The 144,179-nt window shown below is 43.5% G+C and overlaps 1 protein-coding gene across 2 annotated transcripts; it reads left to right on the top strand.

The window, feature by feature from the left end:
- The first annotated feature begins 32,278 nt into the window (after window positions 1–32,278).
- On the top strand, window positions 32,279–122,801 carry LOC122932122 (non-compact myelin associated protein). Of its 2 annotated transcripts, none has more exons than XM_044286363.1 (4): window positions 32,279–32,557; window positions 114,858–114,947; window positions 118,585–118,669; window positions 121,712–122,801. In XM_044286363.1, the coding sequence occupies exons 2-4, from the start codon at window positions 114,863–114,865 to the stop codon at window positions 121,851–121,853; spliced, it is 312 nt and encodes a 103-aa protein (XP_044142298.1). In that variant the 5' UTR covers window positions 32,279–32,557; window positions 114,858–114,862; the 3' UTR covers window positions 121,854–122,801. The 2 variants fall into 2 exon arrangements, with proteins under 2 accessions (XP_044142298.1, XP_044142297.1); XM_044286362.1 differs by lacking the exon at window positions 32,279–32,557 and adding an exon at window positions 104,342–104,830.
- Window positions 122,802–144,179: the final 21,378 nt, after the last annotated feature.

Raw genomic sequence — 144,179 nt, 5'->3', positions numbered from 1 at the left:
TTAAGAACTGGTAATTTGCCTCTGTACTGTGTCCGCACACCCTGTCTACCAGAGCGAATCCCCACTATTGGTGGAGGATGTAGGCAAGAGCAGTGAGGCTGGTGTCAACGCTGATATCTTTGGGTTCTGCATTTTTACAGGAACGGTTGTATGTCATACATTAAACCAGCTGTATTACAACCAGTGCCCCAAAATGGAGGCTGTTGTGAAGGCCCTCATGGAGGCTAATCTGCAGCAGCGAGAGACAAACCTGCAACAACGTGAGGCTAATAAGCAGCAGCAGGAGACCAACCAGTTGCTGCTACAACATGTGATTAGAGTTGAGCGGACACCTGGATGTTCGGGTTTGACGGGTTCGGCCGAACTTCACAAAAAAGTTCGAGTTCGGGACCCGAACTTGACCCGAACTTGACCCCGAACACGAACCTCATTGAAGTCAATGGGGACCCGAACTTTTGAGCACTAAAATAGCTCTAAAAATGTAATGGAAAGAGCTAGAGGGCTGCAAATGCCAGCAAAATGTGGTTACGAGCATGGCAAGTGCTCTGCAAACAAATGTGGATAGGGAAATAACTTTAAATAACATAAAATACGTAAAATGAATAAATAATCTTGATCTAGGAGGACGAGGTCCATATGGAGTAGGAGGTTGAGGAGGCGGTGAATGTGACGGTGTAGGTGGAAGCGGTGGTGGAGGATGAGGAGGTAGCCAACAGTGCTTTTTGGTTTACATTTTTATTTTTATTTTTTTATTAGGGTACATTGGGAAATATAACCTGTGATAACCCCCTCCAGTCGTGCTAAACACACGTTCATACAATACACTGGTTGCAGGGCAAGCCAGCACCTCCAAGACGTAAAGGGCAAGCTCAGGCCGCCTGCACATTTACTGCACCACCATATCGCACGTCCCTGTGATGTTCACGATCCAATTTGATACCTGCTCTATCAACTTTCGATGTTCTTTTATGCGCCTACCATGGTGATCACAGGTGTCGCGGAATCAGGGTTCCAGGCCGGAGAGGGAGCCTGAGAAAAGGATACCACATGCAAGGAAGGTCAATGGATGAAATTAAATGTAATCGAGAGGAAATGTGGGATATAGTATTGAAGCATAAGCTTCCAAGTTAAGGAGGGGCTGCGCGGCAAATACCCACTCGGGGAGTTAGTGACGATAAATAACAATACAGGACTCTTAAGATGCCCTGTTATTGGAATGATTAATAAAAAATTATAGGGAATGTCACTGTGGTATTTTTGATTTGTAAACATTAGATAGGAGAGGCCCTGTTGCCGCTTTGTTGACTCTAGCTAACTTCTGCCTGATCGCACATCCCTGTGACATCCACCATCCTTTTAGATATCTTCTCTATCAACTTTCGATGTTCTTTTCTTAGCCTACCATGTTGATCACTGTTATCAGTGAATCAGGGTTCCACACCGGAGAGGGAGCGTGAGAAAGAGAGACCACATCCAAGGGAGGATTGATTGTTTCAAATAAAAACTATGGGACAAAGTATTAAAGTGTAAATGTGGGATAACTTTTTAAAGTTTAAGCATTGAATGAAAGGATGTGGCGTGCATCAATTAATAAATCATTTCTTAAATGTTATTCCCTGTCAACTATGCAGAGCAGGGATTTCTATCTGGCAAAATTTGAAAAATGTCACCTGACAATGTAACAGATGATTTTTTTCAAATTTATGTTCCTGTCACCTATGCAGAGGTGCCCCAGTGACATCCACCATCCATTTGGATATCTTCTCTATCATCTTTCGATTTTCTTTTCTGAGCCTACCATGTTGATCACGGTTATCGGCGAATCAGGGTTCCATACCGGAGAGGGAGCATGAGAAAGAGAGACCACATCCAAGGGAGGATTAATTGTTTCAAATTAAAAATGATAGAGCGGAAATATGGGGCAAAGAATTAAAGCGTAAATGTGGGACAACTTTTTAAAGTTTAAGCATTGAATCAAAGGATGTGGCGCGCATCAATTAATTAATAATTTCTTACATTTTATTCCCTGCCAACTATTCATAGCAGGGATTTCTATCCGGCAAAATTTGAAAAATGTCACCTAACAATGTAAGAGGTTATTTTTTTAAAATTTATGTTCCTGTCACCTATGCAGAGGTGCCCCAGTGACATCCACCATCCATTTGGATATCTTCTCTATCAACTTTCGATGTTCTTTTCTGAGCCTACAATGTTGATCACGGTTATCAGGGTTCCACGCCGAAGAGGGAGTGTGAGAAAGAGAGACCACATCCAAGGGAGATAAATGTATTCATTTTTTTTTTGGATCGAGCAGAAATATGGGAAAAGTTATTGAGGCGCAAACGTGGGACAAATTACTGAAGCGCAAATGTGGGAAAAGTTATTGAGACGCAAATGTGGGACAAATTACTGAAGCACAAATGTGGGAAAAATTAGTAAAGCAGATATGTGGGACAAATTATTGAAGCGCAAATGTGGGACAACTTTTTAAAGTTTAAGCATTGAATGAAATGAGGTGGCGCGCATCAATTAACCCCTTAAGGACTTAGGACGTACCGGTACGCCATGTTTGCCGAGTCCTTAAGGACCCATGGCGTACCGCTACGTCCTAAGTTTAAAACTACATTGCGGCGCAACGGTGGTTAATCGGTGCAGGATGTCCGCTGAAATAATTCAGCGGGCATCCTGTCACAACGCCGGGGGGGGGGGGTCATGTAACCCCCGCATCGGTGATCGTTGCAAACCGCAGGTCAATTGAGACCTGCGGTTTGCGGTTTTACCTTATTCGGCGGGTGGCGGGCGTTGCCATCGGGTCCCCATGCGGCTGTAGAGGGGACCCGATGGCATGGAAGGCAGCGCGATGCCTTCCTTAGGCAACTGCACTGCCTTCCGGTGACGAGCCTGCGAGATCCAGCCCCCTGGATCTCACAGGCCAGAAGCTGTATGACTAATACACACTGTATTGGAATGCATTGTAAAAGGGCTTAGACCCCCAAAAGTTTATGTCCCAAAGTGGGACAAAAAATTAAGTGAAAAAAAAGTTGAAAAAATAAAGTTTTCCCCCCAAAAAACGTAAAGTTTCAAGTAAAAATAAACAAAAATGTAATTTTCCCCAAATAAAGTTAAAAAAATAGGAAAAAAAAAGTTGACATATTAGGTATCGCCGCTTCCATATCGACCGGATCTATAAACATATCACATGACCTAACTCAGATGAACACCATAAAAAATAAAAACTGTGCTAAATAAAAAAAGTACAACAGCTAGCGATCAAAAAGGCGTTTGACCACCAAAATAGTACCAATCTAACCATCACCTCATCCCGCAAGAAATGAGCCCCTACCTGAGACAATCACCAAAAAAATAAAAATAAAATATGGCTCCGAATATGGAGACACTAAAACATCATTTATTTTGTTTTAAAAAGCTGTTATTGTGTAAAACTTATATAAAGGAAATAAAGTATACATATTAGGTATCGCCGCGTCCGTATCAACCGGATCTATAAAAATATAACATGACCTAACCCTTTAGATGAACACCGTAAAAAAAAACTAAAAAAACTGTGCTAAATAAACCATTTTTTGTCACCTTACATAACAAAAAGTTTAATAGCAAGCGATCAAAAAGTCACACGCACCCCAAAATAGTGCCAATAAAACCGTTATCTCATCCCACAAAAATCATACCCTACCCAAGGTAATCGCCCAAAAACTGACAAAAATTATGGCTCTCAGACTATGGAAACACTAAAACATAATTTTTTTTGCTTCAATAATTCAATCATTGTGTAAAACTTACATAAATAAATAAAAAGCATACATATTAGGTATCACAGCGTCCGTAATAACTTGCTCTTTAAAAATATTACATGAACTAACCCCTCAGGTGAATACCGTAAAAAAATAAAAACGATGTAAAAAAAGCCATTTTTTGTCACCTTACATCACAAAAAGTGTAATAGCAAGAGATCAAAAAGTCACACGCACCCCAAAATATTGCCAATAAAACCGTCATCTCATCCCGCAAAAATCATACCCTACCCAAAGTAATCGCCCAAAAACTGAAAAAATTATGGCTCTCAGACTATGGAAATACTAAAACATGATTTTTTTTTGTTTAAAAAAAGAAATAATTTTACCAAAAATCCTAAAGTTTGGTACGAACCTGAACTTTACAGTTTGGGTTCGCTCAACCCTACATGTGATAGCTTTGCCAACAGCAGGAGCAACCACGAACATCCACGATGCCCGGAAAGCAGTCTGTGCTGCGATTCCTAAGATGGCCCCCGCAGACGACATCGAAACCTACCTGGCGATGTACGAGAAAGTGGCCATCAGGGAGAAGCTACCTCGAGACCAGTGGGCATCCGATTCCCAGCGTGTGTATTTCGACTTGCCAGACGATCAAGCGGCCGACTACCAAAAAGTAAAGGTAGAGATTTTGGCAAGACTGGGGGTGAATGTGTTGGTTTGGGCCAAGCGGGTACATTAGTGGGGGTTTAAGCCGGCAGAGCCTGCGAGACTCCAGTATTATGACTTATTCCACCTCCTGCAAAAGTGGCTACAGCCTGATGTTCTGAGCCCCACGGCTATGCTGGATAGACTATTGGGTGATATGTTCTAGAGAGCTCTGCCACCTGTCAGCGCAATTCATTCACTTCTCATCTTGTTTGTGTGGTGCCAAATCAATTAGAAGTATAAGTATGTGTACACTATACTGCTTTCATAATGAGACCAGACACACAGTTGGTTTCATGAAAGCATCTTCTCACCCCCCCCCCCCCCCCCGAGCCATGGTAGAAGAAGCGCACTTTATTCACATTACATTGACTTAAATAGCAGACATGACATCACAAAGGGGTGTTCCTTAAGAAGAGACTATTGGCTCCTTAACCTGATAGGAGTGGTTTCAGCATCTTCAACTAAGTTCATAGGTGTATTTGAAAACTGTAATGTAATCCCCATTTTCCCCCTCCCTTATTGACCTTCTCATACATATGGTTTGCGGCCATCTAGTGGACAAAAATGTGTACTACAGAATGTTCACACCACATTATATAGAGATATAAAGCCCATCTCTCACAAATCCCTCCTTTTACAGGAAATAGACAAAAGGTGAACAGGCAAAGTGAGGTACTCTCTTAACGCTCTAAACAGCGAAGAGCTGGTCTTTCCTTATTGCTTTACCAGGTCCCCTCAACTGCCTTTCGGGTTTGCCTTCACCTTGTCCTATTTACTCCGCAACTATCAACAAGGTTTCTATTTACTTTAGGATGGAATAAATTTTGTCTTTGACAGGGGCACATATACATAGTGTGGGCATGGATGTATTAAACATTCTTAAAACCAATTTTCCTAAAATGGAGAACTATATAATAGCCTGTTAAAACGAAAATGCTAAAAACATTGTAGTCGCTGAACCAGTTCCGAAAACATTATTCTGGCCATGATGTGATTCATTTCAGAAGTTTTCCTGTCAGTTCATTTGATAAAGTCCATCAGTTTCCTCAGATCCTTGGTGATCCTTCCTTCAGGGGCAGTGTTGTCCGGAATGTAGATGCAGCAGGAACTTCCAATGATTTTGTAGACCTCTCCTTTTTCTGCTGTCAAGGACCAGTCGGTTCTGTAGAGTCATCACTGAAAAAGAGCTTTTTTTTTCTTTCTACTAATCGTGGGAATTAATGACTCAAACCCTGCAGCTATCTGACTTTTAGCTTTAAATTCATCAGAAACTCTACTACAGACTCCTATGGCATCCATATATACATGTGAGTCAAAGGATGTATGGAGTGACCTCCTTTGTCTTGACCGGACATTGTGTTGCTAACTGATTTGATCTCACTCAGGAGGTGAGAATAGAGCAAATGGCATCAGTACCCGAAGGGCTTTCCTGTATGAAATCCTGTCTCTAAGGCCAGTTTGTCTTTTTTTTTTAATTGGCCAAATATTTAATGCCAACTATAGGTAAGGATGTAGGAGCCACGGATGCAACTGAACTTTGAGGTTTTTCCCTTACCAACATTCTAAATTTGCCTAAGGGATTTTTGACACTTACACATGCTCCTAAAACATATATCCCCGAATCCTGGGATATATCCAGGATAGGATTTCCAATGGACAGTAACAGAGGATTACACTCATTATGTTTACAACTGTTTGGTGGTGTTCCCTTCAGGACAGTCATTCTTTGTGACAAACCTTCACCTTTCCTGACTCTAGAGGTAGTTTCCACTGGTTTATATTCCCAACACTTCAGACTAGTTCTCCATTCTGTTAATCTCCAATATCCACAGTTGGTATTGTCATTTTTAAACACAATTACCATAGACTGGGTCAGTTCCAGTTACACATATGTACTTATCAGACCAAAACCAAGTGTTCTATCTGTCATCTGTCTTACAGTCCACTATACTGCAAAAGTCAACTTAGTTGTTCCTGACTCATCTTGATAATATAACACCGTTGGAAATTGATTTGACTGTGATTTCCTTCTGTGCAATATAGAATAAACAATAAGGCATGCAAAAACATTATGGCTCTTATAGTCCTGGCACTTGATTGCAATACGATCAGGCTCTGCTTCCAATTCGACAGCAGTGGATGCGGTTATCAGGACTTGATTTAGCTCTTCAAACCGTAACTCTAGGACTTTCCGCATATCTCTTGTTTCACCACTACCCAATCTTCTGATTGTAAAGAATGAATGAATGTTCTATACAGTCTGGATTCTAGGAAACAACTAAAACTTGGAAATACACATTAGACAATCAATTTGTGCAACAGACAACATAATTTGGAGATTTGCATCTGGAGCTGTTGGGGAAATAGAGACCCAATCTAGGGGCATTCCCAAAGAGTACTTCATAAGGACTTAGGCCTATCTTCCGCTTAGATGTATATCAGATGGAGAAAAACCCTAGGGGTAGGCACTCTCACCTCAGTCAGTATCTTTTAGCTGTAGCCTTTGCTACAGGCCAAATCCCCAAATATCCTGGAAAGAGATCAATACAGACAAGGATATATTCACACTGTTCCACCTTTGTTCTAAATGTAGTCAATCTGCAGTCTCTGAAATGGGTAAGATGACCTTGGCATATGCCTTCCTGGAACTCGCATAGTTCTCCCATCATTATTACAGCATTCACCTTCAACTAATCTAGTGGTAGCATTGTTAAACCCAGGAGCCATCCACCACAGAACCCAATCACACCTTCTTTCTCTTGATTTGCCCATGTTCTAAATTCATCCTCTTTAGGTAGAGTAAAAATCTTTCATACACAGCATTCATTATTGATGGGCTTACCCATGGATTAAACAAAATCTTTGCTTCACCAGATTAGACCATAATAATGAGTGATACCGAAGGCATACCTGGATTAATATTGATGTTAGCAGTCTTACCCTCAGCCATCTTACAAACCTCAGCGAGTGTCTTCAGCTCTGTCTCCTGCACTAACATTGCTGGAGGGACTGGTTCTTTCTTGACAACATCAGATTAAGTAGGAACAGCATCTCCTGTCCGAGATGATCCATCTTCCAAGAACCTGAAATTATCTACCAGAAACTCAAAAATGTGGTTATTAATTGGAGACAGTCATGTCAATTTTAATTTAAATTTTTATTTTTATTTACTACTCCCAGAAAGCACTTTTTATTTTTAGTTACAGAGGGGTAAGTGTAACATCCTGAAGTATGTCACCAAAACTACTGTCACCCCGCTACATGATGTACGTGTATATGTGTTATCATCCTGTGTAATCTTACGTTGTTTTTTCCATTTTATGGATTTCCTATGACTGTTTTATGTAAATTGCTGTAATTCTTCATGTACACCAGTAGGTGGCGGCAATGTGTATGCAGTTTATAGACAGTTTAGTATTTCTAGCCTGAAATAGTCCATTCCAGGTTAGCTCCCCCCTTTCTGAGGAGTGGAATGTTCCCACTTCCTACCTCATAGGGAGGAAGGAAAGTTCTAGTGAGTGTGAACCAGCCCCCTGTTGGGGAATGCTGTGTTGGTAGGAGCTCCCAGTTACAGGGATTCCAACCCTGGATCCAACCCCGGCTGAGGTTCAAGATCCATCTTCCCAGACTGAATCATCTATCTCGGCTGGATGACCAGAGAAGCAGCAACCACAGAACAATAGATCTCAAGGAAGACACCACCATACCCTGCGAGCAGTCCTGTGAGTACAGATCCCAAGACCAGGAGAAGATAAGTACCTCCTCAGCTAGTCAGGTCCATTACAAGCAGACCACAGACAGAGCAGAAGATATTTACCTGCCAGATCTACTAGGCGTATGTACCAGAAGCAGAATAGATATAAATTCCTGCCACATATTGCCAAAACCTGCTGGGACCCAAGACTATTGCTGTTACCTTGTGTGGATCAAAGCTGCCATTCAGTAAACTCAAGTTGGACTTTATTATCAGACTGGATCTCAATTATTTAATCAGAACTCCTATTAACAACACTTAATTTGTGGCATGTGAGCCAGGATATAGTAGTCCAGCCGTACCAAGGTAGGAGACACCGTTGACATTACACAGAGACATTATCCCCCTCTGGCATTCCTCACCTGGTATATGAGCTATAACATCTTAAAGGGCCCTGCTACAGTACCTGTGCAAACTGCAACTGGCGTCACAAACTATTACATTTACAAAGAAGAGAGAAGTTGGTGGTTCCAATGTGATCCCTATGTTTGGGGGGTGCGTGGATAAGGGCGCTGGAACAGAGTGGAGCGGAGTGATAGATGTCCGTACATGCGGATAGAGGCAGAACTTATTTGGATCGCTGTGCATGATTGAAGTGTATGGACTGTGCGGATAAGCCTATGCCACATTACTAAAGAAGGGATGTGATATTGAAATCGAAATGATATGAGCAATATAAATGTTTGCTAATATTTGTGGATATGTGCTTCAAAACATCCCTTATTTCATGTAATACCCCAAGGACACACAAACTAGCGGGTTTGTTTTTTACTGTCATAGCTGCACCATCAGAATCACTTGTGGTGTTTTTGCGTGGTTGCTTGCCTGTGATTGGTGGGCAGTAATTTTCACATTTGGTGGAACGGACACGTCTCCCTCTGTCCTTTTTGAGGGTTTGGATCCGTCTGGGGCTTCGTGGACTGTACCATATGTGAGAGAAAGTGCCCAGAGGGACGAACCTTGAGTGGTAATTGGAAACCGTCTGGTAAACTAACACCTTCTAACACCTGCGGCTGTCTGTGGAACCCCTACTCATTAACCCTATGTAACCAACCAGGATGATTATCCCCTGCTGTAAAACGGACAGCAGCATTGCATAGTATCCCTGGGGGCTTTGTCTGTTTATGAGGATTGCATGACTGTTGGATGTGAATCTATATGTTGGATAGATTGCGATATACAGAAATCTAAAGCTTTGCCCAGTGCGCGGGGAGAAGAAATCTTTTGGAATTGTTTACCCGCCTTTTGCATCCTAGACTGACATTCTTGATCTGGGTGAGACAGAAAAAAGTGTGGACCTATAAGTTTGACTCCAACTTGGCTGTAGAGTTAATGTATATATACATTGTGGATTATTAGTGATATATAGAATGTTGTTTAATCTGTAACTGTAATTAATTTCATACTTTTTTTTTCTGTTTGTTCTGTTTCCTCCCTCCTCTGTCCTATACACCCAGGGCCACCCCCAGACAATATAATGCCCCCAAAGGTACAAAATAAGAAATATCTGGGTGCAAGTGGAAGCAGTCCAATTTCTAAAATGGACAAATTCCTGAAATCACCCCAATATAAGACCAGGACAAATCAGAAGGGTAATAAGGAAAATAAAGTTGACCTGATAGACCCACAAAATATAGAGGAAGTTAGTGATAGAGAAGAGGGGAAGAGTAATAAGAACATCCCAATGGAGAGAGAATAGAAATGGTGGACAAGAAGCTGACAGATATCCTGAATGCAGTACAGCAATCTAGTCTAGCATTGGGCAATCTGTCTGCAAAAATTTCCACAGTTCAAGTAGACCTATCTTTGATTAAAGATGAAATGAATAAAGTATGTGAGAAAGTCAAGGATCTTCAGGTGATTACAAGAGACTTAAAACAGGAGGTGGACCGGATTAAGAATAGGATGGAGGGGATGGAAATAGAAAGGAAGTCACTACAAGATAGAGTTACTGAAATGGAGGATAGGTCCCGCAGAGCCAATATACGTATAGTTGGGTTCCCTGGAGGGGTGGAAAAAAAAGACCCAAGTGGGTTTATTCAACAATGGCTGTTGGAAATGTACAGCGCGGATCAATTCTTTATGTGGTTTGCGGTGGAGAGAGCCCACCGGATACCAAATAAACAGCTACCGGTTGGGAGCCCGCCAAGAGCAATTTTAGTTAAAATGATAAATGCCCAAAATAGGGATAGTATTATGCAGAACAAAAGAAATCTTCCGCCCCTAGAATACAATGGAAGGAAAATAGAAATCTACATGGACTACTCAAGGGCAACCCAAGCCAAACGTCGAGCATTTAGAGAGGTTAAGAAGATAATGGCGGCAGCTAAGATCAAATACTCTCTGTTTTATCCCACTAAACTAAGAGTGATCTATCAGGAGCAAGCACATTTCTTCACCCAACCGGAGGAGGCTTGTTACTGGTTGGATGGTAGGGGGATAGGATCCTGAGTATATATAAGTATGACGTAAGTGGGATTATATGTAAAAGTGGCCGGGGGTGGAGGTGGGAGGGATGTGTAACAGGTTAGTGAACTGTTCGGTTTGTCTGACCAAGATGGGGAAGGGTGGGGTGTGTGGGAAGGGTGGGGTGGTGGGAAGGGGAGGGTGGGCGGATGGGGTTCTGGTGGGTACTGTGGGGCGCTCTCTCTCTCCCCCTCCCCCTTCCTCGGTGGGTGGCGGCAGATGCACTAGTGAGTATACATGAATAGAATATTTACGTGGAATATACGGGGGATGGTTGAGAGAGCGAAATGGGTGGTCATATTTAATGTAGTGGCGAAACATCTTTGTTATATGTCTTCTTGAAACACATCTTACATATGAGAACATCAGTATTGCAAAAAGGAGATGGGCTAAATATGACTACCATGCTTGCTGCTTGGCCTACTCCCGGGGTCTTAGTGTTTATGTCCATGGGAACGTGGATTATATACCAATTGCCCACAGAATTGATAGAGAGGGCAGATTCGTCTTCTTGCATTGTCGCTTAAACGGTACTATTTGTATAGTGGCATTTGTCTATGTTCCTCCACCTTTTTCTATGGGTGTTATGTCAGACTGGTGGACTTTATTGTCTCTAGAGAAAGGTGCCCGGTTTTGGTAACTGGGGATTTTAATGATGTAATGAACCTAAAGGAGGACAGACTCTCCAAGGTTCATGTATATAAAGCAAACAAAGATAAACTTACATCGCTAAGAAGGGTCTGACGGTAATTGGCATTGACAGACATATGGCGTTATCTGTACGGAGAGAAAAGAGTCTTCTCTTGCTTTATTCGTGCTAATACAGTTATGTCTAGAATAGATCTAGCCTTCGCGAACCCTGACCTCTTAGATATGGTAACAAAAATGAAGTATGAAACACACACGATATCTGACCACTCTCCAACAGTAGTAACGATTAAAATTGGGCATGATAAGAAGAAAACAAGAAGCTTTAGACTAATCCCCATTGGATCAGTTTGGTTAAGGATCAGGAAAAGATAACAAATGAGATCCGGGAATATGGCACCCATGCAGTTTGTATGGGATTCTTTTAAAGCGTTTTTTTTTTGCGCAGAGTTTATATGGCCAGAATCAATTGGAAAAAAAAGAATATGCGGCAAAATAACTAACTTTAAAAAGAAGGGTTCAGTCCTTACAAGTAGAGTTAGACAATAATATGAACTCCGCTATGCAATCTCAGTTTTAAGAAGCTAGACTGGAATATAAAAAATATCTATTAGAAAAAGCACAACATAGTTTTTTTTTTTTACAGGAGCCAAATATTTCTCCCAGGCAGGGAAACCTGGAAGTCTTTTAGCATCCCCCAAAAAATAGCAATAGAATAAAAAATATTAGATTGGAAAATGGGACGGTTACTACGCGTTCAGAGGAGGTTGAGCGGGAGTTCATTAGGTATTATAAAACCTTATATACAAATAATAATAAGCAGCAGGATGGAGACATGGATACGTTTTTAGAGAATATTAATCTCCCTAAGGGCTCTTTCATACTTGCGTTCTTTTCTTCCGGTATAGAGTTCCGTCATCGGGGCTCTATGCCGGAAGAATCCTGATCAGTTTTATCCTAATGCATTCTGAATGGAGAGAAATCCGTTCAGGATGCATCAGGATGTCTTTAGTTCCGGACCGGAACGTTTTTTGGCCAGAGAAAATACCGCAGCATGCTGCGCTTTTTGCTCCGGCCAAAAATCCTGAAGACTTGCCGCAAGGCCGGATCCGGAATTAATGCCCATTGAAAGGCATTAATCCGGATCCGGCCTTAAGCTAAACGTCGTTTCGGCACATTGCCGGATCCGACGTTTAGCTTTTTCTGAATGGTTACCATGGCTGCCGGGACGCTAAAGTCCTGGCAGCCATGGTAAAGTGTAGTGGGGAGCGGGGGAGCAGTATACTTACCGTCCGTGCGGCTCCCGGAGTGCTCCAGAGTGACGTCAGGGCGCCCCACGCGCATGGATGACGTGATCACATGGCACGTCATCCATGCACATGGGGCGCCCTGACGTCATTCTGGAGCGCCCTGGGAGCCGCACGGACTGTGAGTATACTGCTCCCCCGCTCCCCACTACTACTATGGCAACCAGGACTTTAATAGCGTCCTGGCTGCCATAGTAACACTGAACGCATTTTGAAGACGGATCCGTCTTCAAATGCTTTCAGTTCACTTGCGTTTTTCCGGATCCGGCGTGTAATTCCGGCAAGTGGAGTACATGCCGGATCCGGACAACGCAAGTGTGAAAGAGCCCTAAATTAACAGAGGAAGAATCTATAATATTAAACCGACCTATAGATTTAAAGGAACTATCTGAGGCGGTCAAGACCATTCGGGGAAATCTTTCTCCAGGGACGGACGGCCTTCCGTTTGAAATCTATCGTCAATATGGAGATATAATCTTGCCAATGCTATTACAGGTCTTAAATAAAACCTATCAGACTGGGGAACTCCCTCCATCTTTATTGGAGGCTGTGATCACACTTATTATTAAAAAGGGTAAGGATAAAAAAGAGATAGGGGCATACCTCCCGATCTGTCTGTTAAATACAGATTATAAAATCTGTGCAAAAGTATTCGCCAATAGATTGAAGGGAGTCATTGATAGATTGATACATCCAGACCAGACTGGGTTTATACCTAAGAGAGTACTACAATCTAGCATACGTAGAGCTTTTTTGAATATGCAGGTTGAGGAAGGGGGGGGGGGGGGGGGGAATCTCCCGCTCCATCCTGTCACTAGACGCTGAGAAGGTGTTTGACTGGATGGAGTGGAAATACCTCTGGAAAGTAATGCATAGGATGAATCTGGGCCAACATTTTATTAAATGGGTCCATATTTTATATAATCATCCCAAAAATAGAATAAACATTAATGGAGTAAATGGAGTATGGTCCAAGCAAATAAAGTTGTATAGAGGAACATATATAGAACCGCTGGCAGCTAGAATTAGATCAGACGAAGGGATCAAGGGCTTCGGTATGAAGGGGACCTCCGACAAGATAAGTATGTACGCAGACGATATACTGATCTTTTTGGAGAACCCAGCATCTCAGCTGTCTTATCTCATGGAATTAATAAATAAGTTTAGTGATATTTTCGGGATATAAAATCAACTGGGCCAAATCAGTACTGTTACCGCTTGATCGGGGAACCCTACCGAACTTAGTAGGAATTAGGGTATTAAAACCCACGGAATCTTTTGAATATCTGGGGATTAAGCTGAGTGCAAGTATCCTAGACTTTACGAAATTAAATATCTCTCCTTTGCTGACTAGATGCAAAAGTAAAATAAGTGTATGGCAGAAACTATCGATAGGACAGGCGGATAGAATTGCATTAATAAAAATGGTGTTGCTTCCCCAGATTTTGTATATTTTGGCAGCCTGTCCAGTTTGGATAGAGGATTGTTTCTTCACCCATCTGGAACGGCTGCGGAACGATTTAATCTGGGGAAGAAAAAGGGTAAAATTAAAACAGAAATATCTTTGGTTAGCGGAAGAGGATGGAGGGTTATCGGTCCCTTTTTTTCAGGAATATTATTTAGCTTCTTAAGTCCAGTGGTTAAAATCTGGGGGAAACAATATAGAAGAATACCTAGAAAGGGGCTTTAACGGCCCAAAATATAATATATTTAGCATTCTGGAGACGGGATTTATCAAAAATAAAGGGAAAAAGTTCCCAATATGTCGAATGGTTGATTTGGCTTGGGGAAAAAAAAAAAAAAAAAGGAATTTTGAACACTCCACATTTTTGACCTTTGTGGTGTAACAGTAATATGAGAGAATTCCAATCAATTGCAGAATATAAATACTGGGAAAATTACGGCATCATTTATGTATCACAGTTAGTGAAGAATGGGGAAATAAGAGCACTAAAAGAGTTATGTCGTGGAATAAATTTAGATTTAATGAATTGGTTTAGGTATCATCAATTAAAACACGCGTTTGAAGCTACACAAAATAGGGAATATTTTATTATAGCAAAACACAAATTTATAGATTTTTGTCACCAACGGGTCACTATTGCTCAAGTATATAGGTTAATAAGGAAGGGGTTGGGTAAAATAACAAAGTTTAATAGTGAAGAAAAATGGGCAAAGGATATAGGACTAAACACATTAGATTGGGGGAACATATATAAAAATGTAAAAAGGGCAACGATTTCTAGTAACTTCAGGATAATTTACTTTAATATTATCCATAGAATATATATGACTCCAGTATTACTAAGTATGATTTATAAAGAACGAAATTCAAACTGCTGGAAATGTGGAGAAGAGGCTGCTGATTATATGCATATGATATGGAGTTGTCCAAAGGTGCAATCCTATTGGAGAGAGGTTTTTAGTCTCCTAAGTGCAGAGTCTTTGATATCCCTCTCATTAAAACCAGAAGTGTCTGTCTTGGGTAGTATCCCAGTATTAATCAGGGAAAAAGAGAAAAAAAGGGTCTGGATAAGAGGTCTTATGGTGGCAAGAGTTATTATCGCAAGAGAGTGGGGCTCCAAAACAGCACCCAATATTTTAGAGTGGAAAAATCTACTTGTAAAGATCGAGAAGTTTGAGGAATATGCAATGAGTAGCTCAAGCAAGGCATAATCAAACCCCTCCTAAAGAAGCCCAATCACGACCCCAAAGACCCAAATTACTGCAGACCGATTACAAGCCTCAACACCATCTCCAAGATTATCGAGAAAGCAGTAGTACAACAGCTACAACCCCATTTGGACACCCACAAACTCTTGGACCCACTTCAATCTGGATTCCGCCCTGGCCACGGGACAGAAACGGCGCTCCTCAAAATCTGGGATGATGCCCTCGAAGCAGCAGATGAAGGAGAATCATGCCTCCTGGTGCTGCTGGACCTCAGCGCAGCTTTCGACACAGTAAATCATCAAACCCTGCTCACTCGTCTCACAGAAGTAGCCGGAGTTGCAGACTCGGATCTACCCTGGTTCGCATCCTTCTTGGAGAACCGATCCCAGAAAGTGAAACTAGGAGCCTTCACCTCAGAAGCAGGTAAAATCACATGCGGAGTCCCTCAAGGATCACCCCTGTCGCCTGTGCTCTTCAACATCTACCTCCAACCACTCCTCAAAATTATCAGCAACCAGGATCTGCTCTATCATTCCTACGCTGATGACACCCAACTTTACTTACGCATTACCAACAAAAAAGATCAATACCACGCCCTGGAAATCTGCCTCTCATTGATCGACGAGTGGATGACTGAGAGCTCTCTCAAACTCAATGGTTCCAAAACAGAACTCCTCTTCCTTCATGCAAACCGAAACAAAAACTCTAGCATGACATGCACGCCACCCACCATCCTCGGACAAACCATTACTCCCAGCACCAAAGTAAAAAACCTCGGCGTCATCTTTGACTCAGACATGACAATGGATGCACAAATAGGATCAGTAGTCAGTGGATCCCATCATCTTCTTCGCCTGCTGCGCAGACTCATTCCCTTCATCCCTGAAGGAGACGCAGCAGCAGTAGTTGGAATAACCATCAATTCCTGACTGGACTACGCAAACTCCCTCTATCTAGGACTTCCCAAATATCAAATTTCACGTTTACAAGTTGTCCAGAACACAGCCGCCAGACTGATAACTGGAAAAAAAAACTGGGAATCTATTACTTCGTCCTTGAACACCCTCTATTGGCGACCCGTGAAGGATCGGATCAAATTCAAGACCCTCTGCCTCACCCATAAATATATACATGGGAAAGCACCCCAATACCTCTGCGAAAAAATAAAGCACTACACCCCAGGTCGCCCCCTGCGGTCAGCTAACCAGATCCTCCTCCATATCCCCAAGACCTGCTACAAATCAAAAGGCGAACGAAGTCGTTCGCAGTCCAAGGACCCCGGCTATGGAACACTCTCTACCTGCAGAGATCCGCTCAGAAGAAAACCATCTAGCCTTCAGGAAGAAGCTCAAGACCCACCTCTTCTGAAAGCACAGGCGGTCAAGGGCTGCAAAAGCTCCTTGAGGCAATTTAGTTCGCAATTGTAGCGCTATATAAGTTATTCATTCATTCATAATATAATATTTGTGACTGCCTTAGCAGATTGTGTATTGATGAATTAGAATTTGTATTGATTAACTCAGATTTTTGTATTGTCAAACTTCATCTTAATTTTGTATTACGAAAGGAATTAATATTAATAAAACATTTACTAAATTGGTGAGAGGAGTAGGAATTGCATTACTATCTACTTCTACACATGTGATATTACCCTTAGCCATGAGAGATCATGGAACATGTTTTCTGTGAGACAATGGAATCAGACCCTAAGGATTGTTTAGATAATAGGGATACAGCATTTGATTGTGGATTATTAATTTCCTATGAGCGTTGCCCTTGAAAGGCTGAACATTTGTAGCTCCTTCCATGGGCGAGGAAGTGGGCAAGTACATACAAAGTCTTCCTTCCCCCCTCTAGTGTGGAGGACTGATAGGCAGCCACACCTGCCTTAGGCCTTTGTTCAATACACCTTTAACAACATGGAGGGACAAAATGAACTTCACTTAGGCCTAGCTTATACTAGACATTTCTAGATGATTCTTAAGACCATTCACAAAGGCAGCATTTAAGATTTTCTCATACATATCTAAGGTAAGCTCAAAAATCCAAATTCACCCAACTTTCCTGGAGTCTAGTGAAAACTTTCTCCACACTTCCGTCCTGTGATGCATATTCAGACAATGTGACAAGCTAATCACCTAAATGCTTCCTCCCAAGCTCAATGATCTTCACTATGCATTAAATCCCCAGCTCTACATTTGACAAAATTTTCCATATCTCATCAATAATATGAGAAAACTCTCTATATTTTAACTAATGTTCTATAAAGAAGCATAAGTAAGTTCTCTGAATTGGGAATTCTATTCATCATGGCAAAAATGATTTTACTACTGGGTGTGGTAGATGTCATACATCATACAATGATGCAGATATCCCTACACTTTTCTCTTACTGCAACCCAAATACAGTCAGGTCCATAAATATTGGGACATCAACACAATTCTGACCTGCCAGGCAACTAGCCCCAGCACCTTTTCCGCAGTCCCTTGGTACTTCACCCGATCATCGAGGTACTGTTTGAGCGAATCGCGATGGACCTCATAAGCCCAGTACCAAAATTCGCTAGAGGGTACCAACACATCCTGGTCAGCCTAGATTGTGCTACTCGGTACCCGGAGGCGGTGTCACTGTGACATACGTCAGCTAAACTGATAGCTAAGGAGCTAATGGAAGTGTTCTCCCAATTGGGGCTACCTAAAGATGTTCTGACTGACCAGGGGACCCCTTTTATGTCTAAGGACATGAGGGAGCTCTGTAAGCTGCTGTATATCAAACAGTTTTGGACGTCCGTTTACCATCCGCAAACGGACGGTCTGGTTGAAAGGGTTAATAAAACATCAAAAACCATGTTAACAAGTGTGGTGTCTAAAGATGGGAAGGAATGAGACCTTCTTCTGCCCTATCTCATGTTCGCTGTGCGAGAGGTGCCGCAGGCCTCTACTAGGTTCTCGCTTTTTGAATTGCTATAAGGCAGACATCCTTGCGGTTTGTTGGATGTAAAAAAGGCGTGGGAACAGCAACTCACTCCACATAAAAGTGTCCTTGAGTATGTTACCAAGATTCAACAGCAGATAGAGACCATTTTGCCTCTTGTCAGGGAGCATATGGAGGCCGCTCAACGAGCCCAGAGTCGGATCTATAATCAGCAGGCTCAGGTCCGGATCTTAAACCCGGGTGATTCGGTTTTGGTGCCGACCGTGGACAGTAAGTTCCTGGCCAGGTAACAGGGACCCTACGAGGTACTTGAAAAAATTGGAGAGGTAAATTACAAGGCACACCAGCTAGGGAGGCGAAAGCCAGAGCAGGTGTACCATGTGAATCTACTCAAACCGTGGAAAGATAGGGAAACCTGTACTGAAGACAGCACGCGGCCAGCTTTTCTAGGGGAAGCGGTTTCGGCCCCTCTGTCTGAAGCAAGGGAAGCGGCTGCCACAGTAAGAATTGCTGACAGTCTTTCTTCTAAGCAGGCTCAGGAGGCCAGGGAGTTTATTATCCAGAACACAGATGTGTTTTCGGATCTCCCTGGACGCAATTCCACAATCCAGCATCACATTGTCACTGAGAAAGTCCGGCTAAAACCATACCGGGTACCCGAGGCTCGGCGACAAGCCATCTCAGGGGAAGTGCAGATGATGCTGAGGCTAGACGTTGAGAAGTCTAAAAGTGAGTGGGTTATTCCTATAGTGCTAACACCCAAGCTGGATGGGACACTCCGGTTCTGTAGCGATTTTTGTAAACTGAATGAAATTTCCAAATTCGATGCGTATCCCATGCCCTGGGCAGATGAGTTTATGGAGAGGTTAGGAGAAGCCCAGTAATTTTCTGTTTTGGACCTCACGAAAGGATACTGGCAAGTGCCCTTAACAGAGGCTGCCAAAGAGAAAACTGGCTTTATCACACCTGAAGGGCTGTATCAGTATAAGGTGCTACCCTTTGGTCTGCATGGTGCCCCTGCCACTTTTCAACGGCTCATGGACATTGTGCTGTGTCCACATCGTTGGTATGCTTCGTCTTACCTGGACGATATTGTCATCCACAGTACCAACTGGGAAAGTCATCTACCCAAAGTGCAGGCTGTAGTGGACTCCCTTAGAAAGGCTGAACTGACCGTTAACCCAAAGAAATGCACAATAGGGTTAGAGGAGACTAAGTATCTGGGGTACATCATTGGATGTGGAGTTATCAAACCCCAAGTGAATAAAATAGAGGCGATTCGGCATTGGCCCAACCTTTCACCACGAGGCAAGTAAAGTAGTTCCTGGGAATGGTGGGCTATTATGAGGTTCATTCACCATTTTGCCATTTGAGTGGCTCTGTTGACAGGGCTTTTGAAGGGATGGAAGTCTATGATGGTCTGCTGGAATGAACAGGTTAAAGAGGCTTTTTCCGCATTGAAGTCGGTCGTGTGCGGGTCACTGGTTTTGGTGACACCCGAATTCAAGAGGGAGTTTGTGGTAAAGACCGATGCCTCAGAAGTAGGCCTTGGAGCTGTACTCTCAGGAAATAAATAGAGAGGAACATCCCATTGTTTCCCTGAGCCGCAAACTCACCCCAGCCGAGACCAGGTACAGTATAGTGGAGAGAGAGTGCCTGGCCTTTAAGTGGGCACTCGAGTCTCTCCACTATTATCTGTTGGGGATAAAGTTCTGTCTGGTGACCGACCACTCCCCTCTCAAATGGATGAGCCAGTCTAAAGAGAGGAATGCTCAGGTCAACAGATCAGGGGCGGACATATCGCCTGTTACAGGGGCCCAGAGAGGGAGGGGGGCCCTTCCCACTGCCAGCTGAGGTGTTTTTTATTTTATTATTTTTTCCCTCCCTTCCTCTGCCAGAGTAACTTGGTCACCTTGGGGTGGATGTCAGGGGTTGGGGTGTTTGGGGGGGGGGGGGGGGCGGAGAGCTGATCAGGACTTACTGTGGATCTGCTGCCCATTCTGCCTATACTCCATAGCTGAAGTACCTGCGATGACATCATAGTCATGTGACCTTTTTAACACTGGAAGTGGTGGTAGCACCTGTAATGAGGTCCCCATCATGTGACAAGTGCAGAAAGAGGCAGCGCTCAGCAGTGGAGATAGAATGAATGTAACTGCCAGAAAAATGCTGGGAGATGAGGTTCACCCATTATACCTCCTCCCTGCTTAGTGGGAGGGAAATATGTTCTTTAACTGGGACTGTATGTTAGAAGGGCTGAAGGGAGGAGATGGCTGTTACTTACATGGGACTGTATGTTACAGAAGATTGGAGGGAGATGACTGGTGTTATTTACATGGGACTGGATATTATAGAGGACTGGAGGGTAATGGGTGATGTTATTTACATTGGACTATTTGTTGGAGGGGCTGAAGGAGGGGATTTAAAGGGGTTGTCCGGGTTCAGAGCTGTACCCGGACATACCTCCACTTTCACTCAGGCAGCCCCCCTGACTTGAGCATCGGAGCAGTTCATGCTCCGATGCTCTCCTTTGCTCTGTGCTAAATTGCGCAGGGCAAAGGCATTTTGTGGCGTTCCGGTGAGAGGAGAGGATTAGGGATGTTGTAGGAGGTGACCTGCTTCCTTATTACTCCTTTTGGCCAGGCGGATTCCCTTTTACCCTTTGACACCGCACAGTGGGGGGTTTCCCCCACTCCCTGCCATCACAGTAGTCCCATGTAAATAACACCAGTCCTCTCCTACCAGTCTTCTATATGATACAGTCCCATGTAAATAACCTCTCTTCCGTACAGTCTTCTATAACATACAGTCCCATGTAAATAACTTAAAGGGGGTGTCCGGGTTCAGAGCTGAACCCAGACATACCCATAATTTCACCCAGGTAGCCCCCCTGATGTTAGCATCGGAGTATGACACGCTGGATCGCGCAGGGCAAGGGATCTTTTATTTACAATAACACAGTGTGTTCGGTGACGTCACCGGCACTGATATTCGGGCTTTAGGAAGAGAGGTTATTTACATGGGACTGTATAATATAGAAGACTGGTGGGAGAGGACTGGTGTTATTTACATGAGAATACGGTCACGGAAACCCCCCACTGTGCGGTGTCAAAGGGTAAAAGGGAATCAGTGTCATGGAACCATGAACCAGACGTACAACAAGAGATAAGTGGAAAATAAGAAGGCTTTATTGAAAATCAAGCCGTAAGCAAAAGTCCAAACGGATGGCTAAACCGAAGCAGGGTCTTGCGTAGACAGAGGTCAGGAACCAGAAGGGTGGTCAGACGAAGCCTGGATCAGGAACGAGCAGGGTAGTCAGACGAAGCCAGGATCAGGAACCAACGGGGTAGTCAGACGAAGCCAGGATCAGGAACCAACGGGGTAGTCAGACGAGGCCAGGATCAGGAACCAGAAGCAGCAGCAGTCTTAGAAGCATGTGAACACAGGAGGACCAAGCAAGGAACTGAAGCCACAGACCTCCTATATATATGAGCTAGGCATCCAGCATCTCCCAGTGGGAAGGAGAAGCCGCAGGGTGGGAGGCTACAAGAAACCCAGAAACCAAGATGGCCGCCAGCACATGTCAAACGAGGGAGAACAGTAAGAAGGTAAGACCATGACAGTACCTCCCTCTCAAGGGCCCCTCCTCCGCGGAGTAAGGAACGGTTTCTGAGGGAAGCGTGCGTGGAAGGCTCGGAGCAAAGCAGGAGCATGGACATCTGCGGAGGGAACCCAGGAACGCTCCTCTGGACCATAACCACGCCAATGGACCAAAAACTGCAACCGACCGCGGACCAGGCGTGAGTCCAGGATATTGCTCACCTCATATTCCTCACGATTGCCCACTTGGACCGGACGGGGCCGAGGAACCGAGGAAGTGAAACGATTACACACCAATGGCTTCAACAGGGAGACATGAAACACGTTGGAGATCCGAATGCCAGGAGGAAGCGCAAGGGCATAGGCTACCGGGTTTACCCTGCGAAGCACTCGGAAGGGACCAACAAAGCGAGGCGCCAGCTTGGGAGTGGGCACTCGAAGGTTGAGGTTGCGGGTGGACAACCATACACGGTCTCCGACCTGGTAGGAAGGAGCGGGCGCTCGTCTGCGATCAGCCTGGAGTCTCTGGCGCTGCGCAGAGACCTCAAGGGACCTCTGGATCTGTACCCAAGAAGCACGTAGGACGGAAAGGTGATCCTCCACAGCCGGAATATCCTGGGGAGAGAATACCTCCGGTAACACGGCAGGTTGGAACCCATAATTGGCCATGAAGGGAGACGTCCCAGAGGAAGAGTTCACTGCCGTGTTCCTGGCAAACTCAGCCCAAGGCGGGAGGTCAACCCAATTGTCTTGGTGATCGGAGACATAGCAACGAAGGAATTGCTCCAAGGCCTGATTGGATCGTTCTGCGGCCCCATTGGACTGAGGGTGGTAGGCCGAGGAGAAAGAGAGATGAATCCCCAACTGGGAGCAAAAGGCGCGCCAGAACCTGGACACAAACTGACTCCCCCGATCCGACACAATCTCCTTGGGCAAACCGTGCAACTGGAAGACCTCCCTGGCGAAAATCGTGGCCAACTCTTGTGCAGAGGGTAACTTCTTGAGAGGAACACAGTGGCACATTTTGGAAAACCGATCCACAATCATGAGAATGACCGTATGGCCTCGGGATGCAGGGAGGTCCACAATGAAATCCATCCCCAGGTGTGACCATGGGCGCTCCCCGGTGGCTATGGGTTGCAAAAGGCCCAACGGAAGGTGCCGAGGGGACTTACTCTGGGCACAAACGGAGCATGCCGCTACATATGCGGCGATGTCGGAACGTAGAGAAGGCCACCAGAACAGACGTGAAACAGCCCAGGACAGCTGATTCTTTCCAGGATGCCCCGCGGCCTTGGAGTTATGGTAGGTTCGCAACAACCGAGTGCGCAACTCCTCAGGCACAAAACACCTGCCGTTGGGTCTCCCAGAGGGAGCACCAGATTGAGCCGCCAAAATCTGCTCACCCAGGGGAGAGGTCAGGCTGGTGCGAATGGCGGCCAGGATCTGATTCGGAGGTATGACCGAAGTCGGAATCGACTCCTCCCCGGACAGCTCGGAGTACTGCCGTGATAAGGCATCCGCTCTGATGTTCTTGGAACCGGATAGGTAGGAGACCACGTAATTAAAACGTGACAAGAACAGAGCCCATCTGGCCTGACGTGGTGTCAATCTCTTGGCCTCAGAAAGGTAGGTCAGATTCTTGTGGTCCGTCAGGATGAGAACCGGAACCACCGAACCCTCGAGCAAGTGCCTCCATTCTTTAAGGGCCTGCACGATGGCCAATAACTCCCTGTCACCAATCTGATAGTTGCACTCCGCGGAAGACAGTTTCCGGGAGTAAAACCCACAAGGAAGCAGAGGACCCTCTGGTGTTCTACGCTGAGACAGGAGGGCGCCTACTCCCGTCTCAGACGCGTCCACCTCGAGGACAAAGGGCAACCCAGGGTTGGGATGCGACAGAATCGGAGCCGACACAAAGGCGGACTTTAGAGCCTCAAACGCTCGGATGGCCTCGAGCGGCCAGACCTGGAAATTACTGCCCTTCCTGGTCAGATCCGTGAGCGGCTTGGCTAGCATAGAAAAGTCCCTGATGAACTTCCGATAATAATTGGCGAAGCCCAAAAAGCGCTGCAGGGCACGGAGACCACTGGGCTGGGGCCACTGTAAGACAGCCGAAACCTTCTCAGGATCCATGGAGAACCCCTCAGCGGAAATGATGTAACCTAAGAAGGTTACCTGGGATCGGTGAAATTCGCATTTCTCAAGCTTACCGAACAGCCTGTTCTCTCGTAACCGTTGCAACACTCGTCTGACATCCATAATGTGGGCCTCCATGGATTCAGAATATACCAAGATGTCATCCAAATAGACCACCACACACTGCTGCAACAGGTCACGGAAAACATCGTTGATGAATTCCTGGAAGACTGCGGGCGCATTGCACAACCCAAAGGGCATAACCAAGGATTCATAATGACCGGTCCTGGTGTTAAACGCGGTCTTCCACTCATCGCCCGCCTTGATCCTTACCAGGTTATATGCCGCCCTCAGGTCGAGTTTGGTAAAGACCGTGGCCCCTTTGAGGCGATCGAACAGCTCGGAAATCAAGGGTATCGGGTAAGCGTTCTTGATCGTGATGCGATTGAGACCCCTGTAATCGATGCAAGGCCTCAACTCACCGCCCTTCTTTTTCACAAAGAAAAATCCAGCCCCTGCCGGGGACGAGGATTTGCGAATGTGTCCGCGTGAAAGCGCCTCCCTCACGTACTCCTCCATGGCCTCATTCTCCGCTACCGACAGTGGATAGACTTTGCCACGAGGAGGAACGGCACCAGATTGTAACTCTATGGCACAATCGTATGGGCGGTGCGGAGGTAGGGCAACCGCACGCACCTTATCGAATACATCCCGGTACTCCTCGTATTCAGGAGGCAACAGAGAGTCCGAGGAAGTACACAGCAACTTGACAGGACCATGGATGCAACTAGCCCCACACTGCGGTGACCACGAGAGGATCTCGGCCGATCTCCAATCGAAAGTCGGATTATGCTTCTGGAGCCAGGGGTACCCCAAGACCACCGAGTAGTGTGGAGACGAAATAACCTGGAGACAGACCGACTCTCTGTGAACGGCACCAATGGCCATCCCCACTGGAAGGGTCTCCTGAGTCACGTGTGGCGGCAGAAGGGGTCTGCCGTCTATCGCCTCAAGAGCCAGTGGGGAACCTCGAGGCTGCAGAGGAATGGAATTGGCGGCAGCGAACACACTATCAATGAACAAACCACCAGCACCAGAGTCCACCAACGCCTGGGTCGTCACCGAGCCCCCGACCCAGGAGAGGACAACAGTAATCAGTGGTTTGTCAACACGGGAAACCGGGGACGAGGAGACTCCACCCAAGATCTGCCCCCGACAGGATCTCAGGTGCGAGCGTTTCCCGGACGGTTCGGGCATGCCAACCGAAAATGCCCACCGAGACCACAGTACATGCAACGGCCCTCGCGTCTCCAGAGTACCCTCTCCCCCTCGGACAGGCGAGCAAACCCCAGCTGCATGGGTTCACCCCCAGACAAGTCATCCCCAGGAGGCGTGGGAGGAGAGGGAGGCACGGGTGGGACAGCAAACGTAGGCGCCAATCTGTTAGAAGACCTCCGCAGGCTCTCCTTAAAGGAAGGTCTCTCCCTGAGTCTGGTGTCAATCAAAATCAGGAAAGAAATAAGAGACTCGAGCTCCACTGGTAGGTCCTTAGCTGCAACCTCATCCTTCAAGGCATCCGAGAGACCATGAGAGAAAGCAGCGACCAGAGCCTCATTATTCCAGCCCACCTCTGCTGCCAGGGTACGAAACTCAATTGCTTATTCAGCTACGGATCGTGAACCCTGTCTGATGGACATAAGGAGCTTCGCAGCAGAGGCAGCACGAGCCGGCACATCGAATACCTTCCGAAGAGAAGCAACAAAACCGGAAAACTCGGCAACCACCGGATTGTTGTTCTCCCATAAAGGGCTGGCCCAGGCCAAGGCCTTGTCCGAGAGCAGCGAGATCAAGAAGCCCACCTTTGATCTCTCAGTAGGAAAGGCATGTGGCAGCAACTCGAAATAAATGCCCACCTGGTTAAGGAAACCTCGGCACTGAGTTGGCTCTCCCCCAAAGCGCTGTGGAAGGGGGGCAGAACCGGTCATACCCCGAGACACCGCAGGCGCAGCAACAGGTGTCGGGGTAGACTCTGGCGCAACAACCGGAGCGGCAGTAGGAGCGGGCCCAGGAGCGACAACCGACCCATCGGCAACGGAAGCGAAATGAGCCGTGCGTTCAAGCAGGGTTTGCAACGCCACAGCGAACCGACCCAACAGGTGATCCTGCTGATCAAGTCTGGCAACCAGCGTAGGTAGCGAGGATGGCCCTGTACCGTCAGAATTCATGGCTTGGTCCTAATGTCATGGAACCATGAACCAGACGTACAACAAGAGATAAGTGGAAAATAAGAAGGCTTTATTGAAAATCAAGCCGTAAGCAAAAGTCCAAATGGATGGCTAAACCGAAGCAGGGTCTTGCGTAGACAGAGGTCAGGAACCAGAAGGGTGGTCAGACGGAGGCTGGATCAGGAACGAGCAGGGTAGTCAGACGAAGCCAGGATCAGGAACCAACGGGGTAGTCAGACGAAGCCAGGATCAGGAACCAACGGGGTAGTCAGACGAGGCCAGGATCAGGAACCAGAAGCAGCAGCAGTCTTAGAAGCATGTGAACACAGGAGGACCAAGCAAGGAACTGAAGCCACAGACCTCCTATATATTTGAGCTAGGCATCCAGCTCCTCCCAGTGGGAAGGAGAAGCCGCAGGGTGGGAGGCTACAAGAAACCCAGAAACCAAGATGGCCGCCAGCACATGTCAAACGAGGGAGAACAGTAAGAAGGTAAGACCATGACAATCAGCCTGGCCAAAAGGAGTAATAAGGGAGCAGGTCACCTCCTACAACATCCCTAATCCTTTCCCTGACTCCTCACCATATGAGCGGACCCTGATGGTGGGGCGGCTCATACTCTGGATACCTAATATACTGAGTTTCCCTGGAAATCCCTCACTTAGGAGCAGGGGAGAGACGACCTGTTCATCCCAGTCTTGAAGGAACATGAGTCTCTCTCTGAGGCCAGGCTGCAAGGAGAGGGGAACACATACAGCTATTGAGATGGCAGGTAAGAGAAACCCATAACACACTTACCTGCCACAGACACACTGACTGGAACCTGTGCACAAGTGCTGGTGTCCACACCAACATTAGAGGACACAGCACACACCACAAACCACGGAGGGACCCAGGACACCCATAGCTGCAATAAACATAAGACAGGGGAATGTCTAGCCAAACATGCTAGACACCAAACACCACCAAACATGAAACACCAAACTAAACATACCAACACCCTAAACATAACCCACTCCATACAAATAAGGACAGGAAGGGAAGGAGACACCGGGATGGCCACAAGGTTGGCCCTCACTGGACAGATGGTAAAGTCAGGAGCAGTAAACCACCAGCACACACCAAGCCTGGAGGAACACGGAGCTACAGGCTTCCAGCAGAGACTAAATAGCCCAAGCAGCCACACCCACAAACACATAAACATAAACTCAGTGTTCACAAAACACTAGGAAGGGAGTTAACCCTTCCAACACCAGACAGAGGAAGGAAGCTATTTAAAGGAGAAGTGCACACACAAGCATGCCAAACCACACGGTACCACCGGCAACAGCTTGCGTGGCAACCATGTCACGGCAATCACCTAGAAGGCCGAGACACTGCCACCGCATGCTCTCACAGCAACACGTTGCCGCGGGCAACCACAAGTGTGGCAACAGTGTCACAGCGTACACCATAGGCCGTGACAACTACATGGTATAGAAGACTGGTGGGAGAGGAGTGATGTTATTTACATGGGACTACATCATATAGAAGACTAGAGGGATGTTATTTACATGGGACTGTATTGTATAGAAGACAGGCATTATAATGTATGGGGGCGCTACAGAGAAGATTATAACTGCAGGGGGTACGGCAGGAGGTATTATAATTACAGGGGGCGTGACCTAGTATGAAAAAAATATACAAACCGGATTCCCAAAAAGTTGGGACACTAAACAAATCGTGAATAAAAACTGAATGCAATGATGTGGAGGTGCAAACTTCTAATATTTTATTCAGAATAGAACATCCATCACGGAACAAAAGTTTAAACTGAGAAAATGTACCATTTTAAGGGAAAAATATGTTGAATCAGAATTTCATGGTGTCAACAAATCCCCAAAAAGTTGGGACAAGGCCATTTTCACCACTGTGTGGCATCTCCCCTTCTTCTTACAACACTCAACAGACGTCTGGGGACTGAGGAGACCCGTTTCTCAAGTTTAGAAATAGGAATGCTCTCCCATTCTTGTCTAATACAGGCCTCTAACTGTTCAATCGTCTTGGGCCTTCTTTGTTGCACCTTCCTCTGTATGATGCACCAAATGTTCTCTATAGGTGAAAGATCTGGACTGCAGACTGGCCATTTCAGTATCCGGATCCTTCTCCTACGCAGCCATGATGTTGTGATTGATGCAGAATGTGGTCTGGCATTATTATCTTGTTGAAAAATGCAGGGTCTTCCCTGAAAGAGATGACGTCTGGATGGGAGCATATGTTGTTCTAGACCCTGAATATATTTTTCTGCATTGATGGTGCCTTTCCAGACATGCAAGCTGCCCATGCCACACGCACTCATGCAACCCCATACCATTAGAGATGCAGGCTTCTGAACTGAGCGTTGATAACAACTTGGGTTGTCCTTGTCCTCTTTGGTCCGGATGACATGGCATCCCAGATTTCCAAAAAGAACTTCGAATCGTGACTCGTCTGACCACAGAACAGTCTTCCATTTTGCCACACTCCATTTTAAATGATCCCTGGCCCAGTGAAAACGCCTGAGCTTGTGGATCTTGCTTAGAAATGGCTTCTTCTTTGCACTGTAGAGTTTTTGCTGGCAACGGTGAATGGCACGGTGGATTGTGTTCACTGACAATGGTTTCTGGAAGTATTCCTGAGCCCATTCTGTGATTTCCTTTACAGTAGCATTCCTGTTTGTGGTGCAGTGTCGTTTAAGGGCCCGGAGATCACGGGCATCCAGTATGGTTTTACGGCCTTGACCCTTATGCACAGAGATTGTTCCAGATTCTCTGAATCTTCGGATGATGTTATGCACAGTTGATGATGATAGATGCAAAGTCTTTGCAATTTTTCGCTGGGTAACACCTTTCTGATATTGCTCCACTATCTTTCTGCGCAACATTGTGGGAATTGGTGATCCTCTACCCATCTTGGCTTCTGAGAGACACTGCCACTCTGAGAAGCTCTTTTTATACCCAATCATGTTGCCAATTGACCTAATTAGTGTTAATTGGTCTTCCAGCTCTTCGTTATGCTCAAATTTACTTTTTCCAGCCTCTTATTGCTACTTGTCCCAACTTTTTGGGGATTTGTTGACACCGTGAAAATTTGAATCAATGTATTTTTCCTTTAAAATGATACATTTACTTGGATTAAACGTTTGATCTGTCATCTACGTTCTATTACAAATAAAATATTGACATTTGCCATCTCCACATCATTGCATTCAGTTTTTATTCACAATTTGTTTAGTGTCCCAACTTTTTGGGAATCCGGTATGTATATACATATTGTAAACGTATTGATCCATATTCACAAGATTTTTAATTTGCACGTATATATTTATATTTGTATGTGTGGTTTAGGGGGGGGAGGGGGGGTTTGCATGGACAACTTTTGTCTCCGTTCCAAAATCATCTTCTGAGTGTAAACCTCAGATTATAGTCTATGGGGCCCGTGGGCTCTGTTCGGCTCAGTTATGTGCCGAATCCGTCCTTTCCGTTCTCCTGCTCCTATAACGGAGCAGGAGAACGGAAAGGCTGAACGCTGATGTGAACTCAGTCTTAGTGAGTTTCATTCCAGATTTATCACTGAGACTTTTTAGAAAGTCGCAATAAAATTCTCCACTGGGGAGAGGGTGGACATTTCTGGACAATAATGTTGGAGTTTAAGGATGCAACAAATTTAACATTTGATGCAAAGTGTGCCAAAGCAGACTCAAGCAAAACTGTTACCCTCATGATAAATTCCCCTGTCTGTATACAGTGAGGAACAGAAGTATTTGAACACCCTGCAATTTTGCAAGTTCTCCCACTTAGAAATCATGGAGGGGTCTGAAATTCACATTGTAGGTGCATTCCCACTCTGAGAGACAGAATTGAAAAAAATAATAATCAGGAAATCACATAGTATACATTTTTAAAGAATATATTTGTCTTGCACTGCTGAACATAGGTATTTGAACACCTGAGAAACAGCAAGAATTCTGGCTCTCAAAGACCTGTTACTGTTCCTTGAAAAATTCCACCTCTTATTAATCTTACTTAGTAACACCTGAGCTGTTTAAAGACACCTGTCCACCCCACAGTCAGTCAGACACTAACTAATACCATGGGCAAGACCAAAGAGCTGTCAAAAGACACCAGAGACAAAATTGTGGACCTCCACAAGGCTGGAAAGGGCTGCGGGGCAATTGCCAAGCAGCTTGGTGAAAATAGATTAACTGTTGGAGCAATTGTTAGAAAATGGAAGAGGCTAAAGACGACTGTCAGTTTCCCTCGGACTGGGACTCCATGCAAGATCTCACCTCGTGGGGTATCACTGATGATAAGAAAGGTGAGGAATCAGCCAAGAACTACAAGTGAGGAGCTTGTCAATGAAATAAAGAGAGCTGGTACCACAGTTTCAAAGGTCACTGTCGGTGGAACACTACGCCGTCATGGTTTCAAATCAGGCATTGCACGGAAGGTTCCCCTGCTCAAGTCTTCACATGTCCAGGCTCGTCTGAAGTTTGCCAATGACCATCTGGATGATACAGAGGAGGCATGGGAGAAAGTCATGTGGTCAGATGAAACCAAAGTAGAACTTTTTGGTCTGAACTTCACTCGTCGTGTTTGGAGGAAAAACAATGATGAGTTGCATCCCAAGAACACCATCGCTACTGTGAAGCAGGAGGGTGGTAACATCATGCTTTGGGGGTGCTTTTCTGTGAAGGGGACAGGACGACTGCACTGTATTAAGAAAAGGATGAATGGGGCCATTTATTGTGATATTTTGAGCAACAACCTCCTTCCCTCAGTCAGAGCATTGAAGATGGGTCATGGCTGGGTCTTTCAACATGACAACGACCCAAAGCACACAGCCAGGATAACCAAGGAGTGGCTACGTAAGAAACATTTCAAGGTTCTGGAGTGGCCTAGCCATTCTCCAGACCTAAATCCAATAGAACATATTTGGAGGGAGCTGAAACTCCATGTTGCTAAGCGACAGCCCCGAAACCTGACAAATCTAGAGGAGATCTGTGTCGAGGAGTGGTCCAAAATCCATGTTGCAGTGTGTGCAAACCTGGTCAAGAACTACAGGAAACGTTTGACCTGTGTAATTGCAAATAAAGGCTTCTGTACCAAATATTAACACTGATTTTCTCAGGTATTCAAATACTTATGTTCAGCAGTGCAAGACAAATAAATTCTTTAAAAAAATATACAATGTAATTTCCTGATTTAAAAAATATATATATTCTGTCTCTCAGAGTGGGAATGCACCTGCAATGCGAATTTAAGATTCTTACAACATACGGTAGTTGAGGCGTTTCGGACCAGTGTCCTTAGTCGCAACAAACTAAGAACACTGGTCCGAAACACGTCAACTACCGCATGTTGTAAGGATTTGTCTGTACATGGATTTATGTTACATTAATAAAGAGGAAGTTTCTACTGAAAAGTATCACAGTGCCGGAAACCTTTCTTCTCACATGCTATATGGACTACCTGTTTATTCTGTGCACGCGGAGCATTTGTAAAAAGGTGAGCTGGAAATGTAACGTTTTGAACATTCCCTCCATGATTTCTAAGTGGGAGAACTTGCAAAATCGCAGGGTGTTTAAATCTGTTCCTCACTGTATCAATATTTATCACATTTGTACAATAAATTCACTCACATTCACACATTTTCCCCACTCTCTTTAAAATCTGTAACTGCTACTCTTATAAATTTGCTTCTATTTTTAATCCAGAAAACAGGAGAGTTGCTTGTTCGACCTCCTGGAATTCTGCTGAATTAAAAATACCAGAAAGATCACAGTCTTCGTGAAGCATCGGAGCAGTTTATGGGCTTACCTGCTCTAGTTTACAGGGGCTATTTGTATGTGAAAATATGAACTGTTGACTACTGAGAGGAACACATAAACAGCATACTTTTTGTAAAATTCATCACAGTTTAGCAACGATACTGTAAGAAGCATGGGGTGGATCTGTGGTTCATGGCAATTACCCAGAGGGAGGTGGGAGTAGAATGTGCCGTCTGTCTGCAGCTACTGATTTACAGAATACACAGTGGATAGGAGTGAAGGAGGAGGAGAGAGATTAATAAGGAAGAAAAAAAAAGTCACAGTACACCTGAACAAGGAGTGGTTGAGCCAGAAAAACAGGATCACGTTAGAGTTTCAATATGGCGTTGAACTAACTCTAGGTGACAGGATCTACATCTGATTTCATACTAAAAATCAGGCACCAAACACAGGGGATCATCATGGTGAAAAGGAGGAAGAGGTGTTGAGTGTAAGCAAAAGTAGAGATCTTGCCTCGGTTTCGAGTGAGGAAATCTATCCACTTTCTAGCTGCAAGCACAGGTAAGTGATATGTTTCTTTTCCCTTTTGTGACATTTCTCCCATTTTTACACTCATATTTGGTATGGCCTGAGCATAATCTGTGTCAGATTCTAAGAACATGTTGTCTGGTATCTTGAAGACAATTTTTTTCCCCTGAGACTCATGATAGACTTTTACACAGTACAGCAAAACTTACTTGTTACAGAGTCAAACAGTTCCAGATAGTTGTTTAATGTTAACCTGGAATCTCAGAGTAAAGGTTTTACAGTTACTCTCAAGGTGATTACTGTATGGGTTAAATCTTTTCTTGGAATATGTTCATGAGGTTGCCATGAAATTTTGTCAACACAGAACAATAGGATGCCAGTTTTCTATAATGAGTAAATTTGACTATAGAGCTATACTTGCAACTAAAGTATCAGATTGAGAGGATACGACTAACCGGAACTCTGTGACTTCTGCTCTACTTTTATCTGTGATACAGTCTGATTGTTAGTTGTAAATATGGCAATCTAATGAGTCATGTTTATGAGTCTGGTTGCCAATTTGAGGTACGTGATCAAATATTTGTGTTCCTAATTAAGTGAACTAAAGGGGTTCTCTTCTGAATCAGTATCAGATTGAAGTGACCAACATCCGGGACCCCTGCCGATCAGCTGTTTGAGAAGGCACCGGCAGTTTTGTGTGTGCCACTGCCTTCTCACAGCTTGCCAAGCACAGCGCCATACATTGTACAATGGCGGTGTTTGGTATTGCAGCTCGCTCATTCACTTGAATGGGGCTGAGCTACGCCAAGGCCACGTGACTGATGAACATGTTGTCACTGGCCAAAGGTAAGCTGCGAAAGGCCGTGGCACTCACAGGAGCGCTGGTGCCTTCTCAAACAGCTGAATGGTGGGGTTCCCGGGTGTCGGATCCCCACCTTTCAGATACTGATGACCTTTAAAGAGGATAAGAAATCAGTAAAAAAAAAATATATAACTTTATTACAATTTACTGTTTTCATTTATCAATGTATTACTAAAAATAATCCCGAGTTCAAAGAAATATTAGGTTATGATTCATGGCAAAAATATTGCTATGTCTAGGCTATGCTTGACCTAAGTTCACATAGTGTTTCAAATGATACATAAAGTTCTGTTTGTAAAAATGGAGCCAGGCAGACAAAAAAAAATGGAGCCACAGTAGCAAAAAAAAAAAAAAAAAAAAAAAAACTTTTGGATTCTAGTTTCATATTTTTGATAGACCTTTAGGTAACATCTGGAGTTTGCATTTTTAGTGCAAAAAACACTGCAAAAGGCAGGTGCGAAAAATGGATAAAAAAAATTGCAGAAAATTCCAGCAAAAACCTGTGAGCAAAAGTTACTTGTGGAAACCCTTAGTGTTATTCTCGTGACGCTATAACCATAGTTTTTGCATCTGAATTTTTATTTGGGTGGGAAAATATGCTGGAGATAGGATCTAGTTGCATAGGGTAACATGCCCCAGAAAATTGTTCAATTTCATGTTGCATTGCTTGAATGGGGTATACAGCATGTTACATTAACCAGAGCATGTGAGTGCAGCCATAGACTATAATGAATATAATGTAGTATTCCTAGAAAAAACTTTATAGGGTTGATTTACATGAAAATAATAGCTGTGTGCACTGTAAACCACAATGCTTTTTCATCCAAGAATAATATTGTGTAATTATGGTTATTATGAACGGTTTCCTAATTGAATGAAATGTAAGCAATCTATTTACCAGCCAGTATATGTGATCATGTACTACAGTACAACTACAGTAAACTGCACCAGCTACAGGGGAAAAAAGAGTCTCAGGAAAGTTACTTACAGGAGTGGAAGAGGTTAAGATATGAGTGGCCACATTTATGGATTTATCTTTTTCCATTAGTTTAATAAAGATGTAACCATGATATCCTGTTGATAAATCTCACCTCAACTAAATATCTGATCCTATCCTATCTCATAAAACTTGCAGCGGTAGCCTTTATCATGAGTGCTAAAGTGCAAAACCCATGTACATGAGAAATGATAGTTACCTTTCTCAAGTCTTCTCTCTACATCTAAAGAGGACTTCTAAACTTCCACACATACACAGGAGATTGTGTACATGCACATATCTTCTCCTTGATCACTGATTTGGATCTTAGGCTCTGTTCCCAATGGTACCATGGCTTCTGTTTATACAAGATCAGCGGCGTAACTAGAAATGAATGGGCCCCGCAGCTACTCCGTCCGTTTCCTACAGTGTCACTGTATATAATGTCATTCTATAATAATGTTGAGGGGGACCTGACAATAAAATCTATTAGTTCTCATCCTGGATGGGCTCCTTCTGAGTTGGGGCACCAAAGCAGCCGCTTCCCCTGCTTACCCTATACCTACGCCCCTGTACAGGATGGATATAATGGAGACACTCTCATCTAATCCATTATATCCAGTTATAATCCATTATGAAACATTAGGATCTGCATTTTTTTCAACTAACCTGTCAAAAAGTAAGCAAATAAAACTCTTAAATTATCACCAGGGCTTATCAAAATAATCAGGTTGGACACCTCCATACCCATACGTATGCTCTACTACTCTAGAGTGTATATTTCTTGCTCAGGCAGTTTCAAAATGGTGGCACTTCCTGTTCCTACCCAGTAGGGATGCAATTCACACTTGGGGTTGTTCAGCCTTGTATAATGGCACTGTTCCAGTGGGTTTCCCTTCCCCCTCATGAGTAAAACATCATTGAGCATTCTGTATTACACATTAATAGGAATCTGAGAAATCAATTATGAGTCAAAGAGATCCATTAGGTTCCATTGCAAATTAGAACTTTTATAGCCATCATGGATCCTGTTAAACAGTGACCATGTGACGGCTTGTATGTAACTGCTAAGTCTGGACGCACATAACTTACCAGAAACAAGTGTACGACATGCAACTTCAAAACCTTCCTTACTTTGCATACAAAATATTATAACATATAATTCAGTGGTATTCTTAGACCTGAAGACATGGTTTTAGCTTTGTTCATGGTACAGCAGTCCATAATGAGCAATACTGACATATAAAATAACTGAGACGTGTCCTTTAAGGAGAAATTCAGACAGCTGTTTTAAAAAACTTTCATATTGAGGCCACAACGCAGATGATTTTTAATCAGCAGTAAGGTCCATATGTCCATGTAGGACATGGTCGGGGCAACTGCCAGAGACAATTTTCAGTTCCAATGGTTTTCAGGTTTGTGTTCAGTGATATGGACCAAAGTAGTGCATGTCGTAAGTACTGAGGGTTAGTGTGGAAAAATGGAGGTATGAATTGCACTATACACTTTACCGGGTCACAAAAATACAGCTGTCGGAATCATGCCTAATTCCTTGTGTTAAAAGGGTTGTCCGACATATTTAAGAAATAAAATAGCAATTGTGATAAAATAATAAAATAACACATACGGTACTTACCTATTATTCTTACCTCCCTGTTGCTGCAGCCATGATATAATCTTCTTGGTTGCAGTAGTGATGTGTTGTATACACTTGACATCACTGCAGCCCTTTACTGGCCTCAGCGGTATATAGTAAGGCACATGAGTGCTAAGGCCAGTGACTGGCTGCAGTGGTTATATGGATATATGGGCACATCATTACTGCAGCCAAATAAACAAAGCTGGGCAGAGGGGATCGGTAAGGTAGTGCTGGAAGTGGCAGGGTGACATAGAGGATTTTTTCATTTTAGATAAGTCGGACAAGCCCTTTAAGGTCAGTTTGAGAAGGAATCAGAAACCGGTATAGTACTATGGAAGTTGAGTTTTACGGGCACAACTTGGCAATGTCTAATGCAGTGATGGCTAACCTTTGACACTCCAGCTGTGGTGAAACTATGACTCCCGGCATGCTCCATTCATTTCTGTGGAGTTCTGAAAACAGCCAAGCAAGTGTGCATCTTGGGAGTTGTAGTTTAACCACAGCTGGAGTGCCGGGGGTTTAGCCATCACAGGTCTAGTGCATGGCATATGGTACTCTTGTTTGTGTTCCCTGATTCTCTGTGTCTAAATCGCCCCTTCATGTCCTTCACTAAGCATAACACAGTGTATTAGGCTTTCCCGGAGTATTCCTTTAAAAAACTGGGTTGTACAACAGGCTTTGCACTTCTACGTCTCTAGAGGGCTACTATAAATGACCTATAATCAGTTTGTTAACTTCACATCTATATTTAAAGCACCAAAATCCTCAAGTGTATCATTTCATTCAGATGGAATGTGCAGGGAAATAGGAAAGATCTTGGCTATCTAGAAGACATCAGCCCATTCTTACGCCAGGTGGTGAGAAACCTATAGATCTGGTCAGTAGTGCCTGTGGGTGAGCACCAATCTTTTGTTTTCTCTTTTAGAACATTGAATAAAAGAAACAGAATTCAATAGTTGAGGAAAAAATGCAGCATAAAGTGGAGCCAAAGCACAGAAACTTCTGAACACTTATTCTTGGCCGTTTTATTGTCCATAGAGATCTAATCCAACTTTGGCGCTGGTCCATACAGTACATGCCTAATCCATACTTCCTAAGGACTACTCTATCTGACTGCTATTCCTGTCTCTCTTACCTTTTTTTCAGGACACACTCACCACAGTCCTTAATATGGGCCTGACTCACTGTCCAAGGGAACACTTGTCAATCTGTATCTGTAATGTTCATCAGCAACCAAAAGCCCTTTAATACTGCCCTTTAGTAAAGTAGAAGACAGCATAGTCCCTTTAAACAGAAGGTACAGAGCTTACCTCCATCATATACCTAAACAAGAAGGTTAATCCTCATTTAGGGCTAATGGGAGGAAGGATGCAAATTTAGAAGACGATTAGCTCTCTTTATGGGAATGAGCTATGTAAAGACTTTCCTATGTATTTAGGGTAAGAATAAAATCCAACATCTTATTAGATTATAGGATTTTTTTTTAAATAGTTCCTTTTGTAAGTCTACTCTTCCAATTCTAAGAAATTAAATCATTAAATATACTAAAGAAAGGCCCCAATGCCCCATAGATGAGCCTCACCGAGTGATTAGCCGTGCTTTCATGAAGAAATGTTTCCAGGAAAAATCAAAAAAACTGTCAATTTATCGTCAGTGAATATCGCCTAGACCTGTAATGTCTAACCACTGGCACTCCACCTGTGGTAAAACTACGACTCCCAAGATGTACACTTGCTTGGCTGTTTCAGAACTCTATAGAAAAGAATGGAGCATGCTGGGAATCATATTTTCACCACAGCTGGAGTGCCAGAGGTTAGCCATCACTAGCCTAGATGGTCCTCTCTTTTGTGTTCCCTGAATCTCTGTGTCTGTATTGCCCCTTCATGCACTGCACTAGGCATAACACAGTGTTTTAGGTTTTCATGGAGCATTCCTGTAAAGAACTGGGTAGTAAGACAGGCACAGCACTGCCAGGACTCTAGAGGACTACTATATATTATCTATAATCAGATTATTAATTTTACATCTCCATTTACAACAACAAAATTCTCAGGTGCAGTTCAGTATCACTTGCAGTGAAACAGGAAAGACCTTAGCTATAAACTCAGTCTAGAAGATGTGAGACCAGCCTCAGGCCAGGTGGTGATGCATGTTGACGAGCACCAACCTTTTGTTTTCTACTAGAACACTGCATGAAAGGAACATAATTCAGAAGTTGAGGAAAAGGTGTAGCATAAAGTGGAGCCAAAGCACAGAAACTTCTGGATACGTATTCTTAGCCATTGTATTGTCCATAGAGATCTAACTATGGCACTGGTCCATGCAGTACATCAGCATGCCTAATCCACACTTCCTAAGGAATGCTCTATCTGACTGAAATTTCTGTCTCTCCTATCTTTTTCCAGGATGCGCTCACCACAGTCCTTAGGCTACATTCACACGACAGGAAAAAACAGCCGTGTGACCATCGATTCTGTAATGGCCGTCACTCAGCCGCTTTTAGAACCTAATAAAGTCATTGGGGTTATTTATATGACCGTCTTTTATTAGCCAGTGAATAGCAGGCATAAAAAAATAGAACATGTCCTATTTTTGGCCATTTTTACTGCCAGACAGTCCCCATTGAAATCAAAGGGACTGATTTTAATGGACGCTTAAACAAGAGTGAACCTGTCTAATGGATGTTAAAAATGGGTAAACTAGTAAAAAATAACTGCCTTTTAGAGGTTAAAATAAAAAATGTATTACTCACTTTATCCACTTCATCCACTTGCATGGTCCTTCTGTATCCAATAAAGAACGGCTGTCCCTGTGCATGCAAGTGGGTGAGCTGAGTAATTTATTTTTTTTTCGGCATAAAAAAAAGTATATTATTATTGCTGGGGACCATTATTACTGCTGTGGGCCACTCTGAGGAGCATTAATAATGCTGGGAGCCACTTTGGGGGGCATTATTACTGGTGGAGGCCACTGTGGAGGACCTTTTTATTGCCAGGGTCCACTATGGGGGGGACATTATGTATACTGCAGAGGTTGGGATTTATATATAAAAAAAAAAGCCATAGAAAATCATCCATTTTTAATGGCCGTTAAAAAAGGATGCAAAACGGCCATTAAAAACTGTAGAAACATAGGGGTTTTTCATGGCTATTTTTTCCACTGTCTTGTGAATGTACTGTTAATATGGGCTTGACTGACTGTCCAAGGAACAATTGTCTATCTTTATCTGTAATGTTCATCAGAAACCAAAAAGCTTTAAATACCGCCATTAAAAGCCTAGCCCTCTTAAACAGAAGGTACAGAGCTTACCTCCATCACATACCTAAACATGAAGGTTAATCCTCATTTAGGGTTAATTGGAGGAAGGATGTAAATGTAGATGAAGATTAGCTCTCTTCATGGGAATGAGCCATGTAAAGACCTTTCTATGTATTTAGGGTAAGAATAAAATCCAACATCTTATAGATGTACAAAGATTTTTAGAATATTCCCTTCTGTAAGTCTACTATTCCAATTCTGAGGAGAAACTAAATCATTAAATATTCTAAAGAAAGGCCCCAATGTCCCCCATAGATGAGCTCCACAGCATGGATAAGCTGTGCTTTTACGAAGATTTATCTTTTGAGAAAAAATTGGTTTCCAGGAAAAATCTACAACACTGCCAATTTAATGTCAGTGAATATCCCCTAGGAGATAGCTTCACGTTTCTCAGAGGGTTTTTTATGGGGGAAGTGGTTTTCAAGAGTATCAAACAGTCCACTTATATATTCCCTTTTCTACATGCTGTTTTCCCACATATGACTTCCCCCTCAGTTGGTCCCACCTAATGAAAAACATGTTGCCCAGTAAAGATATACAGAAGAATTGAGGGACTCCATGGGTTAAGAAGAAATCTTATGGGCACAATCAAAATCATTGCCAGCTGACAGTTTTCTGGTCTATAAATGGCTTTCTTCAGAGCGGTTACATTAACTTAACCCTCATGCTGAGTTTACAAACTGAGCAGTATTGAGCTTTAAAGTAAATAAGTCAGAAAATGGTGGTATCTGTAGTATAACAGTATAGATTATGAACCAGGTTTTTCTTGGTCATAAAATAAAATGTACTTTGATCCTAAGTACTGCTATTAAACAATACTGTAGATAAAGCAACACGGCTATCTACTCTGCATATTGAACTGTTAGTAATAGTCACCACTAAGCACTGCTCTGAAGTTTCAGCAAATGATGACCATATGCTTTAAAGGGATGGTCACATATCGCCCTACCAGAACATATAGACATCATAGGGTAGGGGTGCTACCTACTCAGGACCCCCTCTCTGAGTCAGAGTGGAGATTCACTTGGAATACTTGAGCTACTCAGGTATTACTCCTGCATTGCATTTATGTATGATATTTTTGAAGTCGGTTTTGCAGGAGTCAATGTTGCCATTAATTGACAAATTTATCAAAATGTAGCACGATGTGGATAAATTTGTCACATTTTGAAATATGTTTAGAGACAGTTATTCAGTTTTATACCACCACTGAAGTGAGATTTACTGTAGTGAAACATTTTTAAGGGTTTATTTACCCCTGGGCACCTTTTCTGAAGAACCCTTAGCACTGTGTGTCCAGTGGTAAGAATCATGTTTACCTTATCCACGTTGCTAGGTTCCGGTCCATCACTCCCCATCAGGCGCCACAGGTCTCAGGTCTCCGCATGTACAGTTTGACATGAGTCAAGTGCCACTTCAGCACAGTGACATGACGCATAGGTGACACATCACTGCTGCAGCTGGTTATTGGCTGCAGTGGTCACGTGACCCATGTCAAACCGGATGTTGACATAGGGAGACCCAAGACCTGCAGTGCCCCAGGGGGGGCAATGGAGCTGGAACCCAGCAGAGGGGATCAGATAATTATGATTTCCACCGTGGGCCTGACCAGTCTTGGGTGTCTACACTAAACGGCCTCAGCAATAAACAACACAATTAAAAGGTCATTCATAAAAAATTCATAAATGTGGCATGCACTTTCTCACCTAAGCATGTCCACTGTCAAGGACTAAAAGTGATGAACATGGTGCAGATAAAATTAGACAAAAATTAGTGCAAACAATGCAAATCCAATGATAAATTCCCCTTTTTGTTTTTGGAAGTACCACAACATGCCAAAACTCTCCAATGCTGAGAAATTGCATAAAGGAACCAAGTGCCTTTCTAGGTATCTGTAATAAATAATGGTTCTAGAATTAGGTACAGTATATCCCATAATTACCCATTTAGCAATTTCCACTGATTTTCAGTTATTTATATACTCATTAACCATCCCCTGCATCTGTTTATACCTAAAAAATAAAGTAGATGCAGCAAACACTACAAAGCTGAAGAATATAGCAAATGCAGACCAGTGATTACAATATTTCTTGGCAACAGATGTTGATAATATGACAGTAACAGTGTTTTTAATAGTTTCCTTTTACGTCTAAATACATTAAATGCGTTTTTGGGGCCTTTGCATAAATTCTAGCTTTCAGAAACCGATGGAAGGAAGATTATTTCACCACTACTTATGATTCCATTACGCTGCCGATTCTGGGCTGTGCTCATCTGACTACCTGACTGGCTGCTGGCTCTTCCGTTGATGTCTCGAACACATCTGCTCCTGTGTCATCCAGTATGCTGCATAATGTAAATGCAGCTGAAGAGGAAGACACATGAGCAGAACCGGTCGAGACATCAGCAGAAGAGCCAGCAGCCAGTCAGGTGGTCAGATGAGCACAGTCCAGAATCAGTGGTGGAGCGGAAGGATAAGTAGTACTGAACTGATCTCCCATCCACAGATTGTCTGACAGGTAGAATTTAGCCAAAGCTCCAGAGAACTCTATTGCAGATTGGATTATTTATTGAAGATATTTATTTAAAGTTATGTTTTTAGTCCAGCAGATAGTTTGTGCGCCATTTTGGCAATTGACATATTTTGCTGTATGCCACTCCCCATTTGTAAAGGCGTGAGACCAGTTCAAAGTTCATGATCTAAATAACATATCCTTAAAGAACTCACATAACACTGCCATATGTTTTCCAAATAATACTAATTTTAGTTCACAAATAATGCCACCATTCAACACTAAATATTACTGGGAAGTTTTAAAGGCATTTCTAGTGAAGACAACCCCAGTTCATATGCCATATTAGGGGATATAAACATTATAAGGGGATCTTACTCGGTTGAACTCAAACTCAAACTCGGTTGAACTCAAGCACAATCAACTGTCTGATCAGGCAACCTCTTCAAGTTGCTTCCAGGGTTCACATCTTATGGAGACCAAGTCAAATACTGGCTTTGTTCCCACATGGGACAAGGAGAGCAATAGCCACCAAGTGCACCACAAAACTATATTTTGATATGGGATCTTGTTGGAAATAATACTTAAGTACTTAATTACTATAATTGCCACATGCTCCCTTTGCACAAATTATCTATTTCACTTGAAGTACATTTTCTTTTGGGATGATCCTAAGGGTAAATATTTCAACAACACTGGAAAATAAAGTCACAGTATATAAATTATATTTGCATGTTTAGGTTTAGCAAATGCATCAAACCATTGGTCCACATCCCCAAAGACCTTTTTATAGTCTCATGGACCAGGACCACACCAGTGAAATTCTGTTTAATCAGGTTAGGAGAGCTGTCACAAGTGCCCGACGCATGCGCATAACGCAGAGGCTGAAGCGGCCTCTAAGATGCAGACTGTACGCAGGCGCGATGTGATCCTGGCCAGTGAGGGTGCCGGGCGCATGCGCTGAAGATGAGACGGAGGCCGATGCCCATAGGATTGTATTGGGCATGCGCCGGATCTTGTGAAGTCGGGGACAGTAGTAGCCGCCCAGCGAAGTGAATATTCATGAGCTGGGCGGCGCTTAAAAACAGCAGTTGGGGGAGGCTGGCTGGGCACAAGTGGAGATGAAACGCCGCCCCTTGGGCAGAATGAAGACGATTCAACCAGGTTATAAAACTTCAGTTTACTGTATTTATAAGGTGGACATGGGGTATACTTAGATGATTTTAATACACTTTAGAAGACCTGTACCGTCATATATATACCTAAATATTTATATTGGGCCTGTCAGTGCCCCTTTAAGAGGCCCATCCCTGGTGCAAACCCAATGACTAGTAAGATATCTACATACCAGGAAAGGATTGCATAATCACAGATACTTTATAACATGTTAGGCAACTCTTTCTGAGGTGTCAAACTCTCCTTACACAGTGGTGATTCGGGGAACCATGCCACACTACATTCTCCTTATTGAGGGTGAATTTTAACAATTTCAGAATTGTGAATAGTCTTGGGCACCCAGTGAATAAGCCAATGATGATATTAGTATATTGAAGCAGATATGTATTTCCAGGTAAAAAATATTAAAACATGGAACAATCCATGGAAATTAAGGCAAGTTAAGAATTAGGACAATTGCCCATACATGGGTCTGCTCATTGTGGCTCTATGGTAACTATATTGAATAGATTACATGTGGTTTCTGCCACTCCGTGTTTTGGCCCAGTGATCTGGGATGTTTTTTTTAAGGTTTTTTTTCAGTAGGTGACATCTACATATACAGTCATCTGGAAACGTAGGTGTCTCACGTCTGAATCCAGAAATACAGGTTACTGGACATCAGCCGCCAAAGCTCTGTGTCTTTCTAAATGACTCAGTTTTTGAGGTGAAGCAAGAGCTGACAATTATGTAGTTAGAAGATTATCTGGTATGCTGCAAATTGTCTAACCTATGCTTTCCTCACAGCCCCAGACACCTTATCGACTAAACATAATTTACAGTCCCGTTCCATTGGCTGATAAAAAGGTGACAAGTTAATATACAAGCGAAATATCTCAACATATCTGCCAGGAGTCGGTACCAGAATGCACTTCAAATTCAAGCTGATAATTATGAATCATTAACCTGTTTGGATTTTGTGCCGAGTCCAAACAACAAATGAGAAGCATGTAGCCATAATGCAGATCACGTTCCATTGACATTCCTTAAAGTTCATTATTTATACATATTGTGTAGAGGACAATGGAAATAGAGAGAGAATACCATCATACATTTTAACAGTGTGGCACAGACAACAAAGGGTTCTCATGCAAGAGCAATCTGTGGGCCCTAAGTCTCTAACTTCTCATTATTGGGTACTGCACTCATGCCCCTCTAGGAAAACCCTTACAGATAAACCAATTTGTCTAGTGAATTGCAGTCCACCAGTAATCGTGCATACCTGTCAAGATTCTGAAAATCAGGAACCACCATGTTAGACTTATACACATTTTACAACATATCTCTCACATGTCCCTTTTGAGTGACACTCCAAAACTCTCATAGGACTAGAAGCCATGATGCTAGTATTACAGTCACAATCACAATGCCCTTAAGTAAGATAGCCTTGGGTGTCACTTTTTAAGAAGCTGTCCCCATTGTGCCATTGGGTCAGGTACAATGTCCCCATAAAATCACCAGCATGAGATCAAACTGGCCCACCAGAGTACCAGAGGATCATTGGGTGGGTCTAAGCTCTAACACATTAATAGAGCTCTTATAAAGCAGGGACCCTAAGGTCTAGAAAAGGCAATTTAATTTAGAGCTGACCAAGGAATAAGATCAGGGGCAAATATGACCATTTATGCTGCCTGTGCAGGAAAGGAGCCCACCACCATCCTATTAGGAAAACTCCAGTGTCTACTTCATTGCACGTAAAGGACTGTTAACGATTATCATAGCAGTTACTGGTGGAGTACAGTCCACTAGAGATGCTCATACCCCATTAAACAGCTTTCTAGAAATGAGCTCTAAGATGAGTACCTCACTCTCAACAAACTAGAATAAAAGGAGGCCATATACTTTTCTTGCACAGGGTCCCTTTGCAGTTTATGCAGGATCATTTTCTCGAATGGGCCTAAGGCTAAATTTACATGTACGTTGTGAGCCCCTGCAGCCTGATCTGGCAGAGAAACAGACTGTCGAGATTATCGTATCTGGCATAGCCAGATAGTGCGGCACCACCGGATCCTCATTGGCTACAGTGGGATCTGATGGGGATCCAACCACTTTCCGGCATAAATGGAGGTTTCAGCTGGACAAAAAGTACTGCATGCCTGACTTTTTGGCTATCTGAAAGCTGGCATTTATGCTAGAAGGTGACTGGATTCTAATATAGTCAATGGAGAGTGAGGCCCTATCCGGCTGTGTTTGATTCAGTGAACTCCGTCAGTCTGTTCCTCTGTCGGATCAGGCGGCTGAGGTTTACATCGCATTTGTGAACATAGCCCAAGGAAGTTTAGTCTGACGCTGCATGAGAGACTCACAGGTAGAGATGAGCAAATTTATTAAAAGTTTGCTTCGACTGATTCGCCGAATTTCACCCAAAAATATGCTTTGTGACGAATTACTTCGTCACAAAGCACAATTTTTTGTAAGCAGCGGGTGCAATAACAGGGAGCTGTGATAGCGCCGCCCCCGTCATTGTACCCCTCAGATGCCACGTTTATACATGATCGCGGCATCTGAGTGTAAAATAATAAAAAAAAATTTACATCAAACTTACCGCCTCCATTTGCGAATTGAATTTATCCTGAGATTCGGATCGAATTCCACTTCGTGGTAATCGATTCGCTCATCTCTAATCATAGGGATCATTTATTAACATGAAGCATAAGCGTTCTCTATGTATAAGATTCAGGATATACAACTATAATGGCTTTGGAGAGCCCTGGGTAACAGCTCCTGTAGTTACTGCATGCACCCCATGATCAGCTATCAGGATCAACACCATCATTTATATTAGAATATATAAGCACTATTATTGATATTAAGCATTTCTCCTTGTCTGGCAGACTTTGTGTTTTAGACAAGAACAGCATAGTGTGCCATGCTTTTTATGTGCTCTTCATAATACCAGTTGTACCCCAATGGGTCCCAATTAGGCTCTGTTCACACTTTGCTAAAATTTTCATCTTTTTTCTCTGTTATACTATAGAAACAGAAAAACAAAACTAATGGAGTATTTAACACCCAAAGCTCCTAATGGATTCTGTTGACTCATAATGGATACATTGGGTTTCCATCATAATGTCATTTTGATAGGAAGTGCAGCATGCCTACCCATTTTTCCTGTGAAATATCTCAGAATTTTAGTTGGAGCAGCATTCAAAATACTCATCTTACCAGCAAAAGATGCGTGGTCAAAAACACATTGAAAACTATATTTCACATTATAATCGCATGCAGTAACACTGTCTGCTTTTTCTCCATATGTCATACAAGATAGATGTGCCTATATCATTACATTCTGCAAGTCTTCTGGCTTTTATATAACTGCAAAAATAGTGCATTCTTCAACAGTATTCTGAAAGCACTGGAGCCCGATGGAAGCCCGTTAGACCCCATTAACTTATGATAGGGTCATGAGAATGCTTGTTGTCAGCGGCACATTAACCCGTGTAAATAGGGGATGCACTACCTACAATAATATGAAGAATAAGAATGGCATTACAAATGATCGTAAGTAGTGATTGATTATTCACGCAGCCTTTCATTTTGGTAGTTATCTGCGCATGCGCCATGTGAAATGTCCTAAACAAGAAACCAGTTGATTTGCTATTTCTAGGGTTGCCACCTTTCCTAACAAAAAATACTTGCCCAGTTTAAAATGGAAAAATGGGGTGTGGTTTTAGGGTGTGGCTTGAGAAAGGGTGTTATTTGTGCCTTTTTCTAAAAGAAAACTATTACCGTTTTTCCCAGTTGTTTTTAATATAAAATGCTGCGTCGGCGTCACGTGTGAACATATGTAATGAATTAGCTCTTATGGAGAAGCAAATAACAACAGGCCAGGAAAAATCCCTCCCTTTCACCTATTTCACTGCTACCTCTGAACCACACTGTCCCTTGCAGGAGCCCAGTTTGCCCTGGGTTGTTCTGTAAAACTAGTAGAAGACAATGGTTTTTGGTACCAGTCAGTGAGAAATAATGTTGGTTCTGACATAACCTCACCTCTTCCATCTGTAAGAAATCTAGATCTTCCTGTTTAATGATCAGCATAACGGGTATAGCAAAAGAAGCGGTCTACAGGTTTTACACTGAAGATCAAGTGTGGACAGGAGGACAGTGTAACATGGCGACTTTACTGATATCTGTGTGATGATGTCTATGTGTCATAAATTAGGTCTATGCACTGATATCTACGCCAGCCACTATGCCAGATTTCAGTGTTCTTTTTCATGCCACTAACATGGTGTGTTTTATAAATCTGCCCCAGACTCGGCAATGACAATATAATAAACGTTAAATAATAAAATAAAAGAGGATAAAAGTTAAATACACAGAGGTATCTGCAAGCACTGCCAGAAAACTGTCAATGCCTACACTGGGAAATGTGTTAAGGGTGTAGACACTTTGCAAAAAAAAATGACCAAAAGAATGTTCCTTTCATGTGTAAGTTTAACAATGATTATTGACTGAAATATTGAGTGTGTAATCTGACCCTGTACAATGGAAGCATTCACAGATCGATGAATCTTCAAGATCAAGAGGTAGTTGTCAGGAGTAGAACCGCTATTGTGATGTCCTACATGAACAGGATTAGTGACTAGGATTGCTCTGTTGCTTAATGTAACATGACTGGAGCTATCGACAAGAACTGAGCTGCAGATTATATTGTAGTTATAGATGAGCATACATGCTCAGTCAACAAAAAATTTTGGCCCTTAAAAACAATTTCAGCAAACTTTTAAAATGTTAGAAACTCCAGATGCCCCTCCTTCCCTTTTAAATGCTGCCGTGTCCCCAAACAGTAATTTATGACCACATATGGGGTGTTGTCCTATTCAAAAAATAATGCCTGACAAATTCTGTGATGCATTTTTTCCTGTTATACCTAGTGAAAATGAAAAAGTTGGGCCTAAAGCAACATTTACTTGTAAAATATGCAATTTTTCATTACCACAGACTGTTTCTAATTTCAACGAAATGCCTGTTGGGCTAAAGCACTCACTAAACCTCTTTAAATATTCCTTTGGGGTGTAGTTTCCAAAATGGGGCCAGTTTCTGGGGGTTTCTACTGTAGGGGTACCTCAGGGTGTCTTCAAACATGACATGGTGCCTGAAAAATATTCCATGGAAATCTGCCTTCCAAAACCCATTTGATGCTCCTTCCTTTCTGAGCCCTGCCATATACCCATACAGCACTTTAAAGTCACATAGGGGTGTTTCTGTAAACTGAACCAGGGTAATGATTGGTAATGATTGATGTGTTACAGGAAAATTTGATCAAACTGGAAAATCTGCAAAAAAAGTGAAATTTTACCTCCATTTTCCTTTAATTCTTGTGGAATCGATCAGAATCCACCTTTCATTTTCAAAGGAGCTCTGAAAAATGAAAGGTGCTATTGGCAACTAAGCCAGATTTCATTTACACCAGTTTTGATAAATCTCCTCCAAATCGTTAACAAAGTTTATAATGTCGGCTTTGAATAATTTGGGAGGTGCAAAAATATGGGTGGTTTCTGTTATGTAAACCCCACTAAGTGACTTCATAACTGAATTGGTCCTTTAAAAATTGGGTTTACCTAAAAATTTCTAAGCCTCCTAATGTCGAAAAAAAAAATGACATTTACAAAATGATGCTGACATAAAGTAGACATCTGGGAAATTTAAAAAGGTTGTACAGCTTTGGGAACAACGAAAATTGCTAATTTTTCCAAATTATTGGTAAATTTTGGATTTTTTTAAATAAAGGTGTAAACATGTAGACTCAAATTTACCAGGAATGTGTCAGGAGAAAACAATCTCAGAATGGCTTGGATAAGTAACTGCGTCCAAAGTTACTACCACATAAAGTGACACGTCAGATTTGCAAAACTTGGCCTGGTCCTTAGGGTAAATTCACACGACTGTAGGCCATTCGTGTCCATACTGTGGACTGCAAACAGCGGTTCCACAATATACGGGCAAAGGTCATGTAAATCCTGTATCACGGATGCAGACCCATTCAAGTTAATTCCATAATATGGCGTGGAGTAGAGGCACAGATCGGAAGCCCACGAAAGCACTCAGAAGCACTTCCATGGGCTTTTTGGTCCGTGCCTCCGCACCGCAAAAGATAGGACATGTACTATCTATTGCCATATATCACTTGAATGGGTCTGCGCTGCAATACGGGATTCACACAGATGATGCCTGTGCATTGCAGACTGCAATTTGCAGTCTGGAGCACGGGTACGGACAGCTTATCTTCATGTGAATGTACCCTGGTTTGGTCCTGAAGAGGTTAAGTGTCAAATTAAAGTTTGTTATATCTGTATATGTGAATTATATTAGCTGCTCTTTCATATTAGCATTTCTATAGACTATACTTAGTGGCCTTATAAAATCAACCTTTATGCTGAGTAAACCTTTGTGTTGAACTACAGTGCAGTAATATGTATGAGTAAAGTCCCTTACCAGACGCATAGCATTGTACACACCCTTTATATCTGTGCCATGAGCTGTCTGTATGCACAACCAAGTAATCGGTTGTCTATGAGAAGGTACACATTAGACAATGGAGGACACAATGATGATAAGGAAATGTTCCAGCTTTCAATGTGTATGAATCCCCTTGAGAACAATTTCCATTATTTGACTGTGCTCTGTTCATTCAGGGAACATTATATTTCACAGTAGCCAAAATTCTACCTGAGCCTTGAGAACTGGTGCAAATCACAAAACTACTGGTGCTTAGAAGATAAATACATCAATAGCAATTTTTCAAATGAAAGGTAACTTGGTACTGGGCACTTTCCTAAACTAGTGGGCACAAGTAGTCCTCACTGCATGGTCTCACAAAGTGCTGCTCAGAGAACTTACCATGCACTATATATGCCTTCACTGTGAACATTCATGTCCAGGGGTGCACCACCAATGAGGTCAGGTGAGGCTAACGCCTCAGGAAGGGCCATGGGCAATGAGCGCTTTCATTGTGGCAAAGGGATTAGGTTAAGGGATTGGCATGGAGGGGGCACCTCAGGCAGCAGAAAGGCTAGGTGCACCCCTGTTCATGTCATCTTATTAAAAGAAAATCCTAATAAGTCACTAATTAGACTACAGGTACACAGCGACTTGTAGTCATGTGACATATTTGCAATGTTGCGCTACTCTGTCACAACTTGTAGTAAATGAGATCACTTTGTAACCGAAGGGAGGCAACGGCTGTGACACAAACTTTAAATGGCCTTCCAAAAAAGAGGGTTAAGTTCCCAAATGCTGATTGCCTGCAGACACCATTTGGTAAAACGTAAGAATGGGTTGTTAGAGACTTCAAAACAACATAAAAAAGCAGCAACTGTAAAAAAATTCAATTAAAAATGGCACTCACCTTTCAATCACCCGTCAATCCTGAGCAGATCCAATGGCTGCCTGCCAGTCTTTGTCACAAGCTGCCAGCAATCACATGCTGGAGCCAATCACTGACCTCAGTGGTCACATTCCAAACCTTCTGCTATTACGAGAAAAAATATCATGGTTGGCATGTGGGTGCAGCAGCCAATCACTGGCCTTAGCAGTCACATTTCATACTTACTGGCATCACTGGTAACAAAATACGGAGCCACTGGAGCATCTGCACTGAATTGACAGGGGATTGAAGAGATAAGTACTGTTTAGTTTTATTTTAGGACACTTGCTGCTTCTTTTTAGTGTTTTAGAACTCATATACAAACCCATTAAAAATTAATCAATCAAAATAAATTTTTAATGTAAAAAGAAGCAAAAAGTGTGCGTGGGCAGGCATTAATGTGTGGTGACATGCTGCAGTTGAGGTATAGGTAAAAGCTGCATCTGGAAATACTAAATGTGGTTTTACCATGATTTGCGGTTTTGTGGTAATTGGCTGCACAGTTCTTACAGATGAAACATGTAAAATAATTCCTGCAAAAATAAGTGGCCAAAATGCAAAACCACAGCAAATAGTGGTAAAATTGCATGTGATTTCACATGCAGTCTCATTGAGGTTTTTAACTGCATCTCAGCTGCAACGTCTGAATATGCCCTCACTTTAAAATATTTGTGTCACCATTAAATGTTATTTCAATATACTGTATTTTTCGCCATATAGGACGCACCTTCCCAAAAGATGCACCTAGGTTTTAGAGGAGGAAAATAAGAAAAAAAAAATGTTTTCATCAGACCACCAATCAGAGCCCCAATGTTAATCAGACTTCAGATCAGACCCCCAATGTTAATAAAACCTCATTCAGAACTCGCTCAGACCCTCAATCAGATGTCAGAGCAGACCCCCAATGTGAATAAAACCCACATTCAGACCCCCAATGTGAATAAAGATGCATTTACACGGCCCGAGAATCAGGCAGATTATTGGTGCTGTCTAAACAGTGATCTGGTGCCCAGAAACAATGATTCTGTATCGGGATGAGTGATCGCATCGCAATAGCCATCCCCTCGTCCTCATACAGTGAAGGAGATTGCTGCATGTAATAGAAGTGCTCTTTAATATTCACCCCATAAAATGCACTGACATTTTCCCTCTACTTTGGGGGGGGGGGGGGGAAATGTGCGCCTTATAGGGTGAAAAATATGGTATTTTAGCATGAAAAACCATTTATCTTTGTAATTTAGTTTCTGTTACAAACCATTTATAATAGTGCCCCCTGGTGTTGAATCTGTATAGTAATTTGCATATATACCTGCTGAGGTGGTCACACATGTTCAGTTCTACCCCTCAATTTTTTTTCCTTGCTCTTACACATCATTTTCCTTTTAAGTTTCCACTAAGTGATGTTTTTTATTATTTTATAGATCTAGGTTACATGTTTAGCATATATGTAAAAACTCCCTCATAACATTACAGCTGGGCCACATACGGTTACGTTTGCCTATATCAATATGTGCGTTTTAGATTAAAATTAAGCAGATGATGTAAACCTTTATATCACACAATTTCAGATGGAATAGAAATAGAAAACAAATTGGGTTTCTTTCTAAAAAAGGGGCCTGTATTTGCTGTGAAAATATTACAGGCGGGCGATTCTTTGCTAAATCAGAGAGCGCATTCATTATGTGAACAGTACTCCACAGCTGTATTCAATTGCTGTGAGTCTTTCACAACCCACTTGTAAAAAAATCCAAGAAATTTGATATAAACATAATACAAAAATGTTTTCCTGCCCTGTGAACAAACTTGTGTCTTCTTGATTCAGTAGCAAATTCTTTACATCCTCAGTTAAGAAGTATAACAGTGTCTTATTCACTAGCCCCACGTTTCTCTTTATCTACACTGGCCTGAGATAACCAGCGTCAGCCAAGGCATAGTAGCAATACTTATTTTTAGCCTTACATCTTACTCACTCATTTTTACATTTCTCTATCATGGTGATTTTATTTATTTATTTCTGGACATGTGATAATATGACAGTTCATGGGTGGTAGTGTTTCATACAGTTGTCTCTGGAGCATTTTTTTGGTGCTTGAGTTTGGTGATCTACCAAGAAACCAGGTACATGGAGGACACTGCTGCAAATGTTTTTGTGCACTGTTTGCATTCATAGCAGTGATGGCAGCCACAGGTATTTAGTGCACTTGGTTCACAGCTATGTTTTCCATGCTACTTTCATATATGAACTGCCGTGCTCTTTGTTATAGAGTGCTGTATATATAGCATTAGCTGCCATGCAGTGGGTGAGACCCACACCAACTAATAGCACTGGACAGGTCTTTATATGATTTTTCAATTAGCTATTAACTAGAAATAAGTGACAGATTTTATGCTTCTGCGAAGAAGCCAGGAAAAGAACAGCCTGTCCAGGTACCCATACAATCCATAAAACTTCATACTTGGTTTGGCCAAGCATATATGTGATTTCAGTGAGGAGAGGAGAATGCTGCTTCCAGGAACCTCTGGTGGCTTATCGTCTCCCAGAACAAATTATCAGGCACTGAAATTTAATATACTTGACCCTTCTCTCCCCCGACATCATCTGTTGGGGTTAAGTCAATTAGGCTCTCTGAAAATGGGTGGAGGGGGGCAGACAATATGCACCGACAAGAGAAGCAGGAGCAGAGGATGGGAGTGGTAGGGGTTCTGGTTGTTACAGTCAATGATAATGGCTTTCCTCACTCTGTTGCTCCCTATGGGTAGGGCCATGCAGTGAAAGGAGGTGCCCATGAGAAGTGTTTTAGGGGTGATAGGTAGGACATATAGAATGCAATGGCCGGCATATGGTGTAGGAGTCAGTAACCAGGCCAAATGTAACAGAATAAATGCCTCTCGTTACTGAAGTGAAAAAATGGGAGTTGTTGTACATTCAACACTAGCAAAACACAGTCATATACAATGTGAATCACGAGATGGTTTTGTATGGATTTGAGCAAGGATGAAAATGATCATACTCTTTCGTCTCTATTTTTCTCAAGTTTCTTGCTGCTGAATCTATAGCTGGCAATCTCACTTTTGCAATTGTGCCTGTAATTCACAACTGAAATATATAGGGTTTTTTTAAGATCCTACTGGCCAAGTCATGTCCAAGTGTGAAGGATGTCTTAACAGTTTTCGCCTCACTGTAGTAAAGTCTAAATAGCTTAGGTAGAAGGATACCTTACTGACTCCAATGCTCAGCCATGCAGATTTCTGAACCTTCCTGTCTTTCTCTCTTTCTTCCTTTCTGTAGATCATCCAGAGATTTGTGAATCTCTGTAGCTTTATTTAAGTCTTGTGAGGACTAGAGAACATGAAGTTGTTTCCTTACTCTCCCTCTCCTTGCTGAAACTCTCTAGACTTAGCAAGGGGCAGATCCAGGATCAACACCCAAGTTTCTTGTAGAGGCAGTGCCAGAGTTGATTAACTCTGTTACGTCAATCCATAACCATAGTGGGTAAACAGACAAAACATAACATGACAAAATAACATGATAAGCATTAAACAGCAAACAATTTGCATATATCCCCTGCTCTAGGGTAGGGCAAAAACTCTTTAATTATATGAAGGCCTATAGTCTCGACTCTCTACTATCCCTGCTGTAAGGGATTCAGGTAGAGCACAATCTACTGTTTGGCCACCAGTGGCCTAATGCAATACTGGCAGATACTTAGAAAGAGATAGCCAGATAAAGACTCTCCATTGAAAAGTTATCATTAGACTATGGTTCTTCTTCTTTCAAAGAATCATAGGATTCAATGTGGAGAGGTTCATGAGATACAGTAGGATTTGTATCAGTTGTGTTGGTGCTGATGAAACATCTCAGAATGTTTAATTACAGGGGTTGTAACCTATTTTCATTCCCTTTTGTTAGTAGGGTCTTGAGAAAATAAGCTGATTACAGGGTGTCTTACTGCTTGGACTCCCAATGGTTAGTCTTAATCTGTGCCACAATTGTTCAATTCATCTGCAGTATCACAATAGGGATTATTGTGCAATTATTGTGATAATATTGAAATCAGTAGGCCTTTTTTCAAATGTGCTCCAGACAAACAAATCAATATCTCAACATAGTCAGAAACATAAGAAAAGATGGAATAATACCAACAATTTTGCTATCATTTTTGTTCTATAACTAGTGCACCACACACTAGGGTGTTGTGCATTGAATAATATGTCATGGTGAAGAACAATTCTCTGTACACTAAATGGATGGGTTGAGCAAACTGCATATTACTTTCAGGTTAAGTGACTAAACATAAAGAATTCCAATGAGATAGAGTTCAACACTGTCTTTAATAAATATCTGTATTTGTCCGTCTAACATATTTTGAAGGCAGGCACACAGAACGCTTCATATGTATCTGTCCCTAATTAGGAACAATTCAGATTAAATCAATAAATCCTACCAAATATGAAATTATGGTGTCAGGGAAAACTACAGTACTTTAAAGGGAATCTGTAACTAGGGTGTTCACTGTTAGAAATTAGGCACAATGCCTTGTAGGACTGAATGTAGTTATACCTTTCACTTAGCAATCCATTTCTCCATTCTGGAGAAAACGTTTTTTAAAGTATATTCAAATAAGCAGTTAAGTGCATTGAAGGTGGGTCCAAGACACTCTGTTCTTCCGAGTTCATCCTGCTTTCTCTGCCGGCCCATCCTTCTCCTTCTTCTGGGGAGATGACTAGGCAGAAACCTGTCCCTGCCAACCATCAAAGAGAGTGAGAGGCTAGCAGAGGGAGGGAGAGAGGGCCTGTCTTCAGTGTGCTTAGCTGTTAAGTGTTAATAGTTTATTTTTATTAATTAAAAAAATGCAAAGTGAATGAACAAAAGAGGAATCTAAATCAAATCAATATTTGGTATGACTACCCTTTTGCCTTCAATTCTTCTTTTTGAAGGAAATCAGAAGGGAGGTTTTTCCAGACATCTTAGAGAACCAACCACATATCTTCTGTGGATCTAGGCTTGCTCAAATACTGCTGTCTCTTAATGTGATCCCAGACAGACTTGATGATGTTGAGATCAGGGCTCTGTGGGACCATATCATCACTTCTTCTAAAACTCTTGTAAAAACTCCTCTAAAACAACCAACAAAAAACTAATTTGCCACCAAAAACAACCTGTTTTCAGATACTGATCTGCTAATGAGATTTCAGCCAAGGATTTTACCCATGTGAACATACCCTTAGGCTGTATCTCTGTTTGGCAGCCCTAATGCACTGCACTTGTGAGGGCCAATGGCAGCACTAATTTGAAGGTAATAGCTGGTGGGTGGGGTAGAGGCTGACAGCTTATAGCAGCAGCAGAGACCCAGTCTTAAAGGGGTTATCGGAGACTAACAAATCCCCCCCCCCCCATATGTCGGGCCCCTCTCACTGAATCTACTTACCTGGCTCCTCGCTCCCTGTGCTTCTCCTGTTCTCCGCACCGCCGCAGATGCTTCTCCCCGTGTGCAGATAAAAACATCTGGTGTTGGGGGGGTCAGCTAATGGCAGGTGGTGACGGGGACGAGCCTCCCTAGCATCGTGGGTTACGCTAGGGAGGCTTGTCCCCCTAGCCTGCCAATGGCTGCTCAACACCCCTCACCCCCGACAGAGGATGTTTTCATCCGCGCACAGGGAGAAGCAGCTGCGGCGGTGCAGGGAGTGAGGGCATTTGTTAGTCTCAATAATGCCTTTAATGTGGGAGAAGCTGTGGACAGCCAAAGATTTCTAAGTTGCAAAGTGCCATTACAGCATTATTAAACCATTTGTGATATCCGACGCATATGTAAAGTGGATGTTGGGTCTTCAAAGGGGTTTTACAGGATTTTGATATTGATGGCCTATCCTCAGGTTAGGCCATCAATATGACATCAATGTGGGAGTCCAACTCCCGGCACCCCTGATGATCAGTTGTTTGAGGAATCTGTGTCGCTTACCGGAGCTTTGGTGAGCGTAGAGGCCTTCTCGCAGCTTACCAAGCACAGTGCTGTCCATTGGATGGCAACTGTGCTTGGAATTGCAGCTTAGCCCCATTCACTTAAATTGGACTGAGCTGCGACTAGGCCATTTGACTGATTAATGTGATGTCTCATGGCTTAAGAAGAGGCCTAACTGTTCATGGAGTACAGCGTCCTCTTCGTACAGCAGAATGGTGGGGGAGTCGGGAGTTGGATCCCCACTAATCAGATAGTGATGACTTATTGTGAGTAAAGCCCATCAATATCAAAATCCCAGTAAACCTCTTTATTGATGGTGCAGGCTCAGGAACTGGTCTGGCTTCATATAGATGGAAATATAAAAAGTTATGAGTTTCAGAACAGATACAATGATTTTTTTTTAAGCTTCATATATATATATATATATATATATATATATACATTTTTCAGCACTGCAGTTGTACTGACGCCAGATTAAAGAGATTGTCCCATTTTGGCCTTTCTTGGCATGATGGCCAGTTGTGGATGGACACTTGGGAACATTCCAGTGTCTGGCGCTCCGCTGTTTCTGTAACTCCTACAGCAGTGAATGAGAGCTATGCAAACAGTGTAATACAGCAAGCTACTCTATTATTATAACTCCCGAGTTATGGAAACACCATAGCTTGCTGTGCTACGTTGTGTAGCTCCCTTTCATGGCTATGGGAGCTATGAATGCAGCAGAGCCCCGTCCGCTTGGTTATTTCTGCATCTACGCCTCCCCTGGCCGCACTTACTGTGGTTATTCCCATCTCAGCCATGAAAGTCCAAAATGGGAGAACCTCTTCAAAGTTAACATAATTTTCACCACAAAATGAACGCTGTAAAAAATGAAACCTACACAGCAATAACACAGATGCCTTTTTGTACAATTCCACCCTATTAATTCTATTCCAGCTTCTAAATACACTGTATTGAATATTAAATGGTGCCATTAGATAGCACAAGTTCTCCCACAAAAAACAAGCCTTCACATGGCTACGTAAATGGAGAAATAAGCAAGTTATGGCTTTTGAAACACAAGGAGGTAAAAACAAAAACATCAGCGCTCAACCTTTCCGTTCTCCTGCTCCTATAACAGAGCAGGAGAACGGAAAGGCTGAGCGCTGACGGAAAGGACGGATTCGGCACATAACTGAGCCGAGCGGAGCCTACGGACCCCTATAATGGGGTCCGTTAGGTTTCCGCTCAGTGGAGAGAAAAGTCTTGCTCGCACAACTTTTGTCTCTGCTCCAAAATCATCTTCTGAGCGTAAACCTAACGGGCCCCTTTATAGTCTATGGGGCCCCGTGGGCTCCGTTCGGCTCAGTTATCTGCCGAATCCGTCCTTTCCGTTCTCCTGCTCCTATAACGGAGCAGGAGAATGGAAAGGCTGAACGCTGATGTGAACTCAGCCTTACAGTGCCAAGGGGGTTAAATGAATTGGTCGTAGTGTCATACATGATCGTGCTGAATCTTCCAAAACTAAAGCAGCTCTTTGAAACAGCTCTCGGCTTGGCTAACAGAGGGGTATGTATGTTTCGCCTGAGCAGAACATCTACATGCCTTAAAGGAAACCTGTCATGTTGAACATTCTGAGTGAACGGCAGGTACCAAGTTATAGAGCAGAAGGAGCTGAGCAGATTGAAATATAGTTTTATACAAAAAGATTTAGTAAAACTTATAATTTATTTATTTATATTCCTGCTCATTCTGGGCTTTGAAGTCAAGGAGGCGGTCCTGTCAGTGATTGACAGCTATCTGTGTATTCACAGTCATAGGGGATAGGCTGTCAATCACTGATAGGACCATCTCCTTATCTTCAAAGCCAAGAATGAGCAGGAATTTAAATGGATAAATGATAAGCGTCCATTCACAAGTCCGCAAAATGGGTCCGCATCCGTTTCGCAATTTTGCGGAACGGGTGCGGACCCATTCATTTTCAATGGGACGGGAATGTGCTGTCCACATCCACATTTGCGGATCCGCACTTCCGTTCTGCGGACAAGAAAAGGCATTTTCTAGGAGAGTGCCGGCGATGTGCGGTCCGCAAAATGCGGAACCCACATTGCCGGTGTCCATGTTTTGCGGATCCGCAAAACACATACGGACTTGTGAATGGACCCTTAGTTTTAAAACTATGAATCAATCCACTTAGCTCCTCCTGCTTTATAACAAGAGCACCACAAACGCCATGTTCAATGTGACAGGTTCCGTTTAATAGGGTTGTAAATGTTTCCTTCAAAGTTTATATTAGTAAATTCCTTAAAATGAAAATCAGACATCATATAGTAAATGACAATCCCTTTCTAACAAAGCTAGAACCAGCCCTGTACCTCACATGGATCCAGGCTCTGCTCTGCCCATTCATGGCTCCAATTGCTCTCCTGATTTATTTAAAGCTGGCAGGTCAGGGGGCATGTGTTTTTTCAGGGGGTATGTCATTTATGCTGCGGCTCTCTCCGTATTACGACTCACGAGGAGTGTCCTATCAGTGCCAGCTCTCTCACTGTAAGGCCTCATGCACATGACCGTTGTTTGGGTCCGCATCCGAGTCGCCGTTTTGGCGGCTCGGATGCGGACCCATTCACTTCAATGAGGCCGCAAAAGATCTGGACAGCACTCTGTGGCTTCGTTCCGCGGCCCTGATAAAAAAATATAACATGTCCTATTCTTGTCCGCGCTTTGCAGACAAGAATAGGCATTTATATTGTCGGCGCCCATTCCATTCCACAAATTGCGGAAGGCAACACGGGCGGCTTCTGTTTTTTGCGGATCCGCAGTTTGCGGACCGCATAAAAATGGCACGGCCGTGTGCATGAGGCCTAAGGCCTAGGATTTCATACGTCAGTGATTTACATCAGTGGCTGTGAGACAAAATCAGGTTTAGGCCTTATGCACACGACCGTTCCATTTTTTGAGGTCCGTAAACCGCGGATCTGTAAAAAACAGAAGCCGCCCGTGTGCCTTGCGCAATTTGCGCAACGGAACGGGCGGTGGACAGAGAAATAAGGAAAAACAAGCAACAGGTGGCGCTGTACAGATACATTTTATTGAATAACTCAGTGGCTATACAAAATTTCTAATTACATGCAAATACAAAAAGAAATCTGATCCAGGTGCTGGTTTGAAAAATGTGGAATATTTTTTATCAGACAACCTTTCACTTGCTATTAACCCTTTAAGTACTTCCGCCGTACATGTATGGCGGAAGTCCGGTCTTTAAACATGGTGCCCGCTCGCATGTGCAGCGGGTGCCATAGCCGCCGGGTTTCTGCTATTTTAAATGTGAAACCTGTTACATTGCTGAAATAACCCGAAGCCTCAAGCCACTAGGTGGCAGCATTTTACTGGTATAGTGCAAATTAAGTGTTCAATGATGGCTATATAGCCATTAATGAACACAAAAGGCAATATAATGATTGCCAGTTATTGTCACCCAAGGTGACATTAAAAAAAAAGTTAAAAAAAAGTTTTTACAAATATTAAAAAATAAAAAATATGAAAGTTCAAATCAGACCTCTTTCCTTAAAATGAAAATACTTAACCAATAAAAAAAATAAACATCATGGGCATTGCCATGTTTGAAAATGTCCATACATTTAAAACATAACAATATTAATGGCATTAAGCAAAAAACGTAATAGGAAAAAAATATAAAAACAGACAATTCGCTATTTTTTGTCACTTCAACTACCCAATATTTTTTTTATAAAAAGTGATCAAAAAGTCACACTTCAAATTGGTATCACTGAAAAGTACAGATCGTCCCGCAAAAAATGAGCCCTCACACAGCCCCATATACATAACTACAAAAAAGTTATAGGGGTCAGAATATGGTTATAAAATGTTTTTTTTCCTCAAAGGTTTTAATTTTTTTTCAGTATTAAAACGCAAGAAAAATTATACAACTTTGGTATTGATCGTGCTGTTTTGGATAATCTGATCTGGAGAATAAGGCTAACAGGTTAATTTTACTTCATAGTGTACAGTGTAAAGAAATATATAAAAACCTTTTTTCTCAATTCTACACCATTTGAAAAAAAAATTCTGCTTCCTACTACACGTATGCAACCATAAATGGTGCCATTAGAAAGTACAAAGGAAAATATCAGGGTCCTGAAGGGGTTAAAGGGATTTTCCAGGTTAGAAAAAAAAAAGGAATGTGTTCACGAGTTTTGGTAGTGCAGTTCAGCCTCTTTCATTTGAATGGGGATAAGTTGTAATACAGTACACAACCCCATAGACAAGAGTGGAACTGTTTCTTTGAGAGTAAAAAATACTTTCTTGTAATTCTGGACCAACTCCTTAAATTCCATTGATTATATACGATTGTGATGAATACCGTACTCCGACTGTCGTCGGACGTCAAATACGTAGAGCCAGCAAGATACAGTATGGTCACTGGTTACCAAGGCGTGACGTTATGCCGTCCCTGAGGAGCAGGTAAGGTCAGCTTGGTACAGTGTTCACAGACTCCTCCTGTCCACACGGGCACAGAGAGGCAACAAGCTGAAAGAGCCTTTTCACTGCCCCAGTGAAACAGCGCATTCTCAGCCTGGGAAGACTGCCACCAGTTTCTTGTTTGATATAAGCCCAGTCCGCTAACGGGATTTTATAGGGTAAGAAACCAACCCGCGGTAGCGTATTACTAGGCCGAAACACGGATGTTGGGATTTGTGATCGAGATACCTGACAGCACAAGATTAAATTATATATTTTATCGCCTTAAGGGCTCACTAGAATTAACACTATACACACAAAGAATATATACAGTGGTCTGAGGTTACAAATACAGATGGAGTGGTACAAACAGGGTTAAGCAGAACAAAAGTCAGTTTACCAGGTATAGGAGTCCTTTGGGTTGTGATGAGTTCTTAGCTGTGATCACATTGGTAGCAGTGATGTCAGCGGTTGTAGGTCCCTCTAAACACATGGCACGATGTGACCTCCCTTCAGAGAAAGACCCGCTCTGGGAGGGGGCCACTCCCCCTCTGCTGGGCTGGCAGCACATGAGCCACAAAACCGATTAGGGCTCATGGCTCCAGACCAGATTGTTGCAGGGAGGTGGTTCTGGGACCAATGGATCCGCCTGGGTTCTGGCTACCAGTAGAGTCCAAGCATGGTACCGTTATTTGGTTTCTGTGGGGAGATGTGTATATCTCCTTTCCCTGGCATCCCACCACCAAACTATAACCACAAGCCTGTTCATCGTTGCCACAGGGACCCAAATATGCATCTGGTTTATGTCTGTGATGGACGGGCGATTCATAATTATTCGCTGGTTCCATGATGTTTGATAATGTTCATTGAACTGAGGAATGGCCTAGACCCCCTGCAAAGAGGTTTTTCCTGTGCCATTAGCTGGGTTCCTGGTTGGCTGAATGGAGGTGAGAAATTGTAAACAACTGTGGCCTGCTAGAGGTTCTCTGCCAGTTGGCTGGGCTATCTGCTATCTGCCAGCTGATGGCTGGTGTGGGAACATGGCTGACATAAAATAATAATCCATATTCCTCACAATGATAATGATATGTAATTTTATATAGTTTCTTTAGATAAAACTGATTTATGTGTTCTTCCTTTATCGTGCTGAATTTACAGATATAATCTTTTTTAAGCTTAACATGCAGTTTAATACTAAAAATATATACCCCCCTTTATTTATTTCCCATATACACTATGTAAAGTTGGTTAAACTTAACCCCTATCCAGGGCCGTCTTTAATATTGATTGGACCCTGGGCAAAAATTTACTTGGGCCCCCTGGATCCTGCCTTCCCACACCCTTGCATGCAATCACACCCTCCACCACAACACACACACACAAAATGAAATCCACACACCTGGTAGAGTTCAGTGAATGACTGTAAATACTTCCAGTTCTGAAGACTCCAGCGGCTCAGGCAGCTCTGGGCAGCTGGGCTCAGGCTGGAAGTGGGCACCGCTTTGCAGGAAGGAGACTGGGGCTTGGCTTACCCTAGCGTTACAGTGCACCCCAGCACCCCACAGTATGCAGTATAGCATCCTATAGTATACAGCACCCCACAGTATGCAAGCGGTATAGCACCCTATAGTATACAGCACTCCACAGTATGCAGTATAGCACCCTATAGTATACAACACCCCACAGTATGCAAGCAGTATAGCACCCTATAGTATACAGCACCCCACAGTATGCAATATAGCACCCTATAGTATACAGCACCCCACAGTATGCAGTATAGCACCCTGTAGTATACGGCACCCCACAGTATGCAGTATAGCACCCTATAGTGTACAGCATCCCACACTATACAGTATACAGCACCCCCAGTATACAGTATATAGTAGAGCAGTAGAGCATGCCACAGTATACAGCACCCCACAGTATACAGTTTACAGCACCTCACAGTATACAGTAGAGCAGTATAGCACCCCACACTATACAGCCCCCCACAATATACAGCCCCCACAGTATACAGCACCCCACAATATACAGTACCCCACAATATACAGCACCCCACAGTATACAGTAGAGCAGTATAGCACCCCACAATATACAGCACCCCACAGTATACAGTAAAGCAGTATAGAACCCCACAGTATACAGCAAACCAATGGTATACAGCACCCCTCAGTATACAGTAGAGCAGTATAGCACCCCACAGTATACCGCCCACCACAATATACAGTACCCCACATTATACAGACCCTGTCACCTTTTCCTGATGTAATCTTCACACAAAAAAGCTCCACAGTTAAGGCAAACTTCTCCTACAGCAACACTCCTGGTAGAAAGGACCTTTGATGACCTCATAGCCATGTGACCAGTAATATTGCTAGGTTACTGGTCACATGGTAATGATGTCATCTAAGGTCCTTAAAGGGGTTGTCCGAGTTATGAAAAAAAAAAATATAGCACTGAAAATCTGATGGGCAGCAATATATACCTAAGCAAGTTTCAGGCAAAAAAAAAAATATATTTCCTAATTTCCCTGGTTTTCCTCTGACCCTTGTTTACATACAATAAAAACAATCTATGCCCCTCCCCCTGTACTGCTAAGGGAGTGGATACAAGAGCCGCCCTGAGTGCTGGGAGAATCAACAGAAACATGTATGTGTAGAACTAAAAGTCCCAGCTGTAAAAATGACACTGCTAAGGAAGTGGATACAAGAGCTGCCCTGAGTGACATGTCTGCCTGCTGGGAGACTCAGCAGCATGTTGTATGTGTAGGACTACAAGACCCAGCTATACAATGACACTGCTAAGGGAGTGGATACAAGAGCTGCCCTGAGTAACATGTCTGCCTGCTAGGAGAATCAACAGCAACTTGTAAGTGTAGAACTACAGGTCCAAGCTGTATAATGACACTGCTAATACACACAGGATCTTCCCCCTACCTTCTTGTGCAATGCTCTCTCTAGTCTGTCAGCTCCTGTGCCCAGCATTGTCTCCTCACTGCTGCAGCTACCCAGTCTGTGCAGCTGTAGGGGTTAAGAATCCTAGGAGAGAGCAGACAGCCCGGCAGTGAAGGGGGCATGGCCAGCACAGTGACATCTCATTTACAGGCTTGTAAACAAACTTTATCAGAGCAGGGAGAGAAGCTGACATCACAGGTCATGTGACCCTCAGTCAAATCTGAGAAACCAGCCACTGCAGATAAAGTGAGTTAATTGGAAAGCTGTTACATTTCCCTAGTTAGGAACATAGAAAGAACAATAAAATTACTCGGACAACCCCTTTAAGAGAATCACAGCTCTCACAGTTCGCTACCTGGAGTGCCGGCAGGCAGGCATGGCAGCACCCTCCTGAGTAGCTGACAGCCTGACACCCAGGGCAGTGGCCAGCAGGGCTCAAGAGGGAGCTGTCTTTGGCCGCCCAGGAACAACTGGGCCTGGGGCCAGTTGCCCCTTGTTAAAGACGGCCCTGCCCATATCCACAGTATAGGGATAACTATCAGATCGGTGGAGGACCTACTGCTGGGACCCTCACCAATAATGAGAATGGGGTTCCAAGCTCTGTACTTGGCTATCTTCAGAACTCCTATAGAAATGAATGGAGAGTCTGCCCGCATGTGCGACCGGACTCTCTATAATTTTCAGCTGAGCTGCAGGGTGCTGCAGGGGGTACAAGGCCTCCATTGTCGTGATCGGTGGGGGTCCCAGCGGCAGTACCCCACCGATCTAATAGTTATCCCTTATCCTGTGGAAAGGGAATAACTTTAACCAACCAGAAGAATACCCCTTTAAACCCCTGTGCTATAAAACCTATTATTGTCTGTCTGACATTTAGTTTTCTTACGTTACTTTTTTCAGCCTGTTTGACTGGTTTGACTGCCTCATTTAGATTGATGAATTCTTATATCTAATATAACAATAGACCTACCTTCAATAACTTAATTATAGAGAAAATGGAAAAGGAAAAGTGGATTGTCTTATTAGTGGGCCTGATGTTACAGCCCTGCTATCCTTTCTACAGTCCAGTAGTTAGTCAGTGAATGTACACTGCCTGTCCCAAAAAAAGTCGCCACCAGATAAAAAAGAAAAAAAAAGGTGACACACTCTAATATTTCATTGGACGTGTTTTGGTACTGCGATACCATGTTTACTGTTCGTTCTGTTCTTTGTCTGAGAAATTTAGAAAATTCTATAAAAAAAACTATTTGCTCTATTTCATTGGACTGCCTTTAGCTTTGATTACATTGTTTCGATAAGCTTCTGCAATGTCACAAAATTTATTTCCATCCAGTGTTGCATTAATTTTTCACCAAGATCTTGCATTGATGATGGTAGTCTGACTGCTGCGCAAAGCCTTCTCCAGCACATCCCAAAGATTCTCAATGGGGTTAAGGTCTGGACTCTGTGGTGGCCAATCCATGTGTGAAAATGATGTCTCATGCTCCCTGAACCACTCTTTCACAATTTGAGCCCGATCAAGCCTGGCTTGAATATTCCCGTGCCATCAGGGAAAAACAAACCCATTGATGGAATAACCTGGTCATTTAGTATGTTCAGGCAGTCAGCTGACCTTATTCTTGGAGCACATACTGTTGCTGAACCTAGACCTAACCAACTGCAGCAACCCCAGATCATAGAACTGCCCCCACAGGCTTGTACACTAGGCACTAGGCATGATGGGTGCATCACTTCATCTGCCTCTCTTCTTACCCTGATGCGCCCAGCACTCTGGAACAGGGTAAATCATGACTCATCAGACCACATGACCTTCTTCCATTGCTCCAGAGTCCAATCTTTATACCTCCCTAGCAAATTGAAGCCTTTTTTTTAGGTTTGCCTCACTGATTAGTGGTTTTCTTACAGCTACACAGCTGTTCAATCCCAATCCCTTGAGTTCCCTTCACATTGTGCATGTAGAAATGCTCTTACTTTCACTATTAAACATAGCCCTGAGTTCTACTGTTGATTTTCTTCGATTTGATTTCACCAAACGTTTAAGTGATCGCCGATCACGACCATTCAGGATCTTTTTCCCGCCACATTTCTTCCTCGAATACGATTGGTCCCCGCTATCCTTCCAATTTTTAATAATGCGTTGGACAGTTCTTAACCCAATTTTAGTAGTTTCAGCAATCTCCTTAGATGTTTTCTCTGCTTGTTGCATGCTTTGATTTGACCCTTCTCAAACAGACTAACATATTTTCCACGAGATGTGTCTTTCGACATGGTTGTTTAAGAAATCAGAACCAACTCATTGCACCAGATGGGGTTAAATAACTTGTTGCCAGCTGAAGGATAAACGCCCATGCAGTAATTATCCAATAGGAGGCTCATAACTATTTGCTTAGTTAAATCCAGGTGTCGACTTTTTTTGGGGGGACAGGCAGTGTATATTATGTGCTTCTTATAGGCAGCCATTGCTTTCATACTAAGGTCTTTCCAGCGAATCACTTTGGAACCAAGGAGCTTCAAGTCACACCTCTGGAAATGAAGGCTACTTCTGTAATACATCTTGCAATAGAAAGGAATCCATAAAAATAAAAAAAAGTCAATTCCTTGGTATGAAACGTGAAGAGCCCGAGATACAGTATTGACACATAGTAATATATATAATAAGCAGCATGAGTCGCAACTGATCTGTAATATTGCTGCATACCTAAGGTCTAAAGGAGCTCCAGACTCTCTCACCACTTGATGTCAGGGGAGAGATTCATTTCAATCCTTTTGTTCTCCCAGGAAATAAGTCACTGACAGCAGCATTCTCCTCCTTCCCCCACTGAGAACACATACATGCTCGGTCAAACCAGCATGCATGTGTATGAGTATTGAAGGTGTATGGGCACCTAAAAAGATGCTCTGTGCGATTAAATGACTGAAATCCTTCGTTCACCTGTTTTTCCTTTCCATTCTCTGTACTATCCCTCTGGTCTGTCTTTCATTGTTTCTATACAAGGCTGTAGTGGCAATGCGCTGTATACTGCTTGCATACAAACAGCAAGAGAAAGGCGGGAGTGTGGAAGATACAGTATAGTATAGGATATTTTTATTTTTATTTTAAAGGGAGTGTGTCACCTGTTTTTCACCAATATAACTAAGACCACTGCCCCATAGAAGACTGCATACACATCCAAAACAAACCTGCGTGCGCTTTGTGTCTGTATTCCATGTCCAGGAAAAGCACTTTAAGGCTACGTCTACACAACGACATTTGTCGCGCGACAATAAGTCACTCGACAGTGCACAACTACACTGCAACATTTGTAGCGCAACATTTTGTTGCACTAATGTCATGCGACAATTTTTATAATGGCAGTCTATGGTGTCGCACTGCAACATGCTGCGACTGCGACGCAACAGTCACAGAAAAATCCATCTCAACTGTTGCGTCGCAGTCGCAGAATGTTGCATGTTGCAGTGCGACACCATAGACTGCCATTATAAAAATTGTCGCGCAACATTAGTGCGACAAATGTCATCGTGTAGACGTAGCCTTATTCTGCTGGAAAACAGCTCCCAAGTGTCCAGCACTGCTGCACCAAATGCACAAAGCAAACCAGACTGAAGAGGGGAGGGCTGCTTTGGTGCTTTGCTCATATCTTGGGATTGGTAGCCACTAGAAATATGACCTTGTTTGAAAGCATTCCAACCTTTCAAACAATACCAGAATCATAGCATTATATCCACTATATCAGAATATATAGCCATTAGAAATCGAGTCAGGAGTGAAAGCTGTTGTTACTTTCACTTTCATCTGGGCATTTGGGAGCCATTTTTCAGCAGAAAGGGCTCATGCCCCCCGTGGCCGTATTGAATGGGTCCGCAATCACGGAGATGCGGAACGGAGGCACGGATTGCAACCCCATGGAAGCACTACTTTTTTGCGGTGCGGACCGTCGGATGCAGATTGTGGGGCCCCATTCAAGTGACTGGGTCCGTGATCATCACGGGCACGGAGCCCTTATGTTCGGGGGCATGAGCCCTAAAAGTGCTTTTCCTGGACATGGAATACAGACACATAGTACACACAGGTATGTCTGGAATGTGTCTGCAATCTTCTATGGGGCAGTGCTCTTAGTTATATTGGTAAAAATTAGGCGACAGACTCCCTTTAAGGCATTTTGTGGCATTAGGTAACTTGGATGAACCAATATGAAGATGTAACTGCAACTGACTTTTTCAAGGTTACCATACACAATTTTTCATAAATTTAAGGAAAAATCTATTCTCTACATTTTTCTGAATCAAAATTGAGTTAACATGTACTGTATATTTCAGTTATCTGTTAGACTAGACTCACATCACAGAACTGGTCTGTGAAACATGTACAGTATGCAGCTGTATAGCTGTTGTATATGTCAGCTATTAACTTCTATTAAAGTAAAATGCATACCATGCAGCTTTTTTTGCATTTAAAAAAGTTTTATGTGCTTTTCAATAAAGTTGGGAACCTGACGATAACCCGCCAAGTGTATACCAATAAGATACTTTTCTGGCATACATCTGGCTATTAAAGTCCGTGTGACCGAGCCTCATGTTAAACATTTGCCTATATTACCTGCATCAAAATTTCCGACATTTTACAATTCACGTCAAAAGATACCTGAAACTTTGGTATCGATGGGACCCTATGGAGTTAAGGGAGCCTGGTGCCAACCCTTTCACTATTGGTTGGCAGAAACCTGTACCATAAGCCGTTTTGCTAATTCTAGTGTTAGCAAACTAAGTGGTGGGGAATTGGCCTTTGGTGAGGGAAACAAACACCAGACTCTTCTGCCCTGGATGGAAAAACATGGCATAATAATTGGGGCCCATTTTCATCTGTGCAGTGGGGCCCATTCCTTATATGTACTCCACTGGTTGAGCCATTTCAACTATATGATTGTGTATGTCCAATTTATTAATATGGTTTATTTACCTTTACAGCATTATCTCTGCTTCTATGATACTGGCAGTAAAGTGATTTGATGCTGTTATGGTAGGAAAGAGTTGTCATTTACAGGGACATAGTGGGAGATTTATCAAAACTGGTGCAAAGGAAAAATGTCCGTTGTCCTAAGCAACCAGATGCCCTCTTTAATTTTCTAAAGGGGCTCTGCAAAATTGAATGTGGAATCTGATTGGTTGCTATGAGCAACTAAGCCAGTTTTCCTTTATACCTGTTTTGATAAATCTCCGCCACACTGTATATTGTTGCAGGTAATGAAATGATCATGCACGATTACCACGGTTAAAATACAAAACAGAAAAAACTGAGTAGGCGTCTGCCCACTGAGTCCAATACTCCTTTGTTCTCAGTGAGAGCTGTTTGCTTACAAAAGAGTAAGAATGCCGCACAAAGACGTCAGTGGAAGAAAATATCTGTCCATATATCTGCATTCCACCCAAAAGAAACAAAATGTAGCGATGTAATAAAGGCACAAAATGCCTATGTAAAGATACAGTCCTGATCAAAAGTTTAAGACAACTTGAAAAATGCTTCAACATGCAACAAGAAGAAATGGGAGTGAGACAAAACATTTTTTGAGCATTCAATTTAATGAAAACAACGAATAAACTGAAACAGGCAGTTTTTCAGCTGATCAAAAGTTTAGGACCACACCTCCAAAAAAAAAACTAAATCCCCCCAAAACAGAAATCTAACTTCCAAACATGAACTTAGTAATGAGTAGCTCCGCCATTATTGTTTATCACTTCAAAAATTTGTTTCGGCATGCTTGATGCAAGCTTTTCCATGAGGGGAGTGGGAGCATTTCTCCAAGTGGTGAAGACGGCTGCACGAAGGCCATCTACTGTCTGGAACTGTTGGCCATTTTTGTAAACTTCCCTTGCCACCCATCCCCAAAGGTTCTCAATTGGATTTAGATCAGGGGAACACACAGGATGGGCCAAAAGAGTGATGTTATTCTCCTGGAAGAAGTCCCTTGTCCTGCGGGCATTGTGTACTGTAGCATTGTCCTGTTGAAAAACACAGTCGTTACCACACAGACGAGGGCTTTCAGTCATGAGCAATGCTCTCTGCAACATCTGGACATAGCCAGCGGCTGTTTGACGCTCCTGCACTTCCTGAAGCTCCATTGTTCCACTGAAGGAAAAAGCACCCCAGACCATTATGGCGCCCCCTCCACTGTGGCGCGTAGAAAACATCTGAGGTGGGATCTGCTTGTCATGCCAGTAACGTTGGAAACCATCAGGACCATCAAGGTTACATTTTTTCTCATCAGAGAATAAAACTTTCTTCCACCTTTGAATGTCCCATGTTTGGTGCTCTCTTGCAAAGTCCAAACGAGCAGTTCTGTGGCGTTCAAGGAGACGAGGTCTTTGAAGAAGTTTTTTAAGCCCTTCAGTCTCAGATGCCGTCTGATGGTTATGGGGTTGCAGTCAGCACCAGTAAGGGTCTTAATTTGGGTTGAGGATCGTCGAGTGTCTTGACGGACAGCCAATGGGATCCTCCGGCTCAGTGCTGATGAAATTTTTGTTGGGTCTTCCACTTGACTTTTTTGTTCTATAACCCTCAGGATCATTTAAGAAATTCCAAGTGACTGTCTTACTGCGTCCCACCTCAGCAGCGATGGCGCGCTGTGAGAGACCCTGCTTATGCAGTTCAACAACCCAACCACATTCTAAAAGGGAGAGTTTTTTTGCCTTTGCCATCACGTGTGACTACCTGACAGAAAATGACAATGAATCCAAAACTTTGCACAGATTTGGCCTTTTAAAGGCATGTGGTTCTAAAATTTTGATCAGCTAAAAAACAGCCTGTTTCAGTTTAATCGTTATTTTCAATTAATTGAATGCTCAAAAAATGTTTTGTCTCACTCTTAGTTCTTCTTGTTGCATGTTGAAGCTCTACTTGGAACCTTGTTAAGATCCAACAATGTAAAATACAAAGTCCAAAAATATAAAATGCAGATGTTAAATTAGTTTTTCTTACATGGACTACATGGATTATTATCATCTTTCTTTTGTATATATGGTATTGCAAAAGATGTTGAATAATTGACTTTAAAAGCAATGGGCACTTTTGACAACGTATGAATGTTACTAATATTGGTGTTATCTTTAGTTAATATGGTAGCGCTAATTTTCTGCACTCCTTCATTCATTTTCAGACCCTCTGATATTCAGTTTACAACCTGCCCCCATGTCTTAAACTTCTATCATTCTCTCATGTGGGAATGTCCCCCTCACCCCCGGTAATACAAGCTGGATATGGCTGGATGTGAGATCTGTGCATCCAGGATGATGCTGCCTTCACTAGGTCTCATGTATAAGCACTGCTTCATTCCTGTACTGATTTCTTCTTCTACAGCCCATGAAAATGCTGCAATCGCAGAGTGAAAAAAGAAGGGGAGAACTTCATGTGCTGTAGCAATAATAGTGAGAATAAATATTAAAGACACACTTGCACTCAACTTCAAATTTTGCAGACATTCACGTCAACTATAAAAAGAAGTAGTGATTGTTTTTTTTTCCTTTTATGATTGCAGACAAGGATGCAATGGTGCTGGATCTGGTGGAAGACTATGGCCCTGATTTATCATATACCAGTGGCATACGCTCGTCTATGATAACCCCATGCTGCTGGAGGTTGCATCTATGTGATAAATTAGGCTGTATCTGTCTCTGGAATGAATAGGTCCCTTCATCAGGTCAAATTAGCTACATCATGAAATGCATATGGGTAGATTTATCAAAACTAGTGTAAAGGAAAACTGGCTTAGTTGCTCAGAGCAACCAATCAGATTCCACCTTTCATTTTTCAGAACTCCTGTGGAAAATAAAGGTGAAATCGGTTAGGTTTCTATGAGCAACTAAGCCAGTTTTCCTTTACGCCAGTTTGATAAATCTCCCCCATAGTCTTCTGCGGCTTAATAAACTATTGCAAGATTACTCTAGCCTCTGTTCCTAATGACAACACCAGCATAGGACCTTATTTTCACTTCAAAATACAAACCAAAGCACTCCACAGCCCATGAGAGATCTCTCTCTCTCTCTCTCTCTCTGTATGTCTTGTGGTGGAGAAAAGTACTGATTATTACTCCCCCTGCAGAAGTAGATTAATGAGTTCTCTCATCTATCAGTACACTTATACACAAACTGTGTAATTATCTCCCTTACCTTCAGACTGCATTGTATGCGCTTTGCTCCCTATTTATAGCCTCTATGATCTGCCTTCACTCAAAAGTTAGATTCATGACCCACTCTCCCCACACATATCTATTGTGTACAACCTTCTCCCCTCCCTCCTGCAATCTTTAACAAGAGAGAAGGGAGAGGCAGAACAGAGACAGCTGACAGAGCCAGGAGTAGTGCTCTGGTCGATCTAGTGCTCTGGTCGATTTTTGGCAGCAGAACCACCACCTATGTGAAGGAGTTGCTCAGACTCCACCTCGGCAAACTAATAGGATTTCTTTTTTTTTTTTCAGACTATTTTCCAATAATAACATTATAATAATCAATAAACAGTAATATAATTGGTAAAATTAAAAAATAACATTTGCCTCATTTAGGAGTGTAAAGCTATCCATATCAATGTATCATTATTTATAGAACCCCACATACTTCTATGGGTACCATATTAATGCCCTGTATAACTCAAAGGTTGCAAAAAAATACATAAAATAGATGTGTGCATGAGCCTTGAATTGGTTTTCCCACAAAGAACACGTATCCCCTATTCTGTGGATAGAGGATAAGTGTTTGATCATTGGGGGTCCAACCACTGAGATCTACAGTGGTCACAAGAATGAAGGTCTCCAATATTCCCTTTGGGGGAAACACTTTTAAGAGTGAAATCAGCCTCAACTGTAAAAACAGTGCAAGATTGAACCAGTCCTAATTCTACAGTCTGCCATACCTACATTTAGGTATGCAGTTTCCAGGCCCAACCAGACCAGAAGTGATGATGTTTGTTTCTATTCACATGACCACTGTTGCCAGTCACTTTATGCTTCAGCATGTCATGTGTGCAGGAACGGCATATAACCATTAAGCCTCTGCAGTTATATGCTGTTTTTGCATGTGTGACTGCTGAGGTCAGTGATTGGCTTCAGTGGTCACATGAATAGGAATGGCACATCATTATTTTGGGTCTGGTGGGAACCAAAAATGGGGGCATGGGAGCTATCCGATAATTCTAAAAAACTCTGACACTTTGCACTTCCACCTCAGTCCAAAAATGCAGACACCTATTACAGACTTTGTTATAAAGATCTGTCCGCCTAATTCAAAGAGAAAATTTAAAATATCTGGCAAAGAATTAGCCCCAAGCCTCTAAGTGTCATTGATCCCCCACATCTCCTCTGGTACACTTTTCACATTCAACCCAGTCACAGAAGAAGAAGCCTCCAGGCTCCTCTTTTCTTCTTGCTCTACCACATGCACTACTGACCCTATACCCTCACATCTTCTCCAGTCTCCCTCTCCAGCTGTAACTACTCACCTAACTCTTCAACCTCTCTCTCTCTCTCTCTTCTGGTATCTTCTTTCAAACATTATGTCATAACCCCATTATAAAAAAAATAAAACTTTGCTTGACTAGGCCTGTGCAACAAACTACAAACCTGTCTCTAATCTCCCCTTCATCTCTAAACTTCTGGATTGTCTGGTCTAGTTTTGCCTCATCTGCTATATCTCTGCCAACTCTCTCCTTGATCCATTACAATCTGATTTCTGCACCCTACATTCTATAGAAACTGCCCTTACCAAAATGACAAACAACCTCCTGACAGCTAAATGCAATAGTGACTACTCTCTACTAGTTCACCTCAGTCTACAGTGTCAAATTCGGCAGAGAGACTGTCATCTCCTCCTCACCATGCTACAATGTATTGGCCTGAACTCCTTCCCGACTGCCCACTGGATATGTACATCCTATTTACACATATCCCATGCAGATAGCACGTATATATAAAAGTTCAGGCAGCACTTTAATCCCAGTACTGGGATTAAAGCTCCTGCTCCTGCAATGTCGGGTCCTGGCTGTCAGACACAGAGAGGACCCTGAGGAGAAGACAGGAGCAGCTTATTACTGCTTCTGCCTTCTCCTGTGTCAGCAGGAGAGCGGTACCTTAGCGCAGGGAGGATAGCAGGAAGCAGCCAAGCCGTTTCCTCTGTTAGTCCCGGCAGTCACGTGAACGCCGGGTGCCTCAGGGCAGGAGTAGAGCTGCAGGGTCTAAGGTAACAAAAAAAGTAAAAAAAAAAAAAAGTAAAAAAAAAGGGTCAGTGTCCTCTAGAGGTCTTTTTATGACCTCCTGGGGGACATATTATGTGCCAAAAATAAACAAAAATCTAAGTTAAAAAAAATTATAAAATGCAAATAAATAGTGTCAAGTAAAAAATTTTGCAAAAATTATTTTGGTAGTAAAAAAAAAAAAAAAACGTGCACAAGATCAAGGCCCTGTCATGAAAGGGTTAAGGACACCATGTCATGATCACTGACCATTACTTCAGTGTATCATTTGCTGGTTCTACTTCCCCTCCTCTCCCTCTTGCGTTGGGGTTTCTCAAGTTTCAGTCCTAGGTCCTCTTCTCTTTTCTCTCTACACTGCCCTGATCAGACAGACTATCAGTAGATTTGGCTTTCATTATCATCTCTATGCCAATGACACCCAACTATAAACTTCAACCCGTGACATTACCCCTGCTGTACTATAGAACACCAGTTGACTGTCTGTCCGCTGTCTCTAACATTAGTGCTCTCTCCATCTGAAAGCAAATCTTTCAGAAACTGAACTACTTGTGTTTTCTCCATCTACTAACCTAACTAAACCTGATATCTCCATCTCAGTGTGTGACACTGATCTTTCCTTCACCCTCTATATTCAATTCCTTGCCTAATCATGTCGACTGCATCTCAAAAACATCTCTAGAATCAGCCCGGTTCTTACCGTGGAAACAACTAAAACTCTCATTGTTGCCCTGATCCATTCCCATCTCGATTACTGTAATTACTAACTGTAATTACTCTCCCCCTCACCAGATTTTCCCCTCTCCAATCTATCCTTAATACAGCAGCCTGGTTGCCTATACAGTATAGAATCCAATTTAAACTGCTCATTCTCATCCACAAAGCTCTCCACAGTGCTGCACCCCACTACATCTCCTTCCTCATTTGTGTCTACCATCCTACCTATGATCTCCTTTTAGCCAATGATTTTTGACTGCCATCCACCATAATTCAAACCTCTCTCCTGTCTTAAAGACATCTCCCGAACTGCACCAGTTCTCTTGAACACCGAAACCCAAGCAATTAAGTTAATTCACAACAGCCACAGTTTTAGGGTCCTCCTAAAAACACATCTTTTTGGGTTGGCCTATCACATCCTCTAATCTAACTCTTCTCCATTTACCCCCATCATTATTTTTCTGAACCAGAGCCATCATCAAATATCCACAACCCATGCCCTCAGAAGCACTACAAGATATCTGCTGGTGATTGGCTCATGCAGCTTTATATCTACTCCCCTATTGTGTTAAAATGGCTGGACCATTGTATAAAACAAACACTTGTTACCATCTGTGTTATCCCTATTTCCTCATAGATTGTAGAGCAGGGTCCTCACTCCTCTTGTTTGAATTATTGACTTGTTTGTTGCTATGTTATTTATGACTGTTTGTACATGAACCTCCTAATTATAAAGCGTTGTGGAATATGTTGGCGCTACATAAAGATTATTGTTTTTATCTTCTGTGGTCCCATGGAAAATGAATAGAGTGACAAGTCGCGTGCTCTACCTGCTACTCCCTCAGATCGGGGGAACAGGACCCTCATTCTCGGGATCGGTGCGGGTCCCAGTGGTCAGACCAACACTGATCAGTGGGAAAACTTCTCAATTTGGCACAAGGTGTTTAACAATTATGCACAGAGCTGAGTAACATGTTCCCTCTATGTAATTATATCTTCAATAAAGTGTTAAAATGGTTGTATACCTTAAACACCTCCTACTTAAATGCCATATACCAATCCTAGGGTGGGAGGGGTTGACCATAAAAGTACAATTCATCTCTTACAATAAAGTCTTGGAATTGGTCTGACAGTATGAAAGTAAATAAGTAAATGAATTGGCTGCCGTTCAAATACATTGCATTTCTCTTTTGACCTGTTCCCATATCACTATAACAGCCACAATAAAATAATGGTTCATGGGATGGGATTACAAACTGGACTCATTGTGTAATTATGGAGAGAAATTTAATATCCCTGGGTAAGCCTTTACAGAGGGGTCTGTAAATGGGACTGATAAAAGCTCTTTTATGTGCTTGGCAGAGGCACGCAAACCTTTTGCCAGTAATGCACTGTAGGTCTGACATTATTTAACATTTAAAAGCCATCAGTAGCAAAGACATTCCTAAAAACCAAGGCTATAACAAAGGGTTGAACTGATTTATATTCAGCAGAGTTAGGATTCTAGGGATTGAACTTTATACACTGGTAATCTTAGATAAACCATGTCATCTACATGCAACCCATGTAATAGTAATCTATGTGCAAATACAGGTATATAAGGTTTTTAGTTTTTTTTAAACAGTAATTTAAATGTTAAAATGTATGGCCTTAGCTTTAGGCCCCTTTCACACGGGCGAGAATTCTGCGCGGGTGCAATGCCTGAGGTGAACGCATTGCACCCGCACTGAATCCAGACCCATTCACTTCAATGGGCCTGTGCAGATGAGCGGTGATTTTCACGCATCACTTGTGCGTTGCGTAAAAATCGCAGCATGTTCTATATTCTGTGTTTTTCACACAACGCAGGCCCCATAGAAATGAAAGGGTCTGCGTGAAAATCGCAAGCATCCGCAAGCAAGTGCGGATGCGGTGCAATTTTCATGCAAGGTTGCTAGGAGATGATAGGAATGAGCAATTACATTAACGTCTAAATCACATTATAATCACTTGTGTGTTGCGTGAAAATCGTAGCATGTTCTATATTCTGCAATCTTCATGCAACGCTGGCCCCATAGAAGTGAATGGGGCTGCGGATGCAATGCTTTTTTCATGGATGGTTGCTAAGAGATGTTGTTTGTATACCTTCAGTTTTTTATCACGCGCGTGCAAAACCCATTAAATTGCATTGCACCCGCGGAATAAAAACTGAACAACTGAATGCGACCGCAGGCACAACTGAATGAACATGCTTGCAAAATCGCGCATTTTTCACTGAATGCATCCGCAGCGCATCCGGACCTATTCTGCTCAGGCTCGTCTGCAACGGGCCTAACTCTCTCAGTCAGACCATCACTGTGGCCAGGTGTGTGGTCATGTAATTAGTTTAATGTGTGATTCTCTAATCAATGCAATGCTCTTCTGTGGGCATTTTTCCCTAGGTCTATCAAGAGAGCAACAGAGCGGTCATACTGTTATACCAATTCTACATGTCCTATTATCATGAGGATTACTTCAGATGCCATCTTCCCCTAACAGCAGCAATAAACTGACAATTAATTACCTACTGTATCTACTTATCAGTTGTGTTTACTGCTAGAAGGATAATGGTTTGTATTTACAAGGTTTCTGTCATCAGAATTACTGTTATGTAGGTGACTGACATTAGCGATGTGCTGTCAGCAGTACATAACAGTGTGATTTATAATTGTGTCCCTGCCGCCGTTCTCCTAAAAAATACACTTAAAAAATATGCTAATGAGCCTCTAGGTGCTATGAGGGCCTTGATTCAGCACCTAGAGGCTCGGTCTACGAACCATTTAGCACGCCCGACTTCTCCTGATCGGCAAAGAAATCCTGCACCTGAGCCGTCCCGTTTTGTATGCGGCGCAGGCACAGTGAGTGAATGATGCGCTCCTGGTGCCGCCTTCCTTCCTTCGGCGCAGGCGCCGTGAGGAAGCCGGAACCAGGAGCGCGTCCTTCATTTACGGGATGGCGCAGGTGCAGTATTTCTTCGCCGATCAGGAGAAGTTGGACGTCACTCAAAAGGACCTGGGCGTGCTAAATGGAGGACCTGGGCGTGCTAAATAGTTGATAGACGGAGCCTCTAGGTGCTGAATCAACGCCCTCATAGCACCTGAGGTTCATTAGCATATTTCTTAAGTATATTTTTTTAGGAGAACGGCGGCAGGGACACAATTATAAAGCACACTGGTTTGTAGTGCGGACATTAGCACATCGCTACTGTCAGTCAGCTACATAACAGAATTTCTGATGACAGAAACCCTTTAATCTTCACTGGCATAGTATTACCAAAATGAAAGATAGCAAAAATTCTAAAATGAATTGTATGGATAGGGAGTTTAAAAAAAATGCTTCCTGATGGATGTATCCCTAAGGGTCTAGTGGATTATTGTCTTACTGATTGAAAGAGGTCATAAATGATGATTTATTGGTTCCGTTAGATTTATAGCTGGGTATTCCTCTATTCTAAATACCCGGGCACCCTCCTGCCAACCAACGGGCATCTCTACGGCAACTGAAAGATGTTGCAAATGGGAAGAACAGTCAAAAGTTCAAGTGACACATTTGAAAATTAAAGCATAAAAAGAGAATAATCTAATATATTTTATACTATACGAATATGTAATAATACCAAGATATATTAGTTTACCTACTTCTATTTGTATGATTCTGCATTCTACAGCATGGAAAACCTTATTCACGGTCAATGAATTTAGGTATTCAGTCCTTAAAAGGGGAGAACATGATTAGTAAATCATGGCTCTTTTCTTTCAAAACCAGCGCCACACCTGTCCACAGGTTGTGTGTGGTATTGCAGCCCAGCCCCATTCACTTCAATGGTCTGAGCCACAAAACCAGACACAACCTGTGGTCAGAAAGCAGCCATATTTTTCTATACCATGGCAGCTTTAGTCAAACACAGCTACTTCAATTGCCACCTGTATGGAGCACTTAGCTTTAGATGGTCCATGATTATAAATGGGAGGGGGGGGGGGGGGTATTAATTGGGGTATTCTAAAATATACATTTTCACGCAAACATTGTTCATGCATACAAGGTGACTTAGGCTAGGTCTACACGACGACATTTGTCGCGCGACATTTTGTTGCACCAATGTCGCGCGACAATTTTTATAATGGCAGTCTATGGTGTCGCACTGCAACATGCGACATGCTGCGACTGCGACGCGACAGTCGCAGAAAATCCATTCAAGATGGATTTTTCTGCAACTGTCGCGTCGCAGTTGCAACATGTCGCATGTTGCAGTGCGACACCATAGACTGCCATTATAAAAATTGTCGCGCGACATTAGTGCAACAAAATGTTGTGCGACAACTGTTGCGCCCTATCTGTCGCACAACTTTTTGTCGCGCGACAAATGTTGTCGTGTAGACCTAGCCTAAATTATAATAACTGACAATTGGAATGAATGCATTTTATTCCATTATTCCCATAAAATGGCGCAGCTACGAACATGACTATATTAGAAAGAAAATACCCAGTATTGTTTTTCCGTTGTGCATCAGCTGAATCCAACTTGCGTGACATGACAAACAGATATACAGTATTAGCAAGAGTGCGGAGCAGAGCGGCCGGATATTTAATCAAACGTTTGCATCCTCTAAGTAATTGAGCTAGACAGCAACAAAATCAACCCTTTCCTTGCCTTGCATGCCACCGCCATCTAGCAATAATGGAAACTGAAAACAGCACCGTTACCCCAAATAATTCTGAAGTAATCCTGTGAATGATTATCAGCTGTTACATTGTATCTGTAGAACGGAGCAGGGATTCATTAAAGAGAGGCTCCGGGATCCAGCCACATAATCTTTATGCATGGAGGCAATCAGCATTCATGTATAAATACGGCATTAGGGGCATTTTTGTTAAATTAAAATTCAGATGCAAATTTTGGATGATGATGCTTTGCAGTGGTCACACCATATAAAGTTCCCCTGGCTTTGCTGAGTCCGTCTTCCGGCCTACAAAAGCTCCATTCCCACAGATTGCACTGTAAATGAAAGGGAAGGAGCAACCGTCACGATTTTTCTATGTAACAATTTAACAGATTATGGGGCACATTTATTAAGACAGGGGATTTCGATGCCACTCTTAATAAGCCCCTATGGTGGCGGTGGATTGCAGAAGTTATGTAGAGGCGCCGGCCTCTACATAACTTCGGCGCATCCAGTGCCACTTCAAAATGTAAGACAGCTTCCTATTTGTCTTACATTTAGACCATTTTCTACACCTTGAAAATGATGAATGAGATGGACCTGCCAGCCCGTCCCGGCTTACGCCATGCCAACTTTTTTAGAATTGGCGTTAGCGGGGAAGAAGTCGCAGATTCTGCCGCAGCATGGTGTGCAACAGAATCTGCGTCAGATATACGCCAGAAAAGTGGTGTATATTGGGTAATAAATAACTTCTGTGTGTTCTATACACTCCCTTGTCATTTGCACTGGAGCCCCCCATAAGCCATAGTAGTGCAAGAACTGATGCTGTCTCCTCTTAAAACCGCTGATAGGTGTGGGTCCGCGTATCGGACCCCCACTAATCAGATATTGATGACCTTTCCTAAGGATAGTTCATCAATATGTACTGGCTGCACAACCCCTTTAAGTCCTTCCATTATACCTTCCTTTTAATCCGCTTCTGGCTTTGGCTTGAAAGACTGCATGTAAAAAAAAAAGCTGCAAAACTGCATATTTTTTTATGAATTTTGCACCTGCATTTTTTGGTGCGTTTTTGCAAAAACGAGCAGCTCTAGATGCTAGCTAAAAGTCTATGGGAAATGTAGGGCACACAAGCAATTTTTTCGCTAGTGGCTTTTTAATCCCGTACAAACATCTGCCGTTCATGTTTTTAAAGATGGCGCCTGGGAAGACGCCTGGAGATAAAGTCTGTGATTGGTGATGTCGATCACAGATTTTTAACCCCTCAGATACCATGTTCAGTTGCGATCGCGGCATCTGAGAAGTGCTCATCTGTGCTGAGATCGAGGATGCCATTTGGTTGTTGAGGTAGCCTCGGGCCCTCTGAAAGATCCGAGGCCTGACACAGCAATGTTTCTATGGTAGCAAATCCCCCATAGACTGCAATGGTAATTCACTGCAGTCTATGGGAGAGGCAATCAGATGTTTTAAAAAAATTTTTTTACTTTTTTAAAAAATATATACAAATGATAACAATTCTAATTGTTCCCCTTTCCCCATATAGCATCACTGAGTCTCAAAATGCCCGTACTATTAAAATATAAATGTATCCCATACAATGAACGTCACAATTAGGGATGAGAAAATTTGCGTGCGGGTTCATGTTGTGGTATTTACTAAAATGCGTTATGGACTCTGTTATCACGGACCATAAAGCAATTCCATGACGGAATACATAACGGAATGCAGAGAGGACTCCAGCATAACGTAAACTGGACGGATCCGTTATGCAGGCCATAGACTTCTATTATGACGGAATGAATAGCGGAATGCCTCTAAAGGCATTCCGTTATTCATTCCGTCATGGAATTGCGTTATGGTCTGTGGTAAAGGAATCCATAACGTAATTCAGTAAATACCACAACACAAACTCGCACACGAACTTTAAAATATGAAATTCGCTCATCCCTAGTCATAATGGGATTTTTTTTTTTTAGCAATTTGCAATTTTTTCATTGCTTCACCTCCCACAACAAAATAGTGACTAAAAAGTCATACACATCCAAAATGGTATCACTTAAAAAAATTTGCCATGACTAGACTCTATTACATAGCCATAAATTACAAAAAGCTATGTTGGTTAAAATATGGCGATGCAAAAAAAAAACATTTTTTTCAAGGTTTTTATTTTTTTAAGTATTAAAACACAAGACAAAACTATAAGAATAAAGGTAAAAAGTCAGTTTTACCCCATAGGGAACACTGTAAAAAATTAAATCCATAAAACTGTGGTGGCTTCCCACTACATAATGTGCAATATTAAATGGTGCTGCTAGAAAGTACAACTTGTCCCACATAAACAAGCCCTTCTATGTCTATATTAACAGAAAAATAAAAAAGTTATGGCTCCAGGAAGGCAGGGAGTAAAAAACAAAAACTGAGAATCGCTCCATCAGAAAAGGTGCTGTTTGTTTGTTTTTTTGTTGTTGTTTTTTAACAAGTAAAAGCAATGCTCTTTTTCCATCCCCTTCTCTATAGGGAAAAATGGCCCAAAAAAATGACCTCTACGCATTTGTTTAAAAAAAGGGGCACAAAAAAAAACACACCATAAAGATGCAAGTAATATGAACAAATTGTGTGGAGGAAGCCTGAACCAGACAATATTCAATTTTTTTTTTTTTTTTTTATAAATGTTATTCAAGATTCTTGCTTCCATACAAAATAATACATCAAAGTTATCATTTATATACCCTTAATACCCCCAATTATAGGGGGATAATGAAAAAATTTGAAGGGAATTTAAATATTCAATTCTCCCCATACCTTCAGCCATTTATCCTCAGAATTTCTTTGTTTGTATAGGATACATTCATAGCTTTTAATCTTATCAACAAGACTAAGCCATATATTCATGAAAACCAAGCCTGTGCAATCAATAAACTTGCCATAAATATTATCTTAATCAGAAGATTGTGTTTGTACTTACTGCACCCCACTTTAGAAAAATCACTCAAAATACAAAACTGTACCGTATGGAATAGTAACTTTAAATTTTTGAATAATGTAACTATATATTGCCTACCAGTATTGTTTTAGTTCTTTACAGGTCCACAGCATACGTAGATGATCGCCCTCAGGCCTCTTACACACGACCGTATGGCTTTTGAAGTATTTTGCGGTTAGCAAAAATCGGATCCGCAAAAAATACAGATGACGTCTGTGTGCATTCCGTTTTTTTACGGAACAGCTGGCCCCTGATAGAACAGTACTATCCTTGTCCGTTATGCAGACAATAATAGGACATGTTCGATCTTTGAACGGAAATACGGAAACGGAAGGCATATGGAGTACCTTTTTTTTGAGGATACATTTAAATAAATGGTTTTGTATACGCAAACAACGGAACGTAAACGGGAAAAAACTGAGGTTGGTGTCCAAGAGGCCTCAGGTGAATCACATCGTGGACAATTAGAAGTGTTTCTCAACCCCTATTTATAAACCCTTAAAGGGAACCTGTCATGTGGATATTTGATTATAATATAACTAATTATATACAATCATTAACTACTAAAAAGTGCCTTAGATGTATTCACTTACTGGTGTGACAGATGGTTACCTCATAATATACACACAAAGATGCCACATGCTGCATGCTAATGAGCTGATTTGAGTCCAGCGTGATGTCATTGAGTCCAGCGTTTATTTAATTCAGAGCTATAGCTACTCCCCTGCCCACCTGCTGCTGATTCATATGGAAAATAACTGTCAATCAGCAGCAGGTGGGCGGGGAGAGTCAGGAGCTCATGAATATTCATGACTTATCATTATCAGCTGGAGCTTTTCAATACAAGATGTTGGCAGATTGACCGGGTCAATTAAAGAAAGTGACCCAGCATTTTGCTAAGAGAATCAGTTACTTATTTATGTTGCCCTTAGTTAGGACACCATAAAACTGGTGACAGGTTCCCTTTAAAGGTTTAACATAAATTCTGTGCAGAATATTCAATTAAACCAGTATATGATTAAAATTGTGAGAAACTAAGCCCATATTACCAAATATCTTATTCCAGTCATCCAGTTGAACCAGTGAACAATCCCTTTTCCAGGCCTTTTGCCCAGGAGAGTGTAAATTAGTAAATTGTGCATTAAGTAAAAATCTATGACACAGTGTACCAGCTTCTCTATTAAATCGTGCAAAAAAGTCGAGGTATCTAAAAAGTCTAGGTATCTATATAAAAAAGTAACATATAAGGCCGAAAAAAGACATTTGTCCGTGCTGTTCAGCCTGTTATCCTGCAAGTGATTTTTCTTTAATACTGAAAAGTGCAGAACGTAACTGAAAATACCGTAACCAAGATAAATCAGACATATTCTCTCTCTGTGATAACATAGTGAGAATATGCCCATCCTCAACAACCTGATATTGATCATCACCTACCTTATCTAAGGCCTGTAGATGATAATTATGCCAAAGAGGCGTACAGGAAAGGGATCCCTTTATTCCCAACCAGTCTCTAATGATACCCCAGGACTTAAAGGGGTTCTGCACTTTCATTTAACTGATGATCTATCCTCTGGATAGATCATCAGCTTCTGATCGGCGGGGGTCCGACACCCAGGACCCCCGCCGATCAGCTGTTTGAGAAGGCAGCGCCGCTCCAGCAGCGCCGCGGCCTTCTCACTGTTTACCGCCAGCCCACTGATGTCACGACTAGTATCAACTTGCGTGGGCGGGGCTAAGCTCTGTTCACTTGAATGGAGCTTAGCCGCGCCCACGCTAGTTGATACTAGTCGTGACATCAGTGGGCCGGCAGTAAACAGTGAGAAAGCCGCGGCGCTGCTGGAGCGCCACTGCCTTCTCAAACAGCTGATCGGCGGGGGTCCTGGGTGTCGGACCCCCGCCGATCAGAAGCTGATGATCTATCCAGAGGATAGATCATCAGTTAAATGAAAGTGCAGAACCCCTTTAATAAGTAGCTTCACCACAGCCCTATATTCCTGTTGGAAGACAATTAATTGACCAGATTCCAATAAAGCAAAAATATTATCATGTGGGGAATTCTTAAAGGATAACTGTCACACTTAGACCCTAATTTCAATTTTCATATATATATAGTTACTAATAACATGATATTCCAGAATCAGTTACTATTAGACTGACTTACCCCATATTTAATAAGATTCAGCCCTTAGCAACCAGTCTGCATAAAACTGCAATTTCACTATTCAGTTAAGATGGCCGCCACTGCCCTCACCCTGAGGCTAATCCCGCCTGCCCTCACTAGCCAGTAACAATAGCCCCCCAAAAGTGTCAGTAACCAGAGCCCTCCACCTAAAGGGTTTATCTGCTGCAGCACAAAGGGGTCCTCTTACCACATGTTGCTTTCATTTATACACTGAGCAGACGGCAGATCTCCCTTCCCTGCGCTTCAACTCTGCATCCTCCAGCTCTGCTGAGTGAGGGAGCGTCTGCCAAGTGCAGGGACAGGGAGAAGTGCACACAGCCCAGGCACTGTTATCAGCTGCTGGGGGGGACCTGGCTTTAATCATTTACTTACAGTCCCTGGCTGTCAGTAATGTGACCCTGCACGCTGCGTCCTCCGTCCTTCAACACATAGACGGACCATGCCTAGCAACCCTATTTTAAGCACAGGTAAAAGTAGGCAGTACAGGGAACAAAACTATGGAATTAAATACACAGTGAAAAGTTGAAATAGGGCCACCAAGGTCATATTACTCGACACAATCCAATACTCCCAAAAAAAAAATGACAGTTATACTTTAACCAAAAATCTGAAGAGTGGACGCTTCTCCCATTCATGATAGAGCCGTAACTGGGATGCAATAAAATACCCCTTGAAGTAGGGAAGATTCAATCCTCCTTGTTCTAACGATTTATAAAAATTCTCCAAGTTTAGCCTTACTTGCTTTCTCCCCCATATTAGATCATTAATAACTCTCTCCATTAATTTAAAGAATCTATCATCACTCCACACTGGGGAATTCCTGAGGACATACATTAATTGGGGCAACATCACCATCTTCACCAAAGAGATTTTATCAGCTCTAGACAGCGGAAGTCGGAGCCAAATCTTTATTTTAGATCTCAACTTTGTGATCAATGGGATCAAACTGAGCTGTAAAAACCAACCAACTCCTCAGAAAGCGGTTCTAATTTATGTAGAGGCAAGAGAATGGTTTTAGACCAACTAATATCGAGGCCTGAGATTTTACCAAATGAATTAACAACTCGTATAACCCTCAAAAGTGTGGTGTTAGTATGTTGAAAAAAAAAACGCAACATCATCAGCATATAACGAAATACTATCTTCTGTTCCCAATTGTCCAAACCCTTCAATTTCAAGATCCTGCCTAACCCTAAGAGCTAGGGGCTCAATATAGATATCAAATAATAATGAAGAGAGGGCACCCGGGTGCCTCTCTGGAGGGAAATTTACCTTGTAAAATATAATAATCTTAAATTATAGAATACCCACCTATTCCATAGTGTTTTACAATGGCCATAGCCTGCAGATGACACCTACACATTTTTTTGGTCTGCCTTTGACTGCCCTTCAAGTTCAGTTTCATCGAGAAGACAAAATGGCCACTGACCCCCAGTCATTGATATTTGGATATTTGTTTCCCTTCTATAAAGCTTCTATAAAGTTTTCTTAATCTTGTACAGCTTTTCCATGAAATCTTATTCTCGTTCTTATTATTAGATTACTGAATTTCAGCCTTGAGCATTATTAATAAGTAGGCTTTAGGAGACTGTAAAATAGATAAAATTATTTTAGACGCTAGGCTTTTAATATGCCTTGCTTAATGCAATGCAGGGCATGACATATTTGTAACAGAATGTTCAACTTAGATATTTTAAGCATGTCCACATTAGTAAGCGTCACCTAAACAGTGGAGACAAGTCAATTGCCCCCGCGGGGAGACTTGTTACATGTTCTTTCCTTGAAGTACTTACGGTAAATAACATATGTGAGTGAGTCAGTTCGTATTGTGCCTGAAACAATCAGCGTTTCACATTTATTGACATTTATAAGGTGTTACTGAATTTTAATTAGTATTTTACCTAGCTTAAGATTCTTGTTGAAATGATTGTTTTGTGCATTTTAATAACCCTTGTGCAATTACATATTACTGGTGGTAGGTATGGGGAAACTATCATTCTGAGAACCTAGGTGGTGATGTGGATCTCAGATAAGTCACGTCTGGGCCAGCGATATAAACCTTTAACAGGTTTTCTAAATGTCACATGAAATGATTTTACATTGTATAGAGTGATTTATTGGTATAGTAAGGCAGACTCTCTCTAGGGCTACCACATTTCTGTACAAATTTCTGCCGTCACACCTCTGCATTGCTCCTCTACACTACTACTGTCATCTTCTGTTGCAGAGGTCCCTTTAGATCCACGCATGTTCTGGGCTATATCTTAAGATTAAAAAATATGAACAGCATAAAACATATAAAACCTTATAAAAAGCATGACATGAAACATATGTAGAGTTTCCTAATTTGTTGCCCAACATCTTGCAGTAATAAGCATTTCTGGCCATCAGAAGCAGTAAGTCTCTATATACTCGATCTGATATTATGCCCGATCATTACATTAAGCAAGATAATTGGACAATATTTAGCTAATGGATAACTGGATAATCTTTAGCCGCCTATTTATCCACAAGATTTAGGGGGAGATTTATGATGTCCCTTGCGCCAGAAAAGTGGTTTAAAAAAGTTGCAAAGTGTGGGTTTGCAAATTTTTAAATGCAACATTTTGAGAGAGAAAAAAGTCGCTTCTTATTACGTCGTCCTCGTCACTTTTCCAAAAGGGGACAGAAAACGAGTGTGGTCAACAGCCAAGACAAATGTATCTTTATTAGCGCCAGTTTTCTGGTACAAATGAAGGTGACCATAAGTTTAGGGAGGCTCTAAGCACTTGTAGATTTCTGTTTAGGTGCACGGACTGCTGGAGCATGCGCCTAATTTATGATGAGGCTCTGTCATAAATGTGGTGCATCCTCCGGCAGTGTAGGGGATATGAAGACCGGCCCAGAATGTCTGTCTTGATAAATCACCACCTTAATGTGTTATGCAACAACTACAGCATAAATAAATATAGGGGGTTATTTACTAACAAAAATTTGCTTATCTTTTTGCATATTTCTGGTGCAGATTGCCGCAAAAAGGTTATTTGCTTCACAATCTGTGACTTTTTCCCACTCACGTCGTGGTGCGGGTGGGTAAGGGGACGGGCCGGCCGATCAATCTCATTTAGCATTTTCTACACCTGTTTTAGGCATAGAATGGTCAAAATTTAAGCCAGTAAGGAAACTGTCGTAGATTTAGACCGTCAGTGGATGCGACGAAGTTACATAGAGGCCGACACCTCTTCATAACTTCAGCAGATCCACTGTCAGCACACAGGGTTATCAAGACCAGCATATAACGAAATACTGATCTTAATAAATGGCCCCCATAGTATATACAAATACTGTATGCATATTACGGCACATGTGACACAACAAAGTGTACATACATAGTATAGTGGACGTCACTTGGTACTGTAGCTCTGCTCCCATTAAAGTGAATGGGAACGGAGGTGCAGTACACTTGTGCTGGAAACTACACAGTGTATGGAGCCTTCTGCTTTGTACACTGTATACTGTCCAGTGGCTGCCTGAAACAGCTGATCACGGGGGTGCCGGTTATTAGACCCCACCAATCTGATATTGATGACCTATCCTGAGGATAGGTTGTCAATATTTGTAACTTCTGTAACCTCTTTTAAACTAAAATGATAGGAAATCCTAGATTTTAGGATATTCAATTTGCATTTATCAGCCTAGGATTAATGAGTGTTTTTTTTATTTTTTGCTGTGATTTTATCTGTCAGCAAAACCTGGCTCCATAATAATCATATTATATGAGTGCCTGCATATAAAAAGGCTGAATTTGTAAGTGGTCATATGCAAACACAACATTCATAGCCCAGCACTGAAATGTGCAACTCAGATACTCTGGGGAGCCTTGGTACTCAGTGTAATGCCTCATTCGCACGTCAGGGTTTTGGTCAGTGATTTCCACCAGTGATTGTGAGCCAAAACCAGGTGCGACTCTAAACACAGAACAGGTGCAGATCTTTCCCTTATACTTTATGTCTGTGGAGGTGCCAATCCTGGTTTTGGCTCACAATCACTGACCAAAACACTGACATGTGAATGAGGCTTAATACAAACAATGGCTCACTTCATCCTACGGATAAACATTTATCCTGATAAATGGCCAGAGTGTAAGAGGCCTGAAGAATTTTCTGCAAACCATTTATTTTGATTTAATAAACATAGATACAGCAAATACAATGAAATAGGAAATCTCAATAGGTCCTTTAAATAATAAAACATTGTCTTAAGATAGCAGTACCTTTAATATATATCGATTTTTATCGCCATCTTTAATAAAAATAAAAAAAGTAAAATGGAATTCGACATTAAATTCATGGTAGAAATAGAATGATACTTTAATTTTAGACTGGCAACTTTACTCCTGATTAGGGATGAGCGAACTCGAACTGTATAGTTCGGGTTCGTACCGAATTTTGGGGTGTCCGTGACACGGACCCGAACCCGGACATTTTCGTAAAAGTCCGGGTTCGGGTTCGGTGTTCGTCGCTTTCTTCGCGCTTTTGTGACGCTTTCTTGGCGCTTTTTGAAAGGCTGCAAAGCAGCCAATCAACAAGCGTCATACTACTTGCCCCAAGAGGCCATCACAGCCATGCCTACTATTGGCATGGCTGTGATTGGCCAGAGCACCATGTGACCCAGCCTCTATTTAAGCTGGAGTCACATAGCGCCGCCCGTCACTCTGCTCTGATTAGCGTAGGGAGAGGTTGCGGCTGCGACAGTAGGGCGAGATTAGGCAGATTAACTCCTCCAAAGGACTTGATTAACTGATCGATCTGCAGCTGTGGATCATTGAGCTGCTGATCCTCAATTGCTCACTGTTTTTAGGCTGCACAGACCGTTTGTCAGTCTCATTTTTCTGGGGTGATCGGCGGCCATTTTGTGTCTTGTGGTGCGCCAGCACAAGCTGCGACCAAGTGCATTTAACCCTCAATGGTGTGGTTGTTTTTTGGCTAAAGCCTACATCAGGGTGAAGCTGTCACACCAAGTGCATTTAACCAGCAATAGTCTGTTCATTTTTTGGCCATATACAAAATCAGGGGCAAGCTGCGCCTGTCACCAAGTGCATTTAACCCTCAATGGTGTGGTTGTTTTTTGGCTAAAGCCTACATCAGGGTGAAGCTGTCACACCAAGTGCATTTAACCAGCAATAGTCTGTTCATTTTTTGGCCATATACAAAATCAGGGGCAAGCTGCGCCTGTCACCAAGTGCATTTAACCCTCAATGGTGTGGTTGTTTTTTGGCTAAAGCCTACATCAGGGTGAAGCTGTCACACCAAGTGCATTTAACCAGCAATAGTCTGTTCATTTTTTGGCCATATACAAAATCAGGGGCAAGCTGCGCCTGTCACCAAGTGCATTTAACCCTCAATGGTGTGGTTGTTTTTTGGCTAAAGCCTACATCAGGGTGAAGCTGTCACACCAAGTGCATTTAACCAGCAATAGTCTGTTCATTTTTTGGCCATATCCCAGTCTAATTCTGTCACTAAATCCATACCGGTCACCCAGCGCCTAAATACTAGGCCTCAAATTTATATCCAGCTAAATCTGTCCCTAGTGCTGTAGCTGGGCGAGTTATTTAGTGTCCGTTCAAGCACATTTCTTGTTCTGGGTTGAAATACAATTCCCAATTTAGCAATTTCATAATTTAGTGGTTCCTGCTATATCAGAGCTATTTGAAATCTATCCCAAAAAGGGTATATAATATTGAAGGTGCACATTGGGTCATTCAGAATAACTTCACACACACCCGCTACTGTGTATTTCCAAGTCTAATTCTGTCACTAAACCCATACCTGTCACCCAGCGCCTAAATACTAGGCCTCAAATTTAAATCCCTCTAAATCTCTCGTTACCCACCGCTGTACTGTTGTTGCTGGGCAAGATATTTAGTGTCCGTCAAAGCACATTTTTTGTTCTGGGTTGAAGTACAATTCCCAATTTAGCAATTTCATAATTTAGTGGTTTCTGCTATATCAGAGCTATTTGAAATCTATCCCTAAAAGGGTATATAATATTGAAGGTGCACATAGGGTCATTCAGAATAACTTCACACACACGCTTCTGTGCATTTCCAAGTCTAATTCTGTCACTAAATCCATACCGGTGACCCAGCGCCTAAATACTAGGCCTCAAATTTAAATCCCTCTAAATCTCTCGTTACCCACCGCTGTACTGTTGTTGCTGGGCAAGATATTTAGTGTCCGTCAAAGCACATTTTTTGTTCTGGGTTGAAGTACAATTCCCAATTTAGCAATTTCATAATTTAGTGGTTTCTGCTATATCAGAGCTATTTGAAATCTATCCCTAAAAGGGTATATAATATTGAAGGTGCACATAGGGTCATTCAGAATAACTTCACACACACGCTTCTGTGCATTTCCAAGTCTAATTCTGTCACTAAATCCATACCGGTGACCCAGCGCCTAAATACTAGGCCTCAAATTTAAATCCCTCTAAATCTCTCGTTACCCACCACTGTACTGTTGTTGCTGGGCAAGATATTTAGTGTCCGTCAAAGCACATTTTTTGTTCTGGGTTGAAGTACAATTCCCAATTTAGCAATTTCATAATTTAGTGGTTCCTGCTATATCAGAGCTATTTGAAATCTATCCCAAAAAGGGTATATAATATTGAAGGTGCACATTGGGTCATTCAGAATAACTTCACACACACCCGCTACTGTGTATTTCCAAGTCTAATTCTGTCACTAAACCCATACCTGTCACCCAGCGCCTAAATACTAGGCCTCAAATTTAAATCCCTCTAAATCTCTCGTTACCCACCGCTGTACTGTTGTTGCTGGGCAAGATATTTAGTGTCCGTCAAAGCACATTTTTTGTTCTGGGTTGAAGTACAATTCCCAATTTAGCAATTTCATAATTTAGTGGTTTCTGCTATATCAGAGCTATTTGAAATCTATCCCTAAAAGGGTATATAATATTGAAGGTGCACATAGGGTCATTCAGAATAACTTCACACACACGCTTCTGTGCATTTCCAAGTCTAATTCTGTCACTAAATCCATACCGGTGACCCAGCGCCTAAATACTAGGCCTCAAATTTAAATCCCTCTAAATCTCTCGTTACCCACCGCTGTACTGTTGTTGCTGGGCAAGATATTTAGTGTCCGTCAAAGCACATTTTTTGTTCTGGGTTGAAGTACAATTCCCAATTTAGCAATTTCATAATTTAGTGGTTCCTGCTATATCAGAGCTATTTGAAATCTATCCCAAAAAGGGTATATAATATTGAAGGTGCACATTGGGTCATTCAGAATAACTTCACACACACCCGCTACTGTGTATTTCCAAGTCTAATTCTGTCACTAAACCCATACCTGTCACCCAGCGCCTAAATACTAGGCCTCAAATTTAAATCCCTCTAAATCTCTCGTTACCGCTGTACTGTTGTAGCTGGGAAAGTTATTTAGTGCCCGTCAAAGCACATTTTTTGTTCTGGGTTGAAGTACAATTCCCAATTTAGCAATTTCATAATTTAGTGGTTCCTGCTATATCAGAGCTATTTGAAATCTATCCCAAAAAGGGTATATAATATTCAAGGTGCACATTGGGTCATTCAGAATAACTTCACACACACGCTTCTGTGCATTTCCAAGTCTAATTCTGTCACTAAATCCATACCGGTCACCCAGCGCCTAAATACTAGGCCTCAAATTTATATCCCGCTGAATTTGAATACAATACATTGGGCCAAATAATATATTTGTTGTTGTGGTGAACCATAACAATGAGAAAAACATCTAGTAAGGGACGCGGACGTGGACATGGTCGTGGTGGTGTTAGTGGACCCTCTGGTGCTGGGAGAGGACGTGGCCGTTCTGCCACATCCACACGTCCTAGTGTACCAACTACCTCAGGTCCCAGTAGCCGCCAGAATTTACAGCGATATATGGTGGGGCCCAATGCCGTTCTAAGGATGGTAAGGCCTGAGCAGGTACAGGCATTAGTCAATTGGGTGGCCGACAGTGGATCCAGCACGTTCACATTATCTCCCACCCAGTCTTCTGCAGAAAGCGCACAGATGGCGCCTGAAAACCAACCCCATCAGTCTGTCACATCACCCCCATGCATACCAGGGAAACTGTCTCAGCCTCAAGTTATGCAGCAGTCTCTTATGCTGTTTGAAGACTCCGCTGGCAGGGTTTCCCAAGGGCATCCACCTAGCCCTTCCCCAGCGGTGAAAGACATAGAATGCACTGACGCACAACCACTTATGTTTCCTGATGATGAGGACATGGGAATACCACCTCAGCATGTCTCTGATGATGACGAAACACAGGTGCCAACTGCTGCGTCTTTCTGCAGTGTGCAGACTGAACAGGAGGTCAGGGATCAAGACTGGGTGGAAGACGATGCAGGGGACGATGAGGTCCTAGACCCCACATGGAATGAAGGTCGTGCCACTGACTTTCACAGTTCGGAGGAAGAGGCAGTGGTGAGACCGAGCCAACAGCGTAGCAAAAGAGGGAGCAGTGGGCAAAAGCAGAACACCCGCCGCCAAGAGACTCCGCCTGCTACTGACCGCCGCCATCTGGGACCGAGCACCCCAAAGGCAGCTTCAAGGAGTTCCCTGGCATGGCACTTCTTCAAACAATGTGCTGACGACAAGACCCGAGTGGTTTGCACGCTGTGCCATCAGAGCCTGAAGCGAGGCATTAACGTTCTGAACCTGAGCACAACCTGCATGACCAGGCACCTGCATGCAAAGCATGAACTGCAGTGGAGTAAACACCTTAAAACCAAGGAAGTCACTCAGGCTCCCCCTGCTACCTCTTCTGCTGCTGCCGCCTCGGCCTATTCTGCTGCTGCCGCCTCGGCCTCTTCCTCCGCCTCTGGAGGAACGTTGGCACCTGCCGCCCAGCAAACAGGGGATGTACCACCAACACCACCACCACCACCTCCGTCACCAAGCGTCTCAACCATGTCACACGCCAGCGTTCAGCTCTCCATCTCACAAACATTTGATAGAAAGCGTAAATTCCCACCTAGCCACCCTCGATCCCTGGCCCTGAATGCCAGCATTTCTAAACTACTGGCCTATGAAATGCTGTCATTTAGGCTGGTGGACACAGACAGCTTCAAACAGCTCATGTCGCTTGCTGTCCCACAGTATGTTGTTCCCAGCCGGCACTACTTCTCCAAGAGAGCCGTGCCTTCCCTGCACAACCAAGTATCCGATAAAATCAAGTGTGCACTGCGCAACGCCATCTGTAGCAAGGTCCACCTAACCACAGATACGTGGACCAGTAAGCACGGCCAGGGACGCTATATCTCCCTAACTGCACACTGGGTAAATGTAGTGGCAGCTGGGCCCCAGGCGGAGAGCTGTTTGGCGCACGTCCTGCCGCCGCCAAGGATCGCAGGGCAACATTCTTTGCCTCCTGTTGCCACCTCCTCCTTCTCGGCTTCCTCCTCCTCTTCTTCCACCTGCTCATCCAGTCAGCCACACACCTTCACCACCAACTTCAGCACAGCCCGGGGTAAACGTCAGCAGGCCATTCTGAAACTCATATGTTTGGGGGACAGGCCCCACACCGCACAGGAGTTGTGGCGGGGTATTGAACAACAGACCGACGAGTGGTTGCTGCCGGTGAGCCTCAAGCCCGGCCTGGTGGTGTGTGATAATGGGCGAAATCTCGTTGCAGCTCTGGGACTAGCCAATTTGACGCACATCCCTTGCTTGGCGCATGTGCTGAATTTGGTGGTGCAGAAGTTCATTCACAACTACCCCGACATGTCAGAGCTGCTGCATAAAGTGCGGGCCGTCTGTTCGCGCTTCCGGCGTTCACATCCTGCCGCTGCTCGCCTGTCTGCGCTACAGCGTAACTTCGGCCTTCCCGCTCACCGCCTCATATGCGACGTGCCCACCAGGTGGAACTCCACCTTGCACATGCTGGACAGACTGTGCGAGCAGCAGCAGGCCATAGTGGAGTTTCAGCTGCAGCACGCACGGGTCAGTCGCACTACAGAACAGCACCACTTCACCACCAATGACTGGGCCTCCATGCGAGACCTGTGTGCCCTGTTGCGCTGTTTCGAGTACTCCACCAACATGGCCAGTGGCGATGACACCGTTATCAGCGTTACAATACCACTTCTATGTCTCCTTGAGAAAACACTTAGGGCGATGATGGAACAGGAGGTGGCCCAGGAGGAGGAGGAGGAGGATGAGGAAGAGGGGTCATTTTTAGCACTTTCAGGCCAGTCTCTTCGAAGTGACTCAGAGGGAGGTTTTTTGCAACAGCAGAGGCCAGGTACAAATGTGGCCAGCCAGGGCCCACTACTGGAGGACGAGGAGGACGAGGATGAGGAGGAGGTGGAGGAGGATGAGGATGAAGCATGGTCACAGCGGGGTGGCACCCAACGCAGCTCGGGTCCATCACTGGTGCGTGGCTGGGGGGAAAGGCAGGACGATGACGATACGCCTCCCACAGAGGACAGCTTGTCCTTACCCCTGGGCAGCCTGGCACACATGAGCGACTACATGCTGCAGTGCCTGCGCAACGACAGCAGAGTTGCCCACATTTTAACCTGTGCGGACTACTGGGTTGCCACCCTGCTGGATCCACGCTACAAAGACAATGTGCCCACCTTACTTCCTGCACTGGAGCGTGATAGGAAGATGCGCGAGTACAAGCGCACGTTGGTAGACGCGCTACTGAGAGCATTCCCAAATGTCACAGGGGAACAAGTGGAAGCCCAAGGCCAAGGCAGAGGAGGAGCAAGAGGTCGCCAAGGCAGCTGTGTCACGGCCAGCTCCTCTGAGGGCAGGGTTAGCATGGCAGAGATGTGGAAAACTTTTGTCAACACGCCACAGCTAACTGCACCACCACCTGATACGCAACGTGTTAGCAGGAGGCAACATTTCACTAACATGGTGGAACAGTACGTGTGCACACCCCTCCACGTACTGACTGATGGTTCGGCCCCATTCAACTTCTGGGTCTCTAAATTGTCCACGTGGCCAGAGCTAGCCTTTTATGCCTTGGAGGTGCTGGCCTGCCCGGCAGCCAGCGTTTTGTCTGAACGTGTATTCAGCACGGCAGGGGGCGTCATTACAGACAAACGCAGCCGCCTGTCTACAGCCAATGTGGACAAGCTGACGTTCATAAAAATGAACCAGGCATGGATCCCACAGGACCTGTCCGTCCCTTGTCCAGATTAGACATTAACTACCTCCCCATAACCATATATTATTGGACTCCAGGGCACTTCCTCATTCAATCCTATTTTTATTTTCATTTTACCATTATATTGCGATGCTACCCAAAGTTGAATGAACCTCTCCTCTGCCTGTGTGCTAGGCCTAAATATATGCCAATGGACTGTTGCAGTGGTGGCTGACATGAAGCCTGATTCTCTGCTATGACATGCAGACTAATTCTCTGCTGACATGAAGCCAGATTGTCTGTTACGGGACCTCTCTCCTCTGCCTGGGTGCTGGGCCTAAATTTATGACAATGGACTGTTGCAGTGGTGGCTGACGTGAAGCCTGATTCTCTGCTATGACATGCAGACTGATTCTCTGCTGACATGAAGCCAGATAGTCTGTTACGGGACCTCTCTGCTCTGCCTGTGTGCTAGGCCTAAATATATGCCAATGGACTGTTGCAGTGGTGGGTGACGTGAAGCCTCATTCTCTGCTATGACATGCAGACTGATTCTCTGCTGACATGAAGCCAGATTCTCTGTTACGGGACCTCTCTCCTCTGCCTGTGTGTGTGCTGGGCCTAAATATATGCCAATGGACTGTTGCAGTGGTGGCTGACGTGAAGCCTCATTCTCTGCTATGACATGCAGACTGATTCTCTGCTGACATGAAGCCAGATTCTCTGTTACGGGACCTCTCTCCTCTGCCTGTGTGCTAGGCCTAAATATATGCCAATGGACTGTTGCAGTGGTGGCTGACGTGAAGCCTCATTCTCTGCTATGACATGCAGACTAATTCTCTGCTGACATGAAGACAGATTCTCTGTTACGGGACCTCTCTCCTCTGCCTGGGTGCCGGGGCCTAAATATCTGAGAATGGACTGTTCCAGTGGTGGGTGACGGGAAGCCAGATTCTCTGCTATGGAACCTCTCTCCAATTGATTTTGGTTAATTTTTATTTATTTAATTTTTATTTTAATTAATTTCCCTATCCACATTTGTTTGCAGGGGATTTACCTACATGTTGCTGCCTTTTGCAGCCCTCTAGCCCTTTCCTGGGCTGTTTTACAGCCGTTTTAGTGCCGAAAAGTTCGGGTCCCCATTGACTTCAATGGGGTTCGGGTTCGGGACGAAGTTCGGATCGGGTTCGGATCCCGAACCCGAACATTTCCGGGATGTTCGGCCGAACTTCTCGAACCCGAACATCCAGGTGTTCGCTCAACTCTACTCCTGATCTAATTCAGAGTGTTACTATGTATCTACTATACAGCTGCAACTGTAACTGCAACTAAGGATTTATTCCAACCATGAAGGTGTCTCCACAAAGACATTCCAAAAAATATTCTGTACACCTCACCATTATGCCTATGGTATACCAGCTTCTTGGTCATCCCATTCCAAAACCATGGGTGTTAATATAGCGTTGGACTCACTTTTGTAGGTATAACAGCCTCCTATCTCATGAGAAAGCTTTCCAGAAGATTTTGGTGTGTCTTTGTGGGACATTTGTGCCCATTCAGCCAAAAGAAAATTTGTGAGGTCAAGCATTGATGGTGGACAAGAAGGTCTTTCTCACAATCATCATTCCCATCACATCCCAAAGATGTTTACTGAGGTTGAGGAACTAGAGTTCCCAAACATTAAACTCCTCAAACCATGTATTTATTATTGGATCAGTGATTGTGCAGGGTTTGAACTAAGAGTGCTAAAGCTGGCCATACACAGTTCGGTCTACATATAGCCATGCTCTCGAAGTAACATGAACTCTTGGATCTGCAGATTATGAATGCTTTTCAATAGAGAATCTGGATAAGCAACCACCAGATGCCAGTTATCTGCCTAGGGAACAAAATATCTGACTAATTAAAAATACAGCCTTTGTCAAGTCAAGGGAATGCTGTTTTATGCTCACATCCATTCCAGTAGATTCAAATTTTTGGCAAATTCTGCCTATTTTCTGTATGGTGGTCTAAAACAAGGATATACAGTGGATACCATTGATAAGGTCCCAAAGCAAAGTTAGCACTGGTTCCTCCCATCATACTGTTCACAGTAGATGGCAGGCTGAACAGTAGTCATTCCACCAGATGCATAAATAGAGTAGTTTTTTACTTTAGCTTTAAGCAAGTGGTAAATACTAGTAGACAGTAGTGCTAGTTAGGTGCCGAGGAGAGTCCATATCATCAGCAACCCAACTGACAACTTACTACCACAACTACCACAGTGTAATGGTGATTGATAGTAATATTCAGCCAGTGTAAGTGATCTGCAGATAATTAGCACTGATTATGTTAGTCAATGTTAAGCATCCAGTAACCTTGATCCATGGTGGCCAAGATGTCTAAAAAGTCTAGGGGTAAAAAGGGTTATCCGAGATAATTGAAAATTTCCGACAAGGCCTAAAATTATATAAAAGTCTAATGAAATAGACGTTTTGGACATTTCAGCTAACAATTGTTTAAGAACTAAATGCAAACTACTGTCTGCCAAGAATGTGATCTGTCAGATTGGATGTTTTAGGACATTGTCAGCTCACACTACAAGTGAATAACATGATTAACAAGACCTTTTTTGTTTTTGTTTTTTTAAATCAAATCTGATATGCCAGTTTAGTCAATGATCAAATCGTTCCCATGATCTGATGGCCAATTGATTGGTCACATTGGCCGATCATAATACCGAATTTTTCGCCGTATAAGACGCACTTTTTTCCCCCAAAAAGTGGGGGGAAAATAGCAGTGCGTCTTATACGGCGAATGCAGCTTATTTTGCGATTTGCGAATTTCCGTGCAAATTTTTTGCGCAAATTATTTTGCGATTTTCAATGATACACCCGCCGCGATGCAGGCTGGGAGGACGGGCGCTGGCAGTGTGTGAGTCATACGTCACGTGCCTGCGCCGCCCACTTTATGAATGAAGCAGGCGGCGTGGGCGCATGACGTATGACTCACGCTGCCAGCGCCTGTCCTCCCGGCCTGCCTCCTGCCTCCTCCCTCGTCTCGGCGAGCGCTTGTAGTTGTAAGTACTCCGCTCATTATGCGATTATGCACATAACTATTTACTATTAGACATACGATTATACAGTGAGCGGGGCCCGTGTAGTAGAATACAGTCACTGCACAGGCCCCGCTGTCATTATAAAGCCAGATGCCGGCCCCCAGCCCTGTATTGAGGGTCATTCACTACAGGGACACTTATGGAGGGGATCTGTGGATGACACATAGCATAAGATGCTATATATGTGTCATCCACAGATCCCCCCCATAACTGTCATACACAGAGACCCCAATAAGAGCCACCCACAGATCCCCCATAAGTGTCACCCACAGATCCCCCATAAGTGTCACCCACAGATCCCCCATAAGTGTCACCCACAGATCCCCCATAAGTGTCACCCACAGATCCCCCATAACAGTGCGTCACCCACAGATCCCCCATAACAGTGCGTCACCCACAGATCCCCCATAAGTGTCACCCACAGATCCCCCATAACAGTGCGTCACCCACAGATCCCCCATAACAGTGCGTCACCCACAGATCCCCCATAACAGTGCGTCACCCACAGATCCCCCATAACAGTGCCATCCACAGACCACAATTAGTTCAAAACCCACCAAAAGCACACCTTTTGGTTCAAAATATTTTTTTTATTATTTTCCTCCTCAAAAACCTAGGTGCGTCTTATAGGCCGGTGCGTCTTATACGGCGAAAAATACGGTAGTATTTGTTATCTCCTTATGACAGTGCAGCCAATACTCTATAGTTTAGAGAATTTGACATTTTAACTAATGCAGACCTTTCATTTGCTGGCATTTCACAGCTGACACTAGGGCTTAAACGGAAGAGTGATCAGCCAATGGGTGTATGATTAATTTGCCATGAAACTTTACTTACAAATTAATTTCTCCTATAGAGGTGTTAGTGTAGTGAAAGTGACTACACTTTATTTTTTTACTTATATGCTAAACACCTGAACTAATAGGAAGTAAATGGTGTCTAGTGAACAGATACATATATCTAGTAGAAAATGTAAATGTAATATTAGAGCTATAGCTACAAAAAAAAATCACCAAATTATATTTATATATGAGTAAGTCCGATATGAAGTGTTTTATGGTCACTGCTTCTTTACTTGTGTGTGTTTTAATACAGAGCCTCATTGTAAGTTACTGAGTAAATATAATGAGCTATTCATAGAGACTAGCAATGCATTATGGACCATCTAGTAGAGCAGAAGTTTGTTTTTTCAAGGACTCTCTCCTTATGAAAACTATGGCTTATTGGTTTGCCCAGTAAAGGACTCCCTAGATGTGCAATATATTTCATAATCATGGAAGTGGTTAGGAGACCATATTTCATGGCTAAGGATCCCTGTGGGTCTATAAAGACAGCAGTGTTCTACCAAATATAAATAAACTAGGAGTATATACCAAGCTGTTGGTCCTCTGTATACACGCACTGCCTGAAAATATTTTTATATCTGTTGCTTAATAATATTTATTTATTTGAAAGAGCCATTAAGGTAAGTCCATGGTGCTGTACTATGAAGAGGGGTTACACATACATAATATAAAAAATAAAATAAACATAAAACTAATAACAGACTGGTACAGAGGGGGAGAGGACCCTGCCCCCGAGAGCTTACAATCTACAAGAGAAGGAGAAAGAACACTGTAGGTGAGGGTAGAAGCAGCTCAGTCTGGCTATGTGGTGGCAGCATGCTCATTTCAAGTGGTAGGCTTTCCTGAACAGCTGGATTCGCAGGTTACTTTTGCAGGTTTTGGGGAGAGTCTGATGTCCTGAGGGAGCAAATTCATGGGAAGGGGAGAGGCACATGAGAAATATTATAGACAATTGTGTAAAGAACAGATAAGACGGGAGCAAAAAAGGATATCTTGTGACGATCAGAGATGTGTCTGGAAGGCAGATCAGAAAGGGGACAAATTGTGGATGGCCTTATATGTAGCTGTTAATATTTTAAACTTAATTTGCTAGGCAGTGGGGAGCCAGTGAAGGGATTGGCAGAGGGGAGAGGTGGATTTACCAGGTAGCGGAGTTGAGAATAGATTAGAATAGAGGACGTGAGAGTGCTAGATGGGAGGCCACAGAGGAGAGGCCACAGAGGAGAATGTTGCAGTAGTCCAGGCAGGAGATGATAAGGGCATTGACTAATATTTTAAATGACTCAAGACTGAGGCAGGAGCAAGTGTGAAAGATGTTCTTGAGTTTAAAGTGGCAGGTGGAGGTAAGGGTTTGGATGTATCATGGCTTGAAGGACACAGCGGACCTGTGAGACTGGAGAAACAGTGGTGCTGTTAACTGTAGTGGATAGGTCAAGTGGGGGGGGGGGCTGAGTGACATGATAAAAAGATGATGAATTCAGTTTTCTTTATGTTGAGTTTAAGGAAGCAGGAGGAGAAGAGTGAAGATATAGATGACAGACACGCTGGAATTCTAAATAAAAGGGAAGTAACATCTGGTCCAGAGTAGTAGATTTTAGTGTCATCAGCATAGAGGTGGTATTGGAAGCCATAGGACTCTTTGAGCTGTCCCAGGCCAAATATATAAATGGAGAAAAATAGGGAACCCAGGGCAGAGCCTTGAGGGACACCAACAAAGAGGAGGTGTCATGAGAAGGTGGTGTACGAATGGAAAATGCTAAAGGTTCTGTTGATGAGGAAAAAGGAGATCCAGGAGAGGGCCAGGTCTATGATGCCAAGGAAAGAGAGGGTTTGTGACAAGAAGGAGTGGTCGACAGTGTCAAAGGTAGAGCACCAGTCAAGAAGGAGGAGGACACATTAATGACGTTTGGAAGCTAGTAGATTAATGGCAGCTTTGGTTAGGGCTGTTTCAGCGGAGTGATTAGGTCTGAAGCTGGATACAAATAGAGTACAAATACAATACAAAATAAAACTGACCCACATATCATTTGTAGGTACCATCACATTTATAATTTTATATACACAATATGCAGGTTAAAGAGGACCTTTCATCGGTCCAAACATTGTGAACTAAGTATCATGAGTCATGACATATACAGCGGTGCCCAGGGATCTCACTGCACTTACTATTATTCCTGGGCGCCGCTCTGTTCTCCTGTTATGTCCTCTGGTATGTTCGGGGACTTGGTTATAGTATGTTCTCCTGGGCGTCTCATTCTCCTAGACTGTAGCGCTGGCCAATCGCAGCGCACAGCTCACAGCCTGGGAGAAAAAACCTCCCAGGTGTTAGCTCTGCGCTGCGATTGGCCAGCTCTACAGCCTAGGAGAAGGAGTCACCCAGGAGAACAAGGGCAGTCTCCACCTACTATAACCAAGTCCCCTAAGTCTCCGCTTACTATAACCAAGTCCCCGAACATACCGGAGGACATAACGGGAGAACGGAGCAGCGCCCAGGGATAATAGTGTGTGCAGTGAGATCCCTGGGCGCCGCTGTATATGTCATGATACTTAGTTCACAATGTTTGGACCAATAAAAGGTCCTCTTTAAGGACATATCTATCCCAGGCAACAAAATAAAAAGTAACTGTACAAAGTTAGTCCATAACATGCAGCGTGATTGAGCCTTAAAGCATGTATGGTGGTATCTTTGGAGCTGAAGGCATTCTATGTGCTTCTAGTGAAAGTACTTCCATAATATGGCATGTGATGCAGCATACCAAGATTTGTTTCTCATAGATTCATACAGAAAATTCTAGGTATGTCTCCATTTGAATGCAAATGTACAGTATTTATTGTAGTTGAAACAAGTGATTCTAAAGAGAGAAAAGACATAACATTAGGTACAGTTGTGTTCAAAATAATAGTAGTCAGACATCACTGTTTTTGGTAGAAATTATATTTTTACATGGCAAATAATTTAATAGCAGGTGTAGTAGAGTAATAGAAATCCAACAGACCTAACAGTCATGACATGCATGCTGCTGATTTTGTGTAATTGAATCACCAATTGAAAGAGGCATGTTCAAAATAATAGCAGTGTGAATTTCAATGAGTGAGGTCATTCATTGTTTGAAAAACAGGTGGCAATCATTGCCCTTATTTAAGGAAGGAAGGCAGCAAATGTTGTACATGCTGGTTACAGTGCATTTCTCAAATTCTAAGGAAAATGGGTTGTTTCAGACATTGTTCAGAAGAACAGCGTACCTTGATTAAAAAGTTGATTGAAGAGGGGAAAACATATAAAGAAGTGCAAAAAATGATAGACTGCTTAGCTAAAATGATCACAAATGCTTTAATATGGCAATCAAAACCTGAAAGATGTGGAAGAAAGCGAAAACCTACCATTCAAATGGATAGAAGAATAGCCAAAATGACAAGGACTCAGCCAACAATAAAATAGATAAGTTCCTGAAATCACCCCTCCCAAATGAAAAGAACACAGCTAAAATAAAATCGACTGCGAACTTAAAGAAACCTGCGAGAATTCCCCAAACTGATGAACTATCCGATAACGGATCAGTGGAGGCAGGACATGAGACAGGAGAGGAAAGTCTCTCTGCACAAATGCGAACTGAATACGATCCTTCAGTTCTGAATAAAATCTTGTGCGCCGTGGAAAATAACGGCACCTTAGTGCAAGGGATGGCTACCCAGCTGGGCTCAGTGCAGAGTGATATTGCCTTAATTAGAGAAGATCTTGTAAATATCCGGGAGCGAGTCTATAATGTTGAAAAAATAGTTGATTCCTTGCAAACCGATGTGGAAATGCTAAGATCCAAAACCGTGCTCCTGGCTTCAGAAAATCAATCATTACAAAATAAGCTGGAGGATCTGGAAAACAGGGCAAGGCGAAATAATGTCCGCATAATTGGCTTTCCAGAAGGAGCTGAAGGTCGACAGTTAGAGGAACAACTCAAAGATGTGGTTTTGAACAATCTTGGTAGTGATTACTTTTCCTCGATGTTTCAAATAGAAAGAGCCCATCGAATACCAGGGGGGAAACCTACTCCAGGGAGGCCGCCGCGAGCAATTATAATGAAATTATTATTGTCTGCTGATAGAGATATGATACTGAAAAGAGCAAGAGAGTGCACACCTACTGAATATCAGGGCACTAAATTGCTCTTTTTTCCAGACTTTGCTCGGCAGACCCAGGAAAAAAGAAGAAATTTTATAGAGATTAAAAAACGCTTGGCGTCCAAGGACATTAAATATTCTTTACAGTATCCAGCGAAACTAAGAGTGATCCATAAGGGAATTGTTCAATTTTTTGAAAAACCACAACAAGCGCTAGACTGGATGGAGCAAATGGGCATATGAAATTGCGCAATATCATTATGGAGGGGGCGGGGGGGTTGGGGTAAGGGAGAACGGCCGGAGGTTTAGAGGTTCGCTGATTAGATCGGGCGGATCAATGGAGAGGGGAGGGGGGAACCCACCTTGCAGGTTTGGGGTTGTGTGTTTTTTTTTTTTTTTTTTTTTTTTCCTTTATTTTTTTTATTTTTTTATTTTTTTTTGCTTTGGTGTTTTTTTTTTTTTTTTTTTTTTTTCTTTCTTGCTACAGTGAAGGATGTCCACTAGAATTGTAACTTGGAATATTAGAGGGCTTGGGGAAAGGGTCAAACGACAAGCTATCATGGATGCACTTAAAAGATATCTTCCAGCAATTATCTGCATGGTAGAAACTCATCTTACTAGAGAAACCGTGTCCCGCTTGACAACGGGATGGTACTCTCAATCTTATCACTCTACCTTTAGCAGCTCTTCTAGGGGCGTCTCAGTTCTGATTCATAATTCTGTGGACTTTACCCTTATAGAATCCTATATAGATGACCAGGGAAGATTTATCTTTTTGCATGGTAAGCTGCATGGCTATAGTTATATCCTTGCTTTCTTTTATATACCTCCGCCTTTTTCAATGTATCCACTGATCCAGCTAACACTTTTTTTTGAAGGGAGATCAGAATGCCGGCTAGTTCTGATGGGGGACTTCAATGCAGTAATGGACCCCAATAAAGATAGATTTACATCAGATGCAGAACGGGGGAGGAGCTTATGTACTTCCCCGCTGCCACAATTCTGCCTGGAGGTTGGACTGGTGGATATATGGGAACATCTTGGCGGAGGTAAGCGAGTATATTCTTGTGTTAGCAGGGGCGGTAGAGCAATGTCTAGAATTGATTTAGCATTTACTAATGAGAGTAATCTGAGTAACATCCGCAAGATACGATATGGGGTAAGAACAATTTCGGATCATTCACCCGTACTGGTTGAGGTTTGCACTGGGAAGAACAAGGATAATAGGGGGCTAGGATTTAAGTTGAATCCATATTGGTTTACTATTATGGACAATCTTCAGTCCACTAAATCTCTGATATCCTCCTTTTGGGAGGTGAATCGCCCCTCTGCCAACATCAATATAGTATGGGATGCCCTGAAAGCATATCTGAGGGGGGTCTTTATAAGCGAGATTGCGGCAGTAAAGAGAACATTTAAAAAAAAAGAGGAGGAACTGGCCAAGGCTGCTGCAGACACAACTGAGCGATTTTCCAGTCAACCTACTGAGTATAACAGGGAAGAGATGCAGAGGGCCAGTTGCTCCTTGGAAAAATATATAATAGAGAAAGCAAATCATAGAGTATTTTTCAAGGGCTTAAAATATTTTTCGGAGTCTGGACGTCCTGGTAGGCTGCTAGCTAGGATAATCACACAACAAGACAAGAAAAATCAATCTATTGTCGCTATTCGTAATATAGCGGGGGAAATTATAACAGATCCAGAAGGAATCAGGGACACTTTTCTACAATATTTTATTCAGACATACAGTCCGCCTTCTGGCCTGTCACCCGACCTGGCGACGCGGTTCCTGGAGAGGATTTCACTTTCTACTCTAAACAAAGCCCAAATAGAATATCTGGAAGAGGAGTTGTCTCTTTCGGAGCTCCAGGAGGCTTTGGGATCTGTCTCGGGGAATTCGTCGCCAGGTATGGATGGTCTTCCATATGAGGTCTACCGCAAGTACAGCGATGTGATTTTCCCTCAGCTGTTAGAGGTCTTCTCCCAGGCAACACAGGCAGGGAGCTTACCATGTACTATGATGGAGGCTCTTATCGTTTTAATTCCTAAAAAGGACAAGGACCCGATAGAAATGAGCTCTTATAGACCAATTTCGCTACTAAACACAGACGCTAAGTTATTATCCAAAGTTTTGGCTAGGAGGCTTTCACGGGTCATATCCACTATTATCCACCCAGACCAAAATGGTTTTATGCCCAAAAGGGGTACCCATCACAACCTGCACAGGCTATTTATGAATATTCAGTCCCCGGGGTGCGGCGCCCGCTCCATCCTGTCGTTGGATGCCACCAAAGCCTTCGACAGGGTGGAGTGGACTTTTCTCTGGGAGGTGATGAAAAAAATGGGCTTTGGCCCTAGATTTATGGCGATGGTTCAGTTATTATATAGCTCCCCAGCTGCTAGGATCAGGATTAACGACACGATTACAGAGAGCTTCACCTTAGGAAGAGGCACCCGTCAAGGATGTCCTCTCTCCCCTCTTTTGTTCAATATTTATATTGAACCTTTAGCAGCCAGTATAAGGCAGGATCTGCAGGTGGCCGGCTTCGGTATAATGGGGAAGTATGACCGTGTATCTCTTTACGCAGATGATATCTTGGTTTTTCTTCATCAAACAGAAACCACTCTCCCTCGTATAATGAATTTGGTTGGTTCTTTCTCTGCTCCGTCTGGCCTGGAGATCAATTGGGAGAAGACTGTTCTCCTCCCTATAGACGAGCTGCGAGGCGATTGGGATAACCAGTTAACAGTCTCTGAATCAATAAAGTACCTGGGGATTTCAGTTTCTGCCAAACCTCAGGAATATCTACAACTTAACTTGATTCCCCTGCTGATAAAGTTGAGGGCTAAAATCAAGATATGGCAAAAAATTCTGCATACAAGAGCTGATAGAATTTCTCTAATAAAAATGGTAGTACTTCCCCAGGTTCTTTATGTCCTGCGCAACTCACCTGTATGGATCGCAGATAAGTATTTTAGATTGATAGAGCGGATGCTTAATGATCTATTATGGGGGAGGAAGCGTGTTAGATTGAAGGCGCTTTATTTCTCCATGCCTTATAACCAGGGAGGCCTTAATCTCCCCTATTTTAGGGGTTACTTTATGGCCTCTCAACTCTGCCTTTTTAAGGACTGGGAAAATAGCAGCTTTTGCAGTAAAGTGGTGAAAGACTCAGGTTTTACGGATTTCCTTACTGTATTGGAGTCCGACTATTTATCAAATATACAGACCGGGCATACACTTTTCTGCAGAATGGCTATAAAGACCTGGCGGGTTATTAGGAGCTGGTGTGGAGTTAAGGCATCACTTATATGTACCCCACTATGGCATAATCCAAAGCTTTTGAATTTAAGGGACTTGAATTGCTGCCAGTATTGGAGGACTAGGAATGTTGAGTACTTACATCAGGTGGTTAGTGGTGGACAAATTCTGTCCTCGATGGAATTGGGGCAAAGGGCTAATCTGAGTGAGGTGGCCTGGTACGCATATTTTCAATTGAGGTCTGCACTTTCTAGTACTTTGAATAGTCACCTTTTTCTTATAGATACTCCTGAATTTTTACACGATTTAATTATTAAGAAACCCGCCACGAAAATTAAAATATCACATTGCTATAGACACTTAATGAAACATTTTTTTTTGGGTCTTCTTTCACCAGGACAGAAGTCCTGGTCTTCGTTACTTTTAGAGGTGGGTCCCCCAGATTGGGAGAACATAGGGGAAAGTTTAAAATATGTTTCACACAATTTTAATCACACTGTTGTACAATTTAACATTTTGCACAAAATATATGTGACACCTATGTGGTTATATAGAAGAGGACTTAGAGCCTCCTCCGATTGCCCACGCTGTGGCGACTCCGAGGCAGACCACTTACACCTGTTTTGGGACTGCCCAATGGTGGGCAGCTATTGGAGATCGGTCCAGACCACTCTGGCTCGTAAACTCAACATTGCTGTTCCTCTGTCTCCCAGGATATGGGTCTTGGGAGACTTATCGGAGGTTAATTATCAGCCCATAAAACGTAAATTATTGATTAAGGTTATGTTCTTGGCCAGGCTTCTTGTTTCCAGGTTATGGTTTAGTTCCTCCGCTCCAGATTGCAGCAATTGGCTGGCCTTGGTAGAGAAAGTGAAAAGCTATGAGAGGATTCTGTATAAACAAAGAGGATCCTATTTAAAATGGGGTAAACTGTGGGAAGACTGGGATATGGTTAATTAATTTGGATTTTATTTATATTTTTTTTTTTTTTTTTTTTTATATATATATTTTTTTTTTTTTTTTTTTTATGTGTGTATATGTATGTGTATGTGCATGTGTATATATGTATATGCACGTATGTATGTGTGTGTATATGTGTATGCATGCATATGTACCTTTTTTTTTTTTTTTTTTTTTTTTTTTTACTCCTGCAAGGTTGGGAGGGGGGGGGGGGGAATAGATGGGGTGGGCCGGGGATGATCTTAGACTTTATAATATTATAAATGTTATGTGGATATGTTTTTTTGCACTATAAATAAAATATATATAAAAAAAAAAAAAAGAAAAACAGGTGGCAATCATTGCCCTTATTTAAGGAAGGAAGGCAGCAAATGTTGTACATGCTGGTTACAGTGCATTTCTCAAATTCTAAGGAAAATGGGTTGTTTCAGACATTGTTCAGAAGAACAGCGTACCTTGATTAAAAAGTTGATTGAAGAGGGGAAAACATATAAAGAAGTGCAAAAAATGATAGACTGCTTAGCTAAAATGATCACAAATGCTTTAATATGGCAATCAAAACCTGAAAGATGTGGAAGAAAGCGAAAACCTACCATTCAAATGGATAGAAGAATAGCCAAAATGACAAGGACTCAGCCAACAATCAGCTCCAGGAAGATCAAAGAAGGTCTAAAGTTACCAGTGAGTACTGTTACAATTAGAAGACGCCTATGTGAAGCCAAGCTATCTGAAAGAAGTCCTCGCAAAGTCCCACTGTTGAAAAAAAGACGTGCTGAAAAGGTTATAATTTGCCAAAGAGCACATTGACTGGCCTAAAGAGACATTTTGTGGACTGATGAAAGTAAGATTGTTCTTTTTGGGTCTAGTGGCCGGAGACAGTTTGTCAGATGACCCCCAAACACTGAATTCAAGCCACAGTACACTGTGAAGACAGTGAAGCATGGTGGAGCAAGCATCATGATATGGGGATGTTTCTCATACTAAGGTGTTGGGCCTATTTATCGCATACCAGGGATCAGTTTGAATACATCAGAATACTTGGAGAGGTCATGCTGCCTTATGCTGAAGAGGAAACTCCCTTGAAATGGGTGTTCCAACAGGACAACGACCCCAAACACACCAGTAAATGTGCAACATCTTGGTTCCAGACCAACAAGATTGACATTACGGAGTGGTCAGCCCAATTCCCGGATCTTAATCCAATAGAAAACTTGTGGGGTGACACCAAAAATGCAGTTTCTGAGGCAAAACCAAGAAATAGAGAAGAACTGTGGAATGTAGTCCAATCATCCGGGGCTGGAATACCTGTTCACAGGTGCCAGAAGTTGGTTGACTCCATGCAGCACAGATGTACATAATAAATAAACCAATTTGTTTTCTACCATTGGTTGTGGATTTGCGCCTGTTACTCTGTCCGTTTTTCTTGGACTTTCTTGGTCCACCAAACCCACAGTTCCCATACTCGCCCATTCGGCGGTTCGGCACCGACCAAAGGGTGTTTGGACAAAGCCGGCGGCACCAACCAACCCTCATGAGTACTCAGCTCTCATTGTAGTTGCACCCAATTGGTGCAACTCTAACAGGTGAGCATATTACCTCCCGTCTGAAAGGGGAAATAATCCTTTACATATTCACCCAATGAGCGCCTTCTCTTTCCTTTTTTTTGTCTACAACCGCCACAATGCCACCATGACATGGACAACTAACATTCTTGAAAGATAGGTGATATCCTATCTAATCCCATCTAGTGCTTAAAAGTCATTGGGACTCTTTGTAAATAATGTGTCCTATATTTATACATTTCAATATTTTCATGAGATGATAGCAACATGGTGAGCTAGGACAAAGCACCAGCCCCAGGTAGCACCTCTTTAAAAGTTACATAAGCAGCATAGCTTGTTCAGCTACACTGCTGGTGTAACTCCCATTTACAGAAATGAGAATTATGGAAACAATGGAGGGGCTACGACTACCCTGCAATCCAGTGGCGGTAGCACCTGTTCTTACAGTGTGCAAGCACGACCACCACTGCTGGATTACAGGGAGGTCATAACCCCTGGGTACGAACAGTCTATAATGCGATGGAAAAATGAATCAAGCAAGCAAAGGCAATATGGATAATCACAATACATTAGTAAGCCCCTTTTATTCAGCCCTGAACCTGGACATAAGCTCCCCTTTAGGGGCGGACACAGACAGCAGAGGGCCCAAGCCAAAAGCCCAAGCCAAATTCTCAACCTAACCTATTCTGTCCTAACATTACTTATAGCAATACAAAACATACAGGTTAAGGCAACTTTCACACCCACGCCACTCCGCTCCGGCCACCTGATGCGGCAGAGAATGCAAGGAATTGGCCGGACACAAACTCAGGCATGCAGCGGTTTGTGTCCCGCTGATTCTCTGCATTTTTGCCAGATTATGGCCGATTTCTACCAGACCCTATTATAGTTCATGGGGCCGGCGGACATTCTGTCTGCATTCAGCAGTGCTGGAGCATTCCGGCAGGCTGTTCTCTGCTGGAAGAGCCTACCAGAATCACTAACTCAGATGTGAAGGTAGCCTAATAAGTGTTCACATACCTCTTACATCCAGTGATGTCTCCTTTGATGTAGATGTTCTCTGTCCTCATCTTCTCCTTTCAGACCACACCGCCATGATGACTTTTTTCAGTCATCTCTTCTCTCTGCAGAGTTTGACAGACAGACCTCTTAGTTTCCTAGTTTTCCATCATCCTCCCACCCCCAATACTGTGCCCGCTGTGCTCCCTATACTAGTTACATACAGATAGTTCTCCTTCAATAATTATTGGCACACAGGGTCCTAAAAAATAACTGTGCCCAGTAAACAGTGTCCCTGACACTAATAGTGTAAACATAATGTTCCCCAAAAGTAATTGTGCTAAGCTGATACCGTGCCAGGGTGCCGACCAAAGTTACAGTGCTCCCCAAAATCCCACCAATAGAAAAAATTATCTACCAGACAACACGTAGTAGTAATAGTGCCCTACAGTAATAATGTCTCCACTGTTTCCCAGAAGTAATAATGCTCCTATAGTGCTCATACTAGTATTCAAGTTCCTCATAGTCCCTCAACTGTAATAAAGCCCACCATAATGCCCCCGGTAGTAATAATTCTCTTTATAATGTGTAGATGGGCCAAATGGTTCTTATCTGCTGACACATTCTATGTTTCTATGTAACAATAGAAAAATTCCCCATTAAAATGTGCGCCAGTACATAAAAATGTCCTGTTGTGTGGCAGTTTAAAACAATACCTCCTCTTAGTGCCCCCTGTAGAGCCAATGTCCCCATAGTGCCTTTATAATGTGTGCCAATGCCCCCTACTGTGTACCCCAAAAAAACTCTTAGTGCCCCCAGTTAAGCCATGGTCCTTATAGTGCCCTATAATTTGCGCCAGTATAAAATACTCCTATATTGTCCCCCGATAGTGCGCCTCCCCTTGTACCCATGGTGCCTGACATAATGTGTCATTATAAAATGGCCCCATAATGTGTTCCAGTATAATGTCATACATAATGACCCCAATAGTGCTCCTCTCCCCCATTCTCCATAGTGCCCCCCATGTGTGCCAGTATATAAGATAGGGCCCCCATGGTGCTCCTCCCTCGTCCATAGTGCCCACCATATCTGCCAGTATATAAGATAGGGCCCCAGAGGATGCCCCCATAGTGCTGCTCTGCCCCCTTCTCCATAGTGCCCCCATGTGTGCCACTATATAAAATAGGGTCCCCATATAGCCCCCATGTGTGCCAGTTTTTAATATCGAGCCCTCATATTGCTCCTCCCCCTCTATAGTGCCCCCCATGTGTGCCAGTATTTAAAATAGGGCCCCAATAGTACTCCTCCTCCTCCATAGTGCCCCCCCATGTGTGCCAGTACATAAGATAGGGCCCCAGTAAATGCCCCCATGAGTGCCAGATAGGACTCCTAGCAAAGCGTAAATAAAAAAACAAAAACACTTATACTTACCTCCTTGCCGCTTTCAGCGATGCGATGTTGGTCTCTTCCGGCCTGTGTCCCGCTCTGTACGGCTCAGGCGGTGCAATGTTGTCATTGTGCCGCCTGCACCGGCCTCTGATAGGCTATAGGCACTAGGCCTTCAGCCAATGAGAGTACCAGGGAAGGGAGACGCCTCTCCCGTACCCCGCCGCAGAATCCATTTGTATCGCCGTCCTATAGCTGTCCTATTAGTACACACAAAACCTGTCCTAATCACACAGCAGGACAAGTTACTTCACAACACTGAGGTAAAGAGCTGCCTCATCCTCCTCTCTGCTCTGCTTGTCAGGAACTATGATCCTGAATACAGTTAATATGATATTTAGCTGAATCTTTGTGGGAATGGAGTTCATGAGGAGAAATGAAGTACAGAAAGAATGGACAGGATAGACTGTGGTAATGTGGGGCTGTGGTAATGGAGACTGCATACAAGTGCTGCTGCTTATTAGCCACATCTGCTCATGAACTCAATTTCAACAGAGATTCAGCTAAAGATCTTCTCATCTGTACTCAGGATCATAATCCCTGACACACAGAGAGGAGGATGAGGCAGCTCTTTACCTCCAGTGTTGTGAAGTAACTTGTCCTGCTGTGTGATTAGGACAGGTTTTGTGTGCACTAATAGGACAGCAGCCATTTTGTTTCTCCTAATCATTGCTTCTCAGACAAAACAAGCCATTATAACTAATGTAAGGTATTTGGGAATATATTTATAATAAAGTAATATTTAAGTATTTTAATTTTCTTAATTCCCAGAGAACCCCTTTAAGTTTGTCTACATGATAAATGCCATAGCAAAATAGGACATGAATATTGAATAACATACAGGTAAAACTAGAATACAGGTAAAATTTGAATATCGTGCAAAGTTCATTTACTTCAGTAATGCAACTTAAAAGGTGAAACTAACATATGAGATAGACTCCTTACATGCAAAGCGAGATATTTCAAGCCTTTATTTGTTATAATTTGGATGATTATGGCTTACAGCTTATGAAACCCCAAAGTCACAATCTTAGGTCCCCTTTACTCGGGGGGTATGGATTAATTAGCTGACTAGAGTGTGACACTTTGAGCCTAGAATATTGAACCTTTTCACAAAATTCAAATTATAAGCTGCATTAATGCGATTCATTTTAATTTGCATTACTGAAATAAATGGACTTTTGCACGATATTCTAATTTTTCGAGTTTCACCTGTACTTAGTAGACCATATTCTCATAATTTTGTTGCCTGGAAACCACAAGACTCATGTCTTAGCCCCACCATTGGTTGAGTTATGTTGTACCATCTATGGATTTGCTTTCATGCTACTCTTAATGCTCTGGGTTGGGTGAAAGATTCATGTAATCTAATAGGATATTGCTTGGTGCAGTTTACTGTTCAAGCAGAGAGGCTATTCGTGTTTGATGTGAGTAAACAGGCACTATCTTATCACCAGCTTCTCCATTTAGGATAGGACATGGCTCAGATTTGGGTTCACCCATCTAAATGCACTAGTGAGGTCAGGCACTGATGCTGAGTTATTATCTCTGTTAGGATGATGGTCCACTGATCTGTGTTGATAAGTGGGGGGTTTTCACATAAAACTTGGTAAAACATTTTATAGGCATCACTCTGAACTTGGTAGGTCTACTGCATCGAAGCAACTAAGTTTGAAGTATCTACTAAATAATGAATGACTGCATTTAAGTGAGACCAATAAATGTGAATGAGAAGAAGGGTTTCATCAAGGGGTTTGTCCAAGATTAGAAACATGTCGGCTTTATATCAAAAACAGCCTCACACCTGTCCTTGTGTTGTGTTTGGTCAGGTCCATTGAAGTGAATGGGATTGAGGTGTAATACCATACACAACCAGTAGACAGGTGTGGGGCTGCTTTTGGGGAAAAAACAACTTTTACTAGTCCTGGAGAACCCCTTAAAGTGCAACATATTCTCATTTGCCAGTTAAATAATGATAATATAGCAGACAGCCCTGTGCAATATTACCTCTAGACTGTGTTGCCCCCTGGTGGAAAAAATATGGTACATACAAACTTTACTAATAGGATTCCAAAATGTCCTAGAATTGTTTTAGATTTCTGTCTAACAGCAAGATTCAGGCATTCAGTATATTCCTATTGATTTGAAGACATCATACACAGCATTACTGTATCCCTTTATATGGACACAGAAATGACATTCTAACAGTATAGTAACTGCTGTCAATCTGTAAGGCTCTGTATACACAATGTTTAAGCCTTCAGTTTGATGTATATCTAACATGGGTCTATGAGAGATACCATGCAGTGGACTCTGTCAACAATAGGCTCTCTTTGTAAAAGACGTATACCACATGATGTACGTGTTTTTGCATTGGCCCTCTTTATAGAAAAATTCAGTACACTGCACTTCTCAATGCAGCTAAAAAAAAGGTATACTTACAAATACCGACCAGATGGAGGCCAGAAGGGACACTCTTTTAGCCTCCTGGTAAATAGGGGCCAATGAATACATGTAACATATACATCCTGGTGAATATTCTAAATGTACAGCTCAAACACTGTGTGCACTTTGCCTTGTTCACGAAAAAAATGTTTGAATTTACCTCTATGAAGAGGATACTTTTTAGCTGGATTTACCAGTATCTACGGTGAGACAGAGAATGCCAACATGCACTGGGCATATGTCTAGACCAAGCATCTCTGTGGCAGTTACCATGTGGACTGTTGTTTGACTAATATTTATGGAAATTATAACTACCGTACATTACACCTGCAATTACATTCTCATCTCTAATCTACAACAAATACAGTATTTTAATGTTATCTGGACTTCTTTTTTCCATAGTTGTCATGGCAACAGCACCTCAATTAATGAACACAACACTATCTCCGGTAAATACGACAGCAAAGTCACAGGAACAGATTCTTTATCAGAGTAAGTATAATTATTACTGTGCTATTTGGCACAATTGTATGTTTTGATATGTGGCAGACTTCCCCTTCCACGCATTGGTATATACTTTTCTTGATTTTTTTTTTTTTTATATTCTTGTAACACCCCAGAGTGGTGTTACCACTTCTGCCCCTTGCTACTGTCTTTATTGGTCTAACCTCATGTTATCTTGTGTATTTATTCCTATTGCATTCCTTGTGCATTCCTATTTTGTTATGCAACTGTTATGTTAACATGTAATATGCCTGGTTCACCAGCAGGTGGCAGCAAACCGGGCAGAGCTGTCATTATATAGAATGGAACAATTCCATTCTAACCCCCCCCCCCCCCCCCTTTTTCTCTGGAGAGAGGTGGTCAAGTCCAACTTCCTGCAGGAAGGGTGGGGCAGAAGTTCTAGTCAGTTTAGTTTACCCCCTGCTAGGGGAAGGGTGTGCAGGGGCACATCTCTGCTGGACGCGCCCACCCCAGCCAGAGCACATTAATCTCTACTGGCCATGGAGGCCAAAGCTTGACGTTTCAGGAGCCAGGAGGAAAGTTCCCGGCATAACCATAAGTCAGGCCAAAGAGAGAAGTGCAGCATACAGAAAAAGCTGAGTTATATAGCCAGCCTGTCAGTACAGCAGAGTCAGAGAGAAACAGATATATCAGAGTGGAGTTTGCCTGCTGGAACCAAGACAAAGCCTGTAAACCATTTTGGAGAAACGTTTATTCAAGTAAAGCCGACATTGAACTCCATCTCAAGGTCTGGCCTCAAGTTATTCTTTTATTCCTCAATTATTCCCCCTATTTATTGCTTCGGAGACAAAGCCTGGGGTCCAGTGGTATCCAGGTAGGAGCACCGTGACACACATAAAGAGACATTTGGACCGGCCATTACACTACTCAGCATTTCCTACAGCTGGGACGCTTTATATAGATTGCCCTAGAGGGAGGCGTCCATTGCATTATTAGGCTACTTTCACACTCGAGTTTTGGCTTTTCGTTTGTGAGATCCGTCATGGGCTCTCACAAGCGGTCCAAAATGGATTCGTTTTGCCTTAATGCATTCTGAATGGAAAAGGATCCGCTCTAATACATCAGTTTGCCTCCGATCAGTCTCCATTCCGCTCTGGGGGCAGACACCAAAACGCTGCCTGCAGGGTGTTGCTGTCCGCTTGAAGAAAATGAGCCGAACGGATCCGTCCTGGCACACAATGCAAGTCAATGGGGACAGATCCGTTTTCTCCGACACACTCTGTCACAATAGAAAACTGATCCGTCTCCCATTGACTTTCAATGGAGTTCATGACGGATCTGTTTTGGCTATGTTACAGATAATACAAACTGATCCGTTCATGACGGATGCATGCGGTTGTATTATTGTAACGGATCCGTTTTTTTGCAGATCCATGACGGATGCGCCTAAAACGCAAGTGTGAAAGTAGACTTACTTGAAATGATGCTATTTTACATGCAGCCATCCCACAATTCTTATACAAAAACTGTTACTGTAATACATAATAGCACATTTCAACAAACAGCCCATAATAGGATCTGACTTCATGAAGAATACATGTACAATACAATATACACATGACGATTCCATGAAGTATACATGTACAATACAATATAGACATGATTATTCCATGAAGTATACATGTACAATACAATATACACATGATGATTCCATGAAGTATACATGTACAATACAATATAGACATGATTATTCCATGAAGTATACATGTACAATACAATATACACATGATGATTCCATGAAGTATACATGTACAATACAATATAGACATGATGACTCCACAGGATTTGCGACTTTTCTAGTCGCAATCTGCTTTTTACGCCGTCCTCACCAAGTCTATGAAAAAGGATGTGGTGAGGGCAGAGATGGGGCGCAGTTATGGCGGGGCCATTGGCCTTAGCTAATTCATCATTATTTACTTCAGACGTATATAATGACTGAAATTGACGGCAGCTTCAAGCTGCCATGGATTTTATTCTGGCACACAGGGAGCCGGAGGAAGAAGATAATTTATTACATGCCTCCTCTGGTGGCGCAGGGCCCTATCAAGGCTGGCATAACACACACCGACCTGGCCTAAATCTTTAGCAGACCTTACAGTGTGTAAAGAATAGGGAGTAGAAACATCAGGTAGGGGAATATAAGTAAGCAGATTTAAGGGCTTATGCCCACAAACGTAAGGGCTCCGTACCCGTACTAATAAGCAGCAAATAGCGGTCTGCAATGCCGTGTGCACTCTGTGCTGGGGATGCAGACCCCTTAACTTGAATGGGTCCACGATCTGCAATATATGGCAAATGATAAAACATGTCTTATCTTTTACGGTGCAGGACCTGAAAGCCCACATAAGAACTTTGTAGTGTTTCTGTGGGCTTTCGATCCGTGTCTTGGCTCTGCAAAAGATAGGTCATGTCCTATCTTTGGCCGTATCTTGAAGATCGCGGCCCGCAATACTAGCACCAAGCCCTTACAATCGTGGGCATGAGCCCTAATGCTGAGGCAGGGCAGATTAGAAACTGGTGAGAGGAGATTAGGTTGCAAAATGAAGAAAATCATGGACACGTTCTGGATCACCCTGGACAGAAGACATGTTCTAGAGTAAAGTCATGATTAGGGGAGTAAAGGAGTGATGCTATTGGGCAGAGCGGAAGTTGTAGATAGGGTAATACTGGTAGATTAGTAATATAGTCATGCCATAAGTGGAGTGGGACAGGGCTCTGTAGGTTAAGGTATAAATTGTGTTCTTCATGTAATTGGAAACCAGCAAGGTTTTGTGTTTGTTCAGTCAGAGGAGAACCACTAGGTTTAAGATGCATACCAGGTAAAGGTTGAAGTCTCCCCAAGTCCCTATTGCCCAATGAGGACCACTAGCCTATCTGCCACATAAAAGGACAGCGTTATTTCAAATGGCACATAAGGGTTTGGAAGCACTGGCACAAACCTACATAGGGGCCAAGTAACTTCACATTACACCTATTGTTCTGCCTGTTTACATAACTAATGTATAAAATCTATTATTCCATTTCCTAACATATTCCATATTACACAACAGAATGGTCGTTAACACATAATTACGTTGCATCTTGGCATGCATTGCATCATATCTGTTATCTAAAACCAAGAAATCACAATTCATATGGACATAACTTTGACCTTAATAAATGCAGTGTGATAACACCAGGACATGGGCAGGACACCGAAAACAATGGCAGGTTGTCATAGTTTGGCAGCAAAGAGATCTTATATGATATATTATAGCAAATTGCTCAATTTATCGTAATCTGAACTGTCAATCGCCTCAACGTCACGTCAAAAGAACACCCATTGAATTACCAGCAAGCCAGGCGCAACCTTGAATTCCAAGTAGCCTTTGCAATGACTAGTATTCTCTCCAATATTCAGACATATACCCATGTCTCTGGGGTGTCGAAATGTCTAAATTCTAAGCAATTGTTTTGGATCAAAGTGTTGGATCCCGCAAACGCATGTTCTTTGTGCAGTGGTGAAAAGAACTCAAGTTTCAGCTTTTCTGATGTTCAGAGTATCTGTCATGGTATATGGATGGTATATGGTATGTATAATGCTTTTGTTCTGCTTCTCTTACAGGTGCTGGTGCAATAGTTGCTGCTATTGTGGTTGGTGTAATTATAATATTTTCACTGGTACTGGTCACCCTCAAGATGTATAACAGGTAAATCATATATAGAAATGTGACATGCAAGGACTGTATCTGATAATATCTACTAGTGGGTTAATTACTATACATGTGAAAAGTGAATGGAAGTGGTCAGATATTAGGAAGGTAGAAAGTAATGGATGATTAATATACAAATAGTATGTAGGTATTTTTCATGTACATGGCAGTAGCCATGTAGCCAACAGTCCTTACAAAAGTCTTATGACGCTACATGGGCTCTGTGCTGCTGTACAGGCTCATTCTAAAGATATTCTAGGGAGAATATGGATTATGCCTTAATTTTTCAGGAATGAAAAAAATATATATCAAAGTTCTTTATATGAAATCAAAAGCATATGGAGATACAGTATGGTCCCATACACTTGTATGGTGTTGTAGAGGTACAGAACCATCAGGGGTAGACATACCGCTTGTGTAGCCGGTTCAGCTTCACAAGGGCCTAGCGTGGAAGGGGGCCCATTCTAAACCATGAACTATATAGATATACTTGTGTGCAGTGGCGTTCATAGAGAAGTAAGGGCCACATAGCAAAGATCAAACCAGGCGCCCCACACAGGACAGAAGTGTTTTTTGCCTAACCCCCTTTTCAATGACCCTTTATTCCACTGCCTCATTTGCTAAAAGTTGTTCCTTTAGAGCAGGGGTGGGGAACCCCCGGCCCCCTGCCAGAAAATTCCAATGACCGCCTCCATTATGTAAGTCGTCATTAGCATGCGGGAGGCACAGGAAGGTGAGAACAGCGCATTGCTAGCTGTACTAACCTTTACTGGTCTTCTTCCGGCCCCACGCTGTGACCTGACACATACAGTGTCAGGACGTAGTGCACGTAGATGGGCACTATGACCTGACGCTGTGTACTGTCAGGTCACAGTACAGCGCCGCAGGAAGACCAAAGAGGGTAAGTGAATCTGCCAGGACGCAGTGCCGTCCGAAGCTGGAGAGGTAAGTTAATTTTTTTATTTTTTATTTTAAATGTCTGATCTGAAGTCTGATTGGGGTTGATCTGAGGGTGGGGAGGGTCTGGTCTGAGGCTGGGGGTCTGATGGGGTCTGATCTGAGGCTGCATGTCTGATAGGGGTCTGATCTGAGGCTGAGGGGCCTATGGGGGGGTGTGATCGAAGGCTCGGGGTCTGATCTGAAGATGGGGGTCTGATAGGGGTTTGATCTGAGGCTGGGGGCCTATTGGGGGTCTGATCTGAGGCTGGGGGTCTGATCTGAGGCTGGGGGGTCTGATCTGAGGCTGGGGCGTCTGATGAGGGTCTGATCTGAGGCTGGGAGGGTCTGATGGGCTGATCTGAGGCTAGGGAGGGTCTGATGGGGGTCTTATCTGAGGTTAAGAGGTCTGATGGGAGTCTGGTCTGAGGTTGGGAGGTCTGATGGAGGGGTTATCTGAGGCTGGGGAGGGTATTATGGGGGCTGATCTGAGACTATGAGACTAGGGAGGGTCTGATGGGGGTCTGATCTGAGGTTGGGAGGTCTGATGGAGGTGTTATCTGAGGCTGGGGGTCTGATCTGCTGGGGAGGGTCTGATCTAAAGGCTGATGTAGGCTGGGGGGTCTGATAGGAGGTTGATTTGAGGCTGATGGATGTGGCGGGCAGATCTGAGGCTGAAAAATGGACAAAGGTAGAGACAGTTGCGAAGAAAGAGGCAGGGACAGTGGCAGGAAGAGTGAAAACTGGGTGAACCCCTCTCTGGACCCCTCTGGGATGAGCTTGGCTGCCATTAATGCCAAATAAAGAACTAAATATATAACATTCTCAACTTAAATATAAGACTGCAATGTGTGGTCAAAATGGCGCCTGTACTATTTGTAATATACAGCGCAGGCTCCATTTTGTGCTGCAAAAATACAGCGCTCTAGATGTTTTTAATTGAAGTGCAATTTCTGTAACTTACCCCTAAGTCACTTATATGTTTAACCAAATATATCCGTCAAATTTTTAAGTTGAGAATTTTGGATGGCCCCCGAACTATGTTACAAATATCCAAATGGCCCTCAGCTGCAAAAAGGTTCCCCACCCCTGCTTTAGAGGGTAGAGTCCTAACCAAGTTTTTACCCCCAGTAGAAGAGGAGGTGATCCTAACTGGGCCCCCTCTTGCCCTGGACCCCATAGCAGTCGCATGGTCTGCCACTATGGTAGTTACGCTCCTGCTTGTGTGGCCACTGCCACAATTCAGTGGCTTAGCTATAGGTGTTGCAGTTGTGACCGAACCCCTCATGGGCCCGCCTTTCCAGTAGCGCACTGTTAATTCTGTTGATTACTCTGGCAGCAGAAAGACTAGGTGCACCCCTTGCCATAAAGCACAGGGGCACTTTGCTGTCTGTGTCTGCCCCTGAGAACCATAACACGACTATATGCATGAACCCTTATTTGAACGCAGGTGCCCTTGTGAAAAGGAATTACATAAAATGCTAATTTCATCCCCTCAAAGGGAAGGATTGTTAGTTTCTTTTACAAGTAAAAGGCTAGAGAAAGGATCATTATACATTATTACAGGTGAGGAAATAGACTTGTCAATAATATAATTTAATAAATCTGCCTCATATATCAAAACTAACAGAAAACTGCAAGAAGCAACCAATCACACTGCAGGTTTCATTTTCCAAAGCAGTTTAAACAATGGACATTAAGTCGTTGGAGGGAGCCCTCTCCCTCTAAATGACTGCTCAGATGATGTGGTCACAATTGACCACAGGATCTGAGAGATTGAATGTCCATGATCGGAGTTTTGTCAATCAAATACTACCCTGCCAGTGGATGTCTTGCTGGCACCATATTTAAAGACCCCACATCTGCTATACATGTAATAGTAATATTACTGTTGATGCATCTAGCATGGGGAAATTTATAAAAATTGGTGAAAAGGAAAACTTTTCATTTTCACTTCTCATTTTCCAAAGGAGCTCTGAAAAATGAAAGGTGGAATCTGATTGACTGCTATAGGCAACCAAGCCAGTTTTTCTTTGTACCTATCTCCTCGATAGTATTTTTGTATATATTAGTGAATATGTATTCTTACTTGGAATTTTACAGGCGTACACGAACAGAGAGAGAGCTGGCAATGAAAAGCACCAAAACCACAAACACACCAAGCACAAGAGCCCACAACAGTTCCATCAGCCAGCCAACATCTTTAACATCTGTTCCACCTGACATCCACCTTGAAAACCGATGACTGGAGAGAATGTGTGCTGCGGGAAAATGAAGCCGAGTTTGATTTACAGTTAAAATGAGTTTAGGACATTGCATTTAGATCCCCAGATCTTAACCGAAACACTGAGATTGAGAATGTGATAAAAGGTCTTTGCTTCCGAGACCAGCGGTCCCTACATTCACAAGCCTATCCTAAAAGCAGTAAACTCCTATCCACCATATGAGCTAAGAAATAAGCTATTGTATAAGGACTGAAAATAGGATATTTGTCCACACTAGGGCGAAGGAAAGCTCAACCATCACAACGTCTCTTTCATCTGAAGTCTATAGTAATTCTAACCCAATGAATGTATACAGTGGGCCTCAATGGAAAGAATGACTAGGGTACATTTTTCGAAGCATGACTGACCTTCTGAAGGCTTATATATTCATATTTATATTTATATATGAATGAATGTTGTATGTAGATTGTTGGACTTTCTCTATGTTTTCATATGTGTCACAGAACATTGTTTCGCTATTGTATATACATTAAAATCACTGTGCTGAGCAGTGACCAAGTCCTATTCTGCAGTGAATGTCTAGTAAAGAGGTAAAACTGACCACACTCAACAAGGTTTTTGGACACATTGGGATATGTTTCTTGCATATGCAATCCAGTACTGGATTTAAAATCAAGATGGTAGTAAAACATTGTGATAATTTATAGAAAAATGTCAGAGTTTATTTGAATAATCTGTATGTTTATGTCCATCTTAGTATAATCCTAGACGAGTACTAAAGGGATTTTTATACGGGAGTCAAAGGGTCAGCATGAAAGGAAGCCAAAAAGTATAGCAACCAACTGTACTTGATGGAGGAAGTTGAGACCAGTCAGATATCATGTATAGTGGTGACCTCACACGTCCGTGGTGTGTTGCGGACCCACAAATTGCGGATCCGCAACACACCCGGCCGGCACCCGCTATAGAAATGCCTATTCTTGTCCGCAGCTGCGGACAAGAATAGGACATGTTCTATCTTTTGCGGAGCTGCGGACCGGAAGTTCGGGCCCGAAACCCAGAAGTGTGCTCTCCGCTTCACATCCGGGCCCATAGAGAATGAATGGGTCCGCACCCGTTCCGCAAAATTGCAGAACGGGTGCGGACCCTTTTGCGGACGTGTGAATGGACCCTAGGTGGAAAAAAATGACTGTACATAGACAGCTTGAGCATGCCAGAGCAGGAGCCATTCTTAGAGAGTGTGTCTGTGTGCTGGCTCATAGAGAGATATCAAAAATTACCACGGCACTTAGAAATTAAGATGCATTTTGACTTTATATTGCATCCAACTTGTTATATTGACATGGCCATGTCAATATAACACGTTGGATGGAAAAAAAAGTGAAAATGCATCTTCATTTCTGAGTGCCGTGGTAATTTTTGATATTTCTAGCAGAAGATTACCCTACCACCGAGCACCAGAACATCAATAATATTTTGGAGTGCCTACCATTTTCCTTTTCTTTGGTCTAATAGAGGGAATCCTAAGTGGTGGGGGTGACCTCTCTCTATGATTCATTTGTGTTTCTTTAAAGGGGTTATCCCATTATTAATTAAAAAAATGAAAACTGGACATCATATAATACATGAAAATATCTTTTGAACAAAGCTAGAACATGCCATGTACCACACATGGATTCAGAGCTACCCCCATTTATTACTCCAGTTGCACTGCTAGATTCTTTTCAGGCTGGTACGTAGCTCAGGGGTGTGTGTCCATTCTCAGAAGACATGTCCTATCCGCTGCAGCTCTTAATTGTTACAGCTTCAAACATTAGATACAACTGGTGGCAGTTGAAGATTTAAGCTCAACATGTGCGTCCACCTTAGTAAGGTGGACATATAAATAAGGAAAAGAGCAAGCAGCAGGTGGCATTATACAAACAGATTTTATTGGCTATATTACATTTTTAATTACATGCATCTACAAAATTATTTAGATGTAGGTGCTAAAAATATAGAATATTTTTCATGGGATGACCCCTTTAAGACAAAACCTTCCTTTACTAGCAGACTGGTTGCTGTGGAGGTTGTAGATGATGGTGTATCCCTAGCAACCAATCTGTCTCAAATGACATAACTTTTCTTCTTAAAATCGGACTGTCACTGTGCTGAGAAGTAGAAAGTCAGCATGACGTGTAAAACTCCATCTTACCCTTAATGAATGTGATTTTTCTAAAGTAGAATATATGTCGGTGTAGAGCCTTTGTAGTTAGCCCATTCATGTTCAGAAGACGACATCTAGAATAGGCGTTGAGTTTTTGAGGCCATATGATTTCAATATAAACTTTTGTATTTTGCGTAGCTGTATTCTTCCCCTGTAATAAGTTTTGCTTAGTTTTGAATAATGTTATTTGTATTTTACATGCATTTCACAAATGTGAAAAATATATATTTATGACACTGTCCTGACGAGGTAAGATTACAATCGGCCAACCATTACAGAAAATATAAAATCTTTTTGAATGGTTATTACTGGCCTAGAATATGACTAGGACAGATTGCTTCCAATTGCAGAGCTACTTGGGGGGGGGGGGGGGGGAGAGAAGAGGGCGAGGCTTTCTATGCTGTGCTCTAGCGCCTGCCTTCATTTTACACTGGAGATTGTTCAGGCCCATAGTGCACACAGGGTGAAAAGATGAAAAGAAGCCAGAAAGACAAAAACATCCATAGTTAACCTTGTAGAGCTGGCCTTTTTTACTGCAAAAAAACACACAGCCTAAAAAATGCAGAAAAACTTATGTGTGAACCCACTCCAACATTCATTTGCAGAATCTTCTTGAAGTATAGCAAAGGATCATAAATGATGAACACGATAGCTAATTTTGGGGGAGAGTTATCATTCTCTTTATGCATGAAAAGTGGTGTTAAAAAGTCGCACGTGCAATTGTCGCATCTTCCCTTTTTTGTCGTCGTTGGCACTTTTCTAAAAAAAGCAGGCATGACAAGGGTGGGGAAGAGGCATGGCCATCCACTGCAACAAATTTATCTTCATGTGTGCCCGTTTTCTGGAAGCCAGAAGTCTACGGCAGCTCTGAGATGTCGTAGATTTCTGGTCAGGCGCATGGACTGCAGGATGATTTTGCTTGCTATAGACAGCTGCTCCACTTTTGTGTTCACTAGTTTTTATACATCAGGACTAATCAGACGTCAACGTAAAGAGAACATAAGTCAAAAGCCACATTCTAGAAACTCACTTTTGTGCACCAACTGGGTTTTTAGAACTCAGGCCTAAGCTTCATGCGCACAGCAGTGCCCTGTGCACAGAGAATTTACGCAGTGTATGTAGCCTGTCCTTTGACAGAAGAACAGACTCCATGCCATAGTATTCTGGAGCTCCTTTGCTCTGTATGAGAACTACATCTGCTGTGCAAAGCAGGTTTGTTTCACAACGTGTACCATGTCATTGCTGCACAATCATGCTCAGAAAAAAAAAATTGGTTCACTTGATGTGACAGTTATATTGCGCTGTTTACGCTGGTGAGGTCGTTGCTTACTTATGGGCATGGCTGTTATACATTGGTGGGCATCTGGGGAAAGTTCAAATATGTTTACCTTAAATGGACCTCTCCTGCCAGCTTTTTGATCTTTTTCACTTGCAGTTAAGAGGAATGCATTCAAATTATTTAATGAATAAAGGGGGGAATTTATAATTAGTTTTGGTTTTGGCGTCTGTTTTAAGTGTGTCTTTTGCTTTCTGAGGTTATGCCAAATTTATGATAGTAATATATTTGGCGCAAGTGTGATATTCTGTACACCTATCTCGCTTAAAGTACAGCAGGGGGTTGCCTGGCATGGAGATGCAACTTTTTTGTGACTTTTTAAAAAGTCCCACATTATAAATGAGACTTAAAGAGGTTGTCCTATCTCAACATATATGGCATATCGCTAAGCTATACCACAAATGTCAGATAGATGTGGGTGCCACCTCTGGGACCTGCTCCTGTCTCCAGAACTGGGCCTCGAAAAGAAGGGAGAGCAGTCATGCATTTGTGAACACCATCCAACTCGCATGGTTATTTTTAGAAGTCCCATAACAGTGAATGGTGAGAAAGCTGTGCGTGCAAGGTGCTCTCTTCTTAACTTTAGGGGCCCCATTCTGGAGATAGGAGGGGGTTCCAGAGTTTGGACCCACACCTATCTGACATTTGTGGCATATCCCTTTAATAACACAGACATAATAATTATGATTAACAATCATTACTTGAGATTGACTTGTTAATTATCATTTTCAACACCGTTAAGCCTCATGCACACGTCCATAGAACACGGACCGTGTGATACCAGCCTGGATTTCTTCTGAGTGCAGGAGCGCACGGCGTCATTGGTTGCTATGACGCCGTGCGCTTCCTGCTGCCGCCGCAGTACAGTAATACACTGGTATAGATCATACCGGTGTATTACTGTACTGCGGCAGCAGCAGGAAGCGCACGGCGTCATAGCAACCAATTACGCCGTGGGCTCCTGCACTCAGAAGAAATCCAGGCTGGTATCACATGGTCCGTGTTCCACAGACGTATGCATGAGGCTTTTGGCTGGTGTCACACATTTTTTTTTCCTGGCGTTTTTAGGGGTTTAGCATTTTTGGGTGCCTGTCATTTTTGCAGCTTTATTTAGGTAAAGAACGCCAGGTCCAGATGTTGCATGGAAGTCTATGTGAAACATTAAAAGTAAAACAAAGATGCTTTTTTTGTAGTGTTTTTTTTTCAACCTTAAGTTATGGTTTTTGGGTTATTTGCATTTTTTTTTTATCACAGCATGCTCTAGGTATGACTTTTGTTTTCAGGCATTTTCCCATAGACCTCTCTACAGTGTGAAAAAAAGTCAAGAAAAAAAACAATGCCCCTAGAAAATGCTCCAGAAGTTCCTGGTGTTTTTACAAGCCAGAACAATAGTAAAGAAAAAAACTGTATGGCAGCTCCCTTAGGCTACTTTCACACATGCGGTAAAACCTATCCTGCAGGCTTTTCCAACAGAGAAACAGCGCGCCAGAGTTCTCTGTGTCCGGTCTAGCCAGATAGGGCTGTGCACCCCCAGACCTCATTGATTATAATGGGATCCAGCAGGGATTCAATGTGTAGAGCAGTAGAGAATAGTCAATGGGGTCTGGCTGTGGAAGGCCCTATCTGGGCTTGATACGGAAAACCATGGAAGGCTGTTCCTCTGCCAGAACACCCTGCAGGGTAGCTTTACCGCTAGCCGAAGGCTTTAAAACCTTATCAACATGAAACCATGTTCAGAATAGAAGCAAAAGTCCAAGAAGTTAGAACAGTCAACTTTTCATTAGATAACATAAATGATTTGTATCGATCCACCGGAGAAAAAAAGGAGCCTAAAGCTATAGTAGCCATACAAGTGACATAACTGTCGGCTGAACAGCAACCACTCTTCATCCCCCCCATACACAGGCATGCTAGGCTGAACCAAGAATTCATGTGTTGCAAATGGGAGATGGGAAGAAGCTGCTGCCAGACACCTCTGGCAGAAGATTTTTTCACTTGAAAACAAAAAGCTCAGGCAAGTTACTGTCCTATTCTTCTTTTCTCCTACATCTGCCACTGGGGGAGAGTCAGCAGGCCCCTATACACATTAGAAATAGGCAGGTTCAACCAAAATTCATCTAAATGTGTACAGCGTGCTTCAGGGTTCAGAATAGAAGGAGAAAATAGGAGTTCCTGCAATAAAGGAATCTGCGATGTATTTATGCGAAGGATAAGTTCTTTACTGATGACAATACAATACATTTCGGGGTTGGACTGACCCCTTCCTCAGGTAAGTGCTCTCCTCTTCTCTTATCTAAATGGTTTACGGTTCATTCTCATGGCACAGCCCTCTGTAGGAGCCTGTATTGCAGTGTAGGGAGGCTGTACACAGTGGCATAACTAGAGTGCTATGGGCCCCATGGAAAACTTTGGATCAGGCCCCCCCCCCACACGCTGTGCCCAGTCATACCCTCTGTGTCCACAATTGTCACACCCCTGATCGCCCAGTAATGCCCCCAGTAATATCTCTCAGTGCCCCCAGTAGTGTCCCCTACTGCCCTCAGTAATGTCCCCAGTAGTGCCCCCCACAGCCCCTAGTAGTGTCCCCCACTGCCCCCAGTATGTCCCCAGTAGTGTCACCCACTGCCTCCATTAGTGCCTCCCACAGCCCCTAGTAGTGTCCCACACTGCCCCAGTAATGTCCCTAGTAGTGTGCCCCACTGCTCCCAGTAATGTCCCCAGTAGTGTGCCCCACTGCCCCCAGTAATGTCCCCCACTAATGTCTCCAGCAGTGTCCCCCACTGCTCCAGTAATGTCCCCAGTAGTGCCTCCCACAGCCCCTTGTATTGTCCCCGACTGCCTACTGTCTTCATGTAACGGGGCCCAGCATTTTCACTGTACTTAATGCCGGGTTTCGTCAGAGCGCTCATCTTACCTGCATGATATGCACTTCTCCAGTCTCTAGGCCTCCAGCATCAGGCCCTGGCACTGCCACACTAAAACTAGTCACAAATTAAGCAGGTGGGCGGAGCCTGACTAACGTAGGTTAGACTCCATCCACCTGCTTAATGTGTGACTAGTTTTAGTGTGGCAGTGCCAGGGCCTGATGCTGGAGGCCTAGAGACTGGAGAAGTGCATATCATGCAGGTGAGATGAGAGCTCTGACGGGGCCAGGCATTAAGTACAGTGAAAATGCCGGGCCGCGTTACATGTGAGCGCAGCGGGCACCCTCCCCCCGCCGTGCACAGTCGCACCCTTTGCGTCCGCAATTGTTATGCCCCTGGCTGTACATCTCCTTAGCACAGAGCCTACCATACTGGCTTTGTTTTGTGCCATGTTAAATGTATGATCTATTATTCTGAAAATGTACGAATCCACCATAAAAATCGAATTTCCTGCCTTGCTATAAGATTGTCTCGATTTAAATGGTTATCAGATTCTCTGCATCATATTTTCACCTCAAGCATTTGTTGGGAAAATAATGGTGTGTCGAGGGGCCTTAACTCATTAATCAATTCCACTATTTAATATCCTGAGAGGCTCTGAGAAGCAATGAGAGGGTTAATCTCAGGAACGTTCTGCAAAACTCAAAGATTGGTTTGTGATTGTTAACCTTTCTGTCATTCAATAAAAGTGCTGCTTGCATTCTTCTTATATTTTGAAGACATCTATCACATTTTACAATAAATGTTTCAGTGGCTGAAATGTCTCTAAGATTCCTTGTTATTCTGAAATATTTGTAAAACGTTTAGCGTTTTAAGTCAAACTTTAGAAGGCAGAAAATCAAAATTAGGGTTCTTTAGAAACATAAAATTAGATTGCACCTGGTACATCCAATGCTGGTTTTAGCCACGTCCCCTCCCCAGAAGTTTAAAGGGCATCTGTCGGCAGATTTGTACCTATGACACTGGCCGACCTGTTACATGTGCACTTGGCAGCTGAAGGCATCTGTGTTGGTCCCATGTTCATATGTGATTGCATTGCTGAGAAAAATAATTTATTGATATGCAAATGAGCCTCTAGGAGCAATGAGGGCATAGTCTTTACGCCTAGAGGCTCTGCTCTCTCACCACTTTGATTGACAGGACCAGGCAGTGAAAACATCATCACACCTGCGAGGATCTGTCAAAGAGGAGACAGCGCGGCAGTTGCAGAGAGAATAGAGCATGTAGGTGTAAAATGGTAATGACCCTAGTGTTCCTAGAGGCTCATTTGCATATATTAAAACATAATTTTTCTCAGCACTGGGAGCACATATGACATTGGAACAACACAGATGCCTTCAGCTGCCAAGTGCACATGTAACAGGTCAGCCAGTGTCATAGGTACAAATCTGCTGACAGATGCCCTTTAATAATGACATCAGGTGATGCGGCTAGAAAAGTGGACTTTCCAGTTGTCTAGGTACCTGTAGGTACTGGAAGCCTCTCCTGAAAAGCTTCTGCTCCAAACCAACAGACAAAATAAAATTAATAGATTTTTCTAAACAGATCAAATGTGCAGAAAACAGTAAGTGCCCAACACTGGAAATACTATTTTACCAAATAGTGCATACGAAAAACATAAGTGACAACATAGACCTGATATAGACCTTTCACTATATGTAGATTAACAATATGTCCCAGTCAGGGGCATACATCATCAGTGTATATATATACTCACAAGCACTTCCTACTTTGCTCTTGCTATATATATGCTGTGAACTGTGAATAGTAATGCCTTCTAGTGCAATGTTTTTTTTTTTTTTATTGTACAGTGACAATAAAGGCATCTTATCTTATCTTAAATAGATATTGCTGCCACAGTGCCACATAGAAATCGCTGTGCCCCATAGCAAGAATCTAAATTGAGCCCCATGTCCCATTCATAGACCCTCCCACTACTCATTCCTGGCCCCTCCCCTTGCTCCATCAACTGTGCTTGCTGCTGCAAGTTATATTGTGTGCCATCAGGGCTGGACTGGAATTAGAAAACAGCCCTGGCACAAAAAAGTAGGGATGAGCGAACTTCTGTTTTTAAGCTCGGCATACAAGGTTCGGGCTATCTAAGAATTTAGTTATGGATTCCGTTACCACAGACCATGGTCCGTGGTAGCGGAATCCATAACCGAATTCTTAGATAACCCAAAACTTGTACGCTGAACTTGAAAATAGAAGTTTTCTCAACACTACAAAAAACCTGCCAGCCACATATGATACTGCATAAAAATAATGGTGCGCAATGCACACTGCAGAGGTGAATTTTGTTTTACTTGGTCATGACTCTATGTAAACCATCAATACAAGTAAGGAAATAAAACTGGGACATAAAAATGCCTAATTACATGGTTAGGGATATATGTTACTCTCTCTAACAGCAACACATACCATGATAAAGCTCAAAATACCTCTGAGCAGCATCTGATACCAGCGCTAATTGCCAAATTACCTCCCCAACTTCACCATATAAATACAATATTGCAGCACAAAATATCTCCTCAACAGATCCAAATAAATACCACCATGAAGTACAAAATACCCAGCATTATTGTCCTCTTGACACTTTACTATTTTAGTATGGCTGTATAGCTGATCCGGGACGGCTCTTACTGGGAGTAGGAAAAGTGCTGGGTGGGTCATTACTCCCCACATTCCAGGCCGGGTCTTGACTGGCCTATAAAAAACCCAGCCGGCAGTGTCAGCTGGAAGTGATTACCTCTCTCTGACAGAGGAGCTCTGGTAATTGCTGGTGTGGGAACTGAGCTCTGTGCTGGGCTGGAAAGCTGAGACCTGTGTCTTGGGAGTGCAAGCCACCTGAAGCCTGCATTTGGACTGCTGGAGGCAGAACCGCTGACAAGGTGAAGTTTTTTTTATGTACAAACTTTCTACTCGGTGTGAACAAACACCAACCTTGCAAATAGTGTTTTTGTTTGACCTTGTGAATAAACACAGACATTTGAATTACAAACTTGTACTTTGCCTCTGTACTGCACCCGCTTATCCCAACTACCAGAGCGAATCCCCACAATTGGTGGAGGATGCGCGCATTGTAGTGAGGCTGGCGTGAAGGCCGAAATAAATAACAATAGGAAACAAACCAGCTGCTGTTACAACATGTGATGGCTTTACAAGCAGCAGGAGCATCCCAGAGTGTACACGATGCCCGGAAAGTGGTCTGTGCGGCGATCCCCAATTGACTCCCGCAGATGACGTTGAGACCTATTTGGCAAGCTTAGAGAAGGTAGCCGTGAGAGAGAAGCTACCCCGGGAGCAATGGGCTGAGGTTGTCACTCTGTTTCTGGCGTCCTTGACTTACTGGATGATCAAGTGGCTGATTACCCAACAGTAAAGGGTGAGATCCTGGCGAGTCTGGGGATGAATGTATTAGTCCGGACCCATCGGGTGCATCAGTGGAAGTTTAACCTGGCTGAGCCCGCAAGTCCCCGGTATTATACCCTATTACACCTGTTGCAAAAATGGCTGCAACCTGATGTGCTGAGTCCCACTGCTATGTTTGACCGTCTGTTGGCTGATGTGTTCTGGAGGACTTTGCCGTACCCCCTCCAGCACTGGATCGGCCAGGTGTGTCCTGGTAATGCCCTTGAGATGGTGAACCTGGTAAACCGCTATGACGCTACCAGGCATTTAAAAGGGAGTTCCTTTGGGAGGAGGGCAGCCAAACCCCAGCAATCTCCATCCCAGACCCAGACTTATGCCAAACAAGCCCACCTGGGGTGTACCCCCCATAGAACCAGCTCCGATAGTATGCTGGCGGTGTCAGGAGCCTGGCCACATAAGGGCCGACGGTCCCCATTGGGGTGAACCCATGGAGACTAACTATGGATACCGCAACTCACTGTACGCCAGGAAGCTGTGTGCATCAGGTATCCCAGAGACTATAGACAATAACCACCTGTGCCAGGTAGAAGTGGAAGACACTCTGGGAGTGGCTTTGTTGGACTCAGGTAGTCTGGTGTCCCTGGTAAGAGCTACCCTGGTGCGATCCGACGAGTATACTGTCCGAAAAATCGGGGTCGTGTGCATACATGGAGATTTAAAGTACTATCCCACTGGCCTGGTGTCTCTATCCACGGGAGGTGGCAAGTGGACCCACGAGGTGGCCGTTGCCACCACTTTACATTATGTACTAATAATAGGGAGAGACTTTCCGGGCTTCCTGGCCCTGTGGCCGGCTGTGAGAATTGTTAATGCCCCTGAGTCAGGGGTAACTTCAGCAGAGAGGCCTGGCTCGGGCGGGAGGCCAGAACCTTGGGAACCCGAGGCTGAAGGGCCAGCGGTAGGGGTGACAGCCACTTCGGTGGAAGAGGGGGAGACAACCCCGCTGAGTTTGTTGGTAGGAGACGTTGAGGACTTGCCGCCGGGTCCTGAATTTGGAGACCTCAATGTCTCCGGTGAAAATTTCGGAACCGCACAACACCGGGACCCAACCTTATCCCGGGCCTGGGAGAATGTTGTAATAATTGATGGTGAACAACAAAAACCTGGGGCCGAGTCGATGTTTCCCCGTTTTGTCGTTCACCAAGAAAAGCTGTATCGGGTAAACCAACTACGAGGTGAGCATATTGAACAGCTGGTGGTGCCCAAGGTGTATAGCAAGCTCGTATTGGAGGTCACTTGGGGTGGCAGAAAACGCAGGACCGGATACTACAGTGGTTTTACTGGCCCAATGTGTTAAGATAGGTAGAAGAGTTTTGTAAGGCTTGCCCAACCTGCCAGATAAATAGCCCTCAGCTACATTTCTGGAGCCCCCTGGTGCCTCTCCTAATTATTGAGGTCCTGTTCAAGCAAATCGCTATGGATCTCATATGCCCAGTACCGAAGTCCGCTAGAGGGCACTAACACATCTTGGTCATCCTCGACTATGCCACTCGGTACCCAGAGGCGGTGCCACTGCGACATACATCAGCCAAACTCATAGCTAAGGAGTAAATGGAGATGTTTTCCCGAGTGTGTCTACCTAAAGAGGTTCTGACTGACCAAGGGACCGCTTTTATTTCCAAGGTCATGAGGGAACTCTGCAAGTTGCTCCACATAAAACAGCTACGGACGTCAGTGTATCATCCGCAAACGGATGGCCTGGTAGAGAGATTTAATCAAACATTAAAAAACATGTTAAAAAGAGTGGTGTCTAAGGATGGGAGGGACTGGGACCTTCTTCTGCCCTATCACATGTCCGCAGTGCGAGAGGTGCCCCAGGCCTCTACTGACACCCTCGCGGTCTGTTGGACATAGCCAAAGAAGCATGGGAACAACAACCCACAACGCACAAAAGTGTTATTAAGTACATCACCCAGATGCAAGGATGGATGGCGACAGTGTTGCCTCTGGTCAGGGAGCATATGGAGGCAGCCCAGAGTAGGGGCTATAATCGGCAGGCTCAGGTCTGGAACTTTAACCAGGGTGTTCGGCTTTTGGTTCTGGTACCAACCGTAGACGGCAAGTTCCTAGCTAGGTGGCAGGGGCCCTACGAGGTACTCGAGAAAGTGGGAGAGGTAAATTACAAGGTACACCAGCTGGGGCGGCGAAAGCCGGAGCAGGTGTACCATGTGAATTTACTAAAACCATGGAAAGATAGGGTGTCCTCCAGTGGCGTACCGCCCATAGAGGCAGACCACGCCACTGCTATGGGGCCCGCGGCACTGGGGGGCCCGTAGCGCAGATAAGGCCCCGCCCACTCATGACCTGCAGCCGGCTATGCAGCTGCTTTTCTCCCCAGGGCCCGGCCCCAGCCCCAACATCAACTCATCTCCGCGACGCCCCCCCCCCCCCCCCCGCCTCCATGTTTAGCTGAATCGCCTCCCAGAGGCGCGGCTAAGTCCTCAACACCCGCCCCCCTCCTCAGCGCCGCGCTCTGCAAACACCCGATCCTCCTCTCGTCGGCTTCCCAAATCCCGTGCAGGCGCAGTGCCGGCGATTGCCTGCGCTCTGATAATACGGCTGAGGGCAACAGCTTCAAAATCGTCACTGGGCATGCGCCGAGCCCAGTGACGATGTTGAAGCTGTTGCCCTCAGCCGTATTATCAGAGCGCAGGCACAGGCAATCGCCGGCACTGCGCCTGTGCGGGATTTGGGACGCCGACGAGAGGAGGATCGGGTGTTTGCAGAGCGCGGCGCTGAGGAGGGGGGCGGGTGTTGAGGACTTAGCTGCGCCTCTGGGAGGCGATTCAGCTAAACATGGAGGCGTTAGTAGTTTTCATATTTAGGCGGGCACGGCACTTCAGAGGGGCACCGTTCCTGGGCACCGTGGAGAAAGAAAAACGCCCCTCTGGGCTCCAGTCCTTACAGCGTCATTTGCATATCCTAAGAATCGATTTTTAGAAGAAAGGACAAGACTGACATGGAAAAGAAGAACACAGATGGAAAAAAGGTACTTTATTAAACATGGATCCATGAGTACCTTTTTTCCATCTGTCTTGTTCTTTTGATTGTGAGTCTTGTCATTTCTTCAAAAAATCGATTCTTATGATATGTAAATGACGCTGTAAGGAGCCCAGAGGGGCGTTATTCTTTCTCCACTGTGCCCAGGAACGCCCCTCTGAAGTGCCGTGCCCGGCTAAATTTGAAAACTAATAACGCCTCCAAGTTCATCTAAATCGCCTCCCAAATCCGATCCTCCTCTCGCCGGCACCCAAATCCCGCGCAGGCGCAGTGCCGGCGATTGCCTGCGCTATGATAAGATGACTGACGGCACTGCGCCTGCGCGGGATTTGGGATGCCGGCGAGAGGAGGATCGGGGTGTTTGCTGCAGAGCGCGGCACTGAGGAGGGGGGGTGTTGAGCACTTAGCCACGCCTCTGGGAGGCGATTTAGATGAACTTGGAGGCGTTATTAGTTTTCAAATTTAGCCAGGCACGGCATTTCAGAGGGGCGTTCCTGGGCACCGTGGAGAAAGAATAACGCCCCTCTGGGCTCCTTACAGCTTTATTTACATATCATAAGAATCGATTTTTTGAAGAAATGACAAGACTCACAATCAAAAGAACAAGACAGATGGAAAACAGGTACTCTGTTAAACATGGATTCATGAAAAAAAAATTGGGGGTAAATTGCTAGTGACAGATTCCCTTTAAGGCTACTTTCACACTTGCGTTCAGAGCGGATCCGTCTGGTGTCTGCACAGACGGATCCGCACCTATAATGCAAACGCTTAGATCCGTTCAGAACGGATCCGTTTGCATTAACATGAACAAAAAAAAAAAAAAAACTTTTTTTTTTTTTTGTTCATGATAGTGCAAACGGATCCGTTTTGACTTTACATTGAAAGTCAATGGGGGACGGATCCGTTTGAAAATTGAGCCATACTGTGTCAACTTCAAACGGATCCGTCCCCATTGACTTACATTGTAAGTCTGGACGGATCCGTTTGCCTCCGCACGGCCAGGCGGACACCCCAACGCTGCAAGCAGCGTTCAGGTGTCCGCCTGCTGAGTGGAGCGGAGGACAGACGGAGCCATACTGATGCATTCTGAGCGGATCCGCGTCCACTCAGAATGCATTAAGGCTGGACGGATCTTGTGAGAGCCTTCAAACGGAACTCACAAGCGGAGACCCGAACGCAAGTGTGAAAGTAGCCTAACATGGCACCCCAAATAAGGAGACCTGCAGGCTGCAGCAGATATCCCATGTGACAGGTCACCCCCAGGAAACCCCTAACAGTTTCTGTAGGTCATGTATAAATTTATTTAATGGGGGTGTGGCATGGGAGGAGCAAGGTCAGGAAGTGGGAGGGGCCATGGTGGGTAGTAGGCGGGGTTAAGGGGCCCAATTCAGATTTTTGCTATGGGGCCCAGTGATTCCTATGTACGCCTCTGGTGTCCTCTACTGAAGACTGCCCACGGCCAGGTTTTGTAGGAGAAAAGGTTCAGGCTCCTCTGTCTGATGCAAGAGAAGCAGTGGCCACAGTAAAAATTGCTGACAGCCTCTTCTCTAAACAGGCTCAGGAAGCCAGGGAGTTCATTAGTCAGTACACGGATGTGTTCTCGGACCTCACTGGACGCAATTCCATAATCCAGCATGACATTGTCACTAAGCCTCAGGCAAAAGTCTGGTTAAAACCATACCGGCTATCCGAGGCTCGGCGACAAGCCATCTCGGAAGAAGTGCAGCTAATGCTGCAACTAGACGTCATTGAGGAGGCCAAAAATGAATGGGCCAGTCCGATAGTCTTATTACCCAAGCCGGACGGAACGTTACGGTTCTGTAACGATTTTCGCAAACTAAACAAAATCTCCAAATTCGATGCGTATCCCATACCCCGGGTAGATGAGCTTATCGAGAGGTTAGGACAAGCTGTTTCTGTTTTGGACCTCGCGAAAGGCTACTGGCAGGGGCCCTTAATGGAGACTGACAAAGAGAAAACTGCCTTTGTCACCCCTGAAGGGCTGTATCAGTATAAAGTGTTACCCTTTGGTCTGCATGGTGCCCCCGCCACGTTCCAACGACTCATGGACATTGTACTTCGTCAACATCGTCGGTACACGTTGGCTTACCTGAACGATATCGTCATCCACAGTATCGTCTGGGCAAGTCATCTACCCAAAATGCAGGCTGTAGTGGACTCCCTTAGGAAGGCTGGACTGACTGCTAACCCAAAGAAATTTGCGAAAGGGTTAGAGGAGACTAAATACCTGGGGTGCATCATTGGACATGGAATTATCAAACCCTAAGTGAATAAAATAAAGGCGATTCAGAATTGGCCACGACCTGTCACCACGAGGCAAGTTAAGTCGTTCCTTGGAATGGTGGGCTATAATATGAGGTTCATTCCCCATTTTGCCACTTTAGCGGCTCTCTTGACAGGGCTCTTGAAGAGACGGAAGTCCGTGATGGCCATCGGAATGACCAGGTGGAATAGGATCTGGTGCATGGATAGACACTTTTTCTCTGACTCTATACCAACTATTGGTTGGCTTACTTTGAGACACAATTTTAAAGGGGTTGTCTCACTTTAGCAAACAGCATTTATTATGTAGAGAAAGTTAATACCAGGCACTTACTAATGTATTGTTATTATCCATATTGCTTTCGTTGCTAGCAAGTCTCATTTTTCCACCACATTATACTCTGCTCATTTCCATGGTTAAAACCACCCTGTAATCCAGAAGCGGTGGCCGTGCTTACAATTAGGGATGAGCAAATCGACTTCGGATGAAACAAACGAAGTCGATTCGCATAAAGCTCTGTTTCAATATTGTACGGAGCAAGCGCTCCGTACATTATTAGAATGTATTGGCACCGATGAGCTGAAGTTATTACTAACTTTAGAAATTTATTTATACTGTTAAAAATCAATTCCCGAACTCGGGATCAGTTCCAAGGTACTACTTGGCTGCTGCAAGTGTTAAGACATGGAGCAAGGAACTCTGGGAACGAGGGATCACCCACAATGCCATGCATGCAGCCAATCAGCAGCCAGCCCTGTGATGTCACAGCCGTATAAATAACCTCAGCCATCTTGGATTCAGCCATTTTCCAGCGTACTTAGTGCAAGGAGAGATGTCAGAAGGCGCTAGGGACATTGGTAGAAAAGACTTTAAAATTTTTAGGCCTCTTTCACACGGGCGAGAATTCCATGCGGTCCGGATTCAGTGCGGGCACAATGCGTTCGCATCACGCATTGCACCCGTGCAGAATACTTGCTCGTGTGAAAGGGGCCTTAAGTAAGACTGTTGGTTTGCTAAAAGTTCAAACAAAGAGGAAGCTAAAGGCCCCTTTCACACGGGCGAGTATTCCGTGCGGATGCGATGCGTGAGTTGAACGCATTGCACCAGCACTGAATCCTGACCCCTTCACTTCTATGGGGCTGTGCACATGAATGGTGATTTTCACGCATCACTTGTGCGTTGCGTCAAAATTGCAGCATGCTCTACTTTGTGAGTTTTTCACGAAGTGCAGGCCCTATAGCAATGAATGGGGCTGCGTGAAAATCGCAAGCATCCGCAAGCAAGTGCGGATGCGGTGCGATTTTCAATCATGGTTGCTAGGAGACGATCGGGATGGGGATCCGATCATTATTATTTTCCCTTATAACATGGTTATAATGGAAAATAATAGCATTCTTAATACAGAATACTTAGTAAATTAGGGCTGGAGGGGTTAAAAATTTTAAAAAATAATTTAACTCACCTTAATCCACTTGTTCGCGCAGCCCAGCTTCTCTACTTTCTTCTTCTTTGCTGTGCAGGAGGAAAATGACCTGTGGTGACGTCACTGCGCTCATCACATGGTCCGTCACATGATTCATCACCATGGTGATGGATTATGTGATGGACCATGTGATAAGTGCAGTGGCGTCACCATAGGTCCTTTACCCAGGTCCTGAAGAATAAAGACAGAAGAGAAGCCGGGCTGCGCGAACAAGTGGATTAAGGTGAGTTAAATTATTTTTAATTTTTTTTAACCCCTCCAGCCCTAATTTACTAAGTATTCTGTATTAAAAATGCTATTATTTTCCCCTATAACCATGTTATAAGGGAAAATAATTACATCTACACAGCCTTAAACCCAAATATGAACTTCAGTAAAGAAGTTCGGGTCTGGGTACCACATTCAGTTTTTTATCGCGTGGGTGCAAAACACATTGCACCCGTGCGATAAACACTGAACAACGGAACGCAATCGCAGTCAAAACTGACTGCAATTGTGTACCTACTCGCGCGGGTTTGCCGCAATGTACCTGGGAGGCATCCAGAGCCAAAACGTGATGCCCGTGTGAAAGAGGCCTTATTTTGCTATATAGAAGTTCAGAAGGATAGTGAGGACTCATTCCACAGTATTAAAGCAGAACAGAGTTCAGTAGGGAAGTTTACAGCCTGGGTAATATAAACAACCCCATTATACCTTGAGGCCCTCTCATCAGCCAGGCCTTCTTTGTTCACAAAAACGACTTGTACTAACTTGAACCCCTGGTCTAATTCGAGCCATTTTAGGATGTTAAATGTCTATATGGGAGTGTCTGAGTGTATTGTACGTGGTTATTGGCTGTTTTTGCAAAACCTTGTGGGTGGTAACCTTGTTGGAAGATGTGTATAAATCAATGCTTGTGTGTTCAAATAAAGAGTTCCTGCTTTACCCCTTCATGAAGGATTTAGGAGAGGTTCACCCACTGGAAGCTGAAGCCCGATCTTGGGTCCAGCGTGGGTGGAGGACGGTGAGACCCCAACCAAGCTGCGGCGGTTCGTGGGGTCTGTGGTGGTTACGGTGTCAAGTTGAGTGCTTGGAGCCCTCAGGAAGCACTAGGAGCATCCATCGACGGAGGTACCTGGTCGGTGTGACAGGAGATCCATTACATTGGTGGCAAGCAGTGGGATGGCGTCCTAGTGAGAGGAGAAGCAGCTCGGAGACACCGTTCGTGGATTTACAAAATTGAGGGCAATGCTAGTATCCGTACAGCGCCCCTGGCTACAGCAGGATGGAATCGGCTAGTCTTCAAACAGCGTTCCACTATGAGGAGGAGGAGGATGAACCGGACTAGAGGGATGCAGTCCGGAAAGGCGTCTGGCACGAGGCCCTGGAAGATGTACAGCGTCGGCGGGGCGAGTGTCTCCCCAGCGAGGAGCAGCAGTTGCGGATGCGAGTTGCCTTGCGAATGTCCCTTCTGGGAGAGCAGCCCCTGGATCAGTGGGTGACAGAACTGGAGAGCCTGGTATGGAAGGAGCTTGGGCTAGACAACACTTACCAGGCACTCTGGTGGTATGTGATTCGGCACTCCCCCTGGATGGCTGAGCACGACAGACCCAAGGGTGAGGGTCATGATGGCCCTGGCCTGTTGTTTGAGGCCTTCGCAGAACCGGAGTTCGGAGATGCTAGAGTGTCCCGGTTCTGGGATATCTATGACTACAGAAGGCTATGCATGATTGGGCTACAGCGAGAGAGGTGAGACAAGACCTGACATCTCTAGTGACAAAGGAGTGGGAGCTGGAGCAGGATTACCAATACCTCTTCAGCTCAGTTCGGTCCCAATATACACTGCCAGAGAGCTGGATGGCAGTCCGAGACCTACAACCCTACAGCTGGGAAGACCCGACTGAAGTATCCCCTGCTTCAGTACCAGCTACATAGGTAGGGGACCTCATAGACTGGTCCTGGGGGGAAACTCATATGGCAGGTGGAGATGGGACCGAGACCTCTCCACCTGCCCTACAGGGATGCCTATGCAGTCGGCCCATATCCACAACAGCAGCCGGAGTTTCAGGGAGTAGGGACAGTTTGTCCTGCTCCCCAGCGGTAGTGTACTTTGAAGGGAGAGGAGACAACCGGTCTCTCTCCCCAACCACAGGGGGACAACCCCCCTAATTCCAATGGTGCAGATGGGACCGCAGTCTCTGCACCAGGCCGACTGGGAAGCTGGACGGCCGGTTCAGATTCCCCACCAACCCTGCTGGAATGCCAGGAGGAGGAGGTAAGCGATCCCTCCTCTCCACAGCTGATCCGCAACAAGGTCCTGGGGGTAGGATTCCCTGACCCCATCCCAGCAGAAGAGCTGGCATCTGGGCAGAGCGCCGCTGGCCTCTGCCCTAACTTTCCCTTTGTCACCGGGCAGGACTATACCCCGGTTGCTCCAGCGAAAGAGCTGGCAACGGGGCAGAGCACAGTTGGTTTCTGCCCTCCTTTGTCCCCTTGTCCCAGGCTTGTCTATCTGCAGGTCCCCCCAGCTGAAGCGCTGGCACCAGGACAGAGTACCGCCGGTCTCTGCTCACTCAGCGACCCACAAAGCCAAGAGACCAGTGCCCTTTACAGCCATGGTGAAGCCATGGGACCGAAACAAGCTACAAAATTGCCCGGGTCCAGTAGCCAAGTGTTGGGGGGGGGGACTGCACTGCGGATTGTATATTATTGTGGGGGGGCTGCCTTGTTGATTGTAATTTACTGTGGGTGGGTGACTCGATTACCTCAGGCACTGACCGACAGAAGGTCAGCTACCTGGTTAGTCTCCCCCTGAATGGGAAGATATGTGGCGAAAGTCACTTCGCCACTGTGTTTTGGAGGGGGCTGTTTGCCCGCCTCCTGCCCCTAGATTACGGGCCCTCTCATCAGCCAGGCCTCTATTGTTCACAAAGGACTTGTACTAACTTGATCCCCTGGTCTAATTTGTGCCATTTTGGGATGTAAAATGTCTATGTGTATTGCAAAGGGTGGGACATTGTATACATTGAATAGTGGGGTCTGTTCCATTGTCTCTCTGTTAGGGTTGTTGCGGGTATCGAAATTTTGATACCCAATCGATACTTTTGTCCCGGTATTGATACGATACCGGATTTCTGTTTTTTCGATACTGGGCTGCGCTTCTGCGCAGCCTAGTATCTCTGAACATGAGTGCGCTGCTGTCGGCGCGCTCATGTTCTCTCAGCAGCACGGGGAGAAGGAAGCTGTCCTCCCTCCCCCCTGTGCTGCTGCCGCTGCCACCAATAAGAAGAGAGGGGCGAAGGAGGGGCGGGCGCACTGCGCCACCAATGAGAAGAGAGGGGCAGAAGAGGGGCGGGCGCACTGCGCCACCAATGATAGGACTATTCCCACACAGAGCGGCGCCCAGCGATGTCTCAGCACTCACCATTAGTCCTGGGCCGATCCGTTCGCCCGCAGTGCCCCATTACTGTCTCCTCTCCTGCTCCACATGCTGCTGATTACTATCGGAGTGATGGGAGGAGACATCAGCTTTACTAGTGGGCGTTCCTTCTCCCTGCGCTGCGATTGGACAGCGCTACAGCCAGGGAGAAGGAACGCCCACTAGTGAAGCTGATGTCTCCTCCCATCACTCCGATAGTAATCAGCAGCATGTGGAGCAGGAGAGGAGACAGTAATGGGGCACTGCGGGCGTGAACGGAGCGGCGCCCAGGACTAATGGTGAGTGCTGGGACATCGCTGGGCCCCGCTCTGTGTAGCCTAATAGTGAAAGTCTGGAGTCCAATATAAAGTAGTCAGTCAGTCTTTAACACACAATAAAGGAGGCGGGTGGCGGCAGCAGAATCGCATTGCCGGCACCCTGCCCCTAACAGGGAGCTGCGATCAGCGGCAGTTAACCCCTCAGGTGTGGCACCTAAGGGGTTAACTGCCGCTGATCTGCCAGTACCCGCCTCCTGTATAAAGGGGTAATTATCATTGGTGGTGCAGTGTGCCCCCCCCCCCCTCAACCCCCCATCCCATTAAAATCATTGGTGGCACAGTGCGCCGGCCCCTCTCAACCCCCCAGTATTAAAATCATTGGTGGCAGTGGCCACAGGGACCTCTCCCCTCCCCCTCATTGGTGGTGCAGTGGCAGCTTCTGATCGGAGCCCCAGATGCTGCGTGCACAAAGCACAGAGCAGCAGGGACAGTGTGAAGTCCTATTCACCCTGGTAGAGATCTATCAGGCTGAATAGGACAAGGGATGAAAGATCCCAGGTTCTAGCCCCTAAGGGGGAAATAGTTATTAAATAAAAAGTGTAAAAAAAAAGAAAACCCTACCAAAATATATATAAATAATAAACATATTACATATCGCCACGTCAGAAAAGTCCAAACTATTAAAATATTTAAAAAAATCTAGGTGTTGAATGCCGGAACAGAAAAAAAAATGCGTGATTCGCCATTTTTAAAAATGCGGAATGCACGTGGCTTTTTTGGTTTATTTTTTTCGCGTGGTATCGAATGGTATCGAGTATCGCAATACTTTTTCATGGTATCGAAACCAAATCAAAAATTTGGTATCGCAACAACTCTACTCTCTGTGTGTATTGGCGATGTCCCTTTGTCCTGAGAGATAATTGAATTACATCAACCCAGTGTGAGGTAATTGTATCACAGGCAGAGGGGTGGATTTTGTGTGGGAGTGTCTGAGTGTATTGTACGTGGTTATTGGCTGTTTTTACAAAAACCCTGTGGGTGGTAACCTTGTTGGAAGATGTGTATAAATCAATGCTTGTGTGTTCAAATAAAGAGTTCTTGCTTTACCCCTTCATGAAGTTTTGGCTCATGTTTGGGGAATGGGATAATTACACTTTTGGGGATTGCTATATCACAATACTCCCCTGATTAAAAGCTCTTGTAAGAGCTTGTTCATGGTTCCTGCTCTCTGGATTTAGGAGAGGTTCACCCACTGGAAGCTGAAACCCGGTCTCGGGTCCAGTGTGGGTGGAGGACGATGAGACCCCAACCAAGCTGCGGTGGTTCGTGGGGTCTGTGGTGGTTACGGTGTCAAGTTGAGTGTTTGGAGCCCTCGGGAAGCACTAGGAGCATCCATCGACAGAGGTACCCGGTCGGGGTGCCAGGAGATCCGTTAGATTTTTCGGCTTGTATTAGTGGGAAAAAAATTGATATTTGCCGTTCAGCGGTGCAGTTATATGTTCTAAGGCCCTTTTTGGCGTGTATTTGTGGCAAACAAATATATATTATTTGCCGTTCAGCGGTGCAGTTACACGTTTTAAAGCCTTTTGTGGCATGTATAAGTGGAAAAAAATAAGGGCCTATTTGCCATTCAGCGGTGCAGTTATATGTTCTAAAGCCCTTTTCAACATGTATTAGTGGCAAAAAATATATATAATTGCCGTTCAGCGGTGCAGTTATATGTTCTAAAGCACTTTTTGGCATGCATTAGTGGCAAAAAAATATATTTTTGCCATTCAGAGGTGCAGTTATATGTTCTAAAGCTGTTTTTAGCGTGTATTAGTGGCAAAAAAATATATATTTGCCATTCAGCGGTACAGTTATATGTTCTAAAGCCCTTTTCGACGTGTATTAGTGGCAAAAATATATATATTTGCCATTCAGCAGTGCAGTTATATGTTCTAAAGCCATTTTTTGCATGTATTAGTGGCACAAAAAAAGTATTTGCTGTTGTGTAGTGAAGTGAG

Source organism: Bufo gargarizans, chromosome 3 (assembly GCF_014858855.1).
Source record: "Bufo gargarizans isolate SCDJY-AF-19 chromosome 3, ASM1485885v1, whole genome shotgun sequence".
NCBI classification, from domain to species: Eukaryota; Metazoa; Chordata; class Amphibia; order Anura; family Bufonidae; genus Bufo; species Bufo gargarizans.
The sequence above is the reverse complement of the archived record's forward strand: the minus strand, read 5'-3'. Positions and strand labels throughout refer to the sequence as shown.

Coding starts and splice junctions, on each gene's coding strand:
- LOC122932122 (XM_044286362.1), top strand. CDS start 104,380: ATGGTAGAAACTCATCTTACTAGAGAAACCGTGTCCCGCTTGACAACG. Junction 104,831..114,857: donor ATGGGAACATCTTGGCGGAG/GTAAGCGAGTAT, acceptor TTTTTTCCATAG/TTGTCATGGCAACAGCACCT. Junction 118,670..121,711: donor ACCCTCAAGATGTATAACAG/GTAAATCATATA, acceptor GGAATTTTACAG/GCGTACACGAACAGAGAGAG.